The 106,605-nt window shown below is 50.9% G+C and overlaps 1 protein-coding gene across 5 annotated transcripts; it reads right to left on the bottom strand.

Annotated features, from left to right (window-relative positions):
- Positions 1-12,842: 12,842 nt before the first annotated feature.
- Positions 12,843-94,104, bottom strand: RALGAPB (Ral GTPase activating protein non-catalytic subunit beta). 5 transcript variants are annotated; one of them, XM_064168035.1, is made up of 31 exons: positions 93,965-94,104; positions 86,778-86,987; positions 85,546-85,748; positions 79,074-79,237; positions 78,300-78,486; positions 72,555-72,686; positions 71,290-71,468; positions 68,294-68,442; positions 67,967-68,183; positions 63,297-63,332; positions 60,666-60,864; positions 59,323-59,490; positions 57,858-57,972; positions 57,469-57,616; positions 56,270-56,334; positions 56,018-56,150; positions 53,368-53,501; positions 50,393-50,575; positions 48,610-48,761; positions 46,293-46,480; positions 43,741-43,847; positions 42,097-42,249; positions 40,849-41,058; positions 39,812-39,970; positions 35,747-35,912; positions 23,760-23,882; positions 22,072-22,208; positions 21,248-21,356; positions 18,597-18,675; positions 17,513-17,661; positions 12,843-16,551 (listed from the first exon to the last, which is right to left on the bottom strand). In XM_064168035.1, the coding sequence occupies exons 2-31, from the start codon at positions 86,958-86,960 to the stop codon at positions 16,358-16,360; spliced, it is 4,521 nt and encodes a 1,506-aa protein (XP_064024105.1). In that variant the 5' UTR covers positions 86,961-86,987; positions 93,965-94,104; the 3' UTR covers positions 12,843-16,357. The 5 variants fall into 5 exon arrangements, with proteins under 5 accessions (XP_064024105.1, XP_064024106.1, XP_064024107.1 ...); XM_064168036.1 differs by having other exon boundaries at positions 53,368-53,489; XM_064168037.1 differs by lacking the exon at positions 63,297-63,332.
- Positions 94,105-106,605: the final 12,501 nt, after the last annotated feature.

The raw sequence follows: 106,605 nt of genomic DNA, 5'->3' as shown, positions 1-106,605 counted from the left end.
ATTGTAGCCAGGTGGGGGGTGGCCTCTTCTCCCAGGCAACCAGCAATAGAACAAGGGGACACAGTCTCAAGTTGTGCCAGGGTAGGTCTAGGCTGGATGTTAGGAAGAAGTTCTTCCCAGAGAGAGTGATTTCCCATTGGAATGGGCTGCCCAGGGAGGTGGTGGAGGCACCGTCCCTGGGGGTCTCCAAGAAAAGCCTGGATGAGGCACTTAGTGCCATGGTCTGGTTGATTGGATAGGGCTGGGTGCTAGGTTGGACTGGATGAGCTTGGAGGTCTCTTCCAACCTGCCTGATTCTATGATTCTATGATTCTATGTGTGTCTGTACTTGTGCGTGTTTGTCTGTGTGTCTTTGTGTGTCTGTGCATGTATGCATGTTTGTGTGTGTCTGTGTGTCTGTATTTGTGCGTGTTTGTCTGTGTGTCTGTGTGTCTGTATTTGTGTGTGTTTGTCTGTGTGTCTTTGTGTGTCTGTGCATGTATGCATGTTTGTGTGTGTCTGTGTGTCTGTATTTGTGCGTGTTTGTCTGTGTGTCTGTATTTGTGCGTGTTTGTCTGTGTGTCTTTGTGTGTCTGTGCATGTATGCATGTTTGTGTGTGTCTGTATGTCTGTATTTGTGCGTGTTTGTCTGTGTGTCTTTGTGTGTCTGTGCATGTATGCATGTTTGTGTGTGTCTGTGTGTCTGTATTTGTGCGTGTTTGTCTGTGTGTCTGTGTGTCTGTATTTGTGTGTGTTTGTCTGTGTGTCTTTGTGTGTCTGTGCATGTATGCATGTTTGTGTGTGTCTGTGTGTCTGTATTTGTGCGTGTTTGTCTGTGTGTCTGTATTTGTGCGTGTTTGTCTGTGTGTCTTTGTGTGTCTGTGCATGTATGCATGTTTGTGTGTGTCTGTGTGTCTGTATTTGTGCGTGTTTGTCTGTGTGTCTTTGTGTGTCTGTGCAGTATGCATGTTTGTGTGTGTCTGTGTGTCTGTATTTGTGCGTGTTTGTCTGTGTGTCTTTGTGTGTCTGTGCAGTATGCATGTTTGTGTGTGTCTGTGTGTCTGTATTTGTGCGTGTTTGTCTGTGTGTCTGTGTGTCTGTGTGTCTGTATTTGTGCGTGTTTGTCTGTGTGTCTGTGTCTGTGTGTCTGTATTTGTGCGTGTTTGTCTGTGTGTCTTTGTGTGTCTGTGCATGTATGCATGTTTGTGTGTGTCTGTGTGTCTGTATTTGTGCGTGTTTGTCTGTGTGTCTGTGTGTCTGTATTTGTGTGTGTTTGTCTGTGTGTCTTTGTGTGTCTGTGCATGTATGCATGTTTGTGTGTGTCTGTGTGTCTGTATTTGTGCGTGTTTGTCTGTGTGTCTGTATTTGTGCGTGTTTGTCTGTGTGTCTTTGTGTGTCTGTGCATGTATGCATGTTTGTGTGTGTCTGTGTGTCTGTATTTGTGCGTGTTTGTCTGTGTGTCTGTATTTGTGCGTGTTTGTCTGTGTGTCTTTGTGTGTCTGTGCAGTATGCATGTTTGTGTGTGTCTGTGTGTCTGTATTTGTGCGTGTTTGTCTGTGTGTCTGTGTCTGTGTGTCTGTATTTGTGCGTGTTTGTCTGTGTGTCTTTGTGTGTCTGTGCAGTATGCATGTTTGTGTGTGTCTGTGTGTCTGTATTTGTGCGTGTTTGTCTGTGTGTCTGTGTGTCTGTGTGTCTGTATTTGTGCGTGTTTGTCTGTGTGTCTGTGTCTGTGTGTCTGTATTTGTGCGTGTTTGTCTGTGTGTCTTTGTGTGTCTGTGCATGTATGCATGTTTGTGTGTGTCTGTGTGTCTGTATTTGTGCGTGTTTGTCTGTGTGTCTTTGTGTGTCTGTGCATGTATGCATGTTTGTGTGTGTCTGTGTGTCTGTATTTGTGCGTGTTTGTCTGTGTGTCTGTGACTGTGTGTCTGTATTTGTGCGTGTTTGTCTGTGTGTCTGTGTCTGTGTGTCTGTATTTGTGCGTGTTTGTCTGTGTGTCTGTGTGTCTGTGTGTCTGTATTTGTGCGTGTTTGTCTGTGTGTCTGTGTGTCTGTATTTGTGCGTGTTTGTCTGTGTGTCTGTGTCTGTCTGTGTGTCTGTATTTGTGCGTGTTTGTTTGTGTGTCTGTGTGTCTGTGTGTCTGTATTTGTGCGTGTTTGTCTGTGTGTCTGTGTCTGTGTGTCTGTATTTGTGCGTGTTTGTCTGTGTGTCTGTGTCTGTGTGTCTGTATTTGTGCGTGTTTGTCTGTGTGTCTGTGTGTCTGTATTTGTGCGTGTTTGTCTGTGTGTCTGTGTCTGTGTGTCTGTATTTGTGCGTGTTTGTCTGTGTGTCTGTGTGTCTGTATTTGTGCGTGTTTGTCTGTGTGTCTGTGTCTGTCTGTGTGTCTGTATTTGTGCGTGTTTGTGTGTCTGTGTGTCTGTGTGTCTGTATTTGTGCGTGTTTGTCTGTGTGTCTGTGTGTCTGTATTTGTGCGTGTTTGTCTGTGTGTCTGTGTGTCTGTATTTGTGCGTGTTTGTCTGTGTGTCTTTGTGTGTCTGTGCATGTATGCATGTTTGTGTGTGTCTGTGTGTCTGTATTTGTGTGTGTTTGTCTGTGTGTCTTTGTGTGTCTGTGCATGTATGCATGTTTGTGTGTGTCTGTGTGTCTGTATTTGTGCGTGTGTGTCTGTGTGTCTGTGTGTCTGTATTTGTGCGTGTTTGTGCGTTTTTCTGTGCCAGGTTAAGCCCATTTGTGGTAGGGGAGTGGACTGAAAAAGTGGCCCCAGGTGGGAGGTAGACCTGGCCCCTCGTTGGTGGAGGATCACCCCCAAGTCAAAGTTTACTCCACTGCATGTCCACAGCTCTGCTGAGGAGGCAGTCAGGTTCCTGCTCTGTCTCTTGGTCCTGTCTTCACCTCTGCAACATTTGGTGCCACTGCTCCTGCCACACATCGCCAGCCCTGCTGCCTCGTGTTGGGGCCTGCATCCAAGGACAATCCGTTTCAGGCCAGGTCATGCACTGCCATCCAGCCTGGGTTTGTATATGTATCTGTAGCTACTCTCTTACCTTACACCTCTGCAACCTTCCTTCACCTTAAATACATTTTAGTTTTTGCTAAAATTGCTTTTTACCTCCCAGTTAAGGCAAGATTGGTTTAGTCTTTGTATTCTCTACTTTTTTCCATACAGGAACAGGGGGAGAGAGGAGGAATTCTAAATTCGGTTTGGTTGTGCCTGTGGGCTCCAGGAAAGCTTAAACAGCAGCAGATTAATTGTCGTACAAGCACGGGGGCTTGGATAGGAAATATTTATTTGATTGGAAAAAGATTTGGAAGTAAAAAATGGATGGCACAGAATCACAGAAACATTCCAGTTGGAAAAGATCCTTGGGATCACCAAAGCCCAACCTTATCCGTACTCTGCAAAGCTCACCTTTAAACCGTATCCTTAAGCACCACATCCAAACAACTTTTAAACACCTCCAGCACCTCCCTGGGCAGCTCATTTCAGTGCCTGACCACTCTTTTTATGAAAAAATGTTTCCTCGTCTCCGGTCTAAACCTACCCTGGTGCAGCTTGAGGCCATTCCCTCTTGTTCTATAACTATTTACCTGTGAGAAGAGACCAGCAGCAGCCTCTCCACTACATCCTTTCAGGTAGTTGTAGACAGCAATGAGGTCTCCCCTCAGACTCCTCTTTTTCAAACTAAACAGCTTTGGCTCTCTCAGTTGCTCCTCATCAGATTTATTCTCCAGCCACAGCTCCCTTCCCCCCAGCTTCCTTGCCCTCCTCTGCACTGGCTCCAGCACCTCCACATCTCTCGCAGCACTGAGCCCTGAGGGACACCACTTGTGATCAGCCACCAGCTGAATTTAATGCCATTGCCCACCACCCTTTGGGCCCTTTCATGCAGCAGTGCTTTATCCAGCAGAGCTCTGCCCATCCAAGCCATGAGCAGTCAGTTTGGCCCCAAGAATTCTGTGGGGAACAGTGTGAATGGCTTTTTGGAAGCCTAGGTAGACAATGTCCACAGGCTTTTCCTCATCCAGTAGCCAGGTCATCTTGGCATAGAAGGAGATCAGGTTCTCATGAACCCCCACTGACTGGGCCTACCACCCTGGTTGTTCTCTATATGGCATGTAATAGTCCTCAAACTGTCCTGCTCCAGGCAGGACACTGAGGCCAGACTGACAGCTCTATGGTCTCCCGGCTCCTCGGTTCTCCCTTTCTTGTAGGTAGGTCTTAGATTTGCTACCCTCCAGTCCATTGGCACTGCCTCAGTTAACCAGGACTTCAGGTGAAAAGCAGAGAGCAGCTTGGCAAGCACATCTGCCAGCTCCTGCAGCACCCTTGGGTGTATCCCATCACCCCATAGACTTGTGTGGGTACTAAGAGTCCTGGCATCCTATGAGTCCTGGTGATCCAAGCCTATGGATGGCTGCTCTGGAGCGACTTGCCGCTGCTCTGGATAACAGTGGGCAGGTGGCTGACTGGGTTAGAGTTTTGCTGTGCAGGTTTGTATTTTGTGAATTCTGTCAGCATCGGAACTGTTACCAGGATTGGGAATCTTTCTGCTGCAGAAAATTGTTCTGCTGATGTTTGGGTTGAGCTGTCTGGATGTAAATGGTATTTTAGAACAACTTGTCCCCGATGCGTGAATGTAATCCAGGCAATGATTATCATTAGAATGGTTTTGGCCGCGGGGGGGGAGCGGGGGCGGGAGGGGGGTGCTCCACTTTTAAGAACTCTCTGCAGGGGGTAAGGGGCAGTTGGCACTGACACTTGAAGAGCGTCCTCTGCCGGCTCTGACTGCTCCGGAGCCTGTGTGTATGCGGCGGTACCTCGGCTGCTTCTACTGCCGGCTGTAGGTGCTGCCGGTGTGGATGCAACAGTGCTCGGACCGCCGCTTGCCGCAGAGCTCTAACCCCCACAGGCTCGGCTTTCCATGCTTGCTGCCGAAACGGCGCAGCAAGAGACCAGCAGGGGGAGAGCTCTGGCTGCAGCAGCAGGGACGCGGCCCCGCCCCAGCCGCGGCCCCGGAGCAAGATAATAGGACCCACTTCAAGAATAACCTCATAAGCAACTGGGCACAAGGCCATGGGGTCGAATGTGTTTACCACACCCCATAGTATGCACAAGCTGAGGGAAAGACTGAGCACTCCAGTGGCCAGATGAAGACCATTGTTATGAAGGGGAAATTAATTAATGTAAGATGATATTTTTCTCCAAATTAATGCTGTTTATAAATTTTGCTATTCAGAGCTCTGCCACCCCCTCCCCCCCCCCCGACCACTAATTTTAATAATATTTAGGTTCTTACATGGTCATGGAAACATTCTAAGGATAATTGTGGGAATGCAAAGTGAAGTAGAGATGTGAGAACGGAGTGAAGAAGAATAATAACAGATGGATGCTGATCTTGGTTCCCACCAGCTGCTGGCTAACTTATCTGAGAAGGGATAGATAACAGATACCTCATTAATGAGGAAAACAAGGTGTGGTTTATGCTGATGGAGTGGGTTGTCCTTGACTAATTATGCTAATGTGTAGGCGTGTGCCTTGTGGCCCTGAGGGTATTTATTGAGAGCCGAATGATCAATAAACGTCTCTGGCATAATTCACATTGAATCATCTGGAGTCCATGTGGCTTTGCCTTTGATCACACTGATCTGTGAGGGCCTTGACCACTTTTCCCACAGGCAAGCAAGCAAGCAGGTAATTCTGCAACGGACAGTATCTAGATCTAGTAATAACCAGCAAAATACATGAACATTAACTGAAGTGGAAGAGAAGATTCCCACAGTCAAATGCCACTTGTGGCCAATGTACCACTTGCCCACCAGCTGAACTCAAGGAGCTCTTTCTGCTTATGGCAGAAGCCAATGGAGAATTACAAAGAGACTTATGTATTTACTCACAAATTACTTTTACCTGACTCATGGAGGCTGGCCACAGACCCAGACAGCGCCCAAGCGCTTTCAGGGAACTCTGTCTTGTCAGACGTCAAGACTTGACTCTTCCCAGGCCTCTGGGAAAAGGAAGCAGACAATCTCTGACCTTGTCTGCCAGCTCCTCTGGATGATCTGTGTATGTCCAGGACTTCTATTCTTAGCTGGAGAGTTCCAGGTGCAGGCAAGATGTCTTGCCATGTGCAGTCTCAGCATGATGTCATGCTAGCCATGCAGGCTGGTCACGTGCAGGCGTTTAGAGCCTGTCCCTGGTAAACTCGAGGCAGTGGAGTTTCCAGGCAGACAATAAGGCAGTAAGCAATGGCAGCAGGCGACGGCAGGCACGAATAGCGTGGCAGAGCACGTCTGAGCGTGTTGCTTACCTGCCTGTCTCCTTTCATCAATGTGGGCAGAGATTAATTGCCCTTTGGATGCAGAATAGGCAATCAGGATGGCAGTTAGCCAAACCTTACCACATTAGGCAAAGCCACAGGCTTGCTTTTACCCAGCTTTGGGAAAAACACAGGCCTTGCACTAGGCAGGCACAAGCTGTGTGTACCTTACCACAGGACCCTGGGCAGGCCAGAGTCCTTAGACTTAGTGGCTCCTGGTTCTTTCGTCTTCTTTTCCCACGCTTGTCTCTCTTGTAGAGCAGAAAAACATGCCTGGGCAAGCCAGGATATGTAGTGAGCGTATTCTGGGCCTATCAGGCCTGCCATCACAACCACCCTGAAAGTTATGGGGGGGTTGTATCTTGTTTCCCTTCCTTATACCTCTTTGTAACACCCCACCTTATATAGCTTTTATTTATTGATAATTTTTTTTTTCTTTTAACTTCCATATTGAAGCAAGAGTCTCCTTGGGTGCCTTACCTCTTTCCTTTCTACATCTAATTCCTTTCTTTCCAAAAAGGGGGAGAGGGGAAGGCATCCTATTATTGTATTGTTTTGTTAGCTATATTTTGAGTCTCTGGGAAGCTTAAACTAGAACCAATACCATTAATACCCTTCCCTTATATCTCTGTAACCTTCCTTTACTGTAAATGCCTTTTATTTATTGTTAAAATTACCTTTTAACTTTCAAATCAACTTAAAATTGTTCTTTGGTTGGTTGATCTCTTTTCCTCTTTTGCCTAATTTTTCCATACAGGGAGAGGGGAGGCATCCTAAATTGTACTCTGTTGGGCCTGTGGGACCTGGGAAAGCAACATCAGGCTAGAAGGCAAATTCCAGCTAGACATCAGCAATCACATGGGTCTCTTTGGATAATCCTGCGTGACCAGTTTGGGAAGAAGTGGGATGGTCAACCTACTTCAGTTCTTTTGGAAAGAGGCAGGGACCTGCAGGGTGGCAGAACCAGAGGTAACAATGCCAGAAAGGTAGCTGTCATTTCCTCAGTTTCCCCAAACAACTGCCATTGTTCCCACCATATCACTAACATCTGTGTGTACCCTACATGCTGTGCTCACCACCAGGGGGGCCCTGCCTCCAGCTGGAAGGAGAGGGGTAATGGAGAAACAGAATCTATTGGAATGTATTCATTAGGTGGCCTGGCAGTTCAAAAGCTCGGCAGTGCAGGGCTTTGGTTGACACAGGAGCTCAGTGTACTTCATTGCCATACAATTGCAGAAGGACAGAGGCTATCACTGTTTCTGGAGTCACTGGTGGATCTCAGGAGTTAACTAAGTTGCAGGCTAAGTTTAACTGGGAAGGACTGGAGGAACCATACCACTGTAACTGCTCCTGATGCACCTTGCATTCCGGGAATTGACTTTTTGAGACGAGGTTGTTTCAGAGATCCCAGAGGTCACAAATGGGCTTTTGGAATAGTGGACATAGAAACTGATGAAGATAAATTGAAGTTGTCTCTCAGACCTCTACTCTCAGATGGATCTGCAGCTGTAGGACATCATGACATAGAGGATCTGAAACTGCCAAGTGCTACTCAAACTGTGCACCACAGGCAGTACAGAACTAACTGTGACTCTGGTGGAGACCTGACCAACAAGCAGCCTTTGCTCAGATCAAGCGAGAAGTAGTCCATGCAGTGGGCTTGGGACCTGTGCGATCTGGTCCGGACATTAAGAACATTCTGCACACGGCTGCCAGTGACAATGTCCAACTTGGAGCCTTTGGCAGAGAGCTCCAAACAAGACACGTGGTCGTAGCTACAGTTCAGATGTAAATTACACCCCGACAGAGAAAGAGATACTAGCAGCTTATGAAGGGGTGAAAGCAGCTTCTGAAGTGATTGGAACTGAGTCACAACTCACACAGACTGTACCAAACCTCCAGAGGAGAAAATAACTTGTGCTGAACTGTGAGAAACTGGAACAAACATTTAGCACAAGCTACCTGGTTGGTGAATAGTAGAGGTTCAGTAAACAGAGCAGGACCTGCACAATCAGATTCGGGTACAGAGTGGATGGTGATAAAGTTCCTGTGGTACATGAAAAGAATCTGTTAGGGAAAACTGTTTGGGTATTTTCTCCCTCGGGCAAAGGGAAACCTGCCCAAGGGGTGGTGTCTGCTGAAGGTCCTGGTCACACCTACTGGGTAATGCAGTGAAATCCAGTGTGTGCCACAGAGAAATCTAAGCTGAGAGAGCTTAAATTCAGAGTGTATAACACAAGCTCGTAAGGGGTTCTGCTTCAGGTACAAGGTGGCGTCCGAAGGAAGAATCTACAAGGAATCAATGGTCTGTGAGCAGGAACCCAATGTCACCTGGGAATGCCTGTTCTTATCTCATCTATGAGGAGACAAACTGTGCTGTTTTCTGAGCTTTTGAATCACCTACATCTGAGGCAGCCAGAATGAAGAATGAGCTGAAAATACGGAGAGGCTGAGCGAGCTGGGAGAAGAGAAGGCTTCAGGGAGACCTAATAGTGACCTGCCAGTGCCTGAAGGGGCTACAAGCAGGCTGCAGAGAGACTGTGCCCAGAGACCTGCAGTGACAGGCAATGGCTGCAAACCAGAGCAGAGCAGATTGAGATTAGAAGTGAGGAACAAGTTCTGCACCAGGAGGTTGCTGGAACTCTGCAATAGGTTGCCCAGGGAGACGGTTGAGGCCCCGTCCCCAGGCGAGGATGGACAGGGCTGTGGGCAACCTGCTCTAGTGGAGTATGTCCCTGCTGAGTGTAGGGGCTTGGACTGGATGAGTTCTGGAGATCCCTTCCAGCCCAGCCCACTCAGTGATTCTGTAACCCTCGGGGACTCATCTCTCCTGCCATTACCAACATCCTCCTGCCAGCCAACAGCCCCTGTTAAACTCAGTCAACAAAGTCAACCTAATTTGGGCTGTAACTTTGTTTTCTCAAGCTGAAAGGAAGATTGCTGCAGACAATAAGCAGCAGAGTCCCCAGGGAGCGGCGCTGCCGTGGAGAAAGGGAGGCACTGCCGCGCTAACGATGCCTTAGCTAATGAAAACAGTGGTTAAAATAATCACAATATTTCTTTATTTGCATGTAAAGATGACTTAATAAAAGATAATTAGCAGCATGTGAAGCAGTTCTACTACTTAATTTTCTCAGTTTAGCTAATTAATTATCTTAGTAAAATGCATCATTATGGCTAATTTTAGCAGATCCAGCAGCTGCAAGGTCAGAGTGGGAACCATTTCCGTTTGTAATTGGTAGAAACCTAAAGTGAGTCAGATAATCTTTTATTAAATAATGATGAACCAGATGGGCACATGGACTAAGCACTTTAAGAGGCAGAAAATGCACTGACTCATTTAATAACAGCAGCAGAAGTGCTTCCATCGTGGGCTGTTGGGTTAGTGTGGGGGCATCCAGCCCCTGTCCTTGCCTGACAGCACCTGTGGCTCAGCATCAGCCCTCATGGAGCTGTGGGGGCTGCAAGACCGTGAACAGGCTCCCTTCCACCCCCTCCACACCCAGTGTCCCAGGGATGAAGGAGGAGGGTGCCAGGGACAAGGGGAAGCACAAGGGTCCACTCCTTGTCAAGCTGGCTGTGGGAGGCTGTGTTGGGACCCTGTGCTGACAGCAGAGCACCCCCCGGGTGGAGGTGTGCGTATGGGGGGGCTGGAGTGGTTTGTGCCACCCCAAAGCTGCCCACCTACTGGAGCCGGAGAAGGTGGCGGTGCCGACGCCCTGCAGCTCCTCTCATCCCACCAGCAGCTGCTCCGGGAGCAGCCCAGAGAGCCCTCCCCTCTGCGGCTGGATGAACCGGCACATCCCCGCCGGTCTCAGGAAAGCCAGCGTGGGGGCCGAGCGCCAGCACCAACACTGCTCTGCCCCTGCCAGCACGGCCCGGCTGGCCGGGAGGCAGCGCTGGGGCTCTGCGGCTGCCGCTGGCAGGCAGCAGAGGGCAAGTCTGAACCTAGAGTGCAACCAGGGGAGCCCTCAGCCTGCCGCCCTCAGCCACTGCCATGCCCAGGTGCTGGCGTGAGCTGTCACCCCCGACAGCGTGCCAAGCCTCACTGGCACTCAGCTCAAGGCCAGGACTAAGCCCCCTGGGATGCTCCTGGCTGCCGCAGCAGGCTACCAGCCTCCTCCGTGTGTGATGGGAGCCTCGTCAAAGTGATGACCCATCTCAGGGCTCTGGCATGCCCCAGTGGTCCCCCCAGCCCCGGGAGGCCCTATCAGTGTGGCCCGTGGACAGCAAAGTGCCACTGTCACCACCCAGGGACATCCTGGCAGCACTGATGTAGCTCAGGAACACTCTGGTGGCATTGACATGGTTCAGGGACATGCTGGCAGCAGGAGCACAGCCCAGGGGCTCCTTGTCGGAATTTGGCCTGGGGACACACTGTTGGCATCCACCACCAAAGTGAGTGCGCTGGAGGACACTCACAGCCACGGCTCAGCCAGCTCCACCTTCCCCCCTCCCCCGACAGGCGCAGGTTCCCTGCCAGTGGCCAAAGCCCTTCCCTCAGCTGGAGGTACTCACTGCACTGCATCTCACCCTGCTGCAGCCTGGCTCCAGCTACGCTCAGAATCAGCCACGCTGCAGCAGGAAAAGGGCACCGGGTGTCATCGTGGAGCTGTCCTGGCCCTTGCTCAGCAGCATTACAGGAGTCCAGCTGGCAAAGCAGGTGGTGGAGGGAGCTGAGCATGGGATGCTTCTTCTGTGTGCCCTTGGCAAAACTGGGCTGTTCTGCTTGGCCAGGCTGTGGGCTGCAGCGTGGCTGTGGGGTGCTGCAGGTTGTGTGACCCATTGCACAGCTTCCCTCAATTAGTGGTGACTTAGGAGAGAATTCTGATTTCTGGCTGTGGCAGAGAGTGCCCTGCACTGCAGCTTCTCCTGCTCCCATCCTGTATTTGTTACTTCTGGGTTTACTGAAGTTGTCTGTGTGGTGCCTCCCAAACGCTGTGTGGAGAGCCACAAGAGCAGCTCCAGGGCTCTGCTTGCTGCCTGAGCCTTAGAACCACCTCCGTGCCTGGGAGCAGCTTTCATGAAAAAAGAAAGGCTCAGACTCCCGGAGCAGCTCAGGAGCAGCAAATCCCTCCCCCGGCAGGATCCTGGGCAGGGAGGATGCACTCAGCCCCCTGAGCAGACTCTGCTCCTGCTGGGACTTCCTCCTGGCCCCCCTGAGCCATCCCTCGGGACTGCTGTGCAGGATGGGGCCAAGGAACTGGAGGTGCTGTCCTACTCCTGCTGGTGGCAGATCTGCAGGCAGCTGCCAAGAGGAGGGCTCAGGGCCAGGTTCTGGAGCTGTGGGCACTTTGTGTTTGCTGGCACAGATCATAGTGAGGAGATGCCCTCAAGACTCAGCCCAAGGCAGGCAGTGGCTTTATCAGTAAGCCCGGGGAATGAAGAGCGGGGCTGGCGGTAGCTTTCAGTGCCAAGAGCTGGTGCAGGAGTCTGTGGCAAGTCAGGCACAGCAGCAGGCATTTGGGTTCTGCAAGGGCACTTCATCAGGGCCAAAGAACTTGGCCACTTCCAGCTGAACACCTGAGAGATGAGAACCACAGCAAAGATTGCTGAGGGGCAGATGGTGCCTCCACAGCAGCTTCAGGCACAGCCAGAAACTGCACTCCACACAACAAAAACTGCGGAAAAGCTGCTGAGAAAAAGCAGGAAGAGCCTGGAGCGAGGGAGCAGTTCATGGCAGGAGACACGGCAGGGACAATCGATGTTTGCCAGCCTCTAGGAGAGATGCAGCACTCTCCTGCTTCCCTTGTGGGTAAGAGCAAAGCATCAGGCCTCCAGAATCAAGCCCAGAAAGCCCTCTCTGACACCTGCCTTACTCTTTGTGACTGCAGAGGAAAGAAATGTGAGTCCCTACGCAGGATTTGTGTGTTCCCTCAGAGATCCAAGTGGGACCTCCACTGGAAGCAGCGTGGCAAGGAGGTTGGGCAGGTGGCACCCCTGAAGTTCCTGGAAGAAGCTGGCAGAAAACCCAACATTCACTTTGCCCTGTTTGGAGAGGTTTCTGGAATTGCCAGTCCACTGCTTTTGTTCCAGCCCCAAGGACGGCTCTGGAGGTCAACAGCCCAAGGGCAGCACTTTGTGCCAAGAGCCACAGCCAAGTCAGTGCAGCTACCAAGTAAGCACCAGAGCGTGCCACAGGTCTCCTGCCAACTCCCCAGAACTCGCTGCGGGGATCACCTCCACAGGACAGGACTGTCATGCACTGATGCCCAAGCTGAGCAGTGCCATTGTCTCTCCTCTCTGCACAGGAGCTGCCTGGTGTTGCTCTGGCCACAGCAGCTCCCCGGGCCCTGCTGGCAGGGGTGGTGCAGGGTCTGCGCCTGACCCAGAGAGGAGCACCCTGAGCAGCCAGAGAATGCTGCAGGAGCCCTGAGGCTGCTTGTAAAAGCTGCTTCCATGTTTTCATTCCCCATGCAAGGTGATTTCCTTCAGCAGAAGCTGCTGCTCCGTTCCTGTGCCTTCATCCGCTGCCACTGCCCTGGCAACCATCGGCACTGGCTGCTCACTTCTGCCCCGGGGAACAGCAACAGCTGACAACTGCAGAGGTACTAGATAAGAATCTTTAAAATTTATTGGGCTAATTGTGTTACATTCAGTATTTGATGTGTTTCTCCTGGACAAAGAATTGGCATAAATACAAACAAGCCTTTGTGTGCCTTCCCTAAACAAAGAAGAGATCAAGTACTAGAGACAAGGGGACATAGTTGACATCTCCATATTTACATCTACCTTTACAACTCAGCGTCAGCAGTATTTACAGAAAATACAGTAAGAACAGAGAGAACTTCTCTTGGCAACACCCAGGAGCCCAGACACACCGGCTGGCAGCTGAAGCACATGGAACCTGACACTCACTCCCGACTGCTCCTGCCAAAACCCATCTGAAAAAGGCCTTTGTCTGCTTTCCAAGACACCGCTCCACTAAGCCACCACTAAATCACATCACATTTGCCTCAGAGCCTCAAGATCAGCCCTCTCATCCCTCTGGCCACACAGAGCCCCCCAGGACATCCCTGCCCTCACACACGGAGAGCCCAGCACGTGCTAGCAGCCCATCAGCAGGGGCTGCTCTGCCCCAGAGCCTCGTGCCCGCGGTGCTGCCCAAGGGGACACCTGAGCTCCGTCCCTCCTGTCCGCTGCGGGCGGGGCAAAAACCTTTCAAAGCCACTTTTCTTTACAAGGCTTTGTTCGGGCACTGCACTGCCTGGGATCTCAATGCTGTAATGCAGTGACAGTGCCCCCTCCCCCCCATCACTTTCAGCAGAAACATGAACCCAACAGAAGAGTCTTGAATTCTTAGGCACATCTGCAAGCCAGCTTCTGCAGCACTATCACCTGGAAGGCCAAAAGGCCAAACCGAGGCCACAGTGCGGGGTCAGCACGTGTTCCCTCTGGGGAGCAGAACACAGGCCCAAGCAACGTAGGCTGTCAGCCTGAGAAGCCAATAAACGGCCTGTGATGGGCAGAGTTTGCGCTCCTGACTCTGAGCTTCCTGCAGCCACAGCTGGAACAAGTCCCCTGCTCTGCCCCCTTGGGGAAAGCAGCTCATGGCTGCACCCTGGACCAGTGGAAGCCTTCAGGGTCTGACCTCACCAGAGCAAGGATTAATCCCCACATCCATGTTTGACATTTGATGGTGAAGTTGAAGCCTCAGGGGAAGGAGGGATGCTGCCTGCAGACACCTTCCACCAGCACAGGTCTGCCAGTGGCTCACGACCAACAGTCAAGCCAGGTAGGATGGCATTGTGGCAGTAACTGCGACTCATTAGTGCTGAACTGCAGCCTCCTCGGGGGCTCAGCTCTTCCAAGCCAGTAGAGAGGGTCAGGTCTACCACTGCTGCTAACCTTAACCCGGCTGAGTCAACAAATCAAGCCAAGCTTGTGACAACTGCTCCTCCCTGTGCGGGGACCACCAGCAGCTATGTCCCTCTTTCAGGAGTTCTGAGGGTGCATGACTCTTCCTGCTCAAGTGAGTGCTGCCAGGTGTAAGGTGAGCCTGGACACAGCCCCAGACTGCTCCTCAGCCAAGCACTGTGTCCAGGCACCAACTGGCTGGGCCATGTAGGGACTCTGAGGCTGCCCCAGATTCATCTTGCCATTAGCAACTGCAGCCCAAGGCCTGCCAGAAGGAGCCTTTGCTCCCTTTGTGCCCATCACACACCTGGCCATGGCAGTTGGGTTCTGTCCTCAGGTCACTGAGGAGGTGCACCCTGTTACACATGCATTGGTCATGCCTCTTACACCAGTGGACTAAAGTGTGCTTGGCATTAATTGGATCCAACAGGTGCATACACAAGGTGGCTAAATTTAGTGTCTGTGCAAGAGCCTGAGAGGATTGAAGCTCTCCAGGCTTCCCATCACAGCTCTGTGCTGCCTTGCTCCTGCCATTTGCAGCCATGCTGGCTCCTACAGTGCTTCTCGTTACGGGGCTCCATCTTTGCACTGTGCACTCACTGGTGAGCATCCAGAGCTCCCAGGCTGAGAGGCTGCCTGCTTGTCCCCTGCACCACACACATCGCCTGCCGCCCTTTGCCTGACACCCTAGGAGTCCTTTCACATCTATCTTCAGAGGCCTCTGTTTCCATTAACTCTGTGAAAAGCCAGCTCCAAAGGCAGCAGCAGGCAGTGCCCTTAGCAGGGCAGCTGCAGGGAACAATTCAGACTGTTTCAGGCCAGAACTGCTGCAAACAGTAACCCTGAAATACCACAACCCTGTGACTGAGAGCTGTTACTGCAACACATTGTAAAAGGCTAACAAACACTTTGGAACAAGGTGAGAAGCCCCCAGATCCCTGCACACGCTCAGACTGGGGCACTACCTGCTCACTGGAAGGAAAACAACCCCAGGGGCTGCTGCAGCCACCACCCAGCAGCATTTGCTACCACAGCACTGGCTGGGATTGCACCAGGAGCCCAGTTTCCCTCTGCCCTAAACATCTCCTCCCAGCCTCAACATGTGAAATCTAGAGTCTGGAGATGAAAGCAGAGCCAGGCAAGAGGGCACTGCCACTGCCCAGTACAGCATCTCCCAGCCTGTTGCAAGCTGTGGCTCCAAAGGTGCCCTGCAGGAAGGGCAAGGGAAGGGGCAAAGCTCTCTCTTTTCAAGCTGTTTCAGTTTGTTCAACAGCATCTTCTGAGAAGTGTTGTAGAAGCTGCAAAAGCTACTTATGCTATAAATACCAGGCAGAAGGCAGGCCCAGAGCCATTTCAGTGCAGATGTTCACACTTGCTGTGGGAACAGTGAGCAGGTGATGCAGACACTTCCGAGGGAGTGAAGTAGCTGCATTAAAAAAACAATGACAAATCAATTTGTGACATTTTGCAACAAGCCTGAAAATCCTCACCTTGTGTTTATCTTATCAAGAGCCCTACCCACTAACAGCTTCTGTTGCACACTCAGGACACTTCAGGTCTGATGTCAGCCTGACAGAAATCTCCTCTGTAGACTCTCAGCCTTGGAGGGAACTGCAAGGCACAGCACCTTGGCTATGAATTTCCTGACCTGATGATTCCAAGCAATCTTCCTCCTCTTGCTTCTGGGACACGAGTTGGTTATGAACAGTGAGTGATCTTCTGTTGAGCTTTGGAGTGGGCTGAAAGTGTCTCTTCAGCTCTTGAAGGGACAGTTAATGCTCTGAAACAGACTCTCCTCAAAGGAGAGATCCTGCTCCCTTCTCCCGTACCAGGTGGCGTAGAGAGATGTTCAAAGGCAGGTTTGTTTGGAGTCTGTTTCCATCCACACATGCAGTGATGACTTTGATTGTCCTGCTCTCCTAGAATGAGACACTTAACAGGTCCTAATTAGTCTGGAGTAGAAGACTAGGTGCAGAGATTATGTTGCTAGCATCCAGGAAGACTGGAACTAAGGAATCTTCTGAGGGTAGGCAAAGAAGTCAACATCTCAGCTGCACGTTTCAGGCTCACCTCTCATTCCTCCCGCACGCTGCCTGCTGGCAGCTGCCTCGCTGCCATCTCCTGAATCCCAGTGGCTGATGCTCTTTACCTGCTCCCGTTACTGTCGCCACCGAGCTCGGCTGCCATTGTCCCGGCGGGGCAGCGGCCTAGGGGCTGCAGCTGCGGAGCCCCAGCTCCTGGAAGAGCGCGGTGTAGAACTCGGGCTCCAGCTGCCGGTTGCGGTACTTGTGGACGATGTCTGCGATCTTCTGTTTCCGGCGCACGTGGGGGGGGTTGTAGGAGTCGCTCTCCAGCCGCTTCCTGCGGCAGATGTTGATCACCGTCTGCCGCACCAGGAACCCTGCGGAGGGAACGGCCGAGTCAAGGTCGGACCGAAGGCAGCCTCTGCGCTTGGCTGGGTGCACAGCTCTGGCTTCTGTCCCATCTGGAACGCCAGGGGAGTGCTCAGCACTACCAAGAACTCGGCTCCCCGAGGAGCTGCAGCCAGAGAATCAGTCCCCAGGCCTGCAATGGCACTGCTGTGAACAACGAGTAAGAAAGGGGCTGAGTCAGCAGGAGCCTCAACTGGCTGAAGGAAGGGGAGAGAGATTTCTCTGCTTTGCCAGAGCCAAGCAACTGCCCACGGCAACAGGTTGAGAACCAAGAGGGGAAAGAAGCCAGGGCAGGCAGTACCAGCCCTGCAGAGCTAGGGCCCTGGTGACAGCGTGCCAGGGCCATGCCAGGCTGTGTCCAAGGATGCTAATGCTTTTTCACTTTGCTCTGCCTCATGAACTGCTCTCACTGGGAGAGACTTCCAGTCACTAGGGCTATAGTGGCACAGAGATCAAGACAGATGCAAGCAGCAGCACAGGCCAAAGCAGGTGGCATGCAGAAGCCCTCTGCAAACACACCTGGCAGCAGGTGAAGTGCTTCTGCTCGACACAGAAGATCCTCAGCTGCTGTGGCGTCTGAGCACTGCCCACTGTCCAAAGCAGAAGACACCGGGCAAGCAGCAGAGTCCAAAAATCTAGCAGTGCCCTCTGGCAGCTAGCCAGCACCAGCCCCTTGGCTCACAGTGGCACCAGGGGCACATTTCTGGCCTCTCTTATCCAAACAGCAGGCATTTGCTTTTTCTTTCCACCACTACCAGTTCCAGCCCTCCACTCCTCCCCCTCACACTGGCAGGGCAGCCCGTCTGGGCCAGTAGCCGAGTGCTGATCACCCTCTGCTGCTGCTGCCAAAGCTGTGTTTATCTTCTCTTGCAGGTGTGTATCAAATACAGCTAACCCCAAGATGAGTGTTCCCGACCACCCCTGGCTTACCGAGCGCTCTCCTGCTGACTATCATCCCATCCACCAGGGGGATAACCATGTTGAATTTCCCAGTTGCTCCCTGCAGCTTTATCCTGAACAAGCCAGTGTTTAAAGGATGGATGAAGATCACAGGAACTTCCTTCTCAGGAGTGGTAGATCTTAAGGGAAAAGCCACAACTGTTCAGTCAGTTTTACAGCACTGTTTCAATCACTCCATGGCTGACAAGTGAGCCCTTTAAGTGTGTCCCAGGTTGAGGCTATAGGGTTAAAAACATGTTCTGGGGACCAGAAGATTGTTATTCAATCCCATAATTCTGCTATCTCTTCCTAGACTCACAACAAGGTCAGTTCGTTCTCCTTTTCTCCTCCCCCTGCCCTGAGCATGTGGAGGGAGCCAATTTACCGGGAAGACCACGTAAGCAGTAGGCCTCGTGGGTGGTGGGGGGGAGGACTGGAGCACTGGGGAATGCAGGTTTAGGTTTCTTGGGGGATGGGGAAAACTTCCGGGGGGGTTGCCATGGAAATTGCTCTGCACTGTCTATCGCTGTACTCTCTCTCTAAACACCATTCTGCCTTTTCTCTCCAGTTTGATTTGAGTTCAATCTCTGTTGGCTCTCTTTAAAAGGTACGACACAGCGCTGAAAGGCTGTCCCCTGAGTGAACCAGCTGCACTCCTCAGCGTCTCCTCTGGACTCCAGAGGGGTCTCTCAGCTGTACTGCTTCTATGAACTCGGTCACCACAGAGCTGCAGTCCTGCAGATACGGCCTGAAGCCTCGCAACGCAAATGCAGTGTTTTCAATGACTCACAAGGGAGTAAATCAGGAGGGAGGCTAATCACAGACTCCAGATAAAAACTACCATTTTCTGCTCCTTAATTTCTGTTTGAAGTGCAGTGACAGGAAAAGCTCTTTCCTTTTTCCAATAAAACAAACCCACTGAGGAAATTCATCTGTCTTTGAGCGACTGCCTAGAGTTTGCAGGGCTGCTTGTGAAAGCTGAAGAAAGCAAACAGCCTGAGTCGTGACTTCTGTGGTGCAGCCTAGGCTGCTGTCCTCAAGAATGCAGAAGAGCAGCTCTCCAAAGCAGCCTTACCTTAGGGAAGCATTACTGTTGGCTGTGGTTTCCACACCAGTGCTGGTCTCAGACACCAGGTCTGGGAGAGGGAAGTTTTCTGTAAGGAGAAGATGCACTGAACGAGGTTGCTTGGTTTGTTTTGTACCAAGGAAGATTTATTTATCATTGCTCAAACCCACACAGCCCTCGAGCACAGACACCATGGCTGCTCTCAAAGCTCCACAGGGTGTGCAGACACACCTCAGACTTCTCTGCTCAACACATCAGGTAATGCATGGCTCAGACCCTCAATTCTCTCAGATCCAAAGGCCAAAACCTCTACAGGAGCAGTGCAGGCGGGCAGGAGGTGAAGTCCTTCAATCACAAAGAGAGCTTTCAGATTATTATTCAACAGCATCTTCAGCTACCCACAAGCATCAGCCCTAGGAAGAGTGCTGGCAATTCCAAACCATTCCACATCCACTGCATCCCTGAGCCTTGCTTCAAACAACAGTCTCAAATTCAACATCTGCAGGTCCTCACCATAACCTACAACTCTGGTAACAAGCAAGCGGAAAATTAAGGTGCAGGAGGAAGCAGAAACTTGGATCCCTGGGAAGGAATGTGACACTTCCCATGACCTTGTTTAGGAGCAGAACTGAGATGTTTAGAGTCATTCACAAAACTGTTTCAGACAGCAGGACTGTGCTGGAGCCTGCTCCAGCAGGAAGGATGCGGGGCCCATTGCCTTCGGAGCTGGGACACGGAGTACATAAAAGCTGGAGCTAGCAGAGGGAGAGCAAGGAGGGCTCTGGAAGTACTTTTGAATGGAGCAAGAGGGAGGGCAAACAGCTGGCATAAGGGCAACAGCCTAAAAGGCAGCTTTACTATGCCCAGGTTCAAAAAATGTACCAGAAACACAGGCAGAGGCACAAGGCAAAGCCTCGGGGCTAGGAGCCACTCTCAAAAGCCATCCCGTGCGCCCCCTTCCAACTGCCACAGTTCCTGAGGCTCACAAACTTGCTTCCTCAGCTTCAGACCCAGAGCTCTGTGAGACTCCTACAGCTGCTGAGAGAAGCAGCCAAGCAGAAACATGCATGTGTAGCCAGCTCTGCAGAGCTGGCTTATGGCTGTCACTCAAGAAAGAAGTCGGTCAGGGACACCAGTTTGGAAAGTGCAGCAGTTGAGGGACTCCTGGAGCTAAGGGAACACCCTCTGGGCCAACGTCTGGATAAGAAAGTGGCACTGCAGAACCTGATGACCACCTCTTGATCCTAGTGAAGCTCTGAAGGATGTACTGTGGACAAAGTGGTCATCTTGAGAGTTTACCCCTACAGGAAGCTCTGCTGGGCTAGGCCAGTCCAGAGGGGCTCTCACACAGCACTGAGCACTGATTAACTTCTTCCTTAAGGAACTGATCTTAAAAGGTCTCTTCTAACCAATATGATTCCATAACAAAGCCAGACCATGGCTTAGAACCAGCATACGAGAAACTCTTGGGGACAAAGAGTGAACAAGATGGGCAAAGCTGGGTCTCTCCCAGGTCAGCCAGGACCAAGGTCAGAGAGGAGGTAAGAAACATCAGGTTGTATGAGGAGCAGGTCCCTGCCTGAACAAAGATGCAGAAAGGAAGCTGGGCTGCATAGCATGAAAAGGGCACCATGAGCCCTCCCCAGGAGAGCAGTGTTTCAAAGATACATTCACCTGGGTGAAAGACAGAAGTCAGAGAGTTTTGGCCAGTGGGACAGAGTCTAGTTGGAGGCCTGTGCCTGGTGAGGTCCCTCAGAGGTCAGTACTAGGACCAGGACTGTTTAGTCATCAGCGAGCTGGATGAGGGCACAGAGGACACTGCCAGCAAGTTTGCTGATGACACCAAACGGGAAGCAGTGGTGACAGCCCTCAGGCTGTGCTGCCAGCCAGCCCTGCACAGGCTGGAGAGATGGGTAGGGAGGAACCCAATGAAATCCAGCAAGAAGAAGGATAGAGTCCTGCACCTGGGGAAGAGCAATCCCACGGACCAGGGCAGGCTGGGGGCTGAGATGGTGGAGAGCAGCATAGCAGAAACAGACCTGGGAGTGCTGGTGGGCAGCAGGATGCCCATGGGCCAGCAACGAGCCCTTGTGGCCAAGGAGGCCAATGGATCCTGGGGTGGATTAAAAGGGCTGTGGTGAGTAGGCAGAGAGAGGTTCTCCTGCCTCTCTGCTCTGCCCTGGTGAGGCCACATCTGGAATATTGTGTTCAGTCTCAGGGAACTGCCTGAGAGAGTCCAGCACAGAGCCCCAAAGCTGCTGCAGGCAGTGAACATCTGTGAGGACAGGCTGAGGGAGCTGGGAGCAGAGGAGCCTGAGGGCTGCCCTATTGCTGTGAGAAAGATGTGCAGGGCAGGAGCCAGGCTCTGCTCAGGGATGGCCAAGGACAGGACAAGGGGCACTGGGGACAAGCTAGAGCAGACGAGGTGATGTGGGAACAACTGAGATAGCAGCTGGGGGAACTCAAATCATGTCCAGAACTCCATGGCACTGCTCCATGTACATCCCCTGGCCCACCACACATGTATTACAGAGCAGTTTCAGAACCTTGAAAGTGCTGGTTGCAGATATTAATAAGGATGTAGCATGTTACAGAGAAATGGAGCAGAGTTTCCCCCTCTGGTTCCTGCCCTGTTGTTGAAGAGCAAACCCTTCACCCACCTATGTCATCGTAGCGCTCCACCCAGACCACACAGACTTTGGTTTCAGGTCCCATTGGCGGAATTGTGCGGCCCTGAGGCACCCTCTTGGATCTGGAAGTAGGACTGAGCTGTTTGGAACACAAGGGAAAAGCAGCAGCTGCAAACGTGAGTCCAGCAACACATCCAACCAGCATGTCCACAGCCACTGCTTAGTCTTTCTGACCTCAGGCAAGTACTGAGGTGTGGGGGAACTACCCTCTGAGGAACAGCCACCTGGGGCTGCACAAGATTTACATTCAGCACAAATCAAGGTAGTCAATCTTCAAACAGTTCTTTTTACTGCTCTTGAGAGATGATAAATCAGGATGCAAAGCAGCCATTCTACACCAGCAGCACATGGTGCTCTGCTCTGCTACCCTGCAACAGCAACTTCACACCTGACACTTCAGACTCAACTGAAGCCATTTTAACCTGGGGAGCTACAAGAAGTGTTAATATCAACTCATCCTCAACTCACAGGCACGGACTGGAGTCTGAACTCCTCTAGGTACTACATGTTTTTTTCCTGCATGCATCTCAAGACAGCAGCATGCAGAGGGCAATCACTTGGCAAGTTCCTGTTTCATATTTAACTGATCTGATGCAGGTGCAAATCTGGCAGGACCAAAGCAGATGGTCAAGATGAGCGGCTGGGAACCCAAATCAGACACTGCAAACCCATGCTGCAGCACTGCCAGGGTGCTGCTGGAAAATAAAAGAGGGGAAGAAAAAAGAAAAAGAGGGGAGAAGGGGAAGAAGAGAAGTGGGTAAAAAAGTCATTCTTGCCTGCAGGGTGTGCCTTACCCGCTGGGAAGGGTTCAGATTGTCTGTGTGACTGGGGAAGAGTTCCAGTGTCAGGGACTGCTGCTTGGTTATTCCTGGCAGCAGATCCACGTTGGAGTCGCTCTCCTGGTCAGAGGCAGTGCTGTCCAGGGAATCGGCTGCAAGGCAGAAGGAGGGAGGTGAATTTCTCTTGTTCTGCCAAAGCCCTGAAGCTGTTATCATGTCCAAGAGTTGGAAACTAAACCAAGCTGTAAGGTTTTGGAACTAAGCATAAATAAATTAAGGGTTGAGCCAGCACAAGACTCAAAGCAGGAAGAGCATTCAGCAGCAGACAGCTGCCAGTTACTCCAGAAACAGGCTGCACTGAAAGCACTCACTGTGGATTTAGAAGTGTCCCTGCCACTCCCAATGGAAGAGTCTCCTTCCTATGGCTAGCACTTCCTCACAGCCCTTTTCCCACAGAGAACATTTACACACTGGTTTTAGTGTGCAAAAGCTATTGTGACAGCTGCTGCTCACCTACACAGCAGCTATGCTCCTGTTCCTCCACGTGCACATCTCCAGGACAGGAGAGACAAAAAGACAAAGCAGCACCAGTCCAGAGTGACAGCATGGGTTGGAAGGGACTTTAAAGATCACCCAGTTCCAGCCCCTTGCCACGGGCAGGGACACCTCCCACCAGCATAGCTTGCTCAAGGCCTCATCCGGCCTGGCCTTGAACACCTCCAGGGAGGAGGCAGCCACAGCCTCCCTGGGCAGCCTGTGCCAGTGTCTCACCCCCCTGACTCTCAAGAATTTCTCCATCTCCACTCTCACTCTCCCCTCTCCCAGCTCAAAGTCATTGTCCCTCATCCTGGCACTCTCCAGCCCCAGCTCCCTCAGCCTGTCCCCACAGGGAAGGTTCTGCAGTCTTCTGATCATCTTTGTAGTCTCCTCTGGGCCCTCTCCATCAGTTCCAGGTCCAGCTTGTGCTGGGGGCACCAGAACTGGAGGTTCTCAGCAGAGCACAGTGTCAGAATCCCCTCCCTGCTTCTTATGCTTCTGGCCAGCACACAGCTGCCTTCTGGGCTGCAAGCAGCAGTTGCTGGTGATCTGTCTGCCCACGCTAACACATCCTGAGCAACAGCAATGCTGCTGGGCAACTCTGGAGAAGTTCTGGGCTAAGAAAAAGGGACACACAACAGGTACCAGGTCTAAGGATGTTGCAATTTAAGCACCAGCAGGTTTCTGCCACGGGCCTTGACAGACAAACTGGTTGTTAGAACCATGCAATGGCTCAGGTTGGAAGGAAGCTCAGAGCTCATCTACTTAAACCTCCCCACCGTGGGCAGGGACACCTCCCAGCTAGACTCATTTGCTCGAGGTCTCATCCAACCTGGCCTTGAACACCCTCAGGCAGAAAGCATCCACAGCCTCACTGGGCAGCCTATTCCAGAGTCTCACCACCCCTGTACTGAAGAACTTCTCCCTCACCTCCAGTCTAACCCTGCTCTGCTTTGGCTTCCAACCATTCCTCCTTGGCCTGTCTCTAGACACCCTCATGAGAAGTCTCTCTGCAGCCTTCCTGCAGGATCCCTTCAGGTACTGGAAGGCAGCTCTAAGGTCCCCCCAGAGCCTTCTCCATGCTGATTTAGGTTCTGCTTTTGAAAAACCCTCTCACAAAGCCTGTCCCTTTGGGCTCGCAAGCAGCACGGACACAGGGATCTTACTGAGGGACTCCGCGGGCGACGGCACCACAAAAGCTATTTCTGTCAGGGCGTCGGCGTAGTAGAGAACCTTCTTCTGCCCGTTGAAGATGCTCGCCCCCACATCCCCTGAAACAGCCAGGTCATCTGAAAGGGACACAACAGGCAAGGTTAGTCCAAAGGAAGCTCTGCTTCTTTATGCACTGCCTCAGGAGACCACCTTCAAACAGCAGGTGCAGCCACTGGGCAGAAACCACAGACTGTTCCAGGGCTTGACAACCCTTCTGGGGAAAGAAATTGTCCTCCACATCCAACCTAAACCTCGCCCTGGGGCAACTTGAGGCTGTTTCCTCTTCTTACTTGGGAGAAGATTCCAGTCCCCATCTCACTGCAGCCTCCTCTCAGGGAGCTGTAGAGAGCAGAAAGTCTCCCTTCACCCTCCTCCTTCTCCAGGCTAACCCCGCCCAGGTCCCTCAGATGCTCCTCCCCAGTCCTGTTCTTCAAACCCTTCCCCAGCTGTGTTACTCTTCTCCGGACCTGCTCTGCCTCTCAGTGTCCTGAGAGTGAGGGGCCCAAAACTGAACACAAGATTCCAGATGCAGCCTCACCAGTGTCTCACCAGGATGATCTGTGCCCTAGGCCTCTCCTCTGGCCACACCATTCCTGATCCAGACCAGGATGCTGGACTCTTCGATGGGTTTTTAATCCCATGGAGAAAATTCATGTAACAAACTGAACAGCTTCAGTCACAAAAACAGAGGAGAAAGCAAAGCAAGCAATCTTCACATGCTGCTCCAAGCCAACCTTAAGTCATTTCAGGGGTTTTAGCTATCTATTGCTAAAGGAGTGACTCCACTCCTAGATTTTTCCAACAGCAAAACCAGAGCAGAAGCTGCCTTTCTTCCCCTCCCTTTTCTGTCCCTCCTTCTCTCTGTTTGAATTCATTCAGCCACTGTTGTCTGTGATCAGCCACTGTGTTGGCTGATCAAAATCCAGGTTAAAAAGCCCACCTCAGGTCACCTCAGACCTGAGAGCACTGCCTCACAGCCGGACTGACAAAGCCAAGTGCAAAGGGAAGGGAGAGGACTCTGTCCTGGCAATGGCCAGTCTGGTCCTGCCCTCGAAGGAAAATTCAGCCAAGACCTGGGCATGCCTCAGTTCCCTTTGCCTTTCCCCTCAGACCTGGGCATGCCTCTGCACCCTTTGCCTTTCCCCTCAGACCTGGGCATGCCTCTGCTCCCTTAACCTCTTCCAAGCACTTCAAGCCTTTGATTATTTGCAATTTCATTCTACAAGTGAACAGGGAAACCTTTAGCTGACCACAGTTACAGGTGAGTCATGTAATGGCAGGGCTTGGAAGGGACCTTCAGACACCATCCACTCCAGAGTAGGTCACACAGGAACACATGCAGGTGGCTCCTGAAAGTCTCTGGTGAAGGAGACTCCCCAGCCTCTCTGGGCAGCCTGCTCCAGGGCTCCAGCACCCTCACACCAAAGTTTTTCCTGTGTTCAAGTGAAACCTCCTGGGCTCCAGTTTGTACCTGATGCCCTTTGTCCCATCACTGGGCAGCACTGAAGAGAGCCCAGCCCCATCCTCATGACCTCCACCCCTTCGGTCTTCATCAGCATAAAGAAGATCTCTTCTCAGGCTGCTCTTTTCCAGACCAAGCAGCCCCAGGGCTCTCAGCCTCTCCTTCTGAGATGCTCCAGCTCTAATCATCCTCGCAGCCCTCCGCTGGACTCTCCCCAGTAGTTCCCTGTCCTTGAGCAGAACACAGGGGGAGGAGAACCTCCCTCGACCTGCTGGCCACACTCTGCTCGGCCACGAGGGCACTTTGCTGGCTCCTGCTGAACTTGCCCACCAGGACTCCCAGGCCCTTCTCCACAGAGCTGCTTCCCAGCAGGTCACTCCTCACCTGCACAGCTGCAGGGGTTTGGTCCTCCTCAGGTGCAGGACCCTACACTCAGCCCTGCTGAACTTCATGAGGCTCTGCTCTGCCTGTCCAGGTCTCACTGGATGGCAGCACAGCCTGAGGGGTGCCACCACTCCTGCCACTTCTGGATCAGCAGCAAACCGCCTCAGGGTCCACTCTGTCTCTTCACTCAGGTCACTGATGAAGATGTTGTGGATGCTCCCTCCCTGGAGCTGTTCAAGGCCAGGCTGGTGGGGGTTGGAACTGGATGAGCTTTGAGGTCCCTTTCAACCTAAACCATTCTATGATTCTATGTTGCATAGGACTGGACCCAGCACCGACCCCCAGGGAACACCACTGGCCACAGGCCTCCAACTGGCCTCTGCCCCACTGACCACAGCCCTCTGAGCTCTCTGCTTCAGCCAGCTCTCAGCCCACCTCACTGTCACTCACCCAACCCACACCTCCTAAGCTTGGCTGTCAGGATGCCATGGCAGTGTCCAAAGCCTTGCTGAAGCCCAGCTGCCCAGCACTCACTGCTCTCCCCCCATCTCCCCAGCTGCCCACCCCATCAGAGAAGGCCATCAGAATGCTCAGGCCCTTGGTGAATCCATGCTGACCACTCTTGAGGATCTTCTTTTCCTCCACCTGCCTATGCAGTACCTCCAGAAGGAGCTACTCCACCACCTCTCCAGGGATGCAGGCCAGGCTGGCAGCCTGCAGCTTCCTAAGTCCTCCTCCTTGCCCTTTCTGAAGACTGCAGTGACTTTGGCTTTGCTCCAGCTCCCAGGCACCTCTCCTGTTCTCCAGGGCCTCTCAGAAATCATGGAGAGTGCCTCAGCAAGAACCTCAGCAGCCCCCTCACCACTCATGGGCACATCCCAGCAGGGCCCATGGAGCTGTGGCTGTCCAGCTTGTCCAGATGATCTCCAGCCCAGTCCTCCACTCAGGCAGAGTCTTCCTTCCCCCAAACCCTCTCTCCTGCCTCCCAGGACTGGGCTTCCTCAGGGCTGTGCCTTAGCAGCAGGGCCTGAGGCAAAGCAGCCATTCAGTGACTGCACCTTCTGTCTCCTCTGTCACCAGCACACCTCACTCAGCACCAGGCCCACATTTTGCCTGCTCTTTCTCTCCTGCTGATGTCCTGGAAGAAGCCCTCCTGGGTATCCCTTACAGCCTTTGCCAGATTTAATTCCAGGAGGGCTTCAGCTCTCCTCCTCGCATCCTCACATACTCTGGCACTGTTCCAAGTGCTCAGTCCCTTCTTCCACCTACTGGCAACTTCCTCCTTCTCTTTCAGTTTTTCCAGAAGCTCCTGACTCATCCATGCAGCTCTCTTGCTTCCCTTGATGGAGTCTACCAATGCTAAGCCTGGAGGAGGCAGTGCTGGATACTAACCATCTCTCTTTGCCCCCTTGCCTTCTGGAGCATAAACACAGACAACAGAGTTGCTCTTGGGCTCTGTCTGCATGCACTTCTCTCTCCCTAACCTGCCATCTGCCCGACTAATCCTTCTGCTTCCTAATCCCCCGGCTGATCCTCCCAACTCACCTTGCATGTAAGGCAAAGTCTGAGGTAAGGTAGAGGAGTGGGAAGAAAATGGAAAGGTGGTTGGGAGCCCCTCCTGGGGACTCTGGTTTCGGGGGGGGCTGCTGTGTTTCTGTATTCCTTTTTAACTTGTCTGTTTCTGTATCTAGCTGTAGATATTGTAAATATTGGCTTGCCCATTGTGCTAAGCTGTAAATATAAAGCTTCATCCTTTAATTTCCAGCTAGGCTGAGTCTGGTCTGGGTGATTTTCTTAAGCCTGAGGGGGCAGGTAACACCCAAACCATCGCATCCTTATTTTGGTGCTTCAGAGTGGGGCTAAGTTAATTTGATTGCTTGTTAATTAACTCTGGGAACTAAGACTCAAGCTATTTTGCTTACTGTGGGCTCTTGTGTGGCCAGTTACTACTCCTTTCTTTTACCACTGGCTGACAGCCAGAACTGGAGCCCTTTTGTTTGACTGAGCTTGGAGGAAGGTTAAAGGCATGGTCTTTGATTTCGGGGAGTATCCTCTTGGCTGGGTTGGCTTCAGTATTACTGATGCTGTTACCAAATCTGTTTTAACAAGTCAGGAAATACAACTGCTGAAATTTACTCAGCAGCTTTAATGCGAGCGATTTTGACAAGCGCAGAGTTAGCACACCCCTGTGCCCCATTTACACACCTGGCACAGAGGCATCTTTATCATGTACAAGTGTAGCCCTCATGATTCTGGTTTAGCCCTAATGCTGCTGTTGTGTAACAGACATTCAAATGTGGTTCCTTTAGGAACACAAGAAAAGAGAGAGTGTCCTTGCCCAGAGATGCAGACAAGCCAACCAGAAGATGCAAACAATGTCGGCTGGGGGGAGAGCAAGGGGGGGGCTGCCACATCCACCGCTGCACCTTCTCCCGCAGGTTCTGGGCCTACTGCCAAAGTCTTTGTTGTTGACAGTAACATGACAGGCAGCCAAAGGACAGGTCCAGCTGTTCAAGTCTCTGCTGTTTCTTCATCTAGTTCAAATCCTCAGGCAGCAGAAACCAGATTCAAACTCACAGGCCTCAGGTGAGACCCTCAACAATTCAGACCTGCTAGAAGGAACTTCCAAATCTGTTTCAGCTCCTGTTTTGCTTGCCCCAGCTAAGGCACAGGCTAAACAAAGCATTTGGTAAAGGGTGATTTAAGAGAGGATTTAGGGGAGGGGGCTTCTGGCACACAGGAAGAGGAGGAGGAGAAATACAGCCTTAAAGATTTAGCCAACATGCTCAGATCTCGACATTCTAATGAGAAAAGGTTCCTGAGGTTGGCTGCCAAGGAGGAGGATGGCTCTGAGGAGTTTAAGAGTGTTCTTAGGAAAGTTCTGTTTCCAGGCCAGGGACAATCAGGACAACAAGAGAAAGAGGAGGAGGATGACATACAGGATTCCAATGATTCCCTCAGAGAGGTCAGGGGAGTTAGAAAGGAACACTCAAGGCAATCAGTAGAACCAATCCTAAGCTGGCTGGTGCGATGCTGTACTATTAGTGCTCTGCAGGTGAGAGACAAGTCTGCCAAGCAGCTGGGGCCACTCACCAAGGAGAGTGGAGTGGACTAATACCTAGCAAGTCCTCTTGGTAAGGTTAGTTTGTGGACCTGCCTCCTGTTGGCTGTGGCTATGAGATATCCTTCCCGAGATGATTTGCCATGGGGTGCCAAGAAGTGGAACACCATTGAGCAGGAAATTAAGCTTCTGAAGGAGTTTGCTGTGAAGGAAGTGCTTTATGGATATCATGGCACACATGAGCCTGATGATATTCCTTTCGGAACAGGTCTCATGAAGAAGCTGATTAAGCTTGCTCCTTCATCCTATGCTAACATCTTGGCCAGCAAGTTTCTATCAAGGAGTGACAATGGAAGGTCTATTGCTGTTGGTGAGTTCACTGACCAGCTCAGGCAGGTAGAGGACAGCTTGGCACATTCTGCCCTAGTCTCTGCCATAAACACTATGACAACAGAGATGAAAGGGATAAAGAATGACATTAAAGATAGCATGAAAGAACTGAAGGAGGATCTTAAAACCTCCATTTCCACTCTGATAAGGGATACCATTCCTGAATGGGTGCATGTTTCTGCCATCAGGAACAGATGCCCACCTCCTGCAAGGCAATTCCAGCCCAGGAGGAGACAAATTCCACCCAGACATCAGCAATCACCTGCGTCACTGTGGATAATCCTGCGTGACCGATACAGAGAGAACATGAACAAGTGAGATGGTAAACCTACTTCAGCTCTTTCAAAGAGAGTCAGGAAACTGCAGAGTGGCAGAAACAGAGGCAGCTGTGCCAGAAAAGTAGCTGTCACTTCTTCAGCTCCCCAGAGCAACTGCAATGATTCCAACAGTTGCAATTCCTCTCACAACACCACCAATCACTGTGTACACCCCACATGCCATGTTCAGCATTAGGGGTGCCCTGCCTCCAGCCAGGAGGAGGAAAGGGATAGTGGAGAGAACCGAATCTATTGGAATGTATTCATTAGGTGGCCTGGCAGTTCAAAAGCTTGGCAGTACAGGGCTGCAGTTGACACAGGAGCTCAGTGTACTTTATTGCCATCCAATTGCAAAGGGACAGAGTCCATATCTATTTTTGGAATCACTGGTGGATCTCAAGAGTTAACTAAGTTACAGGCTGAGATCAGTTTAACTGGTAAAGAGTGGAAGAAACATACTACTGTAACTGGTCCTGATGCACCTTGCATTCTGGGAATTGACTTTTTGAGACAAGGTTGTTTCAAGGATCCTAAGGGTCATAAATGGGCTTTTGGAATAGCATCTGTAGAGACTGAGGATGGTAAATTGAAATTGTCCATTAGACCTGAACTTTCTGATGAATCTGCAGTTGTGGGACATCATGACATAGAGGATCTGGAAGTGCCAATTGCTACTCAAACTGTGCACCACAGGCAGTACAGAACTAACCGTGACTCTTTGTTGCCCATTCATCAGCTGATTCGTCAACTGGAGAGTCAGGCTGTCATCGAGAAAGCTCATTCACCTTTCAACTGCCCCATCTGGCCTGTGTGTAAGCCTAATGGAGACTGGAGGCTGACAGTTGATTTTTGTGCCCTCAGCGAGGTGACTCCACCCATGAGCACAGCTGTGCTGGACATGCTGGAGCTCCAGTACGAGCTGGAATCGAAGGAGGCTAAATGGTATGCAACCATAGACATTGCTAATGCTTTCTTCTTGTATAGGGTTAACACTCCAGGGGGAGTAACCCTGAACCTGACCCTAGGGGTCTTGACCCCTCCCCAGGGGTAGGCCTGAACACCACCATGTGATGGTTAGCCCACTCCCCCCCTTCCTGTCCAATAAAAGCAGGGGTACTTCCTGTTCCTTTCTCTCTGCATCTCTCTCCCTCTCCACTTCACTCTGCTCCCTGCATACCACTATATCACATGGCCATCACCCACAAGGCAGCCAAAGCCACCATCACAAACTTGGGTTGTATTTATACCTTTTGTATTTTTGCTATTTTCCCTTCCCTACATCCTGTGTAAACTTCCCTACCTCGACTACCCTTCTAAGTTATTGTTAAACTTTTCCTTTTAACTTCCAAATCGAGTGAGATTGATTTATTTGGGTGTGCTTACCTCTCTCTATATATATACCTAATCTCTTTCTTTGGGAAAGAAGGGGGAAGAGGGAAGGGCACTCTACAAACTGCTATTGGTTCTATCAAATTTATTAGTCTCTGGGAATTTAAATTAGAACTGAGACAATTTATTTGGCGTCTCAAGGTGGGGCTAGGTAGAAAGAATTATTTTAGACAAGATTTGGAAGTTAAAAATGGATGTTCAGAGAGTTTTAATAATCCAGCCATTTGGATGGCTGTTTTGGTCTTGGATGCTGAAGTTTGTAAGTTACCATGTCTTCTGGATAGTGATTAATATGGTCTGGGAATATTCTAAGACCTTGCCTGTGCGGGTGTATGCCTAATTCCTGAATTCTCTTGGAAATCCAACTGCTTTTGGAAATTTGTCTCAAACATGGCATCACTCTGAGTGTGTGTGCTGGGACACAGAAGCTCCAGATATCTTTGGGGCAAAAATGGTACTGGACAGCAGTTATTTCACTGTGTTTCAATGTGGTTTTGGGAGAGTACATTGCAGCTCTGAGCTGGAACACATGCAAATCGCGTGTAGCCGTGGCCATTAAAATGCTTAGGGGGAGGGGTGGCCCGCACGGCTGTGACGGAGGGGGCGACTGGACAGAGCGGCCTGGTGGGCCAGGCAGCCCCTGCCCCGAGTGCAGCTCTGCACCAGGCTCTGCCCCAAACTCTGCCCCAGTCCCGCCCAGAGCTCTTCCCCGAACCCCATCCCGACAGCCTAGCCCTGTCTGTCTCGCCCCTATCACCACGCGGCAAGCTAAAACAACCCCAATCCCTTCCACAGACAGAGGGCAAGGAACCTCCTTGGGAACCAGTACTCCCCAGCAACATGCACCAGCTGGAAATAGATCTGGTAATGGAGTTATAGTTATCAGCTCTATGCCCAGAAAGGAAATCAGACAGACAAGGCAGGAATATGCAAGGGCAAACAGACAGTCCCTTTTAGCCTGGCTTTTGAGCTGCTGGGATGCAGGAGCAGAAACCGTGGACTTAGATCAGAGGGAGGCAAAACAGTTGGGGTCCTTGTTGAGGGATGGGGGTGTGGATAAAGAGCTGGGGAGGCTGGATGGCACCCACACACTTTGGGCCAGACTCCTCACAGCTATGAGATACAGATACCCCTCCAAGGATGACATGATTTTCCATCCCCTTAAGTGGACAAATATGGAACAGGGGATCACATACCTGAGGCAAATGGCTGTACAGGAGATAATCTATGGAGATGGCCAGATGCCTCTGGACCCTGATGATGTCTGCATGAAGCCAGCCCTCTTAAAGAAACTGACTCAGTGTTCTCCTTCCACATATGCACACACACTGGGAGCACTGCTGCTGGGCAGAGACCCCAACAAACTCACCCTTCAACAGCCCAATACGGCCAGTGTGGAAGGAGAATGGGGAATGGAGATTGACTGCGGGCTTCAGAGGCCTGACCAAAGTGACTCCTCCAATCAGCGTAGCCGTGCCTGATATGCTGGAGCTCCATTATGAACTGGAAACAAAGGAGGCCAAATGGTATGCCACAATTGACATTGCTAATGCCTTTTTCTCCATCCCCATTGCAGAGGAGTCCAGTACCACTGGAACAGACTGCCTCAAGGGTGGAAGCACAGCCCTACAATCTGCCACAGCATCATCCAGACTGCACTGGAGAAGGGTGGAGCTCCTGAACACCTGCAATTCATTGATGACATCATTGTACGGGGTGAGACAGCAGAGGAGGTCTTCCAGAAGGGTGAGAAGATCATTAATATCCTGTTGGATGTTGATTTTGCCATTAAGAGAAGCAAAGTGAAAGGGCCTGCCTGAGAGATCCAGTTCCTGGGAGTTCGATGGGAGGATGGCCGACGCCACGTCCCTATGGATATGGTGAATAAAGTGGCCACTATGGTGGACAAGCATTTAGCACAAGCAACCTGGTTGGTGAATAGTAGAGGTTCAGTAAACAGAGCAAGACCTGCACTTGTCTCACCCTAACCTGTCATCTGCCTGACTAATCCTTCTGCTTCCTAATGCCCTGGCCGATCCTCCCAACTCACCTTGAACGTAAGGCAAAGTCTGGGATAAGGTAGAGGGTGGGAAGAAGGGTCGTTGGGAGCCCCTCCTGGGGACTCTGGTTTCTTGGAGGACTGTTGTGTTTCTGTATTACTTTTTAACTTGCACATTTCTGTATCTAGCTGTAGATATTGTAAATATCTGCTTGTCTACTGTGCTAAGCTGTAAATATAAAGCTTCATTCTTTAATTTCCAGCAGCTGAGTCTAGTCTGGGTGATTTTCTTATGGGGGGGGGGGGGGCAGGTAACACCCAAACCGTCACACCTACTTACTACCCTGCTATGTCCTCACATGATCCTGATCTCCAGCATCTCGTGGTCACTGTAGCCAAGGCTGCCTCCAACCTTCTCATCTCCAGCCAGACCTCCTTTGTTCTTTAGCACAAGGCTCAGCAGCTCACCTCTCTCTGCTGGGTCCTGTGTTCAAAAGTTATAAGCAGTGCCCTGCAGGAACCTCATGCACTGTCTGTGCCTCGCTGTGCTGCCTCTCCAGCAAACACCAGGGTGGCTCAAGTCCCCCATGACAATCAGGGCATGTGACTATGAGGCTCCTTTCATCTGTCTGTAGAAGGCCTCACTGATGTCCTCTTCCTGATCAAGTGGCCTCCAGCAAACACCCACTGCAATGTTCCCCACATCAGCCTTTCCCTCAGCTCCTGCAAGTTCACTTCCAACTCCTTCCCTCCCTAGCCAGAGGTCAACCTATTTCAGCTGTTCTCTCACACAAAGAGCAACTCCACCCCTTTCCTACAGAGCCCACAGCAGAAGGTTGAAGCATTGAAGATCACCAAGACATGATCTGGCCCTTGGACTAGTGACCTTGAACCACACTGAAAGCAACCCAGACACTGTCAATTTGGCTAAGTTGTTCAAGGCAGAAACAAACTCAACCTTGGCTCACCAGCCTGGGATGGAATTTTGCTGCCCTGAGGCTCATTTTTGGCTGACAGACAGAGTAGAGGGTGGGTATGACAAGCCCAGAGCTTTCCCTAGCGGAAAAAAGCAGAGTAAATGAAGGAGGACAGCAGGGCTGCCTTTGGGCTCCAACCACACTGACCTACAAACAGCAGCTTGCTCTCATTCCTTTCCCACAAGCATAGCTACGAGGCCAACTCACCACCCAACACCTCCCTGCAACCTACTCACTGAAGACTCCAAATCCCAGCACTTCTGTGGACAGTATGCAGCAGCCTTCCCTGCTGGGTGTGGAACATGTGTTAAGGATTCCTTGAGTCTACTAAAAGTCAGAGCAGAGGAATTTCTGCTGCTTCCTCCCAACAGCACAGCCAGCAGTTCCGCTCACTCAAAACTTCCTCTGACACTTGCACATTCACAGTATCATCAAGGTTGGAAGAGACCTCATAGATCATCAAGTCCAACCCTTTACCACAGAGCTCAAGGCCAGACCATGGCACCAAGTGCCACGTCCAGCCTTGCCTTGAACAGCTCCAGGGACGGCGACTCCACCACCTCCCCGGGCAGCCCATTCCAGTGGCCAATGACTCTCTCAGGGAAGAACTTTCTCCTCACCTCCAGCCTAAATCTCCCCTGGCGCAGCCTGAGGCTGTGTCCTCTTGTTCTGGTGCTGGCCACCTGAGAGAAGAGAGCAACCTCCTCCTGGCCACAACCTCCCCTCAGGTAGTTGCAGACAGCAATAAGGTCTCCCCTGAGCCTCCTCTTCTCCAGGCTAACCAATCCCAGCTCCCTCAGCCTCTCCTCATAGGGCTGTGCTCAAGGCCTCTCCCCAGCCTCGTTGCCCTTCTCTGGACACACTCAAGCATCTCAATGTCCCTCCTAAACTGGGGGCCCAGAACTGAACACAGCACTCAAGGTGTGGTCTAACCAGTGCAGAGTACAGGGGCAGAATGACCTCCCTGCTCCTGCTGACCACACCATTCCTGATGCAGGCCAGGATGCCACTGGCTCTCTTGGCCACCTGGGCACACTGCTGGCTCATGTTCAGGTGGGTCTCAATCAGCACCCCCAGATCCCTTTCTGTTTGGCTGCTCTCCAGCCACTCTGACCCCAGCCTGTATCTCTGCATGGGGTTGTTGTAGCCAAAATGCAGCACCCTGCACTTGGAGCTATTGAACCCCATCCCCTTGGACTCTGCCCATCTGTCCAGGCGGTCAAGGTCCCGCTGCAGAGCCCTTCTGCCCTCCAACCCAGCCACATCTGCCCCCAGCTTGGTGTCATCTGCAAACTTGCTGATGACTGACTCCATGCCCTCACCCAGATCATCTATGAAGATGTTAAAGAGGATGGGGCCCAGCACTGATCCCTGAGGGACACCACTAGTGACAGCTGCCAGCTGGATGTGGCACCATTCACCACCACTCTCTGGGCTCAGCCCTCCAGCCAGTTCCTAACCCAGCACAGAGTGTTGCCATCCAAGCCATGGGCTGACAGCTTAGCCAGCAGTTTGCTGTGGGGGACAGTGTCAAAGGCCTTGCTGAAGTCCAGATAGACCACATCCACAGGCCTCCCCACAGCCACCAAGCAGGTCACCTGATCATAGGAGATCAGGTTGGAGAGGCAGGATCTGCCCTTCCTAAATCCATGTTGGCTGGACCTGAGCCCTTTGCCATCCCTCAGGTGGGCAGTTATTGCCCCCAAGATAACCTGCTCCATCAGTTTCCCTGGCACTGAGGTCAGGCTGACAGGTCTGTAGTTCCCAGGTTCCTCCATCCGACCCTTCCTGTGGATGGGGACCACGTTGGCAGTTTCCAGTCTCCTGGGACCTCTCCTAGGCATTGACCAGAATAAGCCAACCTGCAAGTTCTCAGACAGGGATTGATGAGCAAGAACTTTTACATTCAGTATCCTAAAGAAGCTCAAACATTTTTATGTTACACCCTTGACCGTATCTTACCTTGTTCAGGTGCCTCTTCATCACTGCAGCTATTGATTGACCAACTTGTGGAGACATGGCCAGTCCACCCAGGGTGCTTCCCCACATCAACAGACCAGCCCAGAGACAGCAAGAACTCCAGGAAGTGTGGCTGAACAATTCTGGAAGACTCCATGTTCTTCAGGATCTGAAACAACCAGCGGTGTCAGGGGAGGTGCAAGAGGCTCTAGAAGGCAGTTCTCTTCCTTCCTACTTCTCTACCTAAAACTGTGTCACTAACGTGGCTCTGCCCAAATATTGCTGCTTGCAAAGCCTGGAAACAGACTCTCTACATGGACGCTACTCCCTGCTGCCTAGCATCCTCCCACTCTGCTTGGCAATGTCCTAATCAACCAAGCTGTCTTTCTGTCAGCATTGCCCAAGCCTGCAGAATAGCTCAGACAACTGCTAGAGGTGATCACAGAATGTCAGGAGTTGGAATGGACCTTGAAGGATCACTGAGTCCAAACCCCCTGCCACAGCAGCATCACTAGGGCAGGTCACACAGAACACATCCAGGTGGGTTTGAAAGTCTCCAGAGCAAGAGACTCCACAACCTCTCTGGGCAGCCTGCTCCAAGCTCCAGCACTTCACAGTGACAAAGTTTCCCCTCTCATTCCCGTGGCAGCTCCTCCGCTCCAGCTTCCCCCCAGTGCCCCTTGTGCTGTCCTTAGCCATCCCTGAGCAAAGCCTGGCTCTGCCCTGCATATCTTTAGCACAGCACTGAGGGCAGCCCTCAGGCTCCTCTGCTCCAAGCTCCCAGTCCTAGCTCCCTCAGCCTGATCTCACAGGAGGTGTTCTTTTGCCTGCAGCAGCTTTGGCTCTGGACTGGACTCTCAGGCAGTGCCCTGAGGTGCTTCTTGAACTGAGGGGCCCAGAACTGCACACAAGCCATTTGAACAAACAAAAGTTCCCCAGTCAAAGAAGGCTCAGGGTATCTTTAGAGGACATTCAATGACGTAGAAGGTGCGCAGGCACTTTATCCTCTAAACAAATGTCATGAGCCCCCCTCCCAACTGCAAAAGCCACTGGCACAGGGCAGTATTTGGGCCTCAGGCAATGATCATCAGGCCAAGATGGCACCATCCTGGGCTGTGCAGCGTCAGACAAAACCCAGGTGACACCACTCTGCAGCAGGTCACCTCTCAGCACATGCATTGAGCTGAAGTGACAAGAGCTCACACTGCTGGAGAACAGGAGCAGGCAGCCAGCCCTGCTCAAAGCAGGAGCTGTGTCCTGACTCAGCTTTTACGTCCTCCTCACATGACTCAATGCTGACACTGGGACGGGACTGAATTCAGTCACAGCTCTTTCCAAAGGGGGAGCTGAAGCAGCACCTTACTGAGCTCAGGTCCACAGAGACAAGTATACTACTGGGGGCCCCCAGCACAAGAAAGACATGGACCTGCTGGAGAGGGTCCAGAAGAGGCCACAAGATGCTTAGAGGGCTATGAGGACAGGCTGGGAGAGTTTGAGCTGCTCAGCCTGGAGAAGGCTGAACAGCTCAAACTGCTCAGAGCTGCAGTTCAGTATCTGCAGGGGATCTGCAGGCAGGCTGGGGTGGAACTATTCAGAAGGGCCTGTGGGGACAGGATGAGGGCAATGGCTTGGAACTGGAGCAGGGCAGAGTTAGGTTGGACATCAGGAGGAAGCTCTGCACACTGAGGCTGGTGAGACATTGGTACAGGCTGCCCAGGGAGGTGGTGGAGGCCACATCCCTGGAAATATTCAAGATCAGACTTGCTGTGGCCCTGGACAGCCTGTTCTAGTTGGAGGTGTCCCTGCTGCCTGCCTTGGACAAAGTGACCTTGGAGGGTTCCTTCCAACCCAATGCAATCATGTGGACTTCCACTGCAACATCACAGCAAGCTGTCCAGTACCAAGCAGCAGTGGCACTTTGACTGTCCAGGTACCCCCAAAATTTCCCTTCACTTCCAAAGGCCAGCAAGTTCTGCAACACTAAGCAGCCTCCTCTGTCTAAACCTACCTGTTGTAGTTTGAGGTGTTCCAGGTTCACCTAAGAAAACTACAGGACCCATCCCAGCAGATGGATCTGGGCATCCCAGGATGTAGTGATGTTGTTATTCCATTCTGGTTTCTGGTGTCACAGCTCCAAAGCCACTGCCAGGCCAATATTGCTCTCCTTCCTGCCTGCTCTCCACAACTCTCTCAGGGCAGAGCACCTCCCTCCATCTCTCATGGTGTGTGTGGGAGATGGCTCCTAGCTGTCAGGGAATTTTGAGCTGCATCATGTGACCTGCTGAGGCCTTGTAGGTCTAAGATATGAGGGGAGAGCAGTTCTGGCCTGCTCTCAGCCTGCTGAGGGTGGAACGGGTGGAGGACTCTAAATGGTTTTAGTCTGCTAGATTTGGCTTAGTTCTGTGGAAGTGTTGATTTTACCTGATTGCCTTTTGTAAATAAGCACTAGCAAATAGAATCTCTTTGAACTTCCACTCAGTGTGCAGTACTTTCATTCTTACTCTCAAACAGGAGCAGGAGTCACCTATGTTGTCCAGTCCTGGGTTGCCTGTGTCCTCAAACCACGACACCATCAGATGGGGGCAAAGGCATTCTGCCAGCTCAAGAGCATTTCAGTTGCAAGGCAAACCTTGCCTGTCATCTTTTGCAGCTGACTTTGGAGATGGGAAGCCTCTGTACTGGCTACTCTGAACTTCAACAGCACCATCCTGGCTTTGAGATCCAGGGTACTCCACTGCAGAAGAAGGGGCTCTGGGGTGCTGCCAGCTGTACACTCACAGGGACAGGAGAGGGCAGGAAGCTATGCTTCTGCTCTTCACTACGAGGTTTATGAACAGAGTGAGGAGAAGGTGCTGCAGAAATGACCTTTCCCAATGAACCCAGGGGCTGTCTTGGTGAATTTCTAGGTCCGTGTCTAAAGAAGTCACAATTCAGATTTACACAAATTGACCTGATTAACACAGACACATTGCAATGTAAATAGCACAGCCCCAACAGTCACCCAGCACTGGGACCTGCTGACCTGCTAAGAGAATGAAGACAATTCTGCAGGTCTTTAAGAACCAAAACAATCTGGCACTGCACACTGCTGGGCAAGCTGCAGCCCTCCCTGCAAGCTGAGTCAGCCAACTGCACATGTCAGGTATGAACCTCTGAGCTCTACAAAGAGGGACAAGGACAGAACAGATAACACCAACAACCTTCATGTGATACATGTGTGGATTTGTGGGATGGGTTGGAAGGGACCTTAAAGATCACCCAGTTCCAACTCCCTGCCATGGGCAGGGACATCTCCCATCAGTGCAGCTTGCTCAAGATCTCATCCAGTCTGGCCTTGAACACCTCCAGGGAAAGGGCAGCCACAGCCTCCCTGGGCAACCTGTGCCAGCATCTCCCCACCCTCACTCTTGAGAATTTCTTCCTCATTTCCACTCTCAATCTCCCCTCTCCCAGATCAAAGCCATTGTCCCTCATCCTGGCACTGCCAGCCCTTGTGCAAAGTCCCTCCCCAGCTCTCCTGGAGCCCCTTCAGGTACTGGAAGGATGCTCTAAGTTCTCCCTGAAGCCTTCTCTGTTTCAGGCTCAGAAGCCCCAACTCCCCCAGCCTGTTCCCACAGGGGAGGTTCTCCAGCCCTCGGAGTATCTTCATGGCCTCCTCTGGGCCCTCTCCAGCAGCATTATGCCCTTCTTGTGCTGGGAGCACCAGAACCGGAGGCAGTGCTGCAGGTGGAGTCTCAGCAGAGCACAGCAGTGGCAGAATCCTCTCCCTGCCCTGCAGGTCACACTTCTGTTGATGTAGCGCAGCACACAGATGCCTTCTGAGCTGCCAGTGACCACTGCTGGCTCATGGTGAGCTTTCTATAGATGCACCAGAAAGATGTTACAATCCCCAAGGTGGGTCACATTCTCCAGTCTGCAGATTAAAAGAGCAGGCAGTGACTTTCTGTGGCTCACTAAGCAACTGAAGCCCACTTCTGGTGCTCCACTCCAGTCAGCAGCAGTGATGTTCTTCACTTGAGTACCACCACAAACAATACAGCCTATCTGGAACTCCACACTTTCACTTACCTCCTGGCTTGTCTTCTGGCCTGCCTTCATGTAGAAAATGAAAACAGTATCAAAAGGACGACACGGAAGTAAATCCAAGTAGCCAAGGTCATCAAAAAACCCAGGAAGGGCAGAGTCAAGTGCAATCAGGTGAGGAGGTAGACGACTGTTAGCAGGTTCCTATCCAACAGAGTCCAACAGCTTCATTAGCACATCTCTCCCAAGCCAAAAACCCTTTATGGCTTCAGTAATAATCCCTTAAAACAAAAAGGCAATTCCCCTGCTCTAAGAGCAAGCCCCTCAGCTCCAACATGAGCAGCACCCTGCTCTGCTGCAGCCTGCTCTCACTGAGCACAGGGACCACTTTGCCACTGACACAGACCTCCCCTTTGGCTTCCACGCAGAGCTCGGTGCCACAGCAAAAGCAGCAGGCACTGCCCAAATGCCCCAGCTATGCACAGGCACAAGTGCAGCTTCCTATCAATCCATACACCAATTACACCTAAACCACTGAGCACTTCTAGACATCATCTTTGCAAAAACTCCGCCACTTCTGCTGACAGTTTTCTGCAAGGAGATGCAACAAAGGAAGAATCCATGAGGAAGAGGAAGAATTTCAAACCAGGACTATGGATGATCTCTATAAACTTTAAGAGTAAAGCTCTGCAACCTATAGGGACCTCAAGTGTTTATGCATGGCTGAAGCACTGCAGCACAATCATCTGTGGAACAGAACTTCTAAGGCAGCCATTGTTGAGTAGCTCCTGAATTCCCACCCCAGAGCCTAATTCAAGCTGAGGGAATGATCTCAGGCGTGCACAGGAAAGCTGCTGTACCCACTTCAAAACTGCAGCCACAGCCACCTACTGAGAGCACACCCATCTGCAGACATGGCTGCTCACAACCAAGCTCTCAAGCCCACAAGGCTGGAACCCATTGCTTGGGTTCAATCGCAGCTTGCAGGAGACCTTCCACTAACACAGCTCAGGCTTCTTCTGCTGAGCCAGGCCACGCAGGTACTGGGGACATGTGCACAACACTAAGCAGTAAGAGGTCACCTTCAGTGCCTCCAGGGAGAGGAAGCCGAAGTGGGAGAGGAAGAGGCGAGCTGTCTGGAACTCCTGTGCCGGCGGCGGGGGCCTGCACTCCGTGACGGGGTCAGGGAAGCTCTTCTTCCGCCACTCCTCTTCGCTCTTCTGGTCGATGGAAGTCTCAAAAACAATCTGCTGGGCCATGCCATTCCTCAGCTTCTCGTGTCGCTCTTCCAGCTGGAAAACAGGGCATGAGCTGCCAGCTGCACCAACACCACAGACGCCACCAAGGGAACGCCTCCACCGCTCAGGGAAGTTGTAGGTCACAGGTGCAGCAGCAATGCCACTGCCAGGACCTCTACTGAAGCACTACACACAAGAGCATGCCAAAGAAGAGAAATCAAACTGCTGAAGGGCCTTGAACATAGGTCTGGCGAGGAACAGCCAAGGGAACTGGGGTTGTTTAATCCTCAGAAGAGGAGGGAAGATCTCATCCTCTACAACTCCCTCAGAGGAGGTTGGGGCCCGGTAGGCATCGCTCTCATCTCACAACAGGACAAGAGGAAATGGCCTCAAGTTGTGCCAGGGGACGTTCAGGTTGCGTCTAAGGAAAAATTTCCTCATAGCAAGGGTTCTCAGGCATTGGAACAGGCTGCCCAGAGAGATGGTAGAGACTCCATCTCTGGAGAGGTTTCAAAGCTGCCTGGATGTGGTGCTAAGGGATACGGTTCAGTGGCAGGGGCTTAGAAGCAGTGGTGGGTCTGTGAGCTCTGGGGGAGTGGCTGGACTTGATCTCCGAGGTCTCTTCCAACCTCCGCAGTTCCATGGTTCCAACACCTTGCAAGGTCACTAAGTGCAAGGCTAAACACCCTGTTTGCATGGGAGAGCTGTTGCAAATTCAAGTATCCAGTATTGGCTACAGGTTCTCCCTTCCAAGTGAACAGAAACTGAAACATGTTTGGCACTGTGAAAATTTGAAATATTTGACACACAACCTCCCTCCTCCTGCAGCAGTGCTGGAAAAGGCCCTCCCCCTGTTCCACAGGCAGCAGCAAGAGGCAGCTTTCTAGCAACACTGCAACATTAGGACCTGTAAGAAAATGTGTTGAGCAGTGCCTCCCAAAACACTCCCGAGGCACTGCCCCCTCCCTGCAGGTCTGCAATGGTCCCACTAATAGACAATAGACATTTGACTATTTACTGTACAGCCTCAGTGTGCGTCCTGAACAGGGGGAAAACAAGGACAGAAGAAGTCAGAGCCCAAGAGCTGCTCACCTCCTCATTGACAATTTCATGCAAATCGGGAATGCTGAGGTCAGCTTTCACAAAGGGGATCTTGTCCACCTCCTCAGGGAAGGGGCGGTGCTTCACACTGTACCTCAGCCCCACGTCGTTCTTAGGAGCTGGACGAGGCTCTGGGACAAAAGTCTGGAGAGAAGGGAGCAGCTGTTACACTCAAGTCATCGTAGCAGCAGGCAGTGCTTTGCTACACCAGCTGGGAAACCTTTTCTTCCCCCACACCACCACCATGACACCAACCCACCAGAAGGAGTGTGACTGAAGAAGACTCACCAAGTGCTTCAAACCAACAGACCTGGACCCAAACTGGTGCTCTCATTGTCAAAGAGTTCTGCCCTTAATGGTAGCTGCACTCCTGCAACCCAGGAATCCTGCTCACCACCTAACTTCTAAGCAGCTGCACATCCCAGTACAAATGGCAAGGAGCAACTTCAGCTCCTTCTAACTGTGCTGACTAAAAGCCAACAACTGCTTGCGAAGCTCCATTCCAACCCTGCTGGCTGTGATGATCACTCATCAGAGTGAGGTCTGAAGAGAAAAGCAGCAGGAATGAGAGACACTGTCTGCAAAATGCAGGCCAGCACTGCTTTGGCAAGTTACTGCCACCGTGTTCTGAGCTGCCTGCGTGCAATTCAACACACAAAGTTACCAGCGAAAGCAACCAAAGATCTAGGCACAGGTCTGCAGAAGCAGAAGGTCCAGGCAAGCAAGACCCTGAATTACACCTCAAGTGCTGCTCCTTCAGCTGATCTCCTACCAGTTGCACATCACAAGGCCAAAATGTTCGAGTTACAGAATGCTTCCAAATCGAAAGAGCTCCCTCAAAGCAGGGAAGGTCAGCAGCCAGGCCACGACTCTCCTTTGGTGTGGGAGGCAGCACGCCCGGGCTGGCATCCCTTGGCTCCAAGCGTGTCAGTGCCCAAGCAAAGGCTGCTCTGCAAGGACAAGCTTCAGCTACTTGGGACCCTGACAGGCCCTCCCCCAGTGACATCAGCACTGCCTTCATTTCACGGGAGGGTACAGTAAGAGTTGGAAGGTTTGGAGAAGCTCACAGACAGAGGATGTGGCAGCAGGCGGCCACACTCCACTGCACAACCGCAGGAAGAGATTTTCCTCTACAATGAGCTCAGGGTGTTTGCTCCACTGCTCCTCTCCAGCTCCATTTCAGACTTCATCTAGATGGATTTTTTTTCACAGCAAGTTTACAGCCACCTTTGAAACACAGGCCTGTGCAGTCTGAATTGCTGTTCTCTGCAGCACCTCACGTTGCACCTCCAGATCCTGCTCCCTCCAATGCAAGGGCTTTGTCTGACATCCTAAAACCAGCACAGTAAATGCACTGTCCGTGGCTCCAGTGCCTCAAAAGGTGCCTTCAGGAACAGAAGGAGAATGCCCCATCCCCTTCAACAGGTCTAGAAGGCAAAAGCACTTTCACAGCCTGTATTTAATGTTAGTCCCAAGCCATATAGAGTCAACAGGAGTGTGTCACATCACCCACAGCTACAGACCCTGTGGCTCAGCACTGGTGGCTAATCAGCAGCTCTGGGGCTGGCTCACTTTAGCGGAATTTCTGCTGAACATCTCTAAGTTAAAGGTTTCTTTATGGGCTTTGACAGAGACCTTTTGATTTGCTTTGGCTCCTCTTGGTAAAAGACAGAGTTGCTGGGCCCATGCAAGTCTTCCAGACGTCCCACGGATCAAAACCGTGACAGAGGGGAAAGAGTCATCTGCAAAGCACACAGGTTGAGAGAAGACATCATCAGGAGCTGCCAGCAGGTCACTGCAACCACTGCACTGAAACACAGGCACCACGGCACGGCAAGGAGCAAGCAATCCTCTCCTCTACTTTGTGGTCTGTTCAGTAGCTACTAGCTCACTCTTACCTTATGTCACTTTCACCCAGCTTCATGCAGATCTCTCTCCACATTACCCCCAGGAAATGAAGAAAGGCTCTCTTGGGCCCTGCTTGTTTAGGCAGACCAATGACCATATGGAGACACAGCTCCCATGGGGCTCCCATGACCTCCTGCACAAGTCCCACACAAATAGCAGCACAGGTTTTCAAGACCTGAGCACACAGACAGACAAATCCTGCCAGATGCCCACGATCATCCACTTCAGTGGCTTGCCTCCAGAGTGATCTGACTGACATCTGCATTGCTGCAATGACCGCTGTGGCTCTAAGGGGATCTGTAGGCAAGTATGTGCAGCAGAAGATAATCTGAGACTCTAAATGCTGTGTACACTGTTAAGCAATGCGTTCAGCAGAAGATGGGGACAGCTCAGGTATCCTGGCATGCTCTAGCCCCAGCCAGGAGCACACTTGCTCAGGCACTGGCTGTGGATGGGCTGCAGCAATGTCTCCCAGCACCAGCACCGGCTGAAGGATATAATCAGTGACTCTCAGGGAGGGCAGCATGCTCTGGATTACAACCGGAAACCACAACTTCTCTGAGCCTGTTCATGAAGTTCTGCACGACCTCTGTTTTCAAGTCTAGCATCTTGCTGACAGATGAAGCAGACCTACCTGTGGCAGAGCAGCAGATCTCTGCCTGAAACTCAGGCAGCATGGGAGAGAGTTTTCATCTGTTCTGTTAGGCAGTGCTGTGACACACAAAGACCTACAGGGCTATCAGTTACTCACTTTGAGGCATCCTGCAGCATTTGATAAAAGCTTTTAAAATATAAATTCCTCCTGGCCGAAGCACGAGGCTGAATCAGGCCAGATTCAGCTATGAAAGCCAATGACAGAGCACTGGAACAGGCTCCCCAGAGAGGTTGTGAAGCCTCCTTCTCTGGAGACTTTCAAGGCCTGTCTGGATGTGTTCCTCTGTGACCTAGCAGGGGAGTTGGACTCTATGATCTCTTTGAGTCCCTTCCAATCCCTGACATCCTGTGAGCCTGTGACCTCCCTCACATTGGGTGCCACTGACGGTACATGGGTAAGTTGTAACAGCTCCTGAGCAACTAATTCCCTTTGGTCTGAGAGCATCCACAGAAACATTTACTAACAAGAGACCTGGAGGAAATAAAAGCAAAGCTGCTGTGGGCAACCTGATCTAGTTCAAGAGGCCCTTGCTGACTGCAGAGGAGGTTGGACTAGATGACCTTCAGAGGTCCCTTCCAACCCAGACCATTCCATGATTCTGTGAACTGTGCAAGCACACAGGTGTTACATACATCAAGCCTCTGCTGAGCACTCATCCTGCCAAGCCTACTATACTTGTATTTTCATCCTTTCATGCTGAAAGGGAACGTGAGCACTTCAGCAGCAAGAACATCCTTGCCAGTCAGCTGCAAGAATCTCATCTGCTTGGGGGGAAGACACTGCACGTTAGGAAGCAGTGAGTTCTGTGGATATTAGGAAAAAGTTCCTTGCTGTGAGGGTGGTGGAACAGGCTGTCTGCCGCGGGCCGCGCTGCTGCTATCTCTGCTTGCTGCGGGCCCTGGTGAACAAGCCCACAGAGCAGCATGGTGCGGGCCAGCCGCAAGGGGCTCCAGACGATTCAATGTGAACTGTGCAGAAGCCCATTTTTATTGCTGTAACAGCTCAGATACATACACTCAGCCAGCAGAGCACAGGCCTACACATTAGCATAATGAGTCAGGGACGACTCACCACACCTGCACACACACACGCCTTGTTGTTCTCGTTAGCAAAGGTCCATCATCTACCCCTGCTGAGATAAGGTGGCCAGCTGCACACGAGACCCAAGGTCTGTTATTACAAGGATCTGCCTGTTGTCACTTCTCTTCATTCCCACAGCTCTCCTGCACCCCGTAACACTTCTGCATTCTGCATTCCCACAGTTGTCCAAGGAGGTAGTGGAAGCCCCATCCCTGCAGACATCCAAGATCAGGCTTGATGAGGCTCTGAGCAATCCCAGCTGCAGATGTCCCTGCTCATTGCACGGGGACTGGAGCAGATGACCTCTAGAGGTCCCTTCCAACCCAGTGAATTCTCTGATTCTGTGAGCTCCTGAAGCATTTGGACAAGCTGACACATGTCTGACTATCAGCAGCATGACAGCCACTGCCAGCACTTTAGCCCAGAGCACTGCTCCACTGCACAGCCACAGATTCAGGGCAGGGCCCTGAACCACAATGCAGACGCTTTGCTCTGCAGCTCCAGGCAGAGCTGTGAGCAGATGAAGGGGGAAGGCTGCACTCACTCTGCTCGTTGCCCAGGGGCTGCTCCAGCATAGCCAGGATGACACTGTTGTCCAGGACGAAGTAGCGGAAGCTGTGCCTGTTGATGGTGGGCAGCCGCGAGTACCTGATCAGCGTGGCCTCGTTCACCAGGCTGCAGGGGGAGGCAGGGCCACTGGGAGAAGGGAATGCTCCGAGCAACTGCATAATGCTGCATGTGAGGAGACAGGACAGAGGTCAGAAGGCAATGAACTGTTTCACCCGAACACAGACCCCTGCCCACGCTCTCCATTTGCACCTTGACATCACCATTCCTGCCCCCTCCCATCAGCTCCTTTTCAAAGAGAACTGAGGACTGCAGAACCACCCACAGGACAACTATGAACATGGGATTCTGCCCACAGAATGAGCTTCTTCATATGAGAGGTGAAAATCTGCTCCTTCCATAGCTTATGGCCATCTTTATGGAAGCCTGGTGACAGTCATCTATCCTAAGCCACTCTCACAGCACCAAGCAGGGCAGCCATGGCAGATGTACCAGTTATAGCTCGTGGAAAGGGCTGGGTTGGAAGGGACCTGGAAGATCAGCCAGTTCCAACGCCCACCACAGGCAGGTGCTCAAGGCCTCATCCAACTCAGCCTTCAACACCTCCAGGCAGGGGACATTCACAACCTCCCTGGGCAACCTGTGCCACTGCCTTCCCACCCTCACTGCAGAGACTTCCTCCCTCATATCCAGTCTAAATCTGCCTCAAGCTTCACTCCATTCCCTCTTGTCCTACAAGTACAAGCCCTTGTCAAAAGTCCCTTCCTGGCTTCCCTGTAGCACCCTTTTGGGTACTTTGCCTTCAAGTACAGATGGCGCTAACTGAAAACCCTCTAATAAAGACTCAGGATCACATAAGCAGAATTACCACAGATGAACTTTCCCTGGGTGAAAGCCTGCAGGTATAGTCCAACACTACCTACTTCTTTGAGAGGCCCCTGAAAATACTGATCCAAATAATCAGAAATTGTGCAAGATCTACCCAACACTACCAGAAATGAAAATCTGCTGTGGCAGAAGCCAGCAATGAGCCACCCAGTGTCAGACTGAAGATTGTATGGTCAAGCTCAGGACTTTACTCTTAATGCCACTTGACCTCCCCACACACTCTTCCACTTCCTTCTCAGAACAGGTGGCTTCATCTCTCTAAGTAGGGACAGGAACTCTTGGGCAACAATCAAGGTTTGTCTACAAGCTCTAATGGGCAGTTGGTTTCCCTTGTTTTTACTAACACAGATTGCAAAGCAGAGCACAACAGCATGCAGCTATTGCCTGCTGCAAAATACTTATCCCACTGTGCTAGTTTGAAGCAAGCTAGAATGTTTTGGTAAAAGAACTAGATAACGGGCAGTGAAGTGAAAACAATTGATGTCAACTTCTCTCACAGTCTCGCTGAGAGCTCTGGGAAGAAGAAAGACTTTTTTCTCCATTTTGTCTCTCACTCTTGCTTTTGCCTTAGACCTGGTCACATCTCATTAACCCTGCTCCTACTAACCTTGCTCCCTAACCTCTTGGCTGCACCTCTCTTCTTCCTGAGAACTGGGGTAAGGTTAAGAGGGCCGGGGGGAGGTGTTGGGGTGGTTTAAAAGCCCCTCCTGGGGACTTAGGTTTCTGGGAGGGGAGTTGTGCTTTTGTATTGTTTATCCTTTGTATATTTCTGTATATAATTGTATATAACTGTATATAGTGTAAATAGCTGCTTGTAAATTCTGCTAGCTGTAAATAAATTGCTTCATCTATATTCCCAGGGTCCGTCTGAGTTAGCTGGGGCAAATTCAAAAGTGTGGGGGGGCGGGGTAACCCCCAAACCATCACACCCACCCATCCTCACTTGCCACACCACTCATCCTGGAACAAAGGCCCTACCCTGGAGCACATCTCAGCTTTCCCCTCCATGCTTCCCCTCCCCAGCCCTCACATTATTTGTTGCTGCATTTCCAGCAGAACCTCCCGAGCCAAGGCCAACGCTGTGGGCAGGACGCTCCATCCTGCACCAGCTCACAGCTCCTGCACGGGCAGTGCCCTGCTGTGTTACACACTGGACAGTCTCTACCAGCTTCCCAGTCAGTGGCATGTCTTGTCAGGCTGGGAGAAGGGGGAGTGGAAAGACAGGAGGATCACTGGCTGTCTGCAGAGGGCTGGGGCCAAGGGAGATGAGAGGCAGGAGGGGAAGACAGCAGTGTTCCACAGTTCTCTGTGGAACACCTGTGCTGGGAGGGTGAAGACAGCTAAGGCATGGCACAGGAGGGAGCTTCTGCATGGCTTTTCAAGTGCCTCTCTGACAAAGCACTTACCATGTTAGTGTAGCTTCAGCAGCATCCTTCACTCTCATGGATGCAGGGTTTGGCTCTTTATCTCCTTTGTACTTGACCTCTTGCTCACTGTTTTTGGATTTACTTCCCGAAATGCCCAGCTCCACAATCTCCAGCACCTCTTTTAAACAGTCCTAAAACAAAAGAGGAAGCAGCGGAGAACCCTGACCAATGTCTTCCAGAGCTCAGTGAAGCAGTGATATACCACAGATGAAAACACAGCACTGCTGGCAAGGTGAGCTCACAGATGAAGGTGGGAGAGGGTTCTGGCCACGTAGGACAAGCTCACCCGGGCTGCAGGAAGGGTATTTGCTCCATCTACAGATGTCTGCTCATGTTTGTATGCTAAGGGTAAAAGTGCTCTGTCTGAATGCACACAGAATATCTCACGACACAGCTGGAGGGCTGCCTAGGGGGCTGCTAGGAGTGCAAGCAAAACCATGGAAATGTATTCCAAGAGAGAACAAACTGAGCACTCTGGAGCCTCTCTGCAGAGCTGCTAATTAAGTTCTAAGGATATTAAGAATGAAATCATGTGGAAAATGGCAAAAAAAAATCCTTTCTCAAATCTTTCAATTGCCAACAGCTTTCACAGATGGCACTGGGTTGGAAGGTACCCTCTTGCTCAATGCCGCTGCAGGCAGCAGGGACACCTCCAACCAGAGCAGGCTGCCCAGGGCCACATCCAGGCTGATCTTGAATGTCTGCAGAGATGTGGCCTCAACCACAGCCCTGGGCAGCCTGTGCCAGTGTGCAGAGCTTCTTCCTGATGTCCAAACCTGATCTAGTTCCAAACCATTGCCCTCATCCACAGGCCCTTCTGAACAGTCCCTTCTCAGCCTACACGTAGGTCCCCTTCAGAGCTAAAACACAGCTCTAAGGTTTCCCTGGAGCCTTCTCTTCTCCAGGCTGAACAGCTCCAGCTCTCCCAGTCTGTCCCCATAGCAGAGGTTCTCCAGCCCTCTGATCATTTTTGTGGCCTCCTCTGGACCCTCTCTAGCAGCCCACAGCTGGACAGTGTTACAGGTAGGGTCTCAGCAGGACAGAGGGGCAGGATCCCCTCCCTGTCCTGCTGTTGATGCAGCCCAGGCAGGATGCCTTCCCTCCACTGTGTCAGCCACACCACACAGCTTGGACTGAGTGATGGTTCCTATAAAACTTTTTCATGGTGAAGCAAATCACAACTGTCAGCATCAGCAGCAAAGGGGCTGTGTTAAGCCTAGAACACACTTTGGTCAGGTTAGAGCTGAGAAATGAGAAGAGATGTGGCTTAGCGAAGCCTGCCTGCAGCAAGCAGCTGTGCTATGTGCACACTGTTACTGCCAGATTTCTCTTTCCAGATTCCAGCTGTTTTCTCTCTCTTTTTCCACTTTCACAAAGATTAAGACTTTCTTAGAACTATGAAAGGTAATTTTTAAGCTAAAACAGTCCTTGGTGAATTCAGAAATCAAAATTCAGAACTGGTTTGCACTGACACTTGTTGCAATATCTCCAGCATGCTTGAAACTCAGAGCTGGCCCCAGCCCCTGCATGTGAGGTTGCCCCAGAGCAGAGGGGCAGGATTCCCTCGCTCCATTTCTGCCCACGCTGTCTTGGATGCAGCCCAGGCTGCCTTAGGCCTGCTGTGCTGCCAGTACCCATCGCTGGCTCCTGTCTAGCTTCTCCCCCCTGCAGCATGCCAGCAGTAAAATCGATCCTAGCAGGTGATTCCCTCGGACAGCAGTGAGCACGCAGAGCAGGGAGGGTGCAGTGCCCAGGCTCTCACCTTCTCGTCCAGCATGTCAGGGTGCTCGGTGAGCCAGACACAGAGGCACTGGAAGGCAGCGACGATCATGGAGTGCAGGTCGCGGGAGTGCAGCGGGGCTGGGCGGCTGCACTGGTACACAATGTAGCTGCAGACGGAGCTGATGGCGCGCTGCCGGTCTGCGCACTCCACTGCCACCCGCACCTGCCACAGCCAACAGCAAACCATCAGCTCCTGCAGAGCAGGTCCTTCGGGAAGGGGATTAATGCACTGCTGAGAAACAGGGTGAGCTCAACAGCTGCAGCTATGCAGATCTTCCTCAGTGGTGCCCAGGGACAGCAGGAGTGGTCACAGGCACACACTTCAACACAGCAAGTAAATGCCAGAAGGAATTTCCTTAATGTTGAGGGTGGTGGAGCACTGGAGCAGGCTGCCCAGAGAAGAGGTGGAGTCTCCATCTCTGGAGTCATTGCAAACCCAGCTGGACGCCAACCTGTGCACCCTGCTGTGTGTGACCTGCCCTGGCAGAGGGGTTGGACTGGACGATCTCCAGAGGCCCTTTACAACCCCTGCCACTCTGTCATTCTGTGATCCAATAGTGATGGATATTGAAACTTAAAAGGAAAGAAATGCCACAGAGAGTTGCCACCACACTGCACGGCTGGTTCCAACACAACAGTGGTACTAACATGGTTTGATAAGAAATTAATTGCAAGCTGAAGAAATCTGTGTTTGAAACAGAAGTTTTCAGCAAATGTCCCTCCTCTTTAGCTATACCAGTCTCCCTTCCACAGGGCTTCATTCTGTTCAGAGCCTTCCACCTGACATTGTCAGCACAGGGACTTCCACCAGCAAAAAAGGCACCAAAAACTCCTCTCCAAGCAAGCAGATTGGCAAAATGCCCCAAAACCCACTGCAGAAGCCTCTCAGCTTCAAGGGAGTGAGGCTCCAGCACGAGGGCCAGTGAAGAGCCTTGTGCACAGCAGGCTGAGAACTGACCCAAGATCTGCATTGCTCCTCTCTCTTTTCTTCAGCCTGTGACCTGACACAGGAGCAGCCAAGTTAAACCTGAGGTTTTCTGCTGTGCAGCGTTAGCTCATGACACACAAAGCTTTCCTTTCTGTCATCCCTGCAGCAAGGTGACAACACCTGAGCCTGGCAGCTATACTCCACAGGGGAGGGGGAAGGGGAAGGGTGACAATTAAGAGCACAGAACAGAAGCAGCATTCTCCAGGTGAGCTTCTGGCAAGCAGGTTGGGGAATCGGCACTCCTGCAGGAAACAACACTCTTTAATTTACCAAGTGCCACCCACAGCCTGGTGCTGAAGAGACATGAGACAGGTCAGCCCCTAACCTGAGAAGAGCTTTGGGAACTGTCACCTCCAGAGGCACAGCAGAACAGATTCCCCACTCTACCGTTCTGCAGCAAGGGGTGATCTCCTCACACCTTCTTTGTGACAAAGACTACATACAGCCAAGAGACTCCAGAGGAGCTACTTTAGTTGCACAAGAATTACACAAAGATCCCAACATTTACTATTAGCCTCAGGAGGCACCCGAAAAGATAATCTATTTTGCCATCCCCGTCTCACTGCAAGCCAAGAAAGAACAAAACAAAAAACACCCCAAAACCCAAATCCTGGCTTAACCACACAAGCTTCCAGAAGCCCTGGTTGTGTAGGATGCTGAAACCAAACAATTCCACGATAACTCACTGAAGAACCTTTCTCAGTGGATCCTTCAGCTCACACTGCTGCAGAAGTAAAACAAACACCCAGTCTAGCATGGCTCAGTGCTGACTCCAGGCTCCAAAACTGCCTGTGATACACACTTCAAAGAGATCTGTCAAGTCCCTGGAGGAATGTGGCAGGATGTACTGAACTGCCAAGCCAGCTCACTGTGGCTGCTGTAAAATACATTGAACTTCAGCTAAACAGGCATCATGAAATTCAGCCTTGGGAAGAAGAGCCCTGAAGCAGAAGAGGGCATTTTGCTTCTCAACAACAAGCCCCCCCTCCCCCCTTTAGCCCACTTATCTGCTCTTGAATCAAGAAACCATGTGCTGACAAAGCTCTAAAGGTGGTAACACTTTCATGTTAGAATCCTGCTGCCATGTTCTAAGCCCAGAAACTCTTTCCAAGATGAGAGGATGAAGAGGAAAAGCAGGGACAATACTTGCAGAAAGGGCAGTGACTCTTTAATACCCGGGCACATTTGCAGTCTGTCAACCAACAGCCACAAAGCCTCTTCATCCTCCAGCCGGTTACACAGTGAACACAGCCAAGTCACATTAGGAGGAATGTTCACCCTGGGGCTGAACATTTGTGAGGGCCCAAGTGCCGAGATTGCCGCTGGAAGCTTAGCAGATAGGGCTTTTCTTTTTCAACTGCACAACCCAGTATGACAGATGTAGCCCCTGTCGTGGAAGGGAAATAAACCCCAAAGACAGACACGTGGGAATCCATGAGAAAGGTTAGGAACCAGCCAACATCCTACAGCACAGCCACATCTATCTCAAGAAGTCACCTGAGCTCCCCTGCCAGCCCTTGAGCACTGCCAGAGCACACACCACTGGAGCACCGACACGAGGAGGTGTGGAACAGCAGTAGTGCTGCTGTGTCTGTCCAGCCAGAGCTGCTGCTCAGGAAGTTGTGCAGGGCAATGTCAGAAGGATGCAGCCAGGCTCTGCTCAGGGATGGCCAAGGACAGCACAAGGAGCAGCGGGGGCAAGCTGGAGCAGAGCAGGTGCTATAGGAACAGGAGGGGAAGCTCTGTCACTATGAGGGTGATGGAGGCCTGGAGCAGCCCAGAAAGGTTATGGATGTGCTCCTGGGTGGCCCTGCTATGGCAGGGAGCTTGGTTTCAATGACTTTTGGAGGCTCCTTCCAACCCTCGAAGTTCTATGAACACATGTTGGGGGCATGACTTTCACCTACACAGGACTACAGTCACCCTTTCAGAAGAGGCCAGAGCCCACAAAACTTCACCTCTCTCACCTTTGCCAGTCCAGACAGAAGCTCCAGTGCAGCCAGGGAGATACTCATGTCCTGCCTCCACTGCGAGTTGAGTCTCTGGGTGACCAGGTGAATGCTGCGGATCAGCAGGCCAGCAGCTGTATCTGTATGAAGAGCTAGGATATAACCCCCAGAGCACACCACGGGGAGGGAAAACAACCACGGGTTAGTGACAACCAGCAAAGCACAGCAGGAGCCAAAGCAGCCACAATACACACATCAGATCTAACTCTGCACAGCGCAGGGGCCACAGGCACCAGCAGACACTGCACACACACAGTCAGGTTGACTCTTGCACAGGACATTGGGACAATCCCAGCCCCCTGCTGCACTGCAGTAGCACAACAGTAAGCCTCAGGCTTTACTGCTGTTTGCTGCTGGACTTCAGCCTTGGAAAAACATACAGGCATCGGCAAAACACACCAGACTTCAGGCTTCAGTAACAAACTAGGAGTGCAATAACTTCACAGAACTGTGTCAGGAGTCACCATTCTGCCCATCCTCTCCATGCCTGGCACTTATCAAAAGCTGTACTAGTTAAAACACAGGCAATGAAAGAATCATTCCTGCAGAACAAAGGGGTAATTACTCCTAGACAGTAATTTTCACTCTAGCTCAAAACAAAAAGACAGAAAATGTTTTTAGCATCACTTGTTCTCTCTTCAAAGCCTCAGGAACACCAATACCATATCGGGACTGAAGGAGACAATTTGATCTCAGAACCAAACCTGGTAAGGGTCTGGCTATGGAGAGACAGGAAAGCTGCAGCAGCTAAGGTCCAGCCTTCCCAAAGCACACATCACCACATCTATACTCAAGAGCTAAGAGCAGTGTTACACCAGGAGCAGATTCCACTCTTTGCTAGAGCTCAGCAGAAAACTCAGACCACCTTGCTCCCAATTTTCTCTTGTCTGAAGCATAAACACAGAGACCTTTCTCATACATTTCTCGCAGCCTTACCTTCTGTACACAGGAAATGTTAAAAACCCAATGAATGTATTATTAAAATATATTTCAAGTCATGGTTTAAGGCCCAGGTAAGTGCAATATTTAATTGTGTAACCTCCTAACTGGGTATTTTCCCCAGCACTTGTCAATGAACACCCATGTGAGTTAAATGCAACTCAAGTGCTGTGCTGAAAACGGCCACTTCCATCATCCCAAGCAACCAAGTCCTGCAATGAAAGCACCAACGTCTTTCAGATCCCTAGGATTCTAAAATCTTTCCTGTCAATCTCCCTTCTTTCTTTAGTCACAGACCTAGAGAAACCCCCCACAGATGTTTGGTTGGTGAGAGCAGAATTGCCAACCCCTGCTGCAGCAGACCAGAGGTGAGCTGTCCTTAGTGTCACCTGGACAGCAGCAGCTAAACTGATGAAAGCCAAAGCAGCAAATGGAACTGCAGGATTTCAACATTCAGCCAGCTGCAGAAGTAGATGGATTTTATTACAGAGACTCTAAAATGCACAGTACAAGACACAGCAAACTGCAGTTAAAGACTAAGTCCTCTTGTTATGGCAAATGACACATCACAAGCACTCTGCTCCCTTCCTCTGTAAGAACAGGAGCCTCCCCAATCCACTTTAAATGAAGTTTAAGGAAAGGTGCTGCAAGTGCCAGGTAAGCATTTGGAATGCCACCAGAATAGACCAGCCGACACTTGTGTGACCCACAGCAGAGGTGCTCCAGTCCTAACGCTGGGGATTGATCTCAGCAAGGGAAGAAATTGTCATTTCCCCTATCCAAGCTGTATTTGGAGAAGAGAAGTACATCCCAGCAAGTACTCCAGATGAGCATCCCAACAGGTTTACCTTATTTAACCTTTCTACTGTCTACAAGCATCCTGGCCTGGATCAGCAATGGTGTGGTCAGCAAGAGCTCAAATCCTGGCTTCAGTTTTGGGTCCCTCACTCCCAGGAGGACACTGAGGGGCTGGAGCAGGGCCAGAGAAAGGCAACAAAGCTGGGGAAGGGTCTGGAGAACAGGGCTGGGGAGGAGCAGGTGAGGAAGCTGGAGATGTTTAGTCTGGAAAGGAGGCAGCTGAGTAGAGACCTGATTGCTCTCCACAGCTCCCTGAAGGAAAGATGAAGCCAGGTGGGGGTTGGTCTTCTTACCCAAGGAAGAAGTCATAGGACAAGAGAAAAACGCCTTGAGTTGCACCACGCAAGGTTTGGGCTGGATACAGGGAAAGATCTCTTCCCTGTGAAACTGGTCAGGGACTGGCACAGGCTGCCCAGGGAGGTAGTGGAGTCTCCATCCCTGGAGGTGTTCCAGAACTGTGTGGCCATGGCACTTGGGGACAGGGTCTGGTGGCCATGGTGGTGTTGAGTTGCTGTTGAAGTGGATGATCTTGGAGAGCTTGTCCAGCCCAAACACTCCTGTGATTCTTGTTTGTGAGAGCTTTGCCTTTTGAAACCACAGAGCAGCTGCAGACACCTTTCTCCTAAGCTTTTCCTATCTGCTTTATGAAGTGAACACAGCCTGTGAGAGGCTTCAATCCTCCACAGCCAAAAGGGCACATTTGAGCACCAGCTGGCAGTGACCAAAGGAGCTCTCCACCCCCACAGGCATGTCCGAGCCCAGCCCACTTGCCTGGTACAGCAGGGCAGGCTTCGTCCAGAGCTGTCCTTACCGTAGTCCCTGAGCAGGGCCTGTGCCGGCCTCTCACTGTCCGGCGTGGTGGGCTCGGTGCTGCCACCGCTCGCGGTGCTGATGCCGCTGTTGGTGCGGCTGTGGCTCTTCAGCAGGTGGCTCTCCCCACCGTTCTGCAGAGGCAAAGGATGGGTTGAGCTTCTCTGAGTGCAAGTCTCTACACCAGAGTGCGCTTTTAGGCACAGGCAAAGAGCTGCCCACGCCTCAGGACGCTCCCCGAGCTAGGACTCACTGTTTCCATCTGACAGCCGATGGCTTCCAGCAGCGCCGAGTCCTGCACGATGTTGAGCATCGCACCTGCAGAACCAGGCACAAGGAGGTCACACCAAAGGCTGCAGCAGAGCAGCCACTAAGTTCTCCAAAGCAGCACTGGAGGTCTAACACACAGCACAGGCAGAACTATTTAAAGATCACTTTATCACTGGAGCTGCTTGAGGCTCAGCCAGCTGCCGCTGACGAGTGGGCACTGAGCGCTCTCTTGAAAAATGCTGTGGACACAGGCTTGCAAATTCCTCCCTTCAGAGGCATTTTGGGTTAACCAGGGGCTGCAGTTCCTCGTTTTACATAGAATCACAGAGTGGCAGAGATTGGAAGGGACCTCAGGGATGATCTACTCCCAACCTCCCCGGCCATGGGCAGGGACACCTCTCAACCACACTTGGCTACCCAAGGCCTCATCCAACCTGGCCTTAAACAGCTCCAGGAAGGGGGCACGCACCACCACTCTGGGCAGCCTATTCCACAGTCTCACCACCCTCATACTGAAGAGCTTCTCCCTCAGCTCCAGTCTAACCCTGCTCTGCCTCAGCTTCAAACCATTCCCTTTTGGCCTGTCTCTAGACACCCTCATGAGAAGCACCTCCACAGCCTTCCTGGATGATCCCCTCAGGTACTGCAAGGCAGCTCTAAACCCCCGCTGGAGTCTTCTCCAGACTGAACACCCTCAGCTCTCTCTGCCTATCCTCACAGCAGAGGTGCTGCAGCCCTTAGATCATCCTTGTGACCTTTCCTACCATCAGATTGCGCTGCATCTAAAACCTGAGGTTACCTTTAGGGATGTTGTACCATTGAGAATCTCTGGCTTTGCAGAGAAAATTAACAACTGCTTTGACTAAAACCTGAACCCAATACCCTAAAGCAAGAGGTCAGTTCATCATCTGTTGTGGGAGACACCAAATTCCTCTCTACCTGGGCGTCATCCACAGCCTCTCGCTTTCTGTGCTTTGCTTTCCATCAGTGCCCAAAACACTGCATCAGAAAAGCTGAAGCTCTAAGTGCTCTAATGTGAAGCTTTTCAAGCCCAAGAGATTACACAGGTGACAACCCCTCAGGAATTTCATCTCTCTTCCTGCAAAGCAACACAGTGCCAATACCCAACAGTATTCCAGGACAAACACTTCTGTAGCACAGCTAATTGAAAGCTGAACTGACCTAGTATCATTTGAGTGTTGTTGGGATCCGTTTCTGTTTGCAGAGCTCCTATCAGTATATTCACAAGCCTCAGCTTCAAGGAAAGGAAGGTTACTGGCTTATCATAAATGGAGCTGTCGTCATTGCTGAACTTCCCTTCCAGGACAACCTGAAGGAAAGAGACATTTTTTCAGTCTCAGCCCCAGATCACACCATGCTCTTGGTTTCTGAAACGAATACACAGCTCACACTGCTGCAGCCCCTACAGCAAGCCTCACCTTTACAGACCTGCTGTAAGAACTCCAGTGCCAAACAAAGCACCAGGTACAACCCACATGTCATTCAAATCCCACCCCAAAACAACCAGGAAAACAGAAATGGAATTGCCAAGCAAAGTGGTCATTTACTACCTCAGACTTTACGGTTCCAAAATGATGAGGGAGAGGCAACAGAGACAGCAAGATGTTAATCGAGGCTCTCCTCAGCTCTGTGGGGTTTACATAGATTTTAAACTTGGACAGTTCTCTGCAAATCAAAGTACCAAGCAGTTAATCCACTTTGCACAGGGATTTGGAGCCACATATAAGTCAAAACTACACCCACAGCCACCCAGTGGTCCTGTCTGACCTGCAGCACAGTGCAGGCTGTTTCTCTCTAGGAGCAGGTTTCCTTTAAAGGGCAGCAGCAGCACAAGGCGCTCACGCAGGAACCGCCACTTGCTAAGGGTTCTGTACCCCGTGTAACAGCACGGAGCTGATGACAGCATTGCTCACAGACTGCATCCTCAAAGCAGAGGTTTCACTCATGAACCTTTGCTAGTTCAGTGCAGCTCAAAGCCACCCAGCAGTACCAGACCTCACAGAGCAGTCTCATGCACACAGTGCACAGAACACAACCTGCTTGGCAAATGGATCAGCTTTCTTCAGGAGCAAACTCTTCTTAAAGACCTCTCTAGAAGTAGCAGTGGCTCAGGTTTAAACCCAGAAGACAAATAATGAAAAGCAGCATCAAGACAAAGCAGATGCTGAAGAAGGCATCTACAGAGTGCCCTTTACTTAGCTTCACGCTCAGGAATCTACAAAGCTCTAACAAGTGAGGGTTTCACGGACTCACAGAATGGGTTGGAAGGGACCTGACAACTCAGCCAGTTCCAACTCCCTGCCATGGGCAGGGACACCTCCCACTAGCCCAGGGTGCCCAAGGCCTCAATCAACCTGACCTTGAGCACCTCCAGGGAGAGGAAATCCACAACCTCCCTAGGCAACGTGTGCCAGTGTCTCCTCACCTTCACTCTCAAGAATTTCTCCCTCATCTTCTCTCTCAGTGTCCCCTTTCCCAGCACAAAGCCATCATCCCTTGTTCTAGCACTCTCAGCCCTTGTCCAAAGTCCCTCCACAGCCTTCTTGTAGATCACTTTCAGGTTCTATCTCTTGGTTTAAGAAACAACTCCACTTTCAGCAGCCTCAGCGATTAGCTTTTCTATTTCATGGGGTGTGAGGTTACCCTCTAATGAATTCACCAAAGGCCACTGATGAATAGCCTGTGAAATTCACTTCAAAAATCAGTGGGCTTTCAGTCTGTGTGAGGGGAACCGTTCCTATTCCCTACTGCTGCAGGCACTGCTGTCCATCAGCAACTACGGAGACAACTCTCACACTGGAAACAAACACTAACGCTTGAAAGAGAGCTGCACTCAATGACATTGAAAATCAGAGCTTGTGAAGTGTCTCTGCTCATCATCAAACACATCTACACTCTGGGGCCCACAATACAGAATTCCTGCAGTGGGAACTACTCAAGTATGACAGAAACCCCAGCATATAAACACCTCCCCACACTACTGCTGCTGCTGTTTGTATGGAAAGAGCACTTTACCTGTCAGGCAGAATAGTTTCCAGAGCTGAAATGAAATAGGGAACTACCACATCAATTCCTTTCAGGTCACAACAGAAGAGAGGAGGGGAGTTCAGAATGACACTGGCAAGCACAGGGTGGCAAACGAAGTCCGCTATCTGTAAACCCTGAATTAAAAGCATGTAAAATCTGACAAAGAAAGATAAGATTGAATTATTTGCACATCAAACACATCAGCATCCCAAGAACCTGCAGCCACTATTTGATCTTTCTACAGAAAATAGAGCAAGTTTCGAAATCAGGGCTAGAAAATGTTTACACAAGCACCCCTTCAAGGTACCTCTGCAGAGGCAAACCCAGCTGCCCTGCCACAAAGCCCCTCACAGTGGATTCACAGTGCTTGGATCACACACTACCACTACTTGCCCCACATAAGGATGGAGCAAAACCTTGGCTAACTGCCAAGACAAGAAAAAGGTCACCTCTCTCAGGGTGGGGAGCAGGACAGGACAGACTGACCTGTGGAAAACGAGACCAAACACAACCATCATGATCAGTTCAGATGGAAATGCAGGGGGGCAGAGGCCACAATCCTGTGGTGAGTTTCTCTCACAGCTTATTTCAGTGAATTTTTCTACTCCCTTTGTTGTATCCTCTTGGGTTTGTTTTTTCCCCAAGGTTTCCACACAACGAAGAACCTCACTGCTGGGTAAGAGAAACAAACTGTCCAGATACAACATGCAATAAATCCAATACTTCAGTCTCCCTTGAAGTTTTGATCCCATTTGGGACAAATGTATCTGAGCAGTTTGAGAGTCATGGTTTCAGGTTGATCCTATGCCTGCAGCCTTTGCTACTTCACTTTTTAACTTAAGTCTGGCAAGAAAGGAGCAGTAGAAAAGGCAAGATTGCCTTCTTCTGGCCAAAGGTGAGCACAGCTGGAGGGCAGAACACAGCTCTTTGAAATCATGAAGATGAGTGCACTTCTAGAGGAAAAAACCCAAACCACCACCCACCACCACATTGCAGCCTTGTGCTGTGGTGTTAGACAGTGTAAGAGCCTGCACGGGCAAAGCCCCATGGCTGCACATGGACTGTTCCCACCTGACAATATTCAGCAACAAGTTAAAAACAAAATCAAAACCACCCCAAGAACACAAAAGGCAAAAAAGAAAGTATTAAAAAGACACAGCTCCTTCCAGCCGAGAGGTGCTTTAAGGGCTTCCCTTCAACTGGAGGGAAAAGCAGCTCGATGAGAAGCTGAGAGGCAACCACTGCCAGGCAGGGCGTTTGCAGCTGGCAGCAGAGGATTCCTACAGCAGCAGAATGCTCTGCACCACGAAGCTACGGCAGGCGGTCAGTACCGGGAGAGGTAAGCTGGCAAGATCTCCTCCCCAGTCTTCTTGCTACAAAAGATCCTGCAGAGCGTCCCGCACGCCTCTGCCCTGCCCGCCTCGTAGTTGTCCGGGACGTCGGCGGCGTCGAAGCCGGCGGAGGCCATGGTGTCGGTGGACAGCTGCGAGCCCTTGCGGCGGAACTCCACACTGGCCTGAGTTGCTATAGCTGGGGAGAGAGAAGGCAGCGTCTCAGTGCTGGGGGCAGGGGACGCACCGGCTCATGGGACCCTGGACACAAAGATCAAGTCAAATTTAGCGGTCATCATGAAGCTCTTGGGTCACTACGTTTGAGTCCGTGCCTCTTTTAGGAAGTGTGTGGGTGTCACTTTCCTTTATGGGGATGACAAAAAGTGGCCTTCATGCTCTAGAGCCTGTCCCAATTTTCTGCTGGAAAAAGACACCTCTGTGCAGTATCAGCTTCCTGCCCTGCCTGGGGGACAAGGATCTTCCTAGATTCATGGAATGGCTTGGGTTGAAAGGCATCTTCAAGATCCACCCAGTTCCAACTCCCTGCCATGGGCAGGGACATCTCCCACCAGCACAGCTTGCTCAAGGCCTCATCCAGCCTGGCCGTGAACACCTCCAGGGAGGAGGCAGCCACAGCCTCCCTGCGCAACCTGTGCCAGTCTTTCCCCACCCTCGCTCTCAACAATTTCTTCCTCATCTCCACTCTCAATCTCCCCTCTCCCAGCTCAAAGCCATTGCCCCTCATCCTGGCACTGCCAGCCCTTGTGCAAAGTCCCTCCCCAGCTCTCCTGGAGCCACTTCAAGTAGGGACAGGCTGCTCTAAGTTCTCCCTGAAGCCTTCTTCAGGCTCAACAGTCCCAGCTCCCTCAGCCGGTCCCCACAGGGGAGGTTCTCCAGCCCTCTGAGCATATTCATGGCCTCCTCTGGGCTCTCTCTAGCAGCTCCAGGTCCTTCTTGTGTTGGGGGCATCAGAACTGGACCCAGCACCTGCCCTAGCTCTCATCTCCAGAGAAGTGCATCTGAGGAACCATTTACACAGTGCCATGACTGCAAGCTCCAAGCAAGTGCTCAGTTTTTGGCTAGCTCGCTCACCCCTTACACTCTGCACACCAGCTGCTGTGATCCAATTTTGTTGTATAAACACACTTAGTGAAAACAATAACCAAAAATTCTGAGGACCCCTATCAGAAAGAGAAGTTTGCCAAAACCCACTCCCCAATTTGGTCCTCATCTACTGAAACTGCAAATACAGCTGGGGTCAGGCAGCTTCCACACAGCAGCCACCCTTTCTTCCTCCCTACGCCACAGTGTGATCACAAAGGCCTCTGGGGAGTCTGCTCTTGCCAAAACAGGATGCTGAGCTTTGTGTTGCCTCCCTGCAGGATGCTTCTACTAGTTCAATTCATGTCTTTCTACAGAGCTTCCTGCTCTCCCCAAGAGCACCAAGAGCACAGGATGCAGGAGGCTACTTGCTTTCCAGCTTCACCCTTTCATAGAATGATGGAACTGTTCGTATTGGAAAAGATCTCTTAAGATCACCAAGTCCAACCACCACCCCAACACCAGTGTGATCCAGAGTGCCACGGCCACACATTCCTTGAACACCTCCAAGGATGGGGACTCCATCTCCCTGGGCAGCCTGCTCTTTCACCAGGATGTCAACAAAACAACCTCTCCTGCTCTCAGTGGAGCTGGGATTGCTCCCCTTGGGTTTGGTGTTTCCCTCAGACAAGCTCACTCCTGGATCACTAATGGAGGAAAGAGCAAACTCCTTATTTCCAGCTAAGACTACACTGATTTGTAAGCTCTAAGCTACAGACCCAAGCAACAGACAACATGTGCTCCTAGCAGGATTGCACCCGTGGAGCTCTGCCAGCAGCAGGGAGCATCAGGTTCACAATCAGTCCTGTGAACGAGGCCCAAGAGCACTGCAGCAGGCAGCATAGTTGTGAGCTGTGGTTTGGTTGAGGGTTTAGAGGGAGTCTGGACTTGTTGGGGTTTGGTCACCTGGGAGTTTTCCCCTCTCACTTTTGTTTACTGGTTTGGTTTTTGGTTGTTTTGATGGTTTTGTGACTTTTCTGTTCAGTTTGGGGTTTTGTTGTCATTTAAGGAAACATTATGCTCAATTTTTTTGTATTTAAACTACTTCTTTCACCTGCTGTTACCTTACAAATTTTCATGACAGAAGCAGCAAATAAGCACAAATCTTTATGCATCTTCCCATGAGCCATTTTTTGTCCTAAAGAAGCTATCCAGCAATATATTGTAGTTGGAAAAAAAAAACACTACATGCAAATGCATACAAATCAAACACTAGGTCTGTAAAATAAGCTTTAAGTAAAAGAAAACCAAAACCAAAACAAAACCATGGTTAGTGCAAAGTCCTGAAACTCATGGCATGATCACAGACTAAAGGACAGAAAAGATGGGACTAATTCAGGCAGATTAATTTGCTTTTGCCAACAATCCTCCCCATTCAAAACCACACACACCAAAAAAATTACGGCTCTTTTTCAAGTAAAAGTGCAAAAGCTACAAGAGACGATGAGGATGGGAGCCAAAGAAAAGATGGGATGATGGGAAAAGAAAAGCATGACTGCAATTAAGGAAAAGCTACTGGTTCCTACTTACAAGATTTATAAGAAAGAAGAATTTGGATAAAAGATGCTGCAAGATAATAGAAATAAAATGGAAACAAATCAAAGGACAGCAGTAGTTATAATACTTTTAAGATGGTGAAATTGTAATATAATTTAAGCAGCTTTCAGCTTTTCTAAAGCATAGATTAAAAGCTTTATGATACAGCAAGCTCGTTAAACACACAGAAACTGGCATTCAGGTCCAAAGTTCTGGTTCTGGAAGTACCATGCAAAACAAGGAACAAAAGGTTACAAAATCCCCTAAGGTGTTCAGGGCAGTGCACATCTGTTCCTCACAGGGATGCCTTAACCCTTCCCAGCTCAAGGACATTGCCCTGTGCTGCTCGAGGCTGTCCTAAGGCCTCTGTGAGTTGGGCGGTGTCTGGTGGGGGAAGGTCACTTACCTGCAGAGGGTCCTCCTGCTTCCAAACTCCAAGTTTCTGATGGCATCGCAGCTCAGTCTTCCCTAAGCCAAGCCGCCTGCAGCCAGTACACCCAGGCATGCCTCCTCCTGACCACTACCTCAACCAACCCTCCAACCCTCTTCCACAGCAGAAATAAAAGGTGCAACCTTGCCAGCAATATCAACACCCCCAAAAACAGCCTCCTGAGAAAGCAGCCAGGTACCAGGAGAGAATACCATCACCTCGCAGGGCAAAGCTGCTCTCTGAGTGTGCAGGCTCTGATCAAGGCCTGTGACCAAGCTCCCCATCAGCACTCAAGATGTCCTTGATCAGGGCTTCTTACAGTTTGGTCGTAGCCCAGAAACATTGTTTGGGACATTAATATTAATGACAGTAGGGCCAGCAGAGATGAGGGCAAGACTATGCCCCAGACTTTCCCACTGCCAACAGCACTTGCGTGCTGCCAGTCACCCACCTGAGCTGTAAGATGCAGCTGACAGCTTTGTCACAGTCTGCTCTAGTTACAAGGACTAAGAAGGATCCCAGCATACTGGGATTCAGTTGCTGGAGTGCTGGCATGAGGTATTCACCAGTTCCAATCAGTTCTCCCAAGGTGAGGAGCAACTCACAGCAGCACGCACGGCACAGCCAAGCTTCTCTAACTGAAACACCTCTGGCAGTGAAACCAAATCCAGCACAGGAACAGGAAAGAGCTGTCACATCTGGGGATGTCTTCATAAGGGCTTCATAGTGAGTTTCTCATGAAGGCATCACCTCAAGAACCAGTCTCAGGGAGCTACTTATGCCACACTAGTAGGCAGAGTCAGCTGATTGTAAAGACCACAGCAGCAGGATCCAGCTCCCTTCAGATCAGCTCTGCATCTCTGTAGAGATTGCTTTACCTCTCCTGCCACAACAGTGAGTGATGCTTGTTAGCTGCTGTCACAAAGCTTCACCATCAAGGTCTCAGTACAGAAACTAAAATCTGACAGAGGATTCTTGAGGCACACAAATCCATCCCAGCACAATGGCAAGCTCACTGGCTTGCTAATCTCATGGGAGAGAACAGACAAAACCACAAACAGGAGCACCTACACTCATCCTGAACTGTGCAGGGGTAGTCACAGAAGCTCACTAATGAGGATGACAGACAACTGACCAGCAGTGGGGCAGCAGGCACAGTGAGAGACCCACAGAAGAGCTGAGTCTGGAGGGAAGCCCTGGAGAGAACTTCTAGAGATTCTACCACCAGCTTCCCCAGGCAAAGCAGGGTCAAGTGGAGCAAGCTTACCCTTCCACCCTTCATCTCAGTATCTACAGAAAGCCGCACATTTTTTTTTCCACCAGACATTTTTATTGGCTTCTTTTCTAGAGGTTAAGGAGTTGAAGCAGCTACATGAGTCTCCAGGACAAGAAGAAAAGCAAGAGCAGACAGGTAGTCTTTCATCAGCCTTGATCATTGCTCTGTTTCCTAAAGCTCCTCCAAAATGCTTGTAAGACAGGAGGACACTCTGCTAGTGCCTGAGAACGGGCCAGGCTCGTTTGGAAGAACTGAACTCAATTCTGAACTAGAACTTGAGACCACAGCTCACCCACAGGGTCACTTCTCAGACACTCACATTTATCTCACAAATACCTCTAGAAGTCATGTCCCATGGGTCCTCACAGAGAATGTTTCAGATGACAGCAGAGGAGCAGGAAACATGCACCAGAAGATGCAGTGTTCCAGAAAGGTGTCCCAGGCAAGGGACTTCTCTGCTGGACCAAGGAGCAATCTGTATCTCTTTCAAAGTGGCCCTCAGGCCTCCAGCCAGCAAGAAGACAGAGTAAATCATGGCAGAGATCTATGAGAGGAGAAATTCTTAACTGCATGGTATCAAGTGAACACTAGAGGAGTTGAAACCGCTTGAGATCTCACAGAGCTGTAGTGCCAGACCTGACCAAGAACTCCCTTGGGCCAGTGCAAGACAATTCTGCATAGCAAAGCTCTTTCTAAGAGCAGAGATTTCTAAACACAAGCTATTAGAAGCATCTATAAAAACAATCATGATGCTGAAGCTAATGTAAACAGCAACGACAAACATGGTAAGAACACTCCAGCTGGCAGCAGAAGCTGTACCAGGCTAGAGAGGGTAGCAGAAGGCCCTTGTTACAAGTATAGCCAACCTGCATCCAAAAAGCAGCAGATCTGGTTTTGTCCTCTTTCCTAAGGGTAGGGACTGTGGCAGCTAATTGTTCTTTCTCTGCTGCCCTCCTCAAGCCACATCTATGCTGGGTGGCATGAGCAGAGGCAGGTGGATGGGCACCACATGCAGATCCACTGTTAGTGATGGGCCTCACAGTACACGACCCTCCTGCCCATCTATCCATCAGAGCTTCTCCCACCTCACACTGGTTGAAAAGACTTCACATTACAGGCACCAGCCTGCAGACAGAGTCCCAGAAGAGAAGGCTTCCAGTCTGGAATTAAATCTGACGTAGAAGACTGGGATGCTTCAGTCCAGCTGCAGGAGCCTAGTCTGTTTTGTACAAAAGTCTTGCTGCATTTTCTCACCTAAGGCAGAAGCTGAGCAAAACGATTTACCTTAAATGCAATCAGCCTCTGGTGCCTCTCTTCAGCTTCAGCATAGGGGTCCACCTTCAGTTTGCTCTCCTCTCAACAGCCTGCCATGGCACTGCTGTGGCCAGCACTTCACACAGTGGTGACACCACTCGTGGCATGCCCAAGGATCAGCAAGCACCTGACCAAACTCCCCAAATTCGTTCTCTTTTCCAGAGGGGCAGCAAAGCAGGACAGAGCAGCCAGCTCTCTGGGTCTCTCCCAACATCAATCTCCCAAATTCACTGCTGCTAACAAATGACAGATGAGCCATGCAGTCTGGTCTCACTACAGGCAGCTCTGAAGAGCATGGAGAAGGAACAGAATGGAGCTGATTCCCAAGAGCTGTTTCCAGTCTTCAGGAAGCTGGCAGGTCCCTCTGCAAGGCCATCAACAGCAGTTTGTTGACTGCTGTTAAGCATTTTAAGACATCACATATGTGAGAAGGTCCTGGAACCCCTTCAAGGGAAAGTGCTCGCTGTGGTTTTGGATGAGTGCTTGAATCACACCAGCTGTTGGCAGCTGATGCTGCTGCACAAGCACATCTCAGCTGACAGCCTTCTTGGGTGAAGCATTTCACCAGCATGGCTCAAGACACTGCTGATGTTAAAATTCAAGAGATCTAATCACAGAAATCCTTTAGCTGTGCATGCAGCTGAACACATTCTCAGCTTACACCTCTCTCCTACCCAAGCTCAGCTATTTCTCCAGTAATGTGTCTTTCACAGAGGATCTCAACCCTCCCACCACAGAAATCTACCACTGCACACTTTCAAACACCATGTGCTGCTGCACACCTAAAAAATCTTTGACAGCTCCCAATTCCTAAACCAATTGCCTCCATGCAGGGATCTGTGAGCCAACAAAAGAACATCACCAGTTGAACCATTGCTGCCAAGTCCCAACTTACTCCAATAAACCTCTTCCAAGAGTTTAGCAGACACAAAAGATCCCATGAAAACAGGAAATGCAAGGAGAAAGCTGCTCTTGCCTCTTATCCCTAAAAGTAAGAGAGCTCAAAAGCCTCTCTAAGCAGAGCACCAATTCCCACAAAACATCCACCCCCTGCAGCTGAGCAAAGCACAGGGGACAAATTAAACCTAGCAGCTAAGGACTGAAGACAAACAGAGTCTGAAGCCATGCATGGGAGCACGGAGCAGCCATCACCGAAAGACAGGAGCTGCACTTGCTACTGTAGGAGCTCCTGTTGTCATAACACCCTCCAAAACCAAGCAGAACCACCACTTTGTGCAGTGTCTGGAAGGATCTGTGACAACTTTTCAAACATTGAAGAGCCATTAGAAAAAGCTGCCATTTCTCAGAGATACTCAAGCAGATTTCAAATAAGGAACTGGGATCCCACCAATATTACATACATCTTATCTATACATTGCATTAGATACAAACATAATAAAATGCCCACAATCAGAATTGAGACTGCACTGTTAGAGCAAGGGAGGGCTTAAAAAATTATTTGCTTTCATTTTCAAGCCCCAAACACCTGCTCAACTAATAGCAGGTGCTGGCTCAGCTGGGAGGGGTTAACCACAACACAGCACTTCAGATTTTACTCTTGTTGCTGATTAATGTTAATCTTGCAGGTAGGAAATGTCAGTAAGGCAAGAGCAAGGTGTATGTCTGTTTCTCAGTGATATTTACCAGTCATGCTGCTGTCTCTGTTGATTCCATTGTGAAGTTTACAGTGAACAAATGCTGCATCAAATAACCAGGATCCAAAGAGGTTCAGGATGCTGTTAACCTTTGGCCTGCGTGGAGCTGGTAGCGGCCGTGGCTCAGAACTTGTCTGGTTTGGGCTAGAGAGTGGAGAAGTAGAGGAGGGTTGGTGCTGCACTTTTGAGGGATGTGCAGTAGTTACCTATTTGAACAGAACAACAGATCAGCTCGCAGTAGCAAGGAAACAGCTTCCTCTGAGCGAGGAGGCTCTCACAAGGGTCAGCTCCTTCCATGCAGAGCAGGAACTCTTACAGTGCTGGTTTTCATGGTGGCTTTGTTCACAGTCACCGCCCGATGCCGTCGGTTGTGGGGTGGGGTCGTGTTGGTGGCAGTGCTCTGGGGCATGCTCAGCCTGTTCACTGGCGTTGGGGGAGCACTGTCAGAGCGGGGCCGAGAGATGCCTGCAGATCAAGAAACAAAGCAAAGCCTTCAGCAATACTCCACGGGGCAGACACAGCAGGTAGTGACCATCTGGGTCCTGAGAACAGACTGCTGTCCCACTCTGCTCCCTACAACAGCAGCATTAAGCAAAACACCTCTCCTCTTTCACTCTTAGCAGCACTAAATGCCTAAGAAAGCAAGCCCTGCTTCCAGGAGAGAAGCCAGCCACTGGAAAGCATCCAGGATCCCCACAGCTTCAGGACGTGGCAGGCAGCACATGGGGGAGATCACGTCGAGGAGCAGGCAGAGGAAAGGGGCAGGGTTCATTAGCAAAAAACAGTTCAACAGCTCACTCCTGCTGATATTTAGATGCCTCTCATCTTGGCCTTTCTTTCCCAGCTGTACCTCTCACAGCCTGTTCTGAAACATGTCCAAGCTGTCTGACCCTCCAAAGACACCTTGGCTTCCCAAGGCAGATGAAAGCCACCCACCGTGCAGGGCTCTGCTTCAACAGCCAAATGCAGCCAGCACAAAGAATGGGGCACGGAAGTGCAGCAAGCTGCAGTTTTCCTGGCAGCAGCAGGACACTGAATTCTTCCTCCCTGCAATTACCATCATGCTCCAGTTGCAAAATGAAACGTGGAATGGCAGTGTGAGTGAAGACCTGACAGCTGCTTCTGGCCGCGTTCCGCAACGCACCCAAGCACCTCTCACGACAGAGGGCAGAACAGGCTCCTGCCTGTGTTCTGGCTTGGCCTCCTGCCTGCAGTCTTTTCTTTGGAACTCCAAGTGGGATATCATCACCCAGGTGATTCATCTGGATCCAGCAGACCTTCAGAAGTCTGATGTCCCTGACTGAACCACCTCTCTAAAGCTTGTGTAGATAGCAAGGCTCCTGGCATGCTGATAGACCTCAATCAGAACCCATCACACCCCCACCGCAGCCTGCAGACAATGAGATGAGAGGACTAACACAGCATTAATGGGGTAATGACCACACCACTGGTGGGGTAAAAGTCCCAGATAAGAGTCCCAGACTATTCTCAACGTCCAAGAGGAATTCCCCACACCAGCTGTGCCAGCCACAGTGCAGGCTCTGTGCAAAGCTAACAGCTGCTCACCCTCTTCCTCTCCCTCCTCTGCAAGAAGCAGCCCTCAGGAGTGTCACACTGCAAACTGGCAATGATATACTAAGTACACTTTCCCAAACCCTTGGGAATGCCATGGGCTTTCCTAAAGACCTGCTTAACACCTGAAAAATGAAATATTTCAGTAAAAGACACTTCAGAAGAACCCTTTTAGTTGGACTTTCTTTCCCCAGTTATTGTTTTAGTGCAGACTGCCAAAGCCTATTGTCAGAGGTACAAAGATAAGAGTCTGAGTAACACAAGGAGGTGGTTTTCCTAAGGTTAAGCCATGTTATTTGCCATATGTTATCACACAATCCTCCTTTAGCAAGTTGTGACATTATTTGACAGACTGCTGAATATTTTAAATCTCACCTCTGGCAGTAGCAAAAAACAACCACTTAAACTCATTCAAATTGCAGAAGTATAGCTGGAAGAACACAGTGGACACAAGTCTCAGGATTAAGTATCACAGGTAAGGAAAAATGACTGTTTGCTCTTTTACATCACTTCCCTTCCTAAACAAAGCTAATTTTACAACAGCAAAATCTATAGGGGCAAAAATTTGCTTTCAGTGAGGAATAAAGTACTAATAAAGCTTTCCCTTGCAGCATGTCCTGCAGAAACACAGAATCTACTTCTACTAAGAGAGGTCTTAGAATTCAGTGAGACAGGAGGGTCTTAAGGTGTTTTGCTTAAGCAAACTGAAAGACTCTGGGTTTAAACAAAAATCAAACAAATGAGACACCAAAAAGCCCAAATCCACAGCCTGTAAGAGCTGACAGATGAATTCCACTGCCAATTGTTTGTTCTTAACACACTTTGGGTATCTGCTTGAGTCTTCTGCACTCTCACGTCAGTGCACACTGCTGGCAGCTGACATTTAAAGCCCCAAAGCAGCAGAAGACAGCTTGCTCCTCAGTTTCCAGTGGCATGCTTTCTCTGAAGAGCTACTACTAAGCCTGAAGCAGATCAAGAATCATGTCTTACATTTCAGGTGCCTTACAGTGTTACTTCAAACTGACCAGCCAGGGCCTGCGTCTGCTCTGCCTTCCAGTCAAACCCAAGCAGGCGCGAAGCACAGCTTTCCTTCTCAGCAGTACCAGGCACCCACTAAGCTTCCTCAGAAAGAGCCTGCTGCACTGCTGGCTCTTTACAGGAAGAAACTCAAAGTCATCTGGTTTTGGGAGGAAGTGGCTGCACGCTGATGCTGAGAAATGGGGTCCCTGTGTCAATCTGTCATCTCGTCAAACTCCTCTGCAGGCAGCAGGAACACCAACTAGAGCAGGCTGCCACATCCAGTCTGATCTTCAACATCTCCAGGGATGGGGCTTCTACCATATCCCTCGGACAAGCTGTTCCAGGACTTCACCACCCTCTTTGTGCAGAACTTCCTCCTGACGTCCAACCTAAATCTCCCCTGCTCCAGCTTTGATCCTTGCCCCTTGTCCTGTCACCACAAGCCTTTCTAAACAGTCCCTCCCCAGCCCTTCCCTTCAGGTACTGAAACGCTGCTCTAAGGTCTCCCTGAAGCCTTCTCTTACTCCAAGCTGAAGAGCCCCAACTCTAGCCCAAACTCCCTCAGCCTGTCCCCTTAGTAGAGGTGTTCCAGCCCTCTCATCTTCCTGGCCTCCTCCAGACCCACTGTGGCTCTGCTTACAGAGAAGACAGCTCTCAAGGGAATAAAATAATGGCTCAGTTTCTACCTCCAGCTCCGCACAGGTAGGACAAAAGCATTACCTAGGAACGCATCCACTAAACAGCTGATCCCACGCATGGCACGAAAGAATATTTGAGGCAGATGTTTAAGGCAGGGGTACTGGTTCAGTTCTTGAGTCATCCCACTCACATTCAGAAACTGCTCCTGAAACTTGGGGGTAGAACTAATAATGGCTGGGTTACTCAAATCCACAGGATTGCTGCACAAAAAGAGCAGAAGACAGTTTGGTCAGCTTAACAACAGCTGCTAGGGCTCTGAAAATACTTCAAAGTTGCAAGAGTTTAAGGCACTTAAACAGCAGCAGCACAAGCCAGTATCCTGTGGCAATGTATTGTCAACTGTCACTCCATCGCAAGAGGCCAGCTTTCCCTTCCTGGGCTGGCAGTAATTATCTTTGTTCCAAGCACTACCCAAACACACTGAATAATGTTATTAAGACTCAGGGAAGCAGAGCATACAGAATAATCCCACTGCTGCAGCAAAGCTCATTCCTTAGGAGGTCTTCTGAACTCTAAGAGGTCCTTACATTGTTAGAATTCTCCAAGGTAAGCAATGAGTTAACTTTGCCAGCAAAGAGAGAACAGGAGTGGGTTGTAAAACCAGACTGATAGAAATGCTGCAGCAGCAGTTTCAGACATGAAGAGCACAGTCCTTGAGACAGGACAAGCAGAAATGAAGAGAAAGAGCAGAATGTTTTCCAGGTAAGCAGCAGAATCTCAGCAGTCTGAGGGTTTTTAGCTTTCCTTCAGCTCATGATGGGTTTATTAACAAGTTTCCTGTTCTGGCCCTTCAGAGCATTCATGCAATGCCACTGGTTTCTGGGATGTTCTGAAGAAAGAGTAGCATGGGTGGATAAAATTAACTGTCCAGCTTTCTTCATATGAGCAAAGAGATACACCCATTCAAAAAATAACCCTTGGGAGGGTCAGCTGAACCCCCTGGAGAATAAGTGGAAGCAGCACCCATCTCTTAGAGCTATTGTTCTGCTTTTCCTGTTTGCTGTCTCACAAAACCAAAACTGTACTGAAGTTGTGTCTTCCAGATCCTCCAAAACGCCGAATACTCAAAAGCTTCGTGAAACGAAGCAGTTTACATTCTGCAAGAGTCAAGGAGCTCAAAGCTGAACAACCCACTCAGTGTCCTGGCCTGAACCGCTTGCAAGGACAACTTTTGCCCTTGAATCTATCTGTTGCTTAATCTCAGCAATCTCCAGATACTTTTTCCTCTGGTCATGCTAATTGCTAAGTCCTGCCCTGCCCTGAAGGGGCGGCTGCAGTTACCATACCTCAGCATGTGCAAAAAGCGAAACCAGGTTTGTGCAACGCACTCATTGTCCATCTCGGGAGGGATCAGACCAGCATCTTCGTCGGGAATTTTAAACGGAGGAAAGGAAGGGCCGTAGGTGAACCGCAGCAACCTGGAATGCAAGGCAGACAGAACTGTCAGTGCACATTCCCTGGGAACTGGAGCCTCTCAGAACCACAGAATGGCAGGGGTAGGAAGGGACCACTGGAGAGCATTGAGCACAATCCCCTTGCCACAGCAGGATCACCCAGAGCAGGTCACACAGGAACACATACAGGTGAGTACTGAAAGTCTCCAGAGAAGGAGACTCCACAATCTCTGGGCAGCCTGCTCCAGGGCTCCAGCATCCTCACACCAAAGAAGTTTCTCCTAACAATGAGATGGAATTTCCTATGATTAAGTTTACATCCATTGCCCCTAGTCCTGTCACTGAGCACCACTGAACAGAGCCATGCCTCAGGTACTCACAGACATCAATCAGGCTCCCTCTCAGCCTTCTCCTCTCCAGCCTACACAGGCCCACATCTCTCAGCCTTTCTTCACAGTAGAGAAGTTCCAGTCCCCAGTCATCTCCGTAGCCTTCACTGGACTCTCTCCAGCAGATCCCTGTCTATCTTGAACTCAGGAGCTCCAAACTGGACACAGTACTCTAAGTGTGGTCTCATCAGCATAGAGAGGGAGGAGAACCTCCACAGGTGAGCCCACAGGCACCAAAACAACACCCCAAGCCCTCCTAGGGATCCCCATTTTATGCAATCATTTGGTCCTCTTAAAGCTTTGCAGAGTACATGCCCTGGAGCCTGCCCAAAGTTCAACCAAACTGACTGTTAAGGCACAATCCTCCTCACAAGCAACTCTCTCCTCTGGTTAGCCACGTAACAGAGCCACACTCATAGCTGGCAAGTGTAGGAAGGAAGGAAGGAAAAGGCATTGAAGCCCTTATCCTCAGGTCTCCAGCTAAAGTTTCAAGGACACCAGCACATCACATGAGGATAGGTACAGCTGTAAATTCCAAATCACTGATGACTTCAGCTTACAGCAGCACACCGAACAGCACTGCCTGTCACCCTACATGCAGCAGGGGATTTGCAGTCCAAAGCAGCAAGCTCTCAGAAATAGATGCACCCTGTTTTGGAGAAGCTGGAAGCTGCAGGACAGCGAAGACTCCAGAGAGCCTGCTTCAGCCCCAGCTTTGCACACTTAAAGAACAGCTTCCCTGATAACACAATCCTGGTGTTCAGTAGACGGGTGGAAGAGATCTGAGCTGCACCTCTTCAACATCTGAGCATTTCCAGAAACCATTTTTCGGCCTTTGCCTTAAGCTGAACTCACTTCTAGCATGACTTTGGCTCAGGGTGGGACAGCAGCTTTGTAAAGGGTTAACCCACCTGGGGAGTAGTCTTGAACCTGACCTTGGGTGGTCTTGACCCCTCCCCGGGGGTGGGTCTGAACACTACTAGTTGTGGTGGTTAGCCCACTCCCACTTCCTAAGGTCCAGAAAAGCAGAGGGACTTCCTGTTTCCACTCTCAATGCCTCCCTGCTTGCCAGCACCACCATCCAGTTTCCTGCTGCTGTTTGTTTTACCACGTGGCCATCACCTGTGGGAAGCTTTCTCCTGCAGCGGAGCATGAAATGTAAACATCAGGCCCTGTGATGGGAAGTGTCCTTGGGTCTTACTGATTCCCAGGGGCCTAAGCTGGCAACCATGAGCAACCCACACACAGCTGTCAGGGGGTGGAATCTGCCGGCCCCTGGGGCGGACGCAGCCCCAAGGGGGGCTGACCCTGGCCAGCCCCCCTGGGTGGTACTCACAGGTTGTTTACCACAGGTAACCTATCTCTGCCTTACACATAACTTGGGGCCAATCTGTACTGTCCACTTCTGCCAGCCCCAGGCTGGCTGGAAACCCCTCCTCTGAGCACTATATAAGACACTGCACTACCCTAATAAAGTTGTACTGATGTACTGATGCACAGATGCCTAGAAGCTGCTGTCTCGAGTCGTCAGTACCCCGATCTCGCCTCTCGCCAGCCTCCGTACCCCGACAATCACCCAGGAGGCAGACAAGCCATTTCCATCAATCTGGCTGTATTCACACATTTCCTATCTTGTTTTCCCTTCCCTCCACCTTTGTACTCCCCTCTTTCACATACCTTTCATTTACCGTTAAACTTTCTTCTTTTAACTTCCAAGTCACAGCGACATCATTTATTTGGGTGTGCTTGCCTTTCCTCTGTCTCCCTCTAATTCCTTTTCTTTGGGAAAGAAGGGGGAAGAGGAAAGGATATCCTATAAATTGTTATTGGTTCTATCAACTCTATTTGAGTCTCTGGGAAATTTAAATCAGAACGGAGAGAAGCTTCCAGCAGGTAATGCAGAAGACACTGTAAGGGCGTTTGGAATCACAGGCATCAGTAAGCAGCTCGGCTGGCACAGCACAGGAGCTGCAGGACACGCCCAGAGCACGTCCCTGGACAGGCACCAATGCCATGCTGATGACCCAGCACCTCTCTCTGCTTAGTGCCCCACAGGAGGTTTCTGCTGAGGACTTTCCTAGCTCTGGTAAAAGTCAGCAAGCAGAGTGGGGACATCCCTGCACGAAGCATGGCCCACGCTTGTTCTGCATCAGGCTCCACAACTTCATCTCCTCCCTTTACAAGCAGCAAGGAATCATTTTTTTCAAGGACCATGGCCAGATCTTACCTGAAATTTGGGATATTTTCAAGAATGACTGAAGACAGAAACGAATTGTAACCCACACAGGCAAACCATTAAAACACACCTGGAGCATCCTAGCACGTAGTCACAGAATGGCTCAGGTTGGAGGGGACCCAAGATCATAGAACTGTCAGGGTTGGAAAGGACCTCACAGATCACCCAGCTCCAACTCCCCTGGCACACGCGGGGACACACACACCAGATCAGGTTGCCCAGAGCCACATCCAGCCTGGCCTTAAAAACCTCCAGGGATGAGGCTTCCACCACTTCCCAGAGCAACCTGTGCCAGTATCTCACTACCCTCCTGGTGAAGAACTTCTTCCTAAAGCCTAATCTCAATCTTCTCTCCTCTAGCTTGGATCAATTTCCCCCAGTCTTATCACTACTCAATACCCTAAAAAAGTCCCTCCCCAGCTTTCTTGTAGGCCCCTTCAGGTACTGGAAGGCCACAATATGGTCTCAGAGATCATCTACTGCAACCCTCTGCCATGGGCACAGACACCTCTCAACTACACTTGATTGCTCAAGGCCTCATCCAGCCTGACCTTAAACACCTCCACAAAGGAGCTACCCACAACCACTCTGAGCAGCCTATTTCAGAGTCTCATCACTCTTGTACTGAAGAACAACTTCTTGAGGTGTAGATCCTGGATTCACACTGCTGTGCAGTTACAGGATGGGCACAGGCTGGCACTGCCTCTCTGCACACCTCTCCCAGGACCCATTTCTATGTGTGTTTAAGTGCATTTACTCTCAGCTTATGACCAACAACCCAGCTCAGAAAACTGTTTGCTACAGCACTTTGGAGTTGGAGCCTCACCAAAGTGCAGCTTAAACCACCACTGAATTTCACGTTGGCCTCCAAGGAGTGCAGCTGTCTTCATCAGGTGTAAGGCAACACTGCTGAGCAGCAGAGAAAACCACTGCCGGATCCACAGCCTGCTGTGCCCCAACAGACCTCAGATTGTCAGTCAACAGTGGAAGGTGAAGCGTGGGCACAGAGCATGCAGCAGGATGCCAAGGCGTGTTTGGAGACAGAGCTGTTCTTTTCAGACCAGTGAATCACAAAATATCTCCTGTTACACAACACTGGAGCCAGCCTGCTAAAAATAGCTGGAGACGGAGCGTGGGAACAGCAGAACTTCTGGTGCAGCTTTATTTCACACAGGTTTGACAGGGAGCTGCACAAACTGGGGAAAAGATCTATCCACACTTGGATTTTGACAAGTAATTCAAAAGCAAACATTTATGGAGCTGACATCAAGCCATGCAGAAAAGCACACTGCTGAACTTCTCACAGTGCAGCAATTCCAATCCCTCTTGAAACTCCCACAGAAATGGTGAGACCTTTCTGGATAGCTGGGAGAAGACCCAGACCCCTGCCCCTCATTAATTAATTCTCTTCCAAGTGGCTGAGATTTGTCCCCCAGAGATCCTACCACAAAGACCACCATACTAAGGACACTGACACTGCCCTCACTGTTCAGGGCCTTCTACAGCAGCAGCCCACAGACCTTCACTGCCCCCAGGCCCAGCACAGCCTGGCACAGCTCTCTTCTCGTCCTCTGGAAGAGAGGCCACTGCCCAGAGGACAGCCTGCGGTCAGGCTCTGGCCCCATGCCAGGCAGCTCTAGCATGGCTTCAGCTCCAGGGCAGGAGAGGCAGCAGTCAAGAGACACCTCAAACAGCAGCCTGCAGTAGGTACTCATCACCAGCAACATTGGTGGTGGCTGCCATCAAGCACACAGCCCACAGTGTCCATGGCTCCTTGTTCAGTATCGTCATTGATGATCTGGACCAGGGATTGAGTCCAGCATCAGTAAGTTTGCAGATGACACCAAGCTAAGAGCAGTGTGTATCTGCTGGAGGGTAGGAGAGCCCTGCAGAGGGACCTGGCCAGGCTGCATGGGTGGGCAGAGGCCAAGGGGATGAGACAGAACAAGGCCAAGTGCAGGGTTCTGCACTTTGGCCACAACAACCCCAAAGAGCACTACAGGCTGGGGACTGAGTGAATGAGAGCAGCCAGGCAGAGAGGGAGCTGGGGGTACTGGGAGAGAGGAGCTGAAGAGGAGGCAGCAGTGCCCAGGTGGGCAGCAGAGCCAATGGCATCCTGGGCTGGCTCAGGAGCAGTGTGGCCAGCAGGACAAGGGAGGTTCTTGTGCCCCTGTGCTCAGCACTGCTCAGGCCACACCTTGAGTACTGTGTCCAGTTCTGGGCTCCTCAATTCCAGAGAGATGTTGAGGTGCTGGAAGGTGTCCAGAGAAGGGCAGCAAGGCTGGGGAGGGGCCTGGAGCACAGCCCTGTGAGGAGAGGCTAAGGGAGCTGGGGGTGTGCAGCCTGCAGCAGAGGAGGCTCAGGGCAGAGCTCATTGCTGCCTGCAGGGAGGCTGTAGCCAGGTGGGCTTGGGCTCTGCCACACTGCTGCCAGGCAATCAGCAACAGAACAAGGGGACACAGCCTCAAGCTGTGCTACGGCAGGTTCAGGCTGGATGTTAGGAGGAAGTTATTGGCAGAGAGAGTGATTGGCATTGGAATGGGTTGCCCAGGGAGGTGGTGGAGTTGCTGTGCCTGAAGGTGTTGCAGCCAAGCCTGGCTGGGGCACTTAGTGCTATGGTCTGGTTGACTGGATAGGGCTGGGTGAGCTTGGAGGTCTCTTCCAATCTGGTTGATTCTATGACTCACACCATCCAGAGTCACAGAGACAGGCACAGACTGAAGGGCCAAGCACCAACGAGGTCCTGAGAGCAGTCAGCAGCAGCCAGCCCAGGGCAGGGCGTCCCCAGCAGGAGACACAAACAGCAACACCAAGGGCACGGCAACAGTGCTCACTTGGTGCTGCTCTTTCCCCTTCGGGTTGCTGTGCATTCCACAAAGCAGGAACACCAGGAAAACATGTATGGCTTGATCAACCCAGCAGGAGCGCGGGGAGCCAGGATCATCCTGCAACAGAGCGTGGAGAGCCGGGATCCCCCCAAGCACACGTTTATCCCCGTGGGATTTCTCCTACCTGGAGGTCAGGGCACAGATGACCTTGCTCCACTGCTCCACCACTGCAGGGTGGTGTCTCCAGTTGGCCACCATCTCTTTGGCAGTTTTCCAGTAGGGCGGAGTGGGGAAGCACCGAGTGCAGGCCAGCAGCCACACCTCGAACAGCACCCCGATCAGCTTCTCTGCCAGGCTCTCAGCAATGCCACCTTCCAGCACAAACAAAGCATGGCTTGGTGAGGATGCCAGCCACAAAACTCCAGCTTCCTCCCCCATTTAAGTGTTCTCTTTTTAACCACCGAAGGGGACTGCGGACTACTCCCTACAGACAATCAGCCCTTCCACAACACCAAAGCCCACATGTAAAGCACAGGGACTGAGGTGTGCACTAAAGGGTGCAGAGAACGCTGATCCTAGGCTGTCTTCTCTTGCACTCTACTGGTATTGAAGGCTGTGCTGAAAACCAGGCCTAAGCTGATAATACTCCCTTCCAGCAGGCAGGTCACAGACCAAGACTCAAAGGGGTTTCAGTGAAACCAAGCAGGAATAGCACTGCCTGAAACATCTGCCCAGGAACTGCATCTGCCATGATGCAAAACACACATCCAGGAAAAGTGAGCTCCAGCTCCTCCAGTGCTTCATTTCAGAGCAGTGCAGCAGAATTGGGAGCCAGCTACTGTGCTTTGGTGGTTACTGAGGGCTATGAAGAGGTTTCCCCCATCCTCCTGGCAGCTCTACACCAAGTAGAGCCAAAGGTTTTTCCAGTAATCAAAACAAATGGCAGTTGAACACGAACCTTGCACAGTTGGAGCTGCTAGAAGAGTGTCATTGATCTGAAGGAGAAACAACAACAGAACCTCCCAGGTTTCTCTTGCCATGATGGTCGACTCCCGAGCCAGCTTCTGGACAGCCTTCAAAACCTGCAAGCACAATCTAATCTGACTAGATCCTGGGTCTGGCCTGCAAGAGAAGAAAACAACACTTGAGTCTCTACACCAGAACAATGAAGTGATGCACACAGCCCCATGAACTTTGAGCAGTTATGAGAGGAAACATCAATGCTATTGATCAAGAACTGAGAACAGAAGCTAACCTGATTCTGTGCACACCAGCTCTGTCTTTACATGTCCTAATTCTGCCTTTGTGAGTGCGAGAAGCACCACTCACCAGCAGCAGGGAGTGAACACTGACTGGGGCAAGCACAACCAATTAACCCAAACATGCCTTAAACCAAACAGTGAGAATGGAGCTGAGACATCACTAATTACTTGTATCATTCAGCAGGAGAGTGGTAAAGCAAGAAGATTTTGTTTTATAAACTCATTTAAATTCTTCCAACTTCTATTCTTACTTCCCAGTGTAGACCAAATTCCTTGGATTTACAGACTTATGGATTGCATCAGGTTGGAAGGGACCCTCAAAGGGAATCTTGTCCAACCCCACCACAGGCGGCAGAGACACCTCTGACTAGAGCAGGCTGCCACATACAGTCTGACCTTGAATGTCTCCAGGGATGAGGCCTCTGCCACATCCCTGGGCAACCTGTTCCAGTATCTCACCACCCTCACTGTGCAGAACTTCCTCCTGATATCCAACCTAAACCTGCCCTGCTCCAGCTTCAAGCCATTGTCTTTCATCCTGTCATAGAATCAGACAGGTTGGAAGGGACCACAAGGATCATTCAGTTCCAACCCCCCTGCCACGGGCAGGGACACCCTACCCTAGGTCAGACTGGCCACAGCCTCATCCAGCCTGGCCTTAAACACCTCCAGGGATGGAGCCTCAACCACCTCCCTGGGCAACCCCTTCCAGGGTCTCACCATTCTCAAGGTGAAGAACTTCCTCCTCATGTCTGGTCTAACTCTCCCCACCTCCAGCTTTGCTCCATTCCCCCCAGTCCTGTCACTCCCTGAGAGCCTAAGAAGTCCCTCCCCAGCTTTTCTGCAGGCCCCCTTCAGATACTGGAAGGCCACAAGAAGGTCACCTGGGAGCCTCCTCTGCTCCAGCCTGCACAGCCCCAACTCTTTCCTCACATCAGAGCTGCTGCAGTCCTCTGAGCATCCTTGTGGCCCTGCTCTGGACACGCTCCAGCATCTCTGCATCCCTCTTGTAATGGGGGCTCCAGAACTGGATGCAGTACTCCAGGTGGGGTCTCAGCAGAGCACAGCAGAGGGGGAGAATCACCTCCCTGGCCCTGCTGGCCACACTTCTGCTGCTGCAGCCCAGGCTCTGGTTGGCTTTCTGGGCTGCAAGTGCACACTGCTGGCTCCTGCTGAGCTTCTCCTCTACCAGCACCCCCAAGTGCCTCTCCTCACAGCTGCTCTCCAGCCACTCACTGCCCAGCCTGGATTGGTGTTTGGCATTGCCTCAACCCAGCTGCAGAACCTTGCACTTGGTCTTGTTGAATCTCCTGAGCTTGGCTTGTGCCCACCTCTGCAGCCTGTGCAGCTCCCTCTGGATGGATCCTGCCCTCCAGCCTGGCTGCTGCACCACACAGCTTGGTGTGGGCAGCAAACTTGCTGAGGCTGCACTCAGTGCCTCTGTCCATGGCACCCACACAGATGTTGAACAAGACTGGTCCCAGAACTGATCCCTGAGGGACTCCACTTGTCACTGGCCTCCACTTGGCCATGGAGCCATTCACTGACAGCCACTCTTTGGGTGCAGCCATCAAGCCAATTCTGTATCCGTCCAGTGCTCCACCCATCAAACCCCTGTGTCCCCAGCTTGGAGACCAGGATGTGGTGTGGGACAGTGTCAAAAGCCTTGCTCAGGTCATTGCAAGCCCTTTCAAACAGCCCCACCCTCAGAAGGAAAAAAAACCCCAAACCTGGAAGAAGGGCATCAAACAGAAAAACTGAAGAAAGAGGGGATAAGGAAAGAAGAGAACAAGTTGATACCATCAAGGTTTTCCCTACAATAACAACCAGTCCCAAACCATTGCTGCTGAGTCACTCAACACAGAGTGCTGCAGAGGAGCACAAAGCAGCTCTCTGCCCATCAGTTCACCTGGACAAGGCAGAATGGGGACAAAACTGTAATATGAACTGTTTGAGACAGTCTGAGAGACACTGGTAAACAGCTGGGGAAGAGTAGAAGCTTAAAGGGTGAAGGAAAAGACTACAAATTCAAATGTGCAACAGATGCAATGTTTCCTCATCCCTCTCATCACTTACTGAAGGGATAACAAAATAGGGAAAAAAATCCTATCACAGTATGAATTCTGCCCCTCTGCTCCAGTTCCAGAGTCCCCAGCACAAGAACAACAGGGAACTGCTGAAGACAGCCCAGAGGAGGTCATCAAGATGATCCTCTGATCATCTCTGATCACCTCCCCTGTGGGGACAGGCTGAGGGAGCTGGGACTGTTGAGCCTGGAGAAGGCTTCAGGGAGAACTTAGAGCAGCCTGTCCCTACCTGAAGTGGCTCCAGGAGAGCTGGGGAGGGACTTTGCACAAGGGCTGGCAGTGCCAGGATGAGGGGCAATGGCTTTGAGCTGGGAGAGGGGAGATTGAGAGTGGAGATGAGGAAGAAATTGTTGAGAGCGAGGGTGGGGAAAGACTGGCACAGGCTGTCCAGGGAGGTTGTGGCTGCCTCTTCCTTGGAGGTGTTCAAGGCCAGGCTGGATGAGGCCTTTAGCAACTTGGGAGGTGTCCCTGCCCATGGCAGAGGATTGAAACTGGATGAGCTTTAGGGACCCTTCCAACCCAACCCATTCTACAGCTCTGAGCATTACCTCCCACTGGAATAAGCAGCATTAGCAGATTGCTACCAAACACTTTCAGCGTGGTGCAAATCCAAGAGTCATCCTGCAGAGCCAACATCTCAAGGACACACTGATCTACTGGCCAGAGATCTGCTTCTCCTAAGGAGCAGGAGATTGATGTCAGGATCACTCATGGACATGCTTTCAAAGCACCGTCAGTGAATGCTGAGAGTAGCACAGCACAGCAAGCAGCACTGCACACAGTGGCACTCAAGCCAAACTGCAGACCACCAGTCCCAGCCAAGCACTTCAGTGGCTTGCCGGATCCTCCCAGCCACCTCCTGAAGAACACAGCTTGGAAGCTTGGCTCTTGATCTGGTTTTTCCTGAGAAGCAACAGGGCAGGGAGCCTGACCAGAAGGTATCCTCAACCTTGACAGGCTTCAAATGTCATAGCCTGTGTCCAAACTTGTTTCCCCAATAATTTAGGCAATCTATAAAAAGGAAGCTTCCAGTTAAGAGCTCCATATGCAAGATGACAAATGGAATACTTCTGAGTTACTCTAGTAAAGGCAACTCTCATCCCCATCCTTCTCCAGTTCCTCTTGCCCACAAAGTGAACTGAATGGCACTTTGGTTGCAGCATTTTGTAGACTCGTGTCTGGGAACTACTGAAGAGAGTTCAGAGAGCTACACGGATGCAGGGACTGCAGCATCTCTCTTATGAGGACAGGCTGAGAGCCTTGGGGATGTTTAGTCTGGAGAAGAGAAGGCTAAGAGGGGACCTGATAAATTTCTGCAAATACTTGAAGGGTGCTGTCAGGAGGATTGGAGCTAGACTTTGCAGTGGTGCTCAGTGACAGGAGAGGGGCAGTGAATGTAAACTAACTTGGTCATGGCAAATCTCATCTCAGCATGAGGAGAGACTTCTTTGGTGTGAGAGTGCTGAAGCCTTGGAGCAGGCTGCCCAGAGAGGCTGTGGAGTCTCCCTCTCTAGAGATCTTCAAGGCCCACCTGTATGTGTTCCTGTGTGAGCTGCCCTAAGTGGTCCTGCTTTGTAATGATCTCCAGAGGTCCCTTCCAACCCATCATTCTGTGATTCTACAGGACCTGGCCTTTGGGTTCCCACACTCCTTTGCAACAGGAACTGCTCTCCTGATTTCACAAGAAGCAGAAGTCATCACAAAGTAGTATCTCTTACACTTGGACAGTGCTCATGGTCTCTCAAGCAATTCCAGGCATTCCAGCTGCACTGAAGACCCTGGTACCTACATCTCAGTCTCCTGGGGAGGGGAGGCAGAGAGAGAAATGTTCTTGTATTTTCTTTCTATGCTTTCAGCAAGAGTTTTTAATCACCAAACCTTCATCTGCCAGCTGTAACCAGTACTGCTAATTCATCCACAAGGCTCCCTGAATCCTCTAGGGCTGACAAAGCATGGGGAATGCTGAAATACAGCAAGAAGAGAAGAGCTCATTCCTGGGAGTGGACAGAAGGGCAGTGCGGGAAGGAAGCAAGCAGCTCTCCCTAGCCACTGCTTTCCTTTTTCAGCACACGCTGTCCTGAGGGCTGTGCAGGCAAACACTTGGATGCAGCTGAGCACTAAGACTACAGTTCTACAAACCTGCTTTGTATCTGGTGCATGTATGCCCCTGAGATACTGTGCAACTGCTCACTTAAGGCTGCTGCATTTCACACCTCAACTCTGTATCCTCTTCCTCAGGGTCTGAAACCCTCACAACTCTGGGTCAGCACCTTCCAAGCAGCCAAACTAGGAGCTGCATCACTTCCAGAAAACCAGGATGAGGAAGTTCTTCAAATCACAACCCTTCATAGGATGTAGGCTTATGATAAAGGCTTGGTATTTTCAGCACAGGGGCAGATGTCTCCAGGTTATAGCTCAAGGCAGGTCACTACTCCTAGGTAGGTGTACCACAGGAGTCCATCAGTGCCAGCAATGTGTGTGGACTGGGTTAAACCACAGCTCATCATCCTCTTCCCTCTCAAAGGCATGTAAAGAAATGAACCTTTGCTTTTACTCAAGCAAGGTGTGCACAACTTGGCTCTGCATTTAATTTCCATCATGCAATGTCTTCCTGTGCCTGGAGTGAATTCAACACAGCTCCCTGAAGGGTAAAACTTGAGCTTTAATTTCTTTTTCTTAAAAACAGAGTAGAGACTTGAACATCAAATGTTGACAGTGGCAGCCATGAAAAATCTGCTTCAGATGCATCTCAGAGGCTTTTGGGAGAAGATCAGCAGAGTAGTTACACTGGGTGAAAGAGTAAGTGCCTAAAATGATTCTCCTGCCCTCCCTGCCCCTAGATGTTAATCATTTCCTTCAACAGCCACCACGTGTAGTCTACCACTCTGCATCAAGCTCCATCAATGAAGTTAGAAGTAGAACTGCAGCTTGTGACTACTGCACTGCCTGCTTCCAGTGCTCCTGGCATGAAAGAAGCCAGGGGATCCCCGTAGGAACTATTTAATAGACCAGTCCCAGCTGTGCCAAGAAAGTCAAGGTCTCCAGAGAGCAGACTCTGTTCTGAATGTGCTAAAGCTGAGAGACAACCCTCTGCAGAAGTCCAGCCTAGAAGCATGCTTTCCTCACATGCCTACCGTTGCCCTGACCACCCTTTAATGCCTTTTTCAGCACAAGTTAAAGCACTGACAGACAAGGCTAGGTGGCAGACCTCGAAGCAATCAAACAGCAACGAACTCCTCATTTGAATTTGTAAGAGTTATTATTCAAAGCCCTTTAGTGGCAAAGCCTGGGGGTGAAGTTAAGCAATTGAAGGGCAGCAGAGCAATTTGAAGGCCACCTGCAGTGATGCTCTAGTACTTACAGACACACAGTAAACACTGATCTGAAGTAATTTCATTCGATACTGAAGTGCTGTTTCACAGGGCACCACTACACAGCCTCCTCTCACTGACCCCACAGGTGTCCAAAAGTAGCAGGTAAACTTGTTACAAACCCAGCACAATGTCTGAGCACTGACAAGATCATTTTGCCCAGGAGCTAGAAGTATCTACATCTCAGCATCGCTACCCAAGGATGTCTCCTGAACACTGAGCTGTTGGACAGGCAAGCACTCTTCTGCAGTGAAAGAGTCACCATAATTAGGCCAAATTAACAGGCAGCAAGATGCAAGCTATCTCATGCAACACCATCCAGCATGTGAGAAATGTGTCAAGACTTAAGTAACCAAGGCATGGGATTGCCATGTTGTGCTTCTAGCTGTCTCAGGTTTGCACAACACCAAGCCTGTGACGACACAGTGATGCTACTTAACTTTTCCCCTGTCCTCCAGCCATCCTGGGGTAGACCTTTATGCTCTTACAGCAGTAAACATTTCATTTACATCTGTAATTACAATCAGCTAAACTCAGCAACAACTCATTTGCTGCTGAAAATTACAAAACAGGTTTGGAAAGACAACTTCCTCCCAGCCTTGCCACGGCAGCAGACAGATTTTGATGAAGAGCCTCCATGGCTCATCAGACCTCTTGCACAGGTCACCTGCCAACTACAGCCTCCCAGGTGTCCCAGCCCCAACACTTACCTCGGGACAAAGAGATTTTGGAGATGTTTGAGAATGCTTTGAACATAAAGGTTTGGTTCCTTAATGACTGGTAAAGGGATGGAGTCCTTGGGTAACACAAGAGCCATGATCCAGTCTGTGTACACGTCCACACAGTATTTGACAGTGTCGCCGTCCAGAGGGAGGGTCAGCCCGTAGCAAACCACCTCCATAGTCCATTTTACCTGCCCAAACACACAGCAAAGTTATTAAAAGTAATTGTTAGCAAGTAAACAACAATCAGAGCACACTGGATTGAACTCCAAGTAATGGCAGTTCTGTGATATGGGCAGCTCTACCTAAGGCACACTGCAAGGCAAGAGCAGCTCAGGGACTGTGTGCACGATGGCCTACAGGTTGGGAGTAAATGGCCAAGCAGCCTCAGGCCTGACATGCCAGAGCTGCTCCAGTGGAGGATTTTCAAATCCTAGTGAGCACTTGTACTATACAAAGGCTGCATCAAATACACACTGTTGCTTCCAGAATGAATCACAGAATGGTCTGGGCTGGAAGGGGCCTCCAAAGCTCATCCAGTCCCATACTCCTGCACTCAGCAGGGACATCCTCCACTAGAGCAGGCCGCCCACAGCCCTGTCCAGCCTCACCTTCAACATCTCCAGGAATGAGGCCCCAATCACCCCCCTGAGGAACCTGATCCAGCAGCCTCCTGGTGCAGAACTTGTTCCTCACATCCAAACTCAATCTACTTTGCTCTGGTTTGCAGCCATTGCCCTCATCCTGTCCCTGCAGGCCTTTGGGCACAGTTTCTCTGCAGCCTTCTTGTAGCACCCTTCAGGTACTGGCAAGCTGCTCCACGGTGTCCCTGAAGCCTTATCTTCTCCAGGCTGAACACTCCCAGCTCCCTCAGCCTGTCCTCGTAGCAAGGGTGCTCCAGCCCCTGATCATTTTTGTGGCCCTCCTCTGGACCCTCTCCATCAGGTCATTAGGAAGGATTCACCTGTTAACTGTTAAATTACTTCATGATTTCTGTTGTTTTGGGGTTTTTGCTTTACCCTGAGCTTCCTGCTACAGCAGCTCAGATGAACACTCCCCACTAGGTCATGAAGTTGCCTGTTGCTATGCTCTACCTGTTCATAAAAGCCTTCTGGAGGTTACTAACCTAAAAACACAGCACATTTCCCAAAACTTGAACAATAAAAACAGCTATAGGAACTCATTGCCACCCCTCTGGGTCTCTGAGGAAATGCACTCACTTCTTTGTCTGTTTTTAGTAAGCTCTCACTTCCAACAGATGATGTAATTAAAGCTTGTCCAAGAGGACGCACCACTGCATTTGCCACTTCTCTGCCCACGCTTTCGGGATAGCTGTGAAGGACACTGGTATTACCCTGATCATTTTGAATGACAAGATGCAAGGACCTCCACTCTGAGTACATAGTGCCTCTATGCTACGATCCAAACACCTGTGGGACAAGGAAGGAGAAAAGACAGCATTAGTAGAAGTGTTCCTGCTGGCACTACCAAACCTGAGGCTGTGTGGCAGGACAGATGCCCAAGTGCAGGTCTGTCACACACCTGAAGACCCACTAGAGACTGACAGCTGAGCTCCACCTCAATGGTTTTCAATGTAGCTGTGATTCTGGCATGACAGAAGGAATAGTCAGCTTCTGGCAGAGACTGACAGCCCATCTAAGATACTTCAACCTGAGAAATTACTTTACTGTGCAACTCCTTGCAGGTGGCAGCAGGAAAGATGCTCTTAGTTCCATGACATCTTTGGCTAAATCAGGGTTTTTGCTCACACCATCAATGGCTCTAGCTCAGTCCTTGAGCCCTGGCTCACGTCAGCACTTCTCACAAGCACACACCAGGAAGCCTTCAGGAAAACTTCAGGCATCTCAGAAGACAGAAGTTCAGCCTCTTTCACATTCATAAAGTCCTTCTCCTGCAGCATGCACAGCCTACAGCAGACAGAGATGCTGGCTGAAAAGCCTGATTTGCTGCTGCTGAAGAGCAGACTTCATCTGAAGTGATTCCAAGTGACTACTCCTTGGTGGATCACCAACTTAAAGCCAGGATCACGTCAGAGCAGGGCTACTGAGCCTCAGAAGCATGCCCCACTGCACTCCGTATCCTTGTGAAGTCCATCCATACACACAGAGTCTCTCCCTTCACAAAAAGCCAAGGGATAACATCCCAGGTAGCCACCAGAACTAGGCAGGTGCAGCAGATTTGTCCTTCCAGCAAGGCTCCCAGTGCAGCTGCTTTCCCTCCACCTCAGGGGGCCAAGCTGACTGGGTACAAGCCAGGTTCTTGCAGTCGTGAAGCATGGAGGAGGTAGGGATTGGCACTGTTGCAAGGCTACAACCAAGTAAGGCAAACTGGAAGCAGCAGAAGTTAAGTTCTGCTTCCAGGGTCAGAGCAAGCAGCCCCAGGCAGCAGCAAGCCACAGTGTGTGGCAAGGCCAGTAGCTAGCCAGGGGATGGTCATCCAGCGTCACCAGCAAGCAGCTCAGAGAGACCTGCGAGGCACAGCCAGGTTTATCTACACATCAAAATATTCAGAACACTAAGCCAGCACAAATTTTAACTCTGCTAGACAGTTTATAGCTGGACCAAGATGTCTTTAGCTGTGCCAACACAAAGACGCAGCCCCTCTGCCCCCCTTCTGGCAGGCTCAGCAACACCAACACCTGTTGCTGGGCAGGTGGTACCAGCACAGGCTGAGCCATGATAGCTGGACTGCACTGTCTCACTCCTCTCCCTCCAACAGCAGCAGCCTGTTATCAGTTATCTGAGCCAGCTGACCATGTGAACAATGAAACAAGGCAAACAGGGATGGCATGGGAGGAAAGCAAGGAGTGCCCAAGAGCCACAGCTTGGACTGGCTCAAGCTGGCACCCACAGCCAGATATTGGAAGTCAGTTTGTCATACAGGGAATATTCTGAATACTTCCCTTAGCCATTCCTTGGCCCAAAATCAAAGAGGCCAGGCCTGGAAACACACCTTGCTAGGGATAAGCCACCACTTAGAGGTCTGCTATTTAGCTGACTCGCTGAGCATTTCTTTACACATCCACAAAGTCTAATGACTCCCTTCAAGGGAGGAGGGCAGGCAGGGAAGCAAGATTTTGGTGTTCCAAACTAGACTCTTGCTGATTTGAGGCAACTGCCACATATGCTCATCTGATAGCAAATTAATGAGAGCAGCCACAGCCCACAGGAGCATAAACTCTCCATCCTTCAGGCATTCTATGCTCTGGGGCTGTGGCAGAGGGAATGTGGCTGGCACTGCTGTCCAAGCCATCAGCCTTAGAGCAAAACACCACCAACACAACAGCTCTTGGGACACAAAGGTAAAAACAAAGACAAAACCCAAAGCAAACAAAAGCAAGACCAACCTGACCCACAACCCTCAGTAATGGCTTTGGTCACTGCATAACTTCATGCCATAGGTAGCCCTACTGGTATCTTTCTTCTCCTTATGTATCCTGCACCCCCAGGCCTATTCATTTTTCCCTTTCTGTCCCACCTGAACATTGTCTCAGTCTCCAGCTTGTGTCTGGAGTGGAAGAAGTAGGTACAGAACTGAAGTATCACTCACTTTGCAAGATTTTGCCTTCCCCAAGCCCAGAGCACTGCCTTCAGCTCTGGAGCAGTGTGCCCTTACTCCCCTCCAGCTGCTCACAAGGGAAGGGCAGAAGCACTCTCCAGCCCTTCCACCTGACAGACAAACTCATGATGGGATCACAAAGACCATGTGAGGGGCACTGGTCTAGACAAATTGATGCCAGCTGATGAGGCAGTGTGTACTTCACTGCAGCCCAGCTGAAGGGCTGGCAGCCAGCAGCTCATGGCAGGGTGCTGATAACTGCAGGCACACTTACTGTGGCTGCCCTTACTTTAGAACCAGGCTCTAAAGTCACAGCACAGAAAAAGCGCAGGCAGCACCTATGTAGGAGCCTTCTCTTCTAGAAGACATAAGCTCTCAGAGAGGGCAGGGACTCCCAAACCCTGCTGCCCTTGCACACGGGCAAGAAATGGGAACACACAACCACCTGCCTTCATGCCATGCTGAAGCAAAGATGCAAAGTCTGCCGTGTGACCTTTCCACACGCCTGAACAGCACCTGTGAGAGAGGCAGCACAGGGAGAATACACCCTGTTTAAAAGGGGTGTAGTAGCAGGACTGGGTAACCACATGCACCCTGCTGCCTGACCCTCATGCAGAAATATGATCAAATTTGTATCTTATTAATATTGAAGGCTTCCTTTAGTCTTGCCATAAAAGAAATGCACTGTTAGTTTTAGCAATACACCAGGAATACTGGAGACAAGTCATTGCTTCGGACAGAAAGTCCTTTTGAGGTAGGATTCCCTACACGACTTATGCATTTGGCCCCAACAGCAGCAGTAAGTTTTGATTTTCAAGGACTAGAAGTTACTTTCCATTTCAGACCCCACTACAACTGCAGTTTGAACTGGCAGGTGCTGCCATCTGTTAGGGCTGGGCTGCAGGTAAATCCATCTCCTGTGCAGCTTCTCCCAACTGGACATCAGCTTAACAGAGCTAGGAGTCTCCCACACGGTGTCAATCCCAATGTGCTGTCTGACAGGCTCAAGCTGGCAGTTCTGTGACCTGCTTTGGGCAGAGGCACCTTGCCCTTCCCAGTAAGGCTGCCCCCACAACACATTACTCAAACAGTAACAGCAAACTGGGGGGAAAAGGGAAGGGTGTGACTTTCCCAGCACACAAACAGCACGCCCTGAGTTTTGCTGATGTATTTACAATGCTCCTGCACTCTGGCTTCAAAAAAGCACTGACTGGACCAAGTAGGCCTCTGGGCCTACCTCATAAAACATGTGAGGTGCAAATCACTAGGGATGCTCAGCATGACAGGCAACCTAATTAAGAGGAGGAATGGGAAGAATAAATAAACCCCTGAAGTTTATCAAGTAGTTTTACACATACTAAAGTTTAGAAAGAGTGTGTCCTGAAGGTTGCACTATAAAAACATCCCTGGGCTCTCAGACAGATTTGGGAAGAAACTGCCAGCATGAACACTGGCAGAACTACTGAGAGATGTTTCGGCATTTAAGAGCAAAGATTCTCAGTTCAGAAACACTACGGAAGTCGGAGAGCACAAATAAACTTATTACTGAACCCACAGAACTCAAAAAAAAGAGAGATATTTAGGCTCTATTTCCAGTTCTTCAAAGGCTTCATAAGAACAGCTACAGCCAAAACATTTAAACTCCTGGATTGGTAAAGCTAGACAGTGAGAATCACCAAACTACTAACAGACCCACACCCTGCACAGACATGCTGGAGCTCAGAGCCTCAAGAAGAGGTGGACAAGAGTTTGCAGGGTGCAGGCTGGAGAAGCAGCACTGGTACAGGAAGCAGTTCCCTAGACTGTGTGCCGAGCAACAGGAGCATTGGAGGCAGAGGTGAACATTCAGCCTCTCACTGGCAGCAGCTTTGTGTGTAAAACGCAACATCTGCCTACAGGGCAGAGGCACTTGAAGCACAAAGACAAGCTCTGCCAACAATGGATGCTTCCTGGCTGTTACCAGAACAAAATACGGAGCAGAGGCAACTGTTATCAACATAGCAAATGCAAACACCATCAGCAGAGAGATGCCCAAGGAAGGCTGAAGACCCAGTAAAGCCAGAGAAGCACCAGAATAAAGCTCTGGGATGTTACATGTAGGCATTCCAGAGAAGACGAGTAATTCTTCTCCCCAGCCTGACCCCTACCACACCTACAGTACTGACATCTGCTCTCTAGAGGCAGTTACTGCCACAAAGCCATCTTAGAATCATAGAATGGTTTAGGTTGGAAGGGAACTCGAAGCTCATCTAGTTCCAACTCCCCACCATGGGCAGGGACACCTCCCACCAGAATGGGCTGCTCAAGGCCTCATCCAGTTTGGCCTTGAACACCTCCAGGGAGGGAGCAGCCACAACCTCTCTGGGCAACCTGTGCCAGTGTCTCACCATCCTCACTAGAAAGAACTTCCTCCTGACATCCAGTTTCGATCTCCCCTCTGCCAGTTCAAACCCATTCCTCCTCCTCCTCTCATTACCAGACCTTGTCAATAGTCCCTCCCCAGCCTTCCTGTAGCCCCCTTCAGGTCCTGGAAGGCCACTCCAAGGTCTCCTCCAAGCCTTCTCTTCTCCAGGCTGCAGAGCCCAAACTCTCTCAGCCTGTCCTCAGAGCAGAGCTGCTGCAGCCCCCTCAGCATCTTGGTGGCCTCCTCTGCACTGGCTACAACAGTTCCATGTCTTGCTTGTGTTGAGGGCTCCAGAACTGCACCCAGGAGTGCAGGTGGGGTCTGAGGAGAGCAGAGCCAAGGGGCAGAATCCCCTCCCTTGCCCTGCTGGCCAGACTGCTCTTGCTGCAGCCCAACACAGGGTTGCTGTCTGGGCTGCACTCACACCGCAGGCTCATGTTGAGCTTCTCACCAACCCAGACCCCCAGGGCCTGTTCCTCAGGGCTGCTCTCAGCCTTTCCCCATCCAGCCTGGAGTTGTGCTTAGGACTGCACCCACCCAGGTGCAGGACCTTACACTTGGCCTTGTAGAATGTCATGAGGTTGGCCTGGGCACACCTCTCCAACCTATCTCTGCCCTCCAGCAAGTTGACTGTGCCACAAAGCTTGATGTCATCTGCAGACTTGCCCAGGGTGCACTTGATCTTCTTGCCACTTGTCTTCAGACCAGGGAGGTATCTGAGAAATACCTCAAGTCAGCTGAGGTCTATGACACTCTGAGTATAGACAACTGTCATGTGCCCACTTGACCCATCCTGACACTGATGCACCTCTGCCCTCCAACTGTCTGCAGGAGTGAGCAACTTAGATCTTGCCAAGACAGTACCTGCCCAGGAGGACAGAAGCATAGACACCTGTAGGCAGCTCATCTTTGGAGCCCACTGAGTAGGGAGGCCTCACCTCAAGCACACACCATGTGTAAAGGCCACAAGGCAGAAAATAAAAAAGGCAAGAGTTAAAGAGGAGACCCTACTGAGAGAAACACTACCAGCTCCTTGGTGTTTGGTTAAAGAACACAGAGATGCAGGTCAGGATTACTATGAAATAAAGGCAGTCTAGATTTAAGAAGGGATAAGATCAGGCACAGAAAACCGTCAGATCATTCTTTCCCAGGCCATTCAGCCACAGTGTTACTGAGGAGCAGAGAAGATAATTACCCAGGGTGGATGTATTTGTCCAATCCTATCAGCTAGCAGACAAATCTCAGACAGTGAAGGATGGGGCTCAAACACAAGGTGTTCTCACTGCCCCAGGACTTGCTGCTCGCTGACCTCAGAGACCTCATCACCATCCTAGACCACCAGACCCCATCACCATCCTAGACCACCAGAGCACCACTGGCCACCAGCCATTCCAAAGGAGGATGCAGGGCACCTAGCACTGAGGTGTCTGCCTAAAAGGCTGCAGTACCAGATGAAAGAGCCATAAGCAAAAATATCCCTCAGTGCTATATGGCTTGGCTCTGCTTTCCATCTTCATTGTTTAGACATCACTACTACTTTGATCCTCACCATCATTCTCCTCTTTAAAAGCAGGGTTGAGAAAATTATCTTCCAGGCAGTCATGAGACTTTAAGCTTTCACACCCCTCACTTGTGTCAAAAGCCACATAAACAGTGCATTCCCTTGACCCTGACAGACAATGACTTATACTTGAGGGCTTTTCTCACATTTGCATTTCTTCCTCAGTCCAGCTCCTTGTGCATCTCTACAAACTGAAGCTTTCCTGAAGCCGATGGTCCCCTTGACCAGAGAAACAAGCTCTGATCTTCTTTTGCTGACATTCGTCGTTTCCCAAAAGCAATCCACCTACCGCCCACAGGCCCTGGAGAGCGACTGAGATCAAATATGAGCACGGAAAGCACAATCGCGGCAAAGCCCGAGCGGCTTGCAGCCAAGGCCACAAAGCACCGCCGGACTATTTGTCACAGTCCGCAGGGAAAGAGCGACAAAAACTTTCGCCCCCGCTCACGGCGGCTCCTGCTCGCGGGACCCGCACCGACTGCGGGTCACACCTCACGCTTGCTTCGTGGACCCGAAGCGCGGCTCCAAACCAGTCCGTGGGGCCGAGGCCAGGGCACAGGCCCAGGAGGGCCGCGAACCGGTTCGAGGAGGTCCCGCGAGGCCCTCTCCCGTCCGCCCTGACGCTGCTCCGCGGCACTGGCCGAGCCGCCAGCCGCTGTCCCACACCGCCTGGCACCCTCCCGGGGCAAGTGCGCCCGCCGCCCGTCTCGGCCGCGCCCGCGGGCCCGGCTCCGCCGCAGGCACCGCAAAGGGCAGTGCGGCCGAGGTTCCCGGGCGGTGCCCCGGCTGCCACAGGCCTCGCCGGCAGCAGGAGCGGGCCGGGGGCGGGCAGCGCCGCCGCGAGAGGGCCCGGGCCGCCTCACCTGCGCCGAAGGGCCCGGCGGGCATGTCGGGGCAGGGCCGGTCTCTGCGCTCTCAGGCCGCCGGCTCCATGGTGCCCGCAGCAGCCGGAGCGACACAGCGCAGCCGCCGCTCCGCGCCGCCCGCTCGGCCCCGCTCCCGCGGCCGCTTCCGGCAGCGCCGCACAGCGCAAGGCGCACGCGCGCGGCCCCCCCGCGGCGCCGCCGCCGCTCGCGCCGAGCCGACCGCGGGAAGCCTGTGCGCGTGCGCGGCCTGCCCTGCCGGCGGCTCCGGGGCTGAGCTGGGCTGGGCCGGGGCTGGGCTGGGCTGGGCCGGGGCTGGGCTGGGCCGCCGCGGTGAGACCCTTGCGAGCGGGGAGACGAAAACGGGCAGGGTGTGCTCCCCGGCACCCAGCGCCTCTTCCACCGGCGAGCTCCAGGGAGCGTCTGTGCGGTTCACCGGCGTCCCGGCTGGCTCTCAACCCCATCCTTTGGCGTCCCTGCTTGCCCGCAGGCTCTGCTGCTGCTTGACGCCGCTTCAGCTGCCGCTAGGGCCTGCTACCGGGGAGGTGAAAGCATGGAGCAGCAGCAGCGCCGTGTGCCCTTCCTGAGGGCCGTGGCCAGTGCCTCCCATCCCAGGTTGCTTTATTCCCGACCCTGTCTCTTGGCGTTCGTTAAAGCTTTCTGCGGGCTCTGAAAGCGCCCAACCACAGCCAGGAGCTCAGGCAGCGCCGGGCACTGCAGGGGGCAGCACCTGCGCCCCACAGCCAGGCACTGTTTGGCGTGACAAGACCGCCAGGAGGGTGCGAAGGGCACAGGGTTCTGCCCCGGCGGTGGGCGCGGCTGCGGCAGCATCGCTCCTGCCGTGTGGCCCCACAGATGCACGTCGCCTTTACCTTGCCTGCCATGTTCTCTGGCCTTTGTGGGAGCGCAGGCAGAGAACATCCACAGCCTGTCCCTCGTCCGCTGACAGGTAGCCTTAGCATGGAAGCAGATCAGGTGTGTTAAGCAGGACCAGCCCTGGCAGCAGGACTGACCCATGCTGGCTGGACCTGATCGCCAGATTATCCTGTAAGTGGTGAGTGTGGCACTCAGGGTGATTTGTTCCACGATAATTTTACCTGTATTTATGGACAAAAAGAGTTAAGGGCTCCTCCTCCAAAGCCAAGCCACAGCAGGACTGTTTCCAGCACATCCCACATTGATCCTGACAGCAGGCTGCTGGGCACTGAGGGGCAAGTGACTCTCACACATACTGACCCACAGGGCACAGGCCTGTGCGAGCTGCACATGCCACGGGAGAGCTTGGTGCTGCTCACAGGATGAACAGTCCCTGAGCTTCTCGTTTGGTGTTGGTGGCAGGACCCTGGCATGGAATGCATTGCAGAGCAGAGCTCAGGTGTGCCTGGCTGGCTCCACACACAGCCATGGGCAGCATTCATTGAATCACAGGATCATAGAATAGGTTGAGGTGGAAGGGACCTGCCAAGCTCACTCAGTCCAAGCCCCTGCACTCAGCAGGGACATCCTCCACTAGAGCGGGTTGCCCACAGCCCTGTCCAGTCTCACCTTCAACATCTCCAGGGCTGGGCCTCAAGCACCTCCCTGGGCAACCTGTTGCAGTGCTGCAGCAGCCTCCTGGGGCAGAACTTGTTCCTCACATCCAATCTCCATTTGCTCTGCTCTGGTTTGCAGCCATTGCCCTCGTCCTGTCCCTGCAGCCCTTTGGGTGCAGCCTTCTTATAGCACCCTCAGGTACTGGCAGACCACTATTATGCCTCCTTGGAGCCTTCTCTTCTCCAGGCTTCACACCCCCAGCTCCCTCAGCCTGTCCTTGTAGCAGAGCTGCTCCAATCCCCTGAGCAGTTTTGTGGCCTCTTCTGGAGTGGTTGGAATCTTATAGACCACCCAACCAGGAAGAAGAGGTTGATTTATTACTCTTTAAACAACTGGAGGCTGCATCAAGATCACCTGTCCTCGTTCTTGTGGGCAACTTTAACCTACCAGACATCTGCTGGGACTTAAATACTGCAGAGAAGAGGCAGTCTAGAAGGTTTCTAGAGCGTGTGGAAGACAACTTCTTATCCCAGCTGTTACGAGAGCCTACCAGAGGGGCAGCTCTGCTTGACCTGCTGCTCACAAACAGAGAGGGGCTGGTAGGGGATGTGGTGGTTGGAGGCTGCCTGGGGTCCAGTGACCACGAAATTATTGAGTTTTCAATATATGGGGAAACCAGGAGGGGCATCAACAGAACCTCCACACTGGACTTCTGAAGGGCAGACTTCAGCCTAATTAAGGAACTAACTCAGAAAGTTCCTTGGGAAAGAGCCCTTAGAAACAAAGGGGTCCAGGAAGGTTGGAGCTGCTTCAAGAAAGAACTCCTGAAGGCAGAGGAGCAGCCGTGCCATTGAGCCGGCAGAGGAGCCGACGAGGGAGGCAGCCAGACTGGATGGGCAGGGAGCTGCTGAAGGAATTAAAGATTAAAAAGAGAGTGCATCACCTTTGGAAAAGAGGGGGGGTGTCCCAGGAAAAGTTCAATGGCAAGAGAAGGGCCAAGGACAACCTCCAGTCCTTATTAGATAGAGAGGGGAATATAGCGACGATGAGGAAAAGGCAGAGGTGCTTAACATCTTCTTTGCCTCAATCTTCAATAGTGGGACAGGTGGCCTCCAGGACAACTGGACTCCTGGAGTGGCAAATGGAGTCAGGGACCAGTACAGTCCCCCTGTAATCCATAAGGAAGAAGTAAGGGACCTGCTGAGATACTTGGATCCTCACAAGTCCATCCTAGGGTGCTGAGAGAGCTGGCAGCTGAGCTGGCCAAGCCACTCTCCATCATTTATCAGCAGTCCTGGCTCACTACAGAGGTCTCCAGAGACTGGAAGCTGCCAATGTGATCCCATCCACAAGAAGGGTCGTAAGGAGGAGCCAGAAAACTAAAGAGCTGTCAGCCTGACCTCAGTGCCAGGCAAGGACATGGAACAGATCATCTTGAGTGCTATCACACAGCACCTACAGCATGGCCAAGGGATCAGGCCCAGCCAGCATAGGTTTAGGAAGGGCAGGTCCTATCTCACCAACCTGATCTCATTTTATGCTCAGGTTCCTGCCTGGTGAGTGTGGGGCAGGCTGTGGATGGAGTCTACCTGGACTTCAGCAAAGCCTTTGACACTGTCTGCCACAACAAGCTCCTGGCACAGCTGGCAGTTCATGGTTTGGACAGATCCACTTTGTGCTGGGTCAAGAACTGGCTGGATGGCAGAGCCCAGAGAGTGGTGGTGAATGGTGCCACATCCAGTTGGCAGCTGGCATCAGTGGTGTTCCCCAGGGGTCAGTGCTGGGCCCAGTCCTGTTCAATATCTTTATTGATGATCTGGACGAGGGAATTGAGTCCAGCATCAGTAAGTTTGCAGATGACACTAAGCTAGGAGCAGTGTGGAGCTGTTGGAGGGTAGGAGAGCCCTGCAGAGGGACCTGGATGGGTGGGCAGAGGCCAATGGGATAAGATTGAACAAGGCCAAGTGCAGGGTTCTGCACTTTGGCCATAACAACCCCAAGCAGCACTGCAGACTGGGGACAGAATGGTTGGAGAGCAGCCAGGAAGGAAGGGACCTGGGGGTACTGATAGATAGTAGCTGAAGATGAGCCAGCAGTGTGCCCAGGTGGGCAGCAGAGCCAATGGCATCCTGGGCTGGCTCAGGAGCAGTGTGGGCAGCAGGACAAGGGAGGTTATTCTGCCCCTGTGCTCAGCACTGCTCAGGCCACACCTTGAGTACTGTGTCCAGTTCTGGGCCCCTCAATTCAAGAGAGATGTTGAGGTGCTGGAAGGTGTTTGGAGAAAGGCAACAAGGCTGGGGAGGGGCCTGGAACAGAAACCCTATGAGGAGAGGCTGAGGGAGCTGGAGAAGAGGAGGCTCAGGGCTGACCTCATTGCTGTCTGCAACTACCTGAAGGGAGGTTGTAGCCAGGTGGGGTTGGTCTCTTCTCCCAGGCAACCACCAAGAGAACAAGGGGACACAGTCTCAAGCTGTGCCAGGGCAGGTCTAGGCTGGATGTTAGGAGGAAGTTCTTCGCAGAGAGAGTGATTGGCACTGGAATGGGCTGCCCAGGGAGGTGGTGGAGTCGCCATCCCTGGGGGTGTTCAAGAGAAGCCTGGATGAGGCACTTAGTGCCATGGTCTGGTTGGCTGGATAGGGCTGGATGATAGGTTGGACTGGATGATCTTGGAGGTCTCTTCCAACCTGGTTGATTCTATGATTCTATGGTTGACCCACAGCCAGACCACATCAGGACCACAGCCTTCCTGTGCTGAGAGCTTCAGATCTGGATGCAGTACTCCAGGTGGACTCTGACCTAGCTGAGCTTCTCAGGGAGCTAGAAGAAACAGTTGTCATTTTGTCCTACCTGTACCAAAAAAAGTGGGTCAGGCAAGGGCAAGCTCAGCTGGGGTCACACTATGTGCAGTGGTTCTGGGCATGCAAGGCAGCAGTGCAAGGGACAGTCACAACACAGTGCTTCTGCCACACAGACTTTCCAGCTTCTGCTTCAGTCAGCTCCTGGACTCCCCCAGAAATACTTACAGGGGAATTCTGTCCCTTTGCAGAGGTGAAGCCGAAGCTGTGTAAGCAGAGCAGAACAGGAGTTTTTGCACTGTTTCCATGGACATTCAGCTGCTTCCCTGCAAGCTGGGGCCAGCACACAGCCAGTCACTGCGCAGATAAACATGATCACACGTGTCCCCTTGTACCCTGATGGCATTAGGGGATACCTTGTGCCCTATACTCCAGGGATCCAGAGTAACAGACCATTGAATCCACACAGTGCAGTAAACCCAGGCATCCTTTCACACCTCCAGCCAGAGTCAGGGACACTCCCTCCAGTCCTGGGCAGGGTATTCATTGTTGGACTCCTATGGTTTCAACTAGAAGTCCCTTCAGCAAGGTCTGGAGCAAAGGTGGTATCAAGCCTTCTTCCCCTGTGCCCCCAGAGATGGTGTCATCAGTGTACAGCAGATGTACAATCTGGGTCTGTCCGTGACAAGGGGTAGAGCTGTGCTTCCACCACTGGCACAGTCAATCACAGGATGTCAGGGGTCATGAGGGACCTCTGGAGATCTTCTGGGCAAAGCAGGGTCACCAGAGCAGGCTGAACAGCATCCAGGGAGGCTTTGAATGACTCCAGAGGAAGAAACTCCACAACCTCTCTGGGCAGCCCATTCCAGTGCTCTGCCACCCTCACAGTACAGTTCCTCTTCATGATTAGATGGAGCTTTCTGTGTTCAGGTTTGTGCCTGTTGCCTTGTCCTGTATGTTGGTGTATTGACTGATACCCTGTGGAGTGATACCCTGTGTATTGGCTGATATCCTGTGTATTGATACCCTGTGTATTGATACACTGTGTATTGACTGATACCCTGTGTATTGATACACTGTGTATTGACTGATACCCTGTGTATTGATACCCTGTGTATTGGCTGATATCCTGTGTATTGATACCCTGTGTATTGACTGATACCCTGTGTATTGACTGATACCCTGTGTATTGATACACTGTGTATTGACTGATACCCTGTGTATTGACTGATACCCTGTGTATTAACTGATATCCTGTGTATTGTTACTCTGTGTATCAACTGATACCCTGCTGTGCTAGTTTGAAGCAAGCTAGAATGTTTTGGTAAAAGAACTAGATAATGGGCAGTGAAATGAAAAACAATTGGAACTGAGTCACAATTGCTTTTAGCTCCTAGACTGCCAGTTCTCAACTGGATGTTCAAAGGCAAAGGTTCATCACCACATCATGCCACAGATGCAACCTGGTCTAAATGGATGGCTTTGATAACCCAACGAGCACGAATGGGTAATCTTGATCGACCTGGTCTGGTGGAGGTGATCACCAACTGGCCGGAAGGCACAGACTGTACCAAACCTCCCGAGGAGAAAATAACTCGTGCTGAGGAAGCTCCTCCCTATGGTGATCTCTCTGATCAGGAAAAGAACTATGCTTTGTTCACAGATGGTTCCTGTCATCTTGTTGGGAACAAGCGAAGATGGAAGTCAGCAGTGTGGAGTCCAACCAGGAGAGTTACGGAAGCGAGAGATGGAGAAGGAGAATCCAGTCAGTTCGCTGAGGTAAAAGCTGTCCAACTTGCTCTTGATGTGGCTGAACGTGAGAATTGGTCTATCCTTTACCTCTACACCGACTCATTGCTGGTAGCCAATGCTCTATGGGGTTGGCTGAAGGACTGGAAGAAGCATGGTTGGCAGAGGAAAGGAAAGCCTATTTGGTGTGCTGATCTATGGCAGGACATTGATGCACAACTGGAGAGAACTCCAGTGAAGGTGCGGCACGTAGACGCACACATGCCTAAGAGCAGAGCCACTGAGGAACACCAACACAACCAGCAGGCAGACCAAGCTGCTAAGATTGTTCAAGTTGATGCCAACTCTGATCTTGACATTGACCTTGATTGAAAACACCGAGGTGAACTGTTCCTAGCTCGGTGGGCCCATGACTCATCTGGACATCAAGGCAGAGATGGAACATACCGATGGGCTTGCGATAGGTCAATTGACTTGTCCATGGATGCTATCACCCAAGTAATCCATGACTGTGACATCTGTGCTGCTATTAAGCAGGCTAAGCGAATCAAGCCCTTATGGTATGGTGAGAGATGGTCAAAGTACAAGTATGGTGAAGCCTGGCAGATTGACTACATCACTTTACCTCGATCTCGTTCTGGCAAACAGTATGTGCTAACAATGGTAGAAGCCAGCACTGGATGATTGGAAACCTATCCAGTTCCACATGCTACTGCACCTAACACCATTGTTGGCTTGGAGAGACAGATCATGTGGAGACATGGAACTCCAGAGAGAATCGAGTCAGACAATGGCACTCATTTCAAGAACAATCTTGTGAAAAAAATGGGACAAACATTTAGCACAAGCTACCTGGTTGGTAAATAGTAGAGGTTCAGTAAATAGAGCAGGACCTGCACAATCAGACTTGGTCCAAACAGTAGATGGTGATAAAGTTCCTGTTGTACATGAAAAGAATCTGTTAGGGAAAACTGTTTGGGTATTTTCACCTTTGGGTGAAGGGAAACCTGTCCGAGGAGTGGTTTCTGCTGAAGGTCCTGGTCACACCTATTGGGTGATGCAGGAGAATGATGAAATCCAGTGTGTGCCACAGAGAAATCTAACCTTAGCTGAGAGAGTCTAAATTCAGAGTGTCTACTACGAATTGTTAGGAGTTTTCTGTTCTAGGTAACATCGCTGTCCAACACTGAGAGAAATCTACAGTACGTGAGCACGAACCCAACGTCACCTGGGAGTCCCTGTTCTGAGCTTTTGAATCACCTACATCTGATTGAAGTGTGAACTGAACTTGTATATATTGTTTTAGTGTAAATATTGGTTTAGATGAGATTGGATAATTCTCAGCGATACTCTGAGCGAAGTAGACGGGTGGATTGTGCTAGTTTGAAGCAAGCTAGAATGTTTTGGTAAAAGAACTAGATAATGGGCAGTGAAATGAAAAACAATTGTCTCCTTCGCTCACAGTCACGCTGAGAACTCTGGGAAGAAGAACTAAACATTCTCCATTTTGTCTTTCACTTCTGCCTTTGCCTTCAGACCTAGTCACATCTCATTAACCTTGCACCCACTAACCTTGCTCCCTAACCTCTTGGCTGCACCTCTCTTCTTCCTGAGAACTGGGGTAAGGTTGAGGGGGGCCGGGGAAGGTGTTGGGGTGGTTTGAGAGCCCCTCCTGGGGACTGAGGTTTCTGGGAGGGGAGTTGTGCTTCTGTATTGTTTATTCTTTGTATATTTCTGTATATAATTGTATATATTGTAAATAGCTGCCTGTATATTTGCTGCTGTATAATAAATAGCTTCATTTATATTTCCAGAGGCCGTCTGAGTTAGCTGGGGCAAATACAAAGTGGGGGGGGGGGCGGGGAAGAGCCCAAACCATCACACCTGTGTATTAACTGATATCCTGTGTATTGATACCCTGTGTACTGATACCCTGTGTATTAACTGATACCCTGTGTATTGATACCCTGTGTATTGACTGATACCCTATGTATTGATACCCTGTGTATTGATACCCTGTGTATTAACTAATGTCCTGTTGTGATGGTTTGGGTGTACCCCGCCCCCCACACTTAGAAATCACCCAGACTAGTCTCAGCCAGCTCTGGGAATATAAATGAAGCTATTTATTTACAGCTAGCACAATATACAAGCAGCTATTTACAGTATATACAGTCATAGACAGAAATATACAAAGTAAAAGGTAATACAGAAACACAACTCCCCTCCCAGAAACCTGAGTCCCCAGGAGGGGCTCTCAACCACCCCTGCACATTCCCCCTGCCCCTCTCAACCTTACCCCAGTCCTAAAGAAGAACAGAGGTTCAGCCAAGAGGTTAAAAAGCAAAGGTGAATGGAAGGTGAGGTTAGGGAGATGCAGCTCACTCAGAAGCCCAAGGTAGGGTGAGACAAAATGGTGAGAGTGTTATCTAATGTTTTTGTTTCTTCTTCAGCAAGATTCTGAGGGGAGTAGACATCACCACTGTTCTGCTTTCACAGCCTATGATCTAGTTCTTCTCACCAAAACATTCTACCCTGCTTCAAACTAGCACAATCCACCCCTGTCTACTTCACTCAGAGTATCACTGAGAATTATCTGATCTAATCTAAACCAATATTTACACTAATGAATATTATAAGTTCAGTTCACACTTCATTCCAGCTATCTCAGATGTAGGTGATTCAAAAGCTCAGAACAGTTTGTCTCCTCACAGGTGAGACAAGAACAGGGACTCCCAGGTGCCGTTGGGTTCATGCTCATGTACTGTAGATTCTCTCATAGATTCTTTCAGTGTTGGACACCAATGGTACCTAGAACAGAAAACTTCTAACAGCCTGTATTATACTCTCTGAATTTAGACTCTCTCAGATAAGGTTAGATTTCTCTGTGGCACACACTGGATTTCACCATTCTCCTGCATTACCCAGTAGGTGTGACCAGGACCTTCAGCAGACCCCACCCCTCGGACAGGTTTCCCTTTGCCCAAAGGAGAAAATACCCAAACAGTTTTCCCTAGCAGATTCTTTTCATGTACAACAGGAACTTTATCACCATCTACTGTTTGGACCAAGTCTGATTGTGCAGGTCCTGCTCTGTTTACTGAACCTCTACTATTCGCCAACCAGGTAGCTTGTGCTAAATGTTTGCCCCAGTTTGTGGTTTTCAGCAAACCGTTGCAGCGTTCAATCTTCCCTGCAGCTTGAGCACAGCAGGGTATGTGGTAGATCCACTCAATGCTGTGCTCTTTGGTCCAGGTTTTCACTAGATTGTTCTTGAAATGAGTGCCATTGTCTGACTCGATTCTCTCTGGAGTTCCATGTCTCCACATGATCTGTCTCTCCAAGCCAAGAATGGTGTTAGGTGCAGTAGCATGTGGAACTGGATAGGTTTCCAATCATCCGGTGCTGGCCTCTACCATCGTCAGCACATACTGCTTGCCAGAACAAGATCAAGGTAAAGTGATGTAGTCAATCTGCCAGGCTTCACCATACTTGTACTTTGACCATCTCTCACCATACCATAAGGGCTTGATTCGCTTAGCCTGCTTAATAGCAGCACAGATGTCACAGTCATGAATTACTTGGGTGATAGCATCCATGGACAAGTCAATTGACCTATCGCGAGCCCATCGGTATGTTCCATCTCTGCCTTGATGTCCAGATGAGTCATGGGCCCACCGAGCTAGGAACAGTTCACCTCGGTGTTTCCAATCAAGGTCAATGTCAAGATCAGAGTTGGCATCAACTTGAGCAATCTTAGCAGCTTGGTCTGCCTGCTGGTTGTGTTGGTGTTCCTCAGTGGCTCTGCTCTTAGGCCTGTGTGCATCTACGTGCCGCACCTTCACTGGAGTTCTCTCCAGTTGTGCATCAATGTCCTGCCATAGATCAGCACACCAAATAGGCTTTCCTTTCCTCTGCCAACCATGCTTCTTCCAGTCCTTCAGCCAACCCCATAGAGCATTGGCTACCAGCAATGAGTCGGTGTAGAGGTAAAGGATAGGCCAATTCTCACGTTCAGCCACATCAAGAACAAGTTGGACAGCTTTTACCTCAGCGAACTGACTGGATTCTCCTTCTCCATCTCTCGCTTCCGTAACTCTCCTGGTTGGACTCCAGACTGCTGACTTCCATCTTCGCTTGTTCCCAACAAGACGACAGGAACCATCTGTGAACAAAGCATAGTTCTTTTCCTGATCAGAGAGATCACCATAGGGAGGAGCTTCCTCAGCACGAGTTATTTTCTCCTCTGGAGGTTTGGAACAGTCTGTGCCTTCCGGCCAGTTGGTGATCACCTCCACCAGACCAGGTCGATCAAGATTACCCATTCGTGCTCGTTGGGTTATCAAAGCCATCCATTTAGACCAGGTTGCATCTGTGGCATGATGTGGTGATGAATCTTTGCCTTTGAACATCCAGTTGAGAACTGGCAGTCTAGGAGCTAAAAGCAATTGTGACTCAGTTCCAATCACTTCAGAAGCTGCTTTCACCCCTTCATAAGCTGCTAATACCTCTTTCTCTGTTGGGGTGTAATTTGTCTCTGAACCTCTGTAGGCATGTCCCCAGAAACCAAGTGGACGACCACGTGTCTCATTTGGAGCTCTCTGCCAAAGGCTCCAAGTTGGACATTGTCACTGGCAGCCGTGTACAGAATGTTTTTAATGTCTGGACCAGATCGCACAGGTCCCAAGCCCACTGCATGGACTACTTCTCGCTTGATCTGATCAAAGGCTGCTTGTTGGTCAGGTCCCCACTCGAAATTGTTTCTCTTACGAGTCACATCGTGCAGAGGTTTGACAATCTGACTGAAACCAGGAATGTGTAGTCTCCAAAATCCCACCACACCAAGGAAAGAAAGTGTGTCCTTCTTACTGGTGGGAACTGCCATGGTAGAGACTTTGTTGATCACATCCTGAGGAATGTGACGGCGACCATCCTGTCACCGCACTCCCAGAAACTGAATTTCTCTGGCAGGTCCTTTGACCTTGTGTCTCTTAATGGCAAAACTGCTTGCAACACAATGTCAATGATTTTGTTACCTTTCTCGAAGACTTCCTCAGCAGTTTGGCCCCACACAATGATGTCGTCGATGAATTGGATGTGCTCTGGAGCTTTACCTTTCTCCAGTGCATTGTGGATGACTGAGTGACAGATGGTTGAGCTGTGTTTCCACCCCTGAGGCAAACGGTTGAACTGATACTGGATTCCTCTCCAGGCGAATGCAAACTGAGGCCTGCACTCCTTTGCTATGGGAATACAGAAGAAAGCATTAGCAATGTCTATGGTTGCATACCATTTAGCCTCCTTCGATTCTAGCTCGTACTGGAGTTCCAGCATGTCTGGCACAGCTGCACTCATGGATGGAGTCACCTCACTGAGGGAACAAAATCAACTGTCAGTCTCCAGTCTCAATTAGGCTTACACACAGGCCAGATGGCACTGGTGAAAGGTGAATGAGCTTTCTCCATGACAGCCTGACTCTCCAGTTGATGAATCAGCTGATGAATGGGCAACAAAGAGTCACGGTTAGTTCTGTACTGCCTGTGGTGCACAGTTTGAGTAGCAATTGGCACTTCCAGATCCTCTATGTCATGATGTCCCACAACTGCAGATTCATCAGAAAGTTCAGGTCTAATGGACAATTTCAATTTACCATCCTCAGTCTCTACAGATGCTATTCCAAAAGCCCATTTATGACCCTTAGGATCTTTGAAACAACCTTGTCTCAAAAAGTCAATTCCCAGAATGCAAGGTGCATCAGGACCAGTTACAGTAGTATGTTTCTTCCACTCTTTACCAGTTAAACTGATCTCAGCCTGTAACTTAGTTAACTCTTGAGATCCACCAGTGATTCCAAAAATAGATATGGACTCTGTCCCTTTGCAATTGGATGGCAATAAAGTACACTGAGCTCCTGTGTCAACTGCAGCCCTGTACTGCCAAGCTTTTGAACTGCCAGGCCACCTAATGAATACATTCCAATAGATTCGGTTCTCTCCACTATCCCTTTCCTCCTCCTGGCTGGAGGCAGGGCACCCCTAATGCTGAACATGGCATGTGGGGTGTACACAGTGATTGGTGGTGTTGTGAGAGAAATTGCAACTGTTGGAATCATTGCAGTTGCTCTGGGGAGCTGAAGAAGTGACAGCTACTTTTCTGGCACAGCTGCCTCTGTTTCTGCCACTCTGCAGTTCCCTGACTCTCTTTGAAAGAGCTGAAGTAGGTTTACCATCCCATTGGTTCATGTTCTCCCTGTATGTGTCACGCAGAAGTATCCACAGTGACGCAGGTGATTGCTGATGTCTGGGTGGAATTTGTCTCCTCCTGGGCTGGAATTGCCTTGCAGAAGGTGGGCATCTGTTCCTGATGGCAGAAACATGCACCCATTCAGATGATGGAGGAATGGTATCCTTTAACAGATTGGCAATGTTTTTAAGATCTTCCTTCAGTTCTTTCATGCTGTTCTTAATGCCATTCTCAATGCCTTCTTTCATCTCTATACCCAGAGTTTTTATGGCAGAGATCATGGCAGAATGTGCCAAGCTGTCCTCTACCTGCCTGAGCTGG

Source organism: Pogoniulus pusillus, chromosome 29 (assembly GCF_015220805.1).
Source record: "Pogoniulus pusillus isolate bPogPus1 chromosome 29, bPogPus1.pri, whole genome shotgun sequence".
In the NCBI taxonomy this organism is placed as follows: Eukaryota; Metazoa; Chordata; class Aves; order Piciformes; family Lybiidae; genus Pogoniulus; species Pogoniulus pusillus.
Note: the sequence above shows the minus strand (reverse complement) of the source record. Positions and strands in the feature narration are given on the sequence as shown.

Coding starts and splice junctions, on each gene's coding strand:
- RALGAPB (XM_064168035.1), bottom strand. CDS start 86,960: ATGTACTCAGAGTGGAGGTCCTTGCATCTTGTCATTCAAAATGATCAG. Junction 46,481..48,609: donor GCTGAAGCTACACTAACATG/GTAAGTGCTTTG, acceptor CCTCACATGCAG/CATTATGCAGTTGCTCGGAG. Junction 35,913..39,811: donor GCCAGAAGACAAGCCAGGAG/GTAAGTGAAAGT, acceptor TGGTTGTTTCAG/ATCCTGAAGAACATGGAGTC.